Source organism: Ornithorhynchus anatinus, chromosome 3 (assembly GCF_004115215.2).
Source record: "Ornithorhynchus anatinus isolate Pmale09 chromosome 3, mOrnAna1.pri.v4, whole genome shotgun sequence".
Classification (NCBI taxonomy): Eukaryota; Metazoa; Chordata; class Mammalia; order Monotremata; family Ornithorhynchidae; genus Ornithorhynchus; species Ornithorhynchus anatinus.
This window is the reverse complement of record NC_041730.1, coordinates 87917333-88043482: the sequence shown is the minus strand read 5'-3', so window position 1 is coordinate 88043482 and position 126150 is coordinate 87917333. Positions and strand designations below refer to the sequence as shown.

The following is a 126150-nucleotide window of genomic DNA, read 5'->3' as shown; positions in this document are numbered from 1 at the left end:
GGAGGAGCAGAGGGTAAGGGGGGAAAGGGGGCTTAGCTGAGGGGACGTGAAGCAGAGGGAGCAGAGGGAAAAGGGGAAGCTCAGCGTGGGAAGGCCTCTCGGAGGAGGTGAGCTCTCGGTAGGGCTCTGAAGAGGGGAAGAGAGCGAGTTTGGCGGAGGTGAGGAGGGAGGCCGTTCCGGGACAGCGGGAGGACGTTTCATGGGGGAAGGGTTGGGGGCCTGAGTTAGGCATAAAGGCTCCGAGCCTTTCTCTAACTCAACTCTCACCTGGGCGCCTATTCCCCGGCTAGCGTTGGGTCAAGGTTTACGGCCCCTTCGAATCGAGCCCGGGAGCCAGAATCAAGCAGGCGCCCGGGAGTCGGAAACTCATGGCTTCTAATCCCCGAATCCCCGCTCCTCTACTTTCATTCATTCAATAGTATCTATTGAGCGCTTACTATGTGCAGAGCACTGGACTAAGCGCTTGGGATGAACAGGTCGGCAACAGATAGAGACGGTCCCTGCCGTTTGACGGGCTCACGGTCTGATCGGGGAGACGGACGGACGAGAACAGTGGCAATGTTCTTGTCTGCTGTGTGCGACCTTGGGCAAGTCACCTCGCTTCGCAGGGCCTCATCTAATAATGTTGGTATTTGGTAAGCGCTTACTATGTGCGGAGCACTGTTCTAAGCGCTGGGGCTATACAAGGTGATCAGGCTGTCCCTCATGGGGCTCCCAGTCTTCATCCCCATTTCACACATGGGGTGACTGAGGCCCAGGGAAGTGAAGTGACTTGCCCACCGTCACACAGCTGACAAGTGGCAGAGCCGGGATTCGAACTCATGACCTCTGACCCCAAAGCCCGTGCTCTTTCCACTGAGCCATGCTGCTTCTTTGGGGAGTGAGACTGTGAGACCCACAGGGACTGTCCAACCCGATGTGCTTGTACCCTCCCCAGCGCTTAGTACAGTGCCTGGCACATAGTAAGCGCTTAACACATACCATTATTATTATTAGTATTGCTATTACTACTAATAATAATCAGTGGTATTTATTAGGCATCTTATTTTCTTTCTTATTTTCTTAGAGAAGCAGCGTGGCTCAGTGGAAAGAGCCCGGGCTTCGGAGTCAGAGGTCATGGGTTCGAATCCCCGCTCGGCCACTTGTCAGCTGTGTGACTTTGGGCAAGTCACTTCACTTCTCGGTACCTCAGTTACCTCACCTGTAAAATGGGGATGAAGACTGTGAGCCCCACGTGGGACCACCTGATTCCCCTGTGTCTACCCCAGCGCTTAGAACAGTGCTCGGCACATAGTCAGCGCTTAACAAATACCAACATTATTATGATTATTATTTTCTGCAGAGCACTGTAGTAAGTGCTTGGGAGAGCCCACCCAGCCTGCCTCTTAATTGAAATTCATTCAGCCGTATTTATTGAGCCTTGTGCAGGACACTGTACTAAGCACTTGGAAAGGACAATCTAGCGATAGAGACAATCCCTGCCCACGATGGGAAATCTCTACGCTCCCCTGTTACCGTTATTATTATTAATCGTATTTATTAATAATAATAATAATGTTGGTATTTGTTAAGCGCTTACTATGTGCCGAGCACTGTTCTAAGCGCTGGGGTAGACATAGGGGAATCAGGTTGTCCCACGTGGGGCTCCCGGTCTTAATCCCCATTTTACAGATGAGGGAACTGAGGCCCAGAGAAGTGAAGTGACTCGCCCACAGTCACACAGCCGACAAGTGGCAGAGCTGGGATTCGAACTCATGAGCCCTGACTCCAAAGCCCGTGCTCTTTCCACCGAGCCACGCTGCTTCTCCATTTATTGAGAGCTTACCGTGTGCCAAGCACTGTACTAAGTACTTGGAAGGGTACAATCCTGCCTCTGCCACTTGTCAGCTGGGTGACGGTGGGCAAGTCACTTAACTTCCCTGTGCCTCAGTGACCTCATCTGTAAAATGGGGATTAAGACTGGGAGCCTCACGTGGGACAACCTGATTACGCCGTATCCCCCCCCCCCCCCCCCCCAGCGCATAGAAAAGTGCTCGGCACATAGTAAGCGCTTAACAAATACCAACATTATTATTATTATTACAATACAACATCGGGCTCATCATCGCAGAGACCGCCAGGTTGTCCCGATGGAACATTAGGGGCCAGAAATGTTCCGTAGCCTCCGAGCTAAACCTCCGGGACCGATTGAGAAGCAGTATGGTGTAGTGATAGAACATGGGACTGGGAATCAGAAGGTCATGGGTTCTAATCCCTGCTCCTGCCAGTTGTCTGCTGGGTGACCTGGGGCAAGTCACTTTACTTCTCTGGGCCTCAGTACCCTCATCTGTAAAATGGGGATGGAGATTGTGAGCCCCACGTGGGACAGATTTGCTTGTATCTACCCCAGCGCTTAGTTCAGTGCCTGACACCTAAAGAGCAGTGTGGTTTAGTGGAAAGAGCAAGGTTTGGGGAGTCAGAGGTCGTGGGTTCTAATCCCGGCTCCGCCACTTGTCTGCTGTGTGACTTTTGGGCAAGTCACTTCTCTGTGCCTCAGTTATCTCATCCGTAAAATCAGGATTAAGATTCTGAGGACCCATGTGGGACAGCCTGATTACCTTGTATCTACCTCGGCACTTACCGCAGTGCTTGGCACATAGCAGCGTGGCTCAGCGGAAAGGGCCTGGGCTTCAGAGTCAGAGGTCGTGGGTTCGACTCCCGGCTCTGCCACTTGTCAGCCGTGTGACTGTGGGCAAGTCACTTCACTTCTCTGGACCTCAGTGACCTCATCTGTCAAATGGGGATTAACTGTGTGCTTCAAGTGAGACAACCTGATGACGCTGTATCTACCCCAGCGCTTAGAACAGTGCTCTGCACATGGTAAGCACTTAACAAATACCAACTTTTTTAAACAAATACCATCATCGTCATCATTATTATTACATTACTATTACAAATGCCATTATTTAGAAAAGCAGCGTGGCTCAGTGGAAAGATCCCGGGCTTTGGGAGCCGGAGGTCGTGGGTTCTAATCCCGGCTCCTCCACTTGTCAGCTGTGTGACTTTGGGTAAATCACATCCCTTCCCTGCGCCTCAGTGAACTCATCTGGAGAATGGGGATGAGGACGGTGGGACAACCTGATAACCTCGTTATCCCAGCGCTTAGAACAGGGCTTGGCCCCTGCAAGCGCTTATCAAATACCACTATTATTATTATTATTATATTTATTATTATCTGCTAGACCATTTCCTTAGAAATCGGAGCCGTGTCCGCGCAGGGCCCTGCAGGTGCTAATCTCCCTCCCCGCACCGTGGGAAAATTCAGTGAATTTAGGAGGGAAGCAAGTCCTCCCCTCTCCCACCCCCAGCCCCGCCCTGGGGAGCGCCCCCTCCCCCCAGGTTGGCCCCCCCCCCCCGGTCCAGATCGGTCCCTGATTGGCCGCCTGTCCCTCCCGCCCCCAGGGAGCCCCGCCCCTCTCCGTGTTGGCCCCGCCCCCCTAGTCCGCATTGGTCCCTGATTGGCCGCCTGCCCTTCCCACCCCCGTGGGACAGGCGCCGTGTTGGCCCCGCCCCCCGGCCGGGGGCGGTCCCTGATTGGCTTTATCCCCCGCCCATACCCCGAAAGCCCCGCCCCTCTCCGTGTTGGCTCCGCCCCCTGGGTCCGCATTGGTCCCTGATTGGCCGCCTGCCCCTCCCATCCCCAGACAGCCCCGTCCTTCCCCGCGCTGGCCACGCCCACCGGTCCAGATTGGTCCCTGATTGGCCACCTGCCCCGCTCGCCTCCAGGGAGCCCCGCCCGTCTCCGTATTGGCTCCGCCCCCTGGGTCCGCATTGGTCCCTGATTGGCCGTCTGACCCTCCCACCCCTCCCTTGGGACTGGCGCTGTTGGCCCCGCCCCCCGGTCGGGATTGGCTCCTGATTGGCCGCCTGCCCCTCCCGCCCCCACAGAGCCCCGCCCATCTCCGAGCTGACCACGCCCCCTATCCGGATCGGTCCCCGATTGGCCTCCTGCTCCTCCCACCCCCACGGAGCCCGCCCCTCTCCGTATCGGCCCCGCCCCCCCGGGTCCTTATTGCTCCCTGATTGGCCGCCTGCCCCCCCCAACCCCACAGAGCCCCGCCCCTCTCCGAGCTGGCCACGCCCCATCCGCATTGGTCCCTGATAGGCTGAGTGCGCCCGCCCCTCTCCGTAATGGCCCCGCCCCCCGGGTCCGGCTCGGTCCCTGATTGGCCGTCTGCCCCACCCACCCCCACGGAGCCCCGCCCCTCTCCGAGCTGGCCACGCCCCCCGGGTCCTTATTGCTCCCTGATTGGCTGCCTGCCCCTCCATGGGTCCCGCGCTGCGTTAGCCCCGCCCCCCGGTGGAGCTCGGTCCCTGATTGGCCGCCTGCCCCACCCACCCCCACAGAGCCCCGCCCCTCTCCGCGCCGGCCCCGCCCCCTATCCGGCTCGGTCCCTGATAGGCTGAGTGCGCCCGCCCCTCTCCGCGCCGGCCCCGCCCCCCGGGTCCGGCTCGGTCCCTGATTGGCCGCCTGCTCCCAGACAGCCCCCGCCCCCGGGCCGCGATTGGTCCCCGGATGGGCTACTTGCCCCGGCGGGGCTGCGCGGCTGCGGTTTGGTCGGATCCGAGCCGAGCCGAGCCGAGCCGAGCCGAGCCGAGCCGAGCCGAGCCGAGCCGAGCCGAGCCGAGGATGCCCCGACGGGCTTCGGGCGAAGTGTGGCTCTGCGATCGCTTCTCCTACCTCTGCCTCAAATTCACACTCATCACCTACTCCACGCTCTTCTGGGTGAGTGTCTTCGCCGCCCCCCACCAGCAGCCTCCGCCTTCTCGTTCAGCCATTCTCTGGTCTTTATGGAGCGCCTGCGAGGTGCAGAGCACTGCCCCGAGCGCTTCGGGATGGAGAAGCGGCGTGGGCTCCGTGGAAAGAGCCCCAGGTCAGGGGTTCGAATCCCGCCTCCGCCGCTGGGCAGCTGTGGGCGAGTCACTGCCCCCGGGGCCTCAGTGACCTCATCTGGAAAATGGGTCTCCCTGGGTCTCCCGCAGCGCTTAGAACAGCGCTCTGCACCGAGTACGTGTTTAACAGAGGCAATCGGGCAGCGGATGAGAGACCGTCCCTGCCCAACGACGGGCTCCCGGTCTAAACGGATTTATTGAGCGCTTACTACGTGCACGCATTCATTCGTATTTATTGAGCGCTTACGAGGTGCAGAGCACTGGACTGAGCGCTCGGAATGGACAGATCGGGCACCGGAGTCCATCCCTGCCCAACGACGGGCTCCCAGTCTAAACGGATTTATTGAGCGCTTACTACGTGCACGCATTCATTCGTATTTATTGAGCGCTTACGAGGTGCAGAGCACTGGACTGAGCGCTCGGAATGGACAGTCGGGCAACAGAGACCATCCCTGCCCAACGACGAGTTCACAGTCTAAACGTATTTATTGAGCGCTTACTACGTGCACGCATTCAGTCGTATTTATTGAGCGCTTACGAGGTGCAGAGCACTGGACTGAGCGCTCGGAATGGACAGTCGGGCAGCAGATAGAGACCATCCCTGCCCATTGATAGGTTTACAGGTGCAGAGCACTGTACTGAGCGCTCGGAATGGACAGTCGGGCAACAGAGACCATCCCTGCCCAACGACGGGCTCACAGTCTAAACGTATTTACTGAGCGCTTACTGCGTGCACGCATTCAGTCGTATTTATTGATAATAATAATAATAATAATGTTGGTATTTGTTAAGCGCTTACTATGTGCCGAGCACTGTTCTAAGCGCTGGGGGAGATACAAGGTCATCAGGTTGTCCCACGTGGGGGCTCCCAGTCTTCATCCCCATTTTACAGATGAGGGAACTGAGGCACAGAGAAGTGAAGTGACTCGCCCACAGTCACACAGCCGACAAGTGGCAGAGCTGGGATTCGAACTCATGACCTCTGACTCCCAAGCCCGGGCTCTTTCCACTGAGCCACGCTGCTTCTCTATATTTTACTCGGTGCAGAGCACTGGACTGAGCGCTCGGAATGGACAGTCGGGCAACAGATAGAGACCATCCCTGCCCATTGATAGGTTTACAGGTGCAGAGCACTGTACTGAGCGCTCGGAATGGACAGTCGGGCAACAGATAGAGACCATCCCTGCCCAACGACGGGCTCACAGTCTAAACGGGGGAGACAGACGGCAAAGCCAAAGAGAACAAAATAAAAACAAGTCGTGTGGTGGCCGGAACTGGACCAAAGTTTTGCTGTCTCCCCCACGTCTACACTGTGAGCCCGTTGTTGGGCAGGGATCGTCTCTCTTTCTTCATGAATTGTACTGTCCAAGCGCTTAGTACAGTGTTCAGCACACAGTAAGCGCTCAATAACTACAATACCATGAATGAATGACCGTAAGCTCCTTGTGGGCAGGGAATGTGTCTGCTTCTTCTATGGTAGCCTCCCAAGCGCCCAGTACAGAGTCTTGAACACACTGAGCGCTCAATAACTAGGGTTGAATAAATGTAAGCTTGTGGGCAGGGAATGTGTCTGCTTCTTCTATTGTAGCCTCCCGAGCGCCTAGTACAGTGTCCCGCACACAGTGAGCGCTCGATAACTAGGGTTGAATAAAGGTAAGCTTGTGGGCAGGGAATGTGTCTGCTTATTCTATTGTAGCCTCCCAAGCGCCTAGTACAGTGTCCTGCACAGTGAGCGCTCAATAACTACAGTTGAACGAATGACTGTAGATGCCATGTGGGCAGGGAATGTGTCTGCTTCTTCTATTGTAGCCTCCCAAGCGCCTAGTACAGTGTCCCGCACACGGTGAGCGCTCGATAACCAGGGTTGAATGATTCATTCAATAGTATTTTATTGAGCGCTTACTATGTGCAGAGCACTGTACTAAGCGCTTGGGATGAACAAGTCGGCAACAGAACAGACTCTAAACTTCTTGTGGGCAGGGAATGTGTCTGCTTCTTCTATTGTAGCCTCCCAAGCGCCTAGTACAGTGTCCTGCACACAGTGAGCGCTGAATAGTGGAGTATCCTGCACACAGGGAGCGCTCAGTACCTAGGGTTGAATGAATGACTGTAAACTCCTTGTTTACAGAGAAGCAGCGTGGCTCAGTGGAAAGAGGCCGGGCTTGGGAGTCAGAGGTCGTGAGTTCGAATGCCAGCTCTGCCACTCGTCAGCTGTGTGACTGTGGGCAAGTCACCTCACTCCTCTGTGCCTCAGTTACCTCATCTGTAAAATGGGGGATAAACTGTGAGCCTCACGTGGGACGACCTGATTCCCCTGTATCTCCCCCAGCGCTCAGAACAGCGCTTGGCACATAGTAAGTGCTTAACAAATACCAACATTATTATTATTATTGTGGGCAGGGAATGTGTCTGCTTATTCTTATTCAGTTGTAGCCTCCCAAGCGCCTAGTACAGTGTCCTGCACACAGTAAGCGCCCAGAAACTACGCTCGAATGAATGAATGACCGCAGGTTCCTTGGGGGCAAGGAATGTGTCTGCTTATTATATTGTAGTCTCCCACGCGCCTAGTACAGTGTTCTGCACACAGTAAGTGCTCAATAAGAGAAGCAGCGTAGCTCCGAGGAAAGAGCACGGGCTTGGGAGTCAGAGGTCGTGGGTTCGAATCCCCGCTCTGCCACTTAATAATGTTGGTATTTGTTAAGCGCTTACTATGTGCCGAGCACTGTTCTAAGCGCTGGGGTAGACATAGGGGAATCAGGTTGTCCCACGTGGGGCTCCCGGTCTTCATCCCCATTTTACAGATGAGGGAACTGAGGCACAGAGAAGTGAAGTGACTCGCCCACAGTCACACAGCCGACAAGTGGCAGAGCTGGGATTCGAACTCATGAGCCCTGACTCCAAAGCCCGTGCTCTTTCCACTGAGCCACGCTGCTTCTCCTTGGCAGCTGTGTGACTGTGGGCAAGTCACTCCACTTCTGTGCCTCAGTTACCTCCTCTGTAAAATGGGGATTGACTGTGAGCTTCACGTGGGACAACCCGATTACCCTGTATCTACCCCAGTGCTTAGAACAGTGCTCTGCACATAGTAAGCGCTTAACAAATACCAACATTATTAACTACGATCGAATGAACGATTGGCCGCCCTGGCCAGCGCTCGGCCGGGAGATCTGTGCGATTCAGCCTGGTTGGGATTCGAGAAAGGCCACCTGGAGTTGCCGCCCTAGAGATGCCAGGCTGATATTTGGGGGGTTTTTTTTGCCCCTGGAAAGCAGGGAAGCATGGACACGCAGCCCAATCCCTAATTTTCCTCAAAAATTATTGGAAAAATAATAATGATAATAATGGTATTCATTAAGCGCTTACTATGCGCCAGGGACTGTACTAAGCACCAGGATGGATCCAAGCAAATCGAGGTGGACACATCCTTTGTCCCACCTGGGACTCACAGCCTCAATCCCCATTTTCCAGATGAGGGAACTGAGGCGCAGAGAAGCGAAGTGACTTGCCCAAGGTCACACAGCAGACAGGTGACGGAGCCTGGATTAGAACCCACGACTCCCAAGCAGGGGCCTGTGCTTGTCTGTCCACTGTGCTTCTCTAGTGAAAGCCACTCCCTGATAAATTCTGTGTGCAGAGCACTGTACTAAGCGCTTGGAAAAGCGCAACAATCAACAGTGACATTCCCTGCTCTACCTTGTAATAATAATAACGATGGTATTTGTTATGCGCTTGCTAGGTGCCCAGCACTGTTCTAAGCGCTGGGGGAGATACAAGGTCCTCAGCTTGTCCCACGTGGGCCTCACAGTCTTCATCCCCATTTTCCAGATGAGGTCACTGAGGCGCAGAGAAGTCAAGTGGCTTGCCCAAGGTCACGCAGCAGACAAGTGGCCGAGTTGGGATTAGAACCCACGACCTCCGACTCCCAAACCCGGGCTCTGTCCATTAAGCCACGCTGTTTCTCTCCCAAGCGCTTAGTACAGTGCTCTGCACCCAGTGAGGGCTTAATAAATAGGATTGATTGATTGATTGATTGAGCCCACGTTTGGCTTCTGGGGTGGATCGAATTATTTGTCCTGGTCGGGCAGTTAGCTGCCTGAATAGGAAGTGCTGGATGCAAAATCAAAAGGCAGGTGGAGGTGCCGTAGAACACACCTTTGGGCCTGGATGTGTCTGCTTAATCCTGGGTTGTACTCTCCCAAGCGCTTAGTACAGTGCTCCGCACCCAGTAAGCGCCCAATAAATACGATTGAATGGATTACCTTGGAGCAAGGCAAGAAGTCATTCCGAGCCCTTCAAAGGGAGCGAAAGTCTTCTGTGCGTAATTTTCCGTTGGACAGCACCTAACCTAGTGTGAATGTTGGCCATAATGATTGATTATTGGATTTTTCGTTGTTTTTTTTTTAAAAAAAAAAAGAATAGAGGGACATTGTGGGTTCCGGTGGGCTTTTCAGAAGAACGTAGGCCTCCTTGAAATGATTGAATCCCACTGGGACTAGGGAAGGAGACCTTTACCAGAGGGAAACTGAGGTACAAGGCACGCAGGTGTCTGATTTTAGTGTTCTGTGCCTTGCCGCACATGAACTCTGCGGCTTTTGAGGAAGATGGATTTCCAGCTTTGGCGGATTTTAGGTTAAGCAAAACGTTGGCTGTTTTCCCAGCTCGTCAGCGTGTGCCGGGGGCGTTAGGGGAAAGCCTAGGAAGGAAGGAAAGGTTATAATGAAAATGTTGGTCGCTTAAGAGTTCCCCCTTTTCTGAAGAAATAATGCAGATCCTTTCAAATTTCAAAGAGCTCACTGCCCCCCCAGTTGGAAATTTCATTATCAATTCCTTCTTTGGATGGCATTATTATTATTATAGCTGTACGTCTGTCTCCAGGGGCGCTTAGGACAGTGCTCGGGCATATAGTAAGCGCTTAACAAATATCATAATTGTTGTTGGAAGGCAGAGATCTCTGCCCTTTGCCCTTCTCTTTCCAGCCCTTCTCTTTCTGCTCCTCCTGGACGGTAAGGGCCCTCTGCTTTGAAGATTAGATTGATGAAACCTGTGCTTTTCATTGCTGCAGGGGTTTTGTGCGGGCATGACCCTGGGTGTGGACATTTTTAATGTCAGGTGAGCAGGGAATGTGAATTCAGTTTGCTGGGGCAATACCGTTCAGCCATTGCTTGCCTCCCATTTCCCTTAAACTGGCTAACTATGTGTCTTCTTGCTCGATTATTTCCCGCTCCCTCCCCCGGACCAAGAAAAAGTTGTAAAGATAATGCGGCTAAAGTCTGAGGGGGGTTGGGGCAAGGGAGTGGAAGGCAGAAATTTTACTTAGAGAAGGCTTTTGATTTCCACCAAAGTTCTCCTGAAACTTCCTCCTCCCCCTAATCCCCCGCTCTCTTTCTCTTTTTCTCTCTCTCTCCCTCCCTCTTCCCCACCCCTGCTGGGAGACTAGGGTTTCTCCATACAGATGTAAAGTCATAGTAATAATAATGTCATGCAAATAAGGAATTGACAATGGGATTTCCATCTGTGGGGCTGTGAGTTCTTTGAAATTTGAAAGGATCTGTACTGTTCCTTCCCAAAAGGGAGTACTCTTAGGAGACCAACATTCTCATTATAAAGCGTTTGGAGCCGCACTGCCTTTCAGATGGCTCCCTCAGCCTCTTAGTCTCAACCCACAGGGTCCCTGCAGTGCTTTTATCATTGTAATGTATAAATTACAGGGCTCACAGTCTGAGTAATGATAATAATGGTGGTATTTGTTAAGCGCTTACTATGTGCAAAGCACTGTTCTAAGCGCTGGAGGGATTCGAGGTGATCCGGTTGACCCATGTGGGGCTCACCGTCTTCATTCCCATTTTACAGATGAGGGAACTGAGGCCCAGAGAAGTTAGAGTAGAGGGGAGCACAGGTATTGAATCCCCATTTTGTATGTGAGGGAACTGAGGCACCGAGAAGTGAGGTGACTCGCCCAGGGTCACACAGCAGAAAAGTGGTGGAGCTGGGATGAGAATCCAGGTCCTCTGACTCCCAGACCCATGCTCTTTCCACTAGGCTACACTGCTTCTCAGCACGGTAAATAATAATAATGTTGGTATTTGTTAAGCGCTTACTATGTGCAGAGCACTGTTCTAAGTGCTGGGGGAGATACGGGGTCATCAGGTTGTCCCACGTGGGGCTCACGGTTAATCCCCATTTTACAGATGAGGTCGCTAAGGCCCAGAGAAGTGAAGTTTCTTGCCCGCAGTCACACAGCTGATAAGTGGCAGAGCCGGAATTCGAACCCATGACCTCTGAATCCCAAGCCCGGGCTCTTTCCACTGAGCCACGCTGCTTCAACTCTCTGTTTTACTGTGTAGCAGGCCGACTTGCTCAAAAGATCCCCCAAACTAATAACCGATCTCTAAACAAAGGGTCGCTTTTGGGAAGATGCTGGAGGAGTCTAAACACCCATTCTCGGCGTCAAAACTCTGGTGTTCATTCCTACATCTACCTTTCTTCCAGGCCTATTCTTATTGCTCCTCCCGAGACCCTAAAGTCCCTCCGCTATGAAGATAAGATTGACGAAACCTGTGATTTTTTTTCCACTGGATTAAAAAGTCATCTCATCTGTAAAATGGGGATTAAGACCGGGAGCCCCATGTGGGACAGGGACAGTGTCCTGCCCGGTTTGCTCGTACTCCCCCCACCCACCCCCGCGCGTGGTAATAATAATGTCGGTATTTGTTAAGCGCTTACCATGTGCAGAGCACTGTTCGAACTCTAATTTCAGAGTACAGTTCCTGGCACTTAGTAAGCGCTTAACAAATGCCATTATTATTATTAGTAGTAGTAATTAAAATGCCTGAATTGGAAAAAGCCACAAGGGTTGGTTTTCAAGGCTTTCCACTGTAGAAATGCTTGGACACCGTGGCCGAAGAAAAGCAATAGTTCCCTCTCGGGTCTACTCCGAGCAGCCGTCGGTCTGGTCCCTACAGATGGCTCCGTAGCCCTCCTGGAGCTGACAGATTGAGACCCCAGCAGACCAGATTGGGGAGTGAATCTCAGGGGAAAAGATGGGCCCTTCCTCTAGCCGTTCCCCCGGAGTAGCTCAGCGGGAGGTTCTGGCTCCTGGCCACCATCTTGTTGGACTCTACCGGGCATTTTCATCATTGTTATTATTATTAGCTGCACTGAGGAGCAGATGGGACCCCTCCAGGTTGCGGAGCCTGGGGGAGGGGGGCTGGGAACCTGTAGACCACGGGGATCCGGAGTCGGTCGCTCAGGCGCGGGAAGCCTGGTGATCGACAGAGAGGCCATGAGCTCATTGCCTCTTCCCTAGGTTGGGGGAGAGAGAAAGCAAGGCCGCCGAGCATTGGCGTGATTTGAACAAGAACCATCCCGGGGGGCGGGGGAGCGACAGATGGCAGAGAGGGGCGAGAGAGCCCGGGGGGAGTCGACATTCAGACCCAGCCCGGCCTGACGATCGCCTTGCCTCTTGGCCATCGATTCCTTGTCCGGGACCAGGCCCCCGCTCTGCAGATGAGACTCAGAAGAGTTCGCGGGTAACGTCGCGAGCTTCCGAGAAACACTGCCAGATTTACAAAAGAAAAAATCCGTTCTGCGACCTCAATAGTGATCGTTAATTGTGGTATGCGTAAAGCACTCTGTGCTGAGCACTAGGATGGATGCGATGTAATCAGACCGGATGCCATTCCGTAAGGGGCTCATGGTATCCGACCTGAGGGGCAGCGTGATCTACTGGAGAGAGCACGGGTCTGGGCGACAGAAGGGACCTGGGTTCTAATCCAGAGAAGCAGCGTGGCTCAGTGGAAAGAGCATGGGCTTTGGAGTCAGAGGTCATGGGTTCAAATCCCGGCTCTGCCACTTGGCAGCTGTGTGACTGTGGGCAAGTCACTTAACTTCTCTGGGCCTCAGTTACCTCATCTGTAAAATGGGGATTAAGACTGTGAGCCCCACGTGGGACAAATTGATTCCCCTGTGTCTACCCCAGCGCTTAGAACAGTGCTCCGCACATAGTAAGCGCTTAACAAATACCAACATTATTATAATAAGCGCTTAACAAATACCAACATTTATTATTTTTGCTTTGCACAGAGCAGGTGCTCAATAACTTTAAAGCCCTCAATCACCTTGCCCCCTCCTACCTTACCTCACTACTCTCCTATTACAACTCAGCCTGCACACTTCACTCCTCTAATGTTCACCTTCTCACTGTACCTCGGTCTCTTTCATCTCGCCTCCAACCACTCACCCACATCCTGCTACTGGCCTGGAATGTCCTCCCTCCTCATATCCAACAGACAGTGACTCTCCCCTCACTTCAAAAGTCTTATTAAGGGCACATCTCCTCCAAGAGGCCTTCCCTGACTAAGCCCTCCTTTCCTCGTCTCCCACTCCCTACTGCATCGCCCTGACTTGCTTCCTTTATTCACCCCCTTCCCAGCGACACAGAACTTAGGTCCCTATCTGTCATTTTATTTAATTTATATTAATTTCCATCTCCTCCTCCAGACTGTAAGCTCATTGTGGGCAGAGAATATCTGTTATTTCGTCTTATATTGTTTTATTGTACTCTCCCAAGTGCTTGGTAGAGTGCTCTGCACACAGTAAGCGCCCAGTAAATACATTTGACTAAAACCGTTGACACATAGGGATATAATGATAATCGGTGGCATTTGTTAAACGCTCACTCTGTGCTAAGCACTGTACTAAGCGTGGGGTAGATACAAGATAATCAAGTCATACCACAGCCCCTCCCCACATGGGGCTCATAATCTAATTCCAAGAGTTTGAACCAGGGTTCAAGCTTGAGAAGCAGCATAGCCTAGTGGATAGAGCAGGAGCCAGGGAGATAGGACCTGATTAGAATTCAATAATTATAATAATGATAGCACCTGTCTGCATGACCTTTGGGCAAGCCACTTCACTTCTTGTACCTCATCTGTAAAATGGGGATTAAAACTGTGAGCCCCACGTGGGACATGGACTGCGTCCAACCTGATCCACTTGTATCTATCCTAGCAATGGTCACAGGTGCCTGGCACGTAGTTAAACGCTTACCACATGCCATTAAAAAGAAACAAAAATACAAAACAGGGTTGTGGCTGTTTGGGTGGAAAGGAGCTTCTTGGCAGCTTCATCAGCTGCATCCTCTCCTCTGGAAAGCACAGTGCCTGTGTTGCAGAGTACAGACGGAAGCAAAGCCCATTAAATTGCCACCTAGCCCTGTTCAGCGCCATAAACCCTCCCTGATAAACCTACTGCCCCATGAAGAAGGTGTCTTAAAACACGCTGTTTGTAAAACCCCTACTTGGGGACACTGGCGGGAGGCTCTCCCGGGTTTCATCTCACGCCCAGTCCATTCTGTCCGGTCTCGGACTACATCCTGGGAGGCTCTGGGTTTTGTCTCTCCATTTTCTCCTTCCTCTTGCCACCCCTTCTTCATCGGCGCGTCGCTGCTGCGGCCTCTTCCGCAGGGCGTCTCCCACTACTGCTTCGGCGATCCGAGCCTCTCTCCGGTGGAGGCAGAGACTTAGCAGAGGCAGGTGAGGAGAGTTCAGGTCTAGGTGGGGTCTCCTCCGTTCATTTCTCAGCTCCAATGCCCCCGTGGGCTCGGTCCCTCAGTTGCTGTTAGGACCAGGGTGTGTTGTAAACCGAAGCCTAGGCCACGAGGAAGGGTGGAGCCGAAATCCAGAGATGGTCGGGCAGGGATCGATGCCTTGTGTTACCACAGGTCCCTTCGCCACTGGCCTCTTCGATGTGGCCAGAAGCCGGCCAAAGCACAGTCCGGGCTAGGAATCCCTCTCCCGTTGCGAGAGTCCAGGCTGTGGCGGAACTGGACCGTAAGCTCGTTGCCGGCAGGGATCGTGTCTACCAACTCTGTTATATTGTACTCTCCCAAGCGCTTAGTACACAGTAGGTGCTCAATAAATGCCACTGATTGACCGTGCAGGTCTCTTGTCTGACTAGCCTGAGGCTGTCAGGGAATATGGTCAGACGGTAGCGTGTCTTAGATGAAAACAGACACTTTTTGGGCACCTCCTCACCATCCCCTTGCCAAGGGTGTGCTTTGCACACAGTAAGCGCACAATAAATACCTTTGAAAGAAGGGTGGGGGGCCATGGGGTCCCCAGACCAGGCTTTAGTTACCCTAACCCCCTTTCCCTGGCTCTCTCCCACCAATCCGCTTACAGATAGGCAATGGGTGGGCAGGGTACCTCCGCTAGCATCTCGACTCTCTTCCTCCACGCGGGCTTCTGATCATGTTTCTCTCTTTAGGAATTTCCATCTTTTCCTCCCAGAGAAGAAAGCAATAGACTAAAGTCACGGCAGGAAGGATGCAGATTAGTTACGAGGAAGGACTTGATAAAGGTATCTATTAAACTAGGTGCCAAGTTCTGGGCCGAGATGGGGCTGAGGCAAGTCAAGGAATCTGAGGCCCTGATACGTTGATACCCATCGGGCTAGAGGGGCATTGGTTCAGTCAGTTGATCAATATTGAGCGCTTACTGTGGGCAGAACACTATACTGAGTGCTGAGCAGAGCTTAATAGAGTTGATAGACATGATCCATGTACTCGAGGAGTTTACTGACTGGATGCTGGGGGGATTTCTCAGCCTTTTTCAGGTAGGCTTTAAGCTCGTTGTGGACAGTGATTTATTGTGTCTACTGACCCTATTAGACTGTACTCTCCTAAATGATCTGCGTTTGATAAATATGATTTGACCTATTCATTTAGCAGGACCACCCTGCTAATTAAGGATGCAGATTAGCTATGAGAAAGGACTTAATAATGGCATCTATTAAACCCTTGCTAGGTGCCAAGTTCTGTGCTGAGTTGGACCTGAGAAAAGTTATAGAATCTAAGGCCCTGATACATTGATACCCATCGGTCTAGAGGGGAATTGGTTCAGTTAATTATATTGAGAGCTCACTGTGTGCAGAGCGCTATACTATGTGCTTGGGAGAATATAATAGAGTTGGTAGACCTGATACATGCCCTCAAAGAGCTTACAGTCCTGGCTGGATGCTGGGGTAATTTCTCAGACTTCTTTGGGGAGACTGTAAGCTCGTTGCAGGCGGGGATCATGTCTACCAACTCTTGTACTCTCCCAAGTGCTTAGTACAGTGCTCTGCACACGATAAGCGCGTAGTAAATATGATTGATTTGATCTATTCATGTAGCAGTACCATCCTGCTGATTATCCTGATGTTTCTTTCAAACATATCGTTTCCCTGGCGCCTAATGCTCCCCAAATATTTCTCGGGTTAAACTCCCGAATGAAGGCATCCCCATCTTCTTCCAGAGAAGCAGCGTGGCTCAGTGGAAAGAGCATGGGCTTTGGAGTCAGAGGTCATGGGTTCAAATCCCGGCTCGGCCGCTTGTCGGCTGTGTGACTTTGGGCAAGTCACTTAACTTCTCGGTGCCTCAGTTACCTCATCTGTAAAATGGGGATTAAGACTGTGAGCCCCATGTGGGACAACCTGATTCCCCTGTGTCTACCCCAGCGCTTAGAACAGTGCTCGGCACATAGTAAGCGCTTAACAAATACCAACATTATCATTATTATTAGAAACATTTATCTCCTCTTAAACTTTGTTGCTCACTCAATATTACCAAAATTGGCATATTTAAGGCAAGGGACTTGGAACAGATCATTAGGTTGTGGAGAGAAGAGAATTTAGAGTTAATCAGTGATTTTTATTGAGCGCGTACTATACTGTACTAAGCACTTGGAAGAGTACAGTGCAACAGAGTTCATAAGACACATTCCCTGCCCACCAGGGGCTTACAGTTGTTGTCATAGTATTTATTAGGTTCTTACTAGGTGCAGAGCGCTATACTAAGCACTGGGAATGAATTTAGTGTAGAATTACTGATCACAATCCTGTGAGATCTCGTAAAGGAAGAGTGAGAAACTTTTAAAGGAAGAGTTTTTGACTTCCTTTTTTATGTGAATGCCCCAAGAGGAGAGTGCGGGGGTGGGGGGAAATGACTTGGAATGGAACCCAGGAATTCTGAATCCCAGGACTAGTCTGTAAACTCCCCTCTTGTCTGTAAGCTCCTGGTGGGCAAGGATCAGGTCTATCTGCTATATTGTATTGTCCATTCCGGTTGCTTAATACAGTGCTCTGCACACAGTAAGGAATCAATAAATAACCCATGTGGCTTGTGCTTTTTCCACCAAATTTTCAGAGACGTGAAGCGACTCGCCAAGGTCACCCAGCAGACGAGTGGCGGAGGCAGGATTAGAACCCAGAGCCTTCTGACTCCCAGGCCCTTGCTCCGCCCTCTAGGCCGCGCTGCTTCACTAAAATCACATCTCCTCTAGGAAGTCTTCCGTGACTAACCTCTCATCACCCCAGCTTAGACTCTCTTCCCTTGTAGACCCTAAATTCCTTCTAGACAGAGAATATGTACATTAATTCTGGACAGTCATTCTGGGAATTAGAGAATCTGGGTTCTAATTCTTGCTCTGCCACTTACCCACTGTGTGATCTTAATGATAATAATAATGTTGGTATTTATTAAGCGCTTCCTATGTGCAGAGCACTGTTCTAAGTGCTGGGGTAGATACAGGGTAAGCAGGTTGTCCCACGTGAGGCTCACAGTTAATCCCCATTTTACAGATGAGGGAACTGAGGCACAGAGAAGTGAAGTGACTTGCCCACAGTCACACAGCTGACAAGTGGCAGAGCTGGGAGTCGAACCCATGACCTCTGACTCCGAAGCCCAGGCTCTTTCCACTCAGCCACGCTGCTTCCCCTCTTAGGCAATTCACTTAACTTCTTTGTGCCTCCGTTCCCTCAACTGCAAAATGGGGATTCGATACCTGATCTCTCCTCTACTTGGACTGTGAGCCCCATGTGGGATCTGATTTTCTTGTATCTACCCCAGCGTTTAGGACGGTGCTTGGTACATAGTAAGCACTTAACCAAATCCCCCAATTATTATTAAGAGATATTGCTTCTTAGTATTTGACCACACTCTTTCCTTTTATTTTAACTGGTATTTGTTAAACGCTTACTATGCGCCAGGCACTGTCCTAAGCGCTGTGGTAGGTGCAAGCTAATCCGATTGGACACAGTCTCACAGTCTTAATCCCCACTTTGCAGATGAGGTAACTGAGGCCCGGAGAAGTGACTTAATTTCCTTGAAAGTTAAAGTGGTTTTTTAAGAAGAAGTCCCCTCCCACCAGTGTACCCAAGTAGGTGCTTTACAAATAGCATATTTTAAGACACCTTCTTCGTGGGCAATAGGGGACTTCCATCCATCAGGGAGGATTTATGGCACCGAAGAGGGCTAGGTGGCAATTTAATGAACTTTGCTTCCGCCCGTTCTCGGCAACACAGGCATTGGACTTTCCAGAGGGGAGGATGCAGCTGGTTGTCGGTGGTGGGAGCGGCGGTGACGCTTCTTTCACAAACAGGAAGAGAAATTTGTTTTGGAAGAGCTAGTTCTTTGTATCACTGGAAGGGGGCCCGGGGACAGAGAGGAAGCGATATACCGAGGGTCTTCTCTCCCGCAGAATGGGGTCTTGTGCTGTGGACACTTTATGGTCAACAAAGAGCAGTTTTTCTTTCCAGTGGGAGAATCTAAAAGGGTTGTGTCCAGTAGCTGCAGAGAGAGGTGTGACTTCCGGGAGAACAGCTGGGGCTTGAATTCTAAGAACTTTAGATCTGGAAAGACACGCCAGAGATCATTTGGATCCCTCTCCTGCTTCCAGGCAGGTGAATGCATAAGCCACTCAAGACAAGGGACTTCCAGAGATCAAAGCAGAGTCACAGTAATCAATTGATCACTTGTAGTTTAGAGAAGCAGCATGGCTCAGTGGAAAGAGCCCAGGCTTGGGAGTCAGAGGTCATGGGTTCTAATCCCGGCTCCGCCACTTGTCAGGTCTGTGACTTTGGGCAAGTCGATTCACTTCTCAATGCCTCAATACCTCATATAGATACAATACCTCAATACAGATCATACCTCTTCTGTAGAATGGGGATTAAGACCGTGAGCCCCACGTGGGACAATCTGGTCACCTCATATCTACCCCAGTGCTTAGAAAAGTGCTGGCACATAGTAAGCGCTTAACAAATACCTTCATTATTATTTATTAAATGCTTACCGTGTGCAGAGCACCGTGCTAAGCACTTGGAAGAGGGCGATATTAGAGTCGGTAGACACGTTCCCTGCCCGCAGGGGTAGGTAGACTGATATAAATGAATAACAGAACTGTACATAAGTGCTGTGGGGCTGAGGGAAGGGTGAAATAAAAGGTACAAATCCAAGGGCATGATACTTACATAAATATTCTTATTCTCTACTATTTCCCATATATATTTTTATATCTATCTTCCCCTGCAGACTATGGGAAGGAATTACTTCTGAATGCAAGTTTACTGGCTATATTCTGTCTAAAGGCTACAGCTGTTTCCTTTCTCTTCTACCCCAAAATAGAAGGATTTTTCATCATCAATCAATGGTATTTATTGAGTGCTTACAGGATGCAGTGCTCTGTAGTAAGCACTTGGGAGAGTACAACAGAATTGATATAAATGATCCCTGCCTTCAAGGAGCTTACAATCTAATGAAGAAGACAACTTTACTAATGAATGAATTACAGGTAGGAATGAAAATGAATTACAGGTAGAGGAAGCAACCGAGTATAAGGATGTGTTAGGGAGGGTGAGTATCAAAGTGCTTGGACCTAAGTGCGTAGATGGTGAAGAATCAGTGGTATTTATTGAGCGCTTACTATGTGCAGAGCACTGTACTTGAGAGAGTACAATACAACAGAATTAATGGACACATTCCCTGTCCCTAAGGAGTCTTAGAGTCTTAGAAGGGAAGAGAGACGAAGCTGGGGTGAAGAGAGGTTAGTCAGGGAAGGCTTCTTGGAGGAGATGTGATTCTAGTGAAGCAGCGTGGCCTAGAGCATGGAGCAAGGGCCTGGGAGTCAGAAGGCTCTGGGTTCTAATGCGGCCTCCTCCACTCGTCTGCTGGGTGACCTTGGCGAGTCACTTCACCTCTCTGTAAAATGGGGATTAAGACCACGAGGCGTGAACCGTGTCCAACCTGATTAGCTTATGTCTACCCCAGCGCTTGGTACAGTGCCTGGCAGATTGTGAGCACTTATCAAATACCATAAAAAAAAAGTTGGACTTTGAAGATGGAAAGGGTGGTGGTCTGTCCGATGGGAGTCCAGGTAGCTGGGAGATCGTGGGCAAGTTGTCGATGTTGAGGCTGTAAGCTTGCTCTGGGCAGGGCGTGTATTTGTTATATTGTTATGTTGTACTCTCCCAAACGCTCAGTGTGGTGCTCTGCACACAGTAAGTGCTCAATAAATATGATTGAGAGTGAGGAGTTTTAATAATAATGTTGGTATTTGTTAAGCCCTTACTATGTGCAGAGCGCTGTTCTAAGTGCTGGGGTAGATACAGAGCAATCAGGTTGTCCCACGTGAGGCTCACAGTTAATCCCCATTTTACAGATGAGGTAACTGAGGCACAGAGAGGTTAAGTGACTTGCCCACAGTCACACAGCTGACAAGTGGCAGAGCCGGAGTCGAGCCCATGACCTCTGACTCCGAAACCCAGACTCTTTCCACTGAGCCACGAGTGTGTAGGCTGGGTTGGAGTGGGAGAGGAGGTAGGAGGGAAGGAGCTGATAGAGCCTTAAAGTTGATGTTCTGGAGTTTCTGTTTGATGAGGAGTTTCTGTTTCTTGTGGAAGTTGGTTTGATGCGAGGTTTCTGTTTGAAATAAGCCTAGGCAAATAGAATGTGTGGACAGAATGCCTGTAGCTTGTTTGAGTAGGGAATATATAGTAAGTAAGCACTTAACAAATACCATAATTATTATTATTTGCTATATTTTACTCTCTCAAGTGCTTAGTACAGTGCTGTGCTCAATAAATACGATGAACTGACTGGCTGATTGCCCTTTGCTTCCCCACTATGCCACTCAGCAGTGTGGCATGTTAGATATTCCTATCTCTTTCTTTCTCTTCCTTCATTTTCCACTCTCCTTCTGTACTTCTCTTCCTTCATTTTCCACTCTCCTTCCCTACTTCTCTTCCTTCATTTTCCACTCTCCTTCCCTACTTCTCTTCCTTCATTTTCCACTCTCCTTCCCTACTTCTCTTCCTTCATTTTCCACTCTCCTTCCCTACTAGTTGGTCACTTTCTGAATAGAAAACTGTCCCCTTAAGGTAACCTCCAAGTACATTTTGTTTTGTCAACATCCATGCATTCTTCCCCTTTTGTCCTTCTTTTTCTCTGCTATTTATACGCCCCCCCCCCCCCCCACTTATCTCCCATCCCTCTCTGGTATTTCTCTGATTTTGTCTCCTCCCACTGCCTCTCCCTCAGCCCCCCAGAGAATTGCTTTTCCTTGTTGAGAGAGGATGCTACTCTAAAATAGATCTCCTACTCTCTGGGGATAACAGCTTGGAGTAGTGGATAGAGCACAGGCCTCGAAGTCAGAAGGACCTGGGTTCTAATCCCAGCAACACTACTGGTCTGCTATGTAACCTTGGGCAAGTCACTTGACTTTTCTGTGCCTCAGTTATCTCAACTGTAAAATGGGGATTGAGACTGTGAGCCCCACGTGGGACAAGGGCTGCGTCCAATTCATCCCAGCACTTAGTACAGTGCCTGGCACATGGTAAGTGCTTAAAAGATGCTACAAGTATTATTATTATTAGGGGATATTCTGGGCATTTACCTAGTGGCCTGCCCACTCTGCCTGGCATATAGTAAGCACTTAAAAAAATACCACAATTATTATTATTGTTATTAGAGGTTCGCAAGTGGAGCGGGCTCTCCAGTCTGGAAGCAACTGACATGCAAAGAGAATATTTCAGATAGGGAAGGGTGGGTTGGATGCTGAGGGCCCCACCCCCAAGATGGAATGGCCCAGGAGAGGCAGCATGGCCTAGTGGAAAGAACACCGGCCTGGGACTCAGGGGACCTCGCTTCTAATTCTAATTCTGCTCTGTGACCTTGGGAAAGTCACTTAATGTCTCTGTGCCTCGGTTACCTCACCTGGAAAATGGGATTAAGACTGGGAGCCCCATGTGGGCCAGGGACTGTATCCAACCTGATTCGCTTGTTTCTACCCCAGCACTTAGTACAGTGGCTGGCACATATTAAGTGCTTAAAAATGCTACAAGTATTATTCTTATGTTAGGGGAAATTTGGGGCATTTACCTAGTGATCTGTGCAGCTGTCTTCACGTTTCCAAAAGAGGGAGGGAGGTTGGGTAGTAGTTATATGTTAAAGAAAGAAGTGCTGAGGTCCAATCACGGTGCAATATAATTCATCAATCGATAGTATTTAATGATTGCCTAGTGTATGCTTAGTGCTTGGGAGAGAGGAAGAGTTAGCGGGCACAATCCCTGCCCTCAAGGAGTTTACAGTCTAGCTGGGGAGACTGACAAGGAAAGAGATTACAAGCAGGAGAAGGAAGAAGCGGATGGGATTTAGTAGTTAAATATTAGGGTGCATGTTACTATGTACCAAAGTGCTACAGGTGTTTGTGAGCGTGCAAGCGTGTGATTATTGTAGAAGGGCTGAAGCGGCGGTTGAGAGGATAGTGATAACTGAGGTATTTAAGGACTTACTATGTGTCAAAAACTATACTAAGCACTCGGGTCCAAAAAGATAATCAAGTCTCACGTGGGGCTCACTGTCTAAGAGGACAACAGGTATTGAATCCCCATTTTGCAGAGGAGGGAACTGAGGCATAGAGAAGTTGTGATAGAACCCAGGTTCTCTGACTCCCAGGTCAGTGCTCTTTCCATTAGGCCACACTGCTTCTCAGTGCGGCTATGAGATCACACCTCTTCCAAGAGGCCTTCCCTGATTAAATCCTTTTCCCCCTGTTCCCTCTATGTTGTCCGTGCAGTTGGATCTCTAGTCCTTAAGCACTAGGTATTCCTCCCACACCCTCAGCCCCACAGCACTTATGTGCATATCCATAATTTATTTATATTATGGGCAGGGAATGTGTCTGTTTAGTTATATTGTACTCTGTACACAGTAAGCGCTCAATAAATACAACAATAATAGTAATGTTGGTATTTGTTAAGCGCTTACTATGTGCAGAGCACTGTTCTAAGCACTGGGGTAGATACAGGGTCATCAGGTTGTCCCACGTGAGGCTCACAGTTAATCCCCATTTTACAGATGAGGTCACTGAGGCACAGAGAAGTGAAGTGACTTGCCCACAGTCACACAGCTGACAAGTGGCAGATCCGGGATTCGAACTCATGACCTCTGACTCTCAAGCCCGTGCTCTTTCCACTGAGCCACGCTGCTTCTCTGAGTGAATACAACTGAGTGAATGAATGAGTGTCTGTCCCCCCCACTAGACTGTAAGCTCCTTGTGGGCAGGGAATACGTCTACAACTCTATTGTATTCTCCCTTGCACCTAGTACAGTGCTCTGCACACAGAAAAGCACTCAATAATATTGATTAAGGTGGGGAGATTCGAAATTAATGGGGGGAGATGCATTTTTAGATGCGTACCGGTGGATTTGAATTAGGAACGGAGTTTCAGGCCAGGGAAAATTGTGTAAGCAAGAAATTGGAGGTGGGAGAGATGAGAACAGTTCGCAGTAAGTAGATTGGCATGAGAGGCATAAAGCACGTGAGCTTCAGTGTAGTGAGAGAAGAAAGTGGAGAAGTAGGAGGGAAAGAACTGATGAGTGCCGAAAGCAAATAGTCGGGAGTCTCTGCTTGGTGCAGACAGGGCTGGAGAAGCACTGAAGGTTTTTGAGGAGCAGGGATCCAGGGGCAGAGTAATGCTTTTAAAAAAATGATTTGGGCAACGGAACGAGTGCAGATTGGAGGAGAGATCAGAGGTCCAGAGGCCGGTGAGGAGTCTGACTCGGCAGGCAAGCTGGGGAGCAGCGTGGCCTAATGGAAAGAGCACTGGCCTGGAAGTCAGAGGACCTGGGTTCTAATCCTGACTTTGCCAGTGGCCTGCTGTGTGATCCTGGGCAAGTCACTTCACATTTCAATTTCCTCATCTGTAAAAATGGGGATTCAATTCTTGGTTTTTCTCTTTTTTTTTTTTTATGGTATTTGTTAAGCACTTTCTTTGTGCCAGGCAGTGTACTTAATTCTGGGGTAGATACAAGTTAATCAGGTTGGTTACAGTCCATGCCCCTGTAAAGCTCACAGTCTTAATTCCCATTTTATCAATGAGGTGACTGAGGCACAGAGAATTGAAGTGACTTGCCCAAGGTCATACAGCAGACAGGTCAGGGAGCTGGGATTAGAGCCCATGACCTTTTGACTTCCAGGCCTGTGCTCTGTCTACTAGGCCATGCTGTTTCTCAGCTGCTTTGCTAGGCCACCTTATCTCCCTCCCCCTTAGACTGTGAGCTTCATAATAACAATGTTGGTATTTGTTAAGTGCTTATAATGTGCAGAACACTGTTCTAAGTGCTGGGGTAGATACAGACTCATCAAATTGTCCCACGTGAGGCTCACAGTCTTAATCCCCATTTTCCAGATGAGGTCACTGAGACCCAGAGAAGTTAAGTGACTTGCCCACAGTCACCCAGCTGATAAGTGCAGCGTGGCTCAGTGGAAAGAGCCCGGGCTTGGGAGCCAGAGGTCATGGGTTCAAATCACGCCTCAGCCACTTGCCAGCTGTGTGACCCTGGGCAAGTCCCTTCACTTCTCTGTGCCTCGGTTTCTCCATCTGTAAAATGGGGATTAAGGCTGTGAGCCCCACGTGGGACAGCCTGGTTACCTTGTATCTCCCCCGGCACTTAGAACAGTGCTTGGCACATAGCAAGCGCTTAACAAATACCAACATTATTATTATTATTATTAAATCGAACCCATGACCTCTGACTCCCAAGCCCGGGCTCTTTTCACTGAGCCACGCTGTGGAATGGGGATCGTGTCTGACCCGATTATCTTGTATCTATCCTAGTGATTAGTACAGTGCTTGGCACATAGTAAATGCTTAGCAAAAACCACTGTCATCATCATCATCATCATGAGGCAAGGGCACAGTGACCCTTTGGATGGAGAGGAAGGAGTGTATTGGGGGAAGATGTGGGGGAAAAATAAGCCGGAGTCAGTGATAGAATATGGGGGTTGGAAGAGAGGGAGTCTTGTCTTATGCTGTCGAGTCGCCTCCGACCCATAGCGACGACAAGGACTCATCTTCTCCCACAACGCCCCATCTTCATCTGCAGTTGTTCTGGTAGTGGATCCACAGAGTTTTCTCGATAAAAATACAGAAGTGGTTTACCGTTGCCTAGTAAACTGGAGTCTCCACCCTCAACTCTCTCCCGTGCCGCTGCTGCCCAGCACGGGTGGGTTTTGACTTGTAGCAGATTGCCTGCCTTCCACTCCTAGCCACTGCCCAAGCTAGGAGTGGAATGGGTAGGCCTCTACTTGATAATAATAATAATGTTGGTATTTGTTAAGCGCTTACTATGTGCAGAGCACTGTTCTAAGCGCTGGGGTAGATACGGGGTCATCGGGTTGTCCCACGTGAGGCTCCCAGTTAATCCCCATTTTACAGATGAGGTAACTGAGGCACAGAGAAGTTAAGTGACTCGTCCACAGTCACACAGTTGACAAGTGGCAGATCCGGGAGTCGAACCCATGACCCCTGACTCCGAAGCCCAGGCTCTTTCCACTGAGCCACGCTGCTTCCCCCGGAGTCCCTCCAGTAGTCGAGACTGATAAAATACTGGAAACTCTCTAGGTGCCACCCTGAGAGGGGAAGAGAGGGAGTAGTCAAGGGTAATGCCAAGGTTTTAGGCTTTCAAGATGGAGGAGGTATGGTGGGCCGTGGCCAACTGTGATGGGAAAGTTAGGGGGCTATCCCCCCGCCGGCAGAGGTGTCAGGGTCAGATTCAGAGGTGGTGAAGTTAGGGATGGCCAAGTCCAGAGGTGTTAGGGCCGAGAGCCTGCCCAGCTTCTGCAATCAATCAGCCGGTGGTATTTATTGAGCGCTTTCTGTGTGCGGATCACTGCAACTAAGTGCTTGGGAGAGTGCAACAGAGTTGATAAAGCACATTCCCTGCCCGCAAGGAGTTCTAATCCTCGCTCCACCACGTGTCTGCTGTGTGACCTTGGGCAAGTCACTTAACTTCTCTGAGCCTCGGTCACCTCATCTGTAAAATGGGAATCAAGACTGTGAGTGCCATTCCAGGCCAGGGGCAGGAGGTGGGCCAGGGTTCGGCAGCGAGGCAGGTGCGATTAAGGCACGGTGAGAAGGTCAGCATTAGAGGAGCGAGGTGTGCAGGCTGGGTTGAAGGAGAGGAGCCAGGTAAGAGGGGGCAAGGTGATGGACTGCTTTAAAACCTATAGTGAGGAGTTTTGGTTTGATACGGAGGTGGATGGGCAACCAATTGGAAATATTTGCGGAGGGGGGGAGGTGACATGTCCTGACCGTTTATGTAGAGAGATGATCTGCGCAGAGGACTGAGGTATGGACTGGAGTGGGGCACAGAAAGGCAGACATCCCTGTAATTACCTACCGATACCAGGCCTCTGCAAATGTTCTCTTTTTTTTTTTTAGCCCTTCCAGAGTGCCGCTAGGCCTGTTATAATAGTGAATCAAGAGTGGAACCTTCGATTAGAGGAGGATTTAGTTAACCCTGTAACCAGGACCCTGTTTAAAGTGTAGGGTTGTGAGGTCAATCAGCATCTTGGATGCCTTCTGAGTCATAGCTGGGAATTTCACTTACAGAAGGGCTTTTACTCCTTTGCCTTTGAGCGCAGCTGATGAGGTCTGAAGCGGGGAGGCTTTGAAAAAGTGCATTTAGGCAGCAAACAAAGCCCGCCTGCCTGATAATCTCATTCTGTTGCAAAAGAACTGGTTACCAACCCTGAATGTTCCCTCTGCTTTTTCCTTCCTTCCTTCCCTTCCTTCTGGGTTAAGTTGTTTTGCTACTGGTGGTGCAAGTGTCTGTCCTTTGTGTTTGTCATTGCACGAAAGATGGGTGTGGGGCGGGGTTTTTTCCTAGCAGTCACAGGCAGAAGAAGAGGATGACCAACCAGCCGGGGTGTCCTCCCCCTGCACCTCCTTCCTGGGGCGAGGAATCTCAGTGGCCCATCCATCCTTTCCCCCGTCTCAAGACAAGACTGAACCAGCATTGTGTCGCAGTGACCTCAATTCCACCTTGTGCCAATCAAAACCGACCTCCGTTTGTTCGCTCCCTTTCCCCTGTCCCTCTTGCCCCCCACCACCGTGTGCCCCCTCCTGCCCGGGGGAGGCCTGGATTCCTTTTCTTCAGAGGTAGCATGGCCCAGTGGCGAGATCACTGACTTGGGAGTCAGAAGACGAGGGTTCTAATCCCGGCTCTGCCACTTGCCTGCTGTGTGACCTCGGGCAAGTCGCTTAACTTCTCCGTGCCTCGGTTTCCACAGCTGTAAAATGGGGATGAAGACTGTGAGCCCCATGTGGGACAGGGACTGTGTCCAACCTGATCACCTTGTATCTACCCCAGTGCTTAGAACAGTGCTTGACATAGTAAGCGCTTAAGAAATACAATTATTATTATTATTATTCAGGGAGCAGAAGGCAGAGTTATTATTATTATTATTATTATTATTATTATTATTATTCAGGGGCAGAAGGCAGAATTTTCCTTCTTGACCTGCAATTGGGTACCCACCCCTTGATTTCCCTGGGTCGGGTTAGAAAGATAATTGGTGGGCGTTTGTGGTTTTAGACTTTAAGCTCGTTATGGGCAGAGAATGTGTCTGTTTATTTTTGCAGCCCACTCTCCCAAGCGCTTAGTACAGTGCTCTGCCCTCAGTAAGCACTCAATAAATACGACTGAATGAATGAAGACCCTTCAACTGACCCTGGCAGGCTCGTGGTTGCTGAGCCAGATGGATCGCAATGTAAACCCGATGCCTAGTGGCCTGTAAGGAGCTCAGTTTTTTCTGACTTACGTACGGTGATCTACCAGAACATCTGTTCATGCTATAAGTGTTAACTTACGAGGCTGTTCAGACTCAAAGCCTGGTGCTGAACGTCATACTTTCCCATTCGGTTTCCTTTGGATTATGAGCCCACTGAGGTTGGGGTTCTGGTCTTTCGTGATTCTCTGTAGTGCTTAGGATAGGGCCGTTAACATTTATTGACCGACCGACTATGAAAAATCCCTGCAGCCTCTTTGTGGAGTCGTCCCACGTTGGACTCCCGCTGTTGTGTTTTGGGTGAAGGTTTGGGGGTCCCACGGAATCCCACATCAGCCTGAACATTTTCCACCATTCTGCAAAGGACTGGATATGCATGAATCTTTGACCCTCTAGACTGTAAGCTCCTTGTGGGCTGTTTCGTACACTTCCAACTGCTCAGTACCGTGCTCTGCACACGTTAAGTGCTCGATACCATGGATCGATTGACTTTTTCCTCAAGGAATTATTTATCCGTAAGAACAGGTTATTGAACAAAATAAAAGCAACAGTATATCCACTTTTCATGATTCTCAAAGTATTGTTTCTTTTCCAAAATGTCTCCCTGGCCTATCGCCCTGCTTTTCAAAGGGCCTTCAAAAGCTGCTTTTTCTGAAAGTGATATTTATAGCTCATTCCAGCCCCTGTCCCGTCCACTAGAATAAAAGAGCAAGGATGTGGGTTGGCTATCAGAAATGTCTGTACGTGTCTGAGGAGCGTAACCCATCAGCAGCCACCGTGCTTCCTTCCCTCCCTCTTTCCGTTCCCGCACGGGAGACTGATAGAAGGATCACCAGGAGAATGGGCCCAAGGGAGCTTTGCAGAGTTATGGCAGCGATGCTGGGAAGAGACTGTGGATGGGACTCCCCAAAACTGGCTTTCACCAGCCCTCCTGCTTAAGCAACCTTTACCCTTCCTCTCCAACTGTCTCTATTCTCACCCCGTCCCCCTCCGCCCCTACTCCTCCATCCCTTGGCCTTTTAATCTAGCCATAATTCCACTGGAATCCTCCCACGAGATTGGCAGGAGATGCAACAAGCCCCCGGAATTCCCGGAGTGGCTTCTTATAGCCAATGCTTGAGGCTGCCTGCCTTCTTCCCCATCACATAGTCACTTAGCTGTTCTGTGCCTCCGTTTCCTTATCTTTGAAATAGGGATTAAATACCCATTCTTCCTCCTAAGTATCTAAATACCCTCCTAAATACCCTAGTGCCTAGTAGGGTGCTTGGCACCTAGTAAGTGCTTAACAAATCTTATTATTATTGCGGCCTGGCATAGCGGATATAGCATGGGCCTGGGAGTTGGAAGGTCGTGAGTTCCGGTCATGATTCCACTGCTTGTCTGCATTGTGCCCTTGGGCAGGTCACGTCACTTCTGTGCCTCAGTTTCCTCATCTGTAGAATGGGGATTAAGGCTGTGGGCGTCATGTGGGACAAGGATTGTGTCCAACAGGATTAAGTTGTATCTACCCCAGCGCTTACTGGCACATAGCAAGTGCTTAACAGATACCATTATTATTATTATTATTAGGGGCTTTAGAAGGTCTGTCCCCTATCAGGTGAGGAAGTGTGGGTCTTTTGACTCAAACACCTCTTGTCTTTGCTGTTGGTGGGGAGAAATGAGGTTGGGTACTGCACCCTTTGCCAGGTCTTGGGAGAGAGCTTAAATTACCTCACCATAAAAGTGAGTCTGCCAGCAAGTGGTTTATTGAGGATCCAGAGGGGGCCTAATACTGATTTCTCATGAGATCAGTGAGAGATCATGAGAAGCAGTGTGACCCAGTGGATAGAGCATGCGCTTGGGAGTCAGAGGACCTGGGTTCTAATTCCGGTTCCTCCCCTTGTCTGCTGTGTGTGACTTTGGGCAAATCACTGCACTTCTCTGTGCCTCAGTTGCCTCATCTGTAAAATGGGGATTAAGACTGTGAACCCCATATGGGACATGGACGGTGTCCAACCTGATTAGCTGTGAGCCCGTCATTGGGCAGGGATTGTCTCTATCTGTTGCCGAATTGTACATTCCAACCGCTTAGTACAGTGCTCTGCACATAGTAAGTGCTCAATAAATGCTATTGACTGAATTAGCTCGTATCTACCCCGGCGCTTACTGGCACATAGTAAGTGCTTAACAAATACCATTATTATTATTATTTAGAGGATTTTGAAGATCTGTCCCCTATCAGGTGAGGAAGTAGGGGTCTTTTGAATCCAACTTGGTTCGCTTAGGTCGGTGCCTGGCACAAAGTAAATGCTTAACAACTATCATAAAAGAAAAGATGGGCACATTTAATACAGAGTCAGTTGAAAGAGCACAGGCCTGGGTGTCAGCTCTGCCATTTGTTTGCTCTGTGGCCTTGGGTGAATCATCTAAATCCTCTGCTCCTACATTTCCTCAGCTGTAGAGGAGGGTTTCAATACCTGTTCTCCTTCCTTCTTTGACTGGGAGCCCCATATGGGACAGGGACTGTGCCCGCCCTGATGATCTTGCATCTACCCTACCATTTAGTACATGCCTGGCACATAGTATGCACTTAAGAAATATCACAATTATTTTTATTAATAGTAGTAATGAAGGTCCGTGCCTTCCGTCTAGTAAGAGAGACCAACAGAAGTATTGTTAATGTAAATTATGTTCCATCTAGAGAGGCACCTATATATTTGCAGAAGCAAAAGAAGAAAAGTGGTGTCTATTAGAGGCTGAGACTGCTGCGCAAACTTACACTGACTCTGATACACGTACCCACACCCAGAGAGTGTGGACCGTAAACTCCTCGTGGGCAGGGATTGTGTCTACCCACTCGTATTATACTCTCCCAAGTCCTTAGCACAGAGCTCTGCATACGGTAATTGTTGAGGAAATACCACTGATTGATTTGAAATTTATGTATTTATCCACAAAGACAATCTTGAGGTGGAGCAGACCAGATCAACAGCAGCCTCAGGAGAAGGTGAGGAGCAGCATGGCCTAGTGGATAAAACATGGGCCTGAGAGTCAGAGGACCTGGGTTCTAATCTCGGCTTCACCACTGGACGAGTTACTTAGCTTCTCTTGCCTCAGCTTCCTCAGTTGTAAATGTGATCCACGTGTGAGATAGGCCTGTATCTAACCTGATTAGGTCGTCTCTACCCCAGCATTTAGGCTGTTACTCTGCCCATAATAAGCGCTAAACAAATCAAATTTAAAAAAGGGGAAAAAAAGCACCTGAAGATACCACAGTTAATGCTAGCTGGTCAGAATTCCTGCTTAAGATGCTTGGAAGAGTTGGAGAATTAGCCTGTCAGTGGTACATCTTCTGTTTCTGCCGCTGTTTTCTATGGTGGCCTCCCAGGCTTCACTGCCTACCTGTTTTCTGTACTTCCATAGGTTCCTACACGTGACTGTAAGCTCCTTGAGGGCAGACACATATTTTCTACTGTTCTTCTCTCCCAAGGACTTGGCACTCAGAGGGTCTGGCCACTCTGTCTCAATCTCTTGCATTGGCTCCTCTTCCACGTCTCATCTCCTAATTGTGGGTGTCCTTCAAGGCTCTAATCTGGGTCCCCTACTGTCCCCAGATGAACCTGGGGTACCCACTATCTCAAGGTCAAATACTATCTCCTGATTGCCCGAGCCAGTAAGGTGGAACTCGAAGTGCGGGTGAGATACCGCCCGCCCCCGGCAACCAAAACCTCCAGATTGACAGCCCAAGCCGGAAATACAGAAGGTGTCCCTCACCACCGTGCCAATCAAATTAGATGCAAAAGAAGAAAAGAGGTGTCTATTAGAGGCTGAGACTGCCACTCAAACTTAGACCGACTCTGATACACGTACCCACACCCAGAGATTATAGACTGTAAACTCCTCGTGGGCAGGGATTGTGTCTACCAATTCATATTGGTATTGGGGGGGGGGGAGATTGGAGAAACTGAGGCCGGAAGCCGGAATGGGGTAGGAGCACAGGTGATAAATCCCTGCGGCCTCTAAACTGTGCAGCGGATGGAGACTTGCAGCAGCCGGCCGCAGGTCACCTCTGCCCAGAGTTTGAGATGCCCTCTCTGCCTGCACCAAATGAGGAGCCGCGGGATGGGGGAGCGTCCCGCCGAACGCTTGTGGGACTGGAAACTAGGTGCTTCTCCACAGGTGTGTAACGCATAAATGGACTCCTCCCAAGTGGGAAATGCTCATGGGTGGGAGCTAGCCGCCTCACTATGAGTATGTAACGTACAAGTGGATTCCTCCCAAGCGTGAATTGCTCGTGGGGCTGGAAGCTAGGCACTTTGCCAAGGGTGTGTAACACGTAAATGGATTTATTCCAAGTGGGAAGTGTTTGTTGATGGGAGCTAGCCGCCTCACCACGTGTGAACAAAGCATAAGTGAATTCCTCCTGGATGGGACCTGGGCGTTTTGCCACGTGCAAGTAACACATAAGTATATTCCTTCCAATAGGGAAGCTCTAATATCATTAAATAATCACATTCCTTCCAAAAGGCAGGTTCAATTCGCTGCGTCCAAAATAATCAAATAATTCAATTCACCTCACAGTATAACTTTTGAATAAAACTCAGACTTTCTGTTCCTGGTTTTCTCTCTCTCCCTCTCCCCAAATCAATTCCCAAACGAACCCGTCCCCGGACCAAAGGGGACACCTACTCTTCTCATTTTATACCGTCTTGAGGAACTCATCTACTGCCATGGCTTCAGCTATTGGATCCTTGCAGATGAATCCCAGATCTAACTAGCCCCGACTTCTCTTTTTCTCTGCAATCTTGCATTGTCTCTTGCCTGGAAGATATCTCTTTATGGAAGTCCTCCCGGCACCTGAAGCTAGTAATGGTGGTGACTGTAGCTGCCGTTTGATTTTACTTTTTTTGAATGGTATTGAAGTGTTTATTAATAATAATAATGTTGGTATTTGTTAAGCGCTTACTATGTGCAGAGCACTGTTCTAAGCACTGGGGGAGATACAGTGTAATCGGGTCATCCCAAGTGAGGCTCACAGTCTTCATCCCCATTCTGCAAATGAGGTAACTGAGGCACAGAAAAGTGAAGTGACTTGCCCACAGTCACCCAGCTGACAAGTGGCAGAGCTGGGATTCGAATCCAGGACCTCTGACTCCCAAGCCCGGGCTCTTTCCACTGAGCCCCGGGCCAGTCCCTGTTCTAAGAACTGGAGTAGGTACACAGTAATCAGGTTGGACCCAGCTCACAGTTTTAATCCCCATTTTAGAGCTGAGGTAACTGAAGCCCAGAGAAAGGAAGTGACTTGCCTAAGGTCACCCAGCAGACAAGTGGCAGAGCCGGGATGAGTTCTTCTGACTCCCAGGCCCGTGCTCTATCCACTAGGCCATGTTGCTCCTCATCTGCTTTCTTTGACACCAGGGCTGCTCTTGTCCACTCCTCAATGTGTGGGTAAGCGTGTGTGTGTTGGTTGTGTGTGCATGCGTGCATGAGTATTCTCCCAAGTGCTTAGTGCATTGTTTGGCACACGGGCACCATTGATGGATTGACTAGTTGTCTTGGCTCAGTGGAGGAAGACTGACCCTTCTTCCACTGAGCCAAGACAACTAGTCAATCCATCAATGGTGATGACTGACCCTCACCCTCTGGGATTTGGCCCGAAAAGTGGTCGAGCTTCGCAGCTATTTTCACTACAATCTGACTGGTCTGGAAGTCAGGGTAAACGCAATCAAACATGTTTAATCAAACATGTGCCAAGCACTGTACGAAGCACTTGAGAGAGGACGATACAATAGAGTTGGTAGTCTTCATTCAATTCAATCATTTATTGAGCGCTTATTGTGTGCGGAGCACTGTACTAAGTCATGATTCCTACTCACAAACCACACTACGTGAGTGAATTGAAAGGAAGAAGCGGGTTGAGAAAACAGTAGGATGGAACCATGGAGTAAGAAGGTAGGCCTGTGCTTAGCCCTTTTCTGTGAGGTGCTGGATGGGGGTCTTTTTCAGGGGAGGAGCCCCTCTTCCCCCAGAAGAAATTTATCGCTTTTGCTCTTCAAAGCCCTGAATTAGGGGCTGAGGTTCAATGACTGACCTCTGAAGCACAGGTAATAATAATTGTGGTATATGCTAAGTGTTTACTATGTGCCAAGCACTGTATTAAGCTCTGGGGTAGATACAAGATAACCAGGTTGGACACAGTCCCTATCCCACATGGAGCTCACGGTCTAAGTAGGAGGGAGAATAGGTGTGTAACTCTTTCCCGTTCCCCCATTTTATAGATGAGGAAACAGAGGCACAGAGAAGTTGTGAAGTGCCCAGGGTCCCACAGCAGACAGGTGGCAGAGCTGGGATTAGAACCCAGGTCTTTCTGACTCCCAGACCATGCTCTTTCATTCATTCATTCAATTCAGTCATAGTAAGTGCTTACTGTGTGCAGAGCACTGTACTAAGCTCTCGGGAGAGTACAACACGACAATAAAAAGACACATTCCCTGCCCACAGTGAGCTTTCCACTGGACCACACTGCTTTTCTGGGGAGTCTATCCATCGAAGGTTCCCGTTCCCCCCAGTTGCCTCAGAACGGGGAAAACCTGCACCGTCTCGGTCCCTCTTCTGGAGGTGAGGCGGGGCCCGTTTATTTGGTTTTCCAGAAAGCCACGTCGCCCCAGTGACAGGGGACCCATCCCTCTTAGCGTGGAGCACCAGCCCCGGAAAGCAGGCATTTGTAATGGAAATGCTGACCCCCTCCCTTCCCCAGACCAGCTGGCAAGGGGCACCACCCCAGGGCCCCTCTGTGGAAAGACCAGGGATCTGACTGAGGTCACCCCTCCCGGCGGCACCTGAGCTGGAGGGGCCTCGAAACGAGTAGGTCCGGGGATCAGTCCTGAGAGCCTCCCTTCAAACTCCATCTAACATAATCACTGCGAAGTGGGAAGACTATAGAACTAGCAAGAAGATGGGCCTTTCCATCTCTTTAAGCCCCCACATGGATTCATTCACCCTCCCTCCTCCTCCCGCTCTCCGGCTCCAAGTTGGGTTTTAAGCCTGTGTGTTCTCATAACTGAAATATGGGCAGTTTGTTTCCAGGGTGGGCACTGAGGGCTTTGAGATGATGAACAACCTCAATTAGTGAAAAATTGGACACTCGGTAGTGGAAGAGTATTTTAGACTTAGAGGAGAACGTAAACCAGGGTAGGCTCTAAGTAAATATTATTTTTATCTTGAACATCTTGGGAAGTCACAGAAACCGCTTTGAGCGGTATGCCGAGCCAACTCCCCGATACTCTCACAACGCGGCAGGGTAGATCGAACCAGGAGAGTTTTATTAAACACCTCCAAAGTGGGCCTCTGTTTAGTGACTGGACTGTGGGGGCATGGGTAGAATTCCAGTGCTTAGAACAGTGCTTGGCACATAGTAAGTGCTTTAACAAATACCATTATTATTATTATTATATGACCCCCCTTTTTTAGGGAATATCAAACACTGGTTCTCTTTGTGAACTGGGCAGCCGGAGGGTCTCTTGTGAATTTTAAGAATATTGGTTTCTGTGGTTTTCTGTAAAAATCAAATTTAAGCAGGTTTATTGACTACAATAATAATGATAGTGGTATTTGTTTTTTTATGGGATCTGTGGTATGGTATTTGTTAAGCACTTACTGTGTTCCAAGTACTTTATTAAGTGCTGGGGTAGGTACAAGATAATCAGGTCTCTTGTGGGGCTCACATTCTAAGTAGAAGGGACAGTAGGTATCGAATCCTCACTTTGTAGGTGAGGGAACGGAGGCACAGAGAAATTAAGTAATTTACCCAACGTCACACAGCAAGTAAGTGGTGGAGTGAGGATTAGAACCCAGGTCCTCTGACTCACCAGACCTCGCTACATCGAAACATTATTGCCCACCACAGGGGTATTGACTGCTAGCCTTCAAAAGCTGGCCTGTTTCTCACTGTCTTCTGGTACTGAACGATACTAATGCCCACAACGGGCTTTGGGGAAATATTTTTGGTGGTGATGACTTGGAAGAAGAGGGAAATTTCTTTGGTGGAAGCAGGAGAAATGTAGGTTAGAGCAAAGGAAGGAACCAGCGTGGCCTAGTGGAAAGCCGGAGCCTCGGTTCACTCATCTATAAAATGGGGATTAAGACTGTGAGCCTCACGTGGGGCAACCTGATCACCCTGTATCTACCCCAGTGCTTAGAACAGTGCTCTGCACATAGTAAGCACTTAACAAATACCAACATTATTATTATTATTATTAAAGAGCGCCGGCCTGGGAATCAGAGCACTTGGGCTCTAATCCCGGCTCTGCCAATTGCTTGCTGGGTGACCTTGAGCAAGTCACTTAACTTGTCCGTGTCTCATTTTCCTCAATTGTAAAATAGGGATTCGATACCCTATTATATTAAGACTTTGAGCCTTATGCAGGACAGGGCCTGACGCATAGTCAGTACTTAACAAGTACCATAAAACAAGTACCATAAAATAAACGAACTTACCGACTATAAGGGTTATTAGACTCTGGGACCAATTCCTGAGGAGGTTTGGAAGTCCTCCTTCATGGAGGGATCCTTTATGAGAAGAACAGATCAATGGCTGACTGAGACCTGTGGGTTATGAATCCGTTTTGATTTGGGAGCTGGGTCAAAGAAGCCTCTGAAATGTCTGAGTTTGGTCTTTAAAGCTCTACAGTAATAATAATAATTATTTGTTTGTTAAGCGCTTACTATGTGCAGAGCACTGTTCTCAGTGCTGGGGTAGATACCGGGTCATCAGGTTGTCCCACCTGAGGCTCACGGTTAATCCCCCTTTTACAGATGAGGTAACTGAGGCACCGAGAAATGAAGTGACCTGCCCACAGTCACACAACTGACAAATGGCAGAGCTGGAATTCGAACCCATGACCTCTGACTCCCAAGCCCGGGCTCTTTCCACTGAGCCATGCTGCTTCTCTGATGGTACTTGTTTAACGCTTACTATGTGCCAGGCACTGTACTAAGCACCGGGGCGGACCCAAACGAATCGATTTAGACCCAGATGAGGTAACTGAGGCATAGAGAAGTGAAGAGACTTGCCTAAGGTCACACAGCAGACAGGTTGCAGAATCAGAATTAGAACCCACGACCTTCTGACTCCCAGGCCTGTGCTCTATCCACTACGCCATGCTGCTTCCCCTACGGTGACATTCTTCAGCTCTGGTTGTTTCTGATCAGACCCTTCTGCAAGATGTGTTTTGGGAGGTGGGTATGGAGGAGATAGTGGAGAAATGGATAGTGGGAAGCAGCATGGCTCAGTGGAAAGAGCTTAGGCTTGGGAGTCAGAGGTCATGGGTTCGACTCCCGGCTCTGCCGCTTGTCAGCTGTGTGACTGTGGGCAAGTCACTTCACTTCTCTGGGCCTCAGTGACCTCATCTGTAAAATGGGGATTAACTGGGAGCCTCACGTGGGACAACCTGATGACCCTGTATCTCCCCCAGCGCTTAGAACAGTGCTCTGTACATAGTAAGCGCTTAACAAATACCAACATTATTATTATTAAGTAAATAGTCTGGAGAATCAAGGTTTTCCTCATCTGGCTTCAAGCCACAGAATGGCAGGTGGGGTACAGGGATAAAGGTGTTTTAGCCCAAGGAATTCATTTTTCAATTGCATTGATCTCTTCAGGTCAGATGAGAATGAATTTTGGCCCAATCAATCAATTGTATTTATTTATTCATTCATTCAATAGCATTTATTGAGCACTTACTGTGTGCAGAGCACTGTACTAAGAGCTTGGAAAGTACAATTCGGCAACAAATAGAGACGATCCCTGCCCAACAACGGGCTCACAGTCTAGAAGTGGGGAGACAGACAACAAAACAGAACAAGTGGACTGGCATCAATAGCGTCAATATAAATAAATAGAATTATAGATATATGTGCATCATTATTAAAATAAATAGAATCAATACATAACATATCTACAGAAGTGCTGTGGGACAAGGAAAGGGGTAGAGCAGAGAGAGGGAGTAGGGACTCTGGGGAGGGGAAGGAGCAGAGGAAAAGGAATGCTTACTAGTAGAGAAGCAGCGTGGCTCAGTGGAAAGAGCACGGGCTTTGGAGTTAGAGGTAATGGGTTCGAATCCCGGCTCCACCACTTGTCAGCTGTGTGACTGTGGGCAAGTCACTTCACTTCTCTGTGCCTCATTTACCTCATCTGTAAAATGGGGATTAAGACTGTAAGCCCCACGTGGGACAACCTGATTCCCTTGTGTCTACCCCAGCGCTTAGACCAGTGCTCTGCACATAGTAAGCGCTTAACAAATACCAACGTTATTATTATTATGTCCAGAGATTTGCACTAAGCACTTGGGAGAGTACAATACAACTAAATTAGCAGACATGTTCCCTGCCCATAAAGAGCTGACAGTAGTAATGGGTGGGGAACGTGTCCCCCTCAAGCTGGACATTAGCCTTTCGGCAGGGTCACTGTTTTTTCCCTTGGATAACACCTGGTTTTGCTTGGTTTGGGCCTGAGCAGGTGAACAGAAGACGAGAGGCAAGGTCCTTCGTAAATAGACCAATGCTCCACCCAGCCCAGGATTCTGTTCCCAGAAGGAGCCAGGTGACCCTGGCATTCCTGGAAATTCATCTCCTTTCTTGAGTTTTCCCTAGACGCGTGTTGCTTGATTCGGTGGTTTCCGATATTCCTCTGGACTGTGCAGTTGTTCTTCTGCAGTCGTTTGCTATTTTCCCATCCCAGATCTGGAAAGGCCAGAACTCTGAGCGCCTTAAGGAAACGATCGCCTTGTCCCGTCGTTGTTGAAGACTTTGACTCCTCCTGGCCCCTGCCACTCTGCATCACTGATTCTCATCAGAATCAAAATCTTCTCCAAGTACTTTGTATTTTACACGTCCACTCTTACTTCTCCTTTATCTAAAAGCTATGCATGGTGTGTATGAGAGAGAGATTTTCTAAGGCTGACTCATTTGTGACATTTCCTGATCCAGGATACTCAGATCGAACATTGTTCATGTTTCGTTGGAGGCGTATCTGGAGCTAGAAGTTTTCCAAACCGACGCCTTAGCTCTCTCGAGCCGCTCAAGTTCACTGTATTAAATGGTTGGAAAACACTCCGGGGGGCTGAGGGAAAAGGTTCCCCCCATGCCAGCCCACAGCCAAAGAGTAGGCAGCAGCCACAGACCAGCCCTTGACAGAGGTGCTCTGTGCTTCCAAGATGGTCTAGTTAACATCGGTGATCACGTCTGGGATGCTTTTCCCACCAGCCCCCTCCCTCCCCGCCCTCCAGAATTGAGAGCTGCAAAAAACCAAGCAGACGGGAAAGGGGTTTGCAAAAGATTCCTCATAGTGACCAGGGTGATGAACTGGAGCTGAGAATTTATGAGGGGTTCTTATTAATCCAGGCAGAGATGTATCCTACTTAGATTTCTTCCAGCCGTGCCACCCATCAATCATATTTATTGAACACTTACTCTGTGCAGAGCACTGTACTAAGCGCTTGGGAGAGTACAACGCGTGGCTTAGTGGAAAGAGCACGGGCTTGGGAGTCAGAGGTCGTGGGTTCGAATCCCAGATCCACCCGTCAGCTGCGTGACTGTGGGCAAGTCACTTCACTTCACGGTGCCTCAGTGACCTCATCTGTCAAATGGGGATTAAGACTTGTGAGCCCCACGTGGGACAACCTGATTACCCTGTATCTACCCCAGTGCTTAGAACAGTGCTTGGCACACAGTAAGCGCTCAACAAATACCGTAATTATTATTACAGTATAACAGATTTGGTAGACATGTTCCCTGTCCACAAGGAACATCCTTACCTGAGAATTTCACAGCTGGGGATATCTACTGTATAAAGCCCAGGCCTTAAAAGATCAATCAATCAATCAATCAGTGGTATTTATTGAGCATTACTTTGCTCAGGACACTGTACTGTGCCCTGGGGAGAATACAACAGAATTGATAGACCCGTTCCCTGCCCTAACATCTTTCCCTTTTAGAAGTTTTAGCGGGCGCTAGACTCCGACCTCCTCTTCTTCCTCCTCGCTTTGTTCTGCATCCACCCTCAGGTTTCTAGGACTTGATGTTTATCTGATCGGGCAACATTCAAGAAATAAGATTAGTCATCTCTCTTCAGGGAGAGGATGTTTCATAGAAGGGGCCTGGATACGAGCCCATTGATCGTAGCCAGCGAGACAGGAACCAGAGATCCCTTCCTGGAGGGATCTATCCTCAGGCAGCCAATATTGCTCCTCTCTGAGAGGCAGGCGGGGGCCGGGGTGGTGTTCAGGGTCATTGATTCATTCCATCGTATTTATTGAGTGTTTACTGTGTGCAGAACACTGTACTAAGCACTTGGGAGAGTACAATACAACAACAAGTAGACACAGTCCCTGCCCACAGTGAGCTTACAGTCTAGAGCGGCGGGAGACAGACATTAATATTAATAAATTACAGATAGGTACATAAGTGCTGTGGGGCTGGGAGGGGGGAACAAAGGGAGCAAGTCAGGGTGACGTAGAAGGACGTGGGAGAAGAGGAAACGGGGGCTTAGTCAGGAAAGGCCTATTGGAAGAGACGTGCCGTCAATTATTCTGTGAAGGCAGAGAGAGTCATTGTCCGAAGGATTTGAGGGCATTCCAGGCCACAGGCGGGACGCGGCCAAGGGGTCCGTGGAGAGACAGGGGAGATCGAGGCACAGTGAGAAGGTTAGCATTAGAGGAGCCAGGTTTGCCGGCTGGGTTGTAGGAGAGAAGCAAGGTGATTGAGTGCTTTGACGCCAATGGTGAGGAGTTTTTGTTTGATGCAGAGGTGGATGGGCGGCCACTGAGGTTTTTTTGAGGAGTGGGGAAACATGTCCTGTATGGTTTTTGTAGAAAAATGATCTGGGCAGCAGAGTGAAGTACGGACTGGAGTGGGGAGAGACAGGAGGCTGGGAGGTCAATGAGAAAGCTGATGCAGTAATCCAGGCGGGGTAGGATGAGTGACTGTATTAATGTGGATGTAGTTTGAATGATTGTAGTGATGTTGTGAAGGCGGGACTGACAGGATTTAGTGACGGATTGAATACGTGGGTTGAATGAGAGAGAGGTGTCAGGGATAACGCCAAGGTTACAGTCGTGTGAGACGGGAAGAATGGAGGTGCTGTCTACAGTGATGGGAAAGTCACAGGGAGGAGAAGGTCAGAGGGCGACCCACTTTTATGGGAAGAAGGGTGAGCATCATTGTCAGGTTCTCAGGCTGAAAGCTCGCTGTGGGCAGGGAACATGTCTATCAGCTCTGTGGTATTCTCCCAAGCGCTTAGTACAGTGCTCTGCGCGTGGTAAGTGATGATTGTTTGATTGAAAAGCGCCCCTTACCCTCACCTCAAGAGGCGTTTTGACTAGACAAAATAGGTTGTAACTAAGCTCCTGAGAGTGTTGGGCATGGACACCATGAGATAATAATGATAATAAGCAGCAGCATTATAATAATAACGATGGCATTTGTTAAGAGCTTACTATGTGCCGAACACTGTTCTAAGCTCTGGGGTAGATACATGAAAATCAGGTTGTCCCACGTGGGGCTCACAGTCTCAATCCCCATTTTACAGATGAGGTCACTGAGGCGTCAGTGGGCAGGGACTGTCTCTATCTGTTGCCGATTTGTACGTTCCACGTGCTTAGTACAGTGCTCTGCACATAGTAAGCGCTCAATAAATACTATTGAATGAATGAGGCACAGAGAAGTCAAGTGACTCGCCCAGAGTCACACAGCTCATCAGCGGTGGAGCCGGGATTAGATCCCATGACCTCTGACTCCCAAGCCCATGCTCTTTCCACTGAGCCATGCTGCTTCTCTGCATGGCCTTGTGGATAGAGCAGAGACCTCAGAGTTAGAAGGACCTGGGCTCTAACACCTTCTCCATGACATGCCTGTTGTGTGACCTTGGACAAGTCACTTAACTTCTATGTTCCTCAATTACCTCATCTGTAAAATGGGGATTAATACTGTGAGCCCCATGTGGGACGTGGACTATGTCCAATCTGATCAGCTTGGATCTACCCCAGTGCTTAGTACAGTGCCTGGCACGGAGTAAGCACTCAACAAATACCATAAAAAATAAGGGTGGAATTAAGCACTTATTAGGCACCGTACTAAGTGCTGGGTTTGATGCAATATAAGTAGATTGGACACAGTCCCTGTCCCACATGAGACTCGAAGTCAAAGAGGGAGGGAGATAGTCCCCTTTTTACAGATGAGATGACTGAGACACAGAGAAGTCAAGTAACTTGCCCAAGATCACCCAGAAGGCAAGAGGCAGAGCTGGGATTAGAAACCAGATGAGTGAGTCCTTACTTTTCCACATACTCATTTTGCCATTCTTTTTTCTCCCTATCCGTAATTATTGTAGGCTTTGTTCCCACCTCTGGATTGTAAGGATGGATCGTGGTGTCAAAACTCTCTTGTATTCTCCCAAGCCTTTAGTACAGTGCTCTGCACAGAGCTCAGTGAATAATGTCGATTGATTGGTTAATTAATAAAGGCTGAAAGAACGGCCCAGGATTCTCCCTAGAATCCAGAGAGCACTTGGAACTTTGGAGTAGACTTAGCTGCCTTACCTAGTGGAAAAATATAATTAACTAACACTCTTTTAGAGAAACACAGCCCTCCACCAGGCACCTCCCTCCTTATTTCTATCTAAACTCTAGTAAGGTCATTCTGAAAGTTCAGGAAGGGATTTATTTTTAGCTGTGCTCTGCTCACATAACTATGTCTAGTGAATCTTTAAACATCTCTTATGACGCCTAGGCATCTAGCGGAAAGGGCACAGGCCTGGGTCTCAGGAGAACCTGGTTTCTCATTCTGGTTTTGCCACTCGTCTGCTATGTGACCGTGGCCAAATCACTTCTCTTCTCTGGGCCTCGGTTTCTTCATCTGTTCAGTGGGGATTAAATACCCAGACTCCCTCACTCTTAGACGGTGAGCCCCGTGTGGGACAAGGACAGTCTCCAATTTGATTTTCTCTTATCTACACCGGCATTTAGCACAATGCTTACCATTTAATAGGCACTACTTAACTAATTACACAATTATTATTCATGTTATAAAAAAATGGTGGTATTTGTTAATCGCTTACTATGTGCAAAGCACTGTTCTAAGCGCTAGGGGATACAAGGTGATCAGGTTGTCCCACGTGGGGCTCACAGTTTTAATCCCCATTTTACAGATGAGGTAACCGAGGCACAGAGAATAATAATAATAATGTTGGCATTTGTTAAGTGCTTACTATGAGCAGAGCTCTGTTCTAAGCGCTGGGGTAGACACAGGGGAATCAGGTTGTCCCACATGGGGCTCACAGTCTTAATCCCCATTTTACAGATGAGGTAACTGAGGCACAGAGAAGTTAAGTGACTTGCCCAAAGTCACACAGCTGGCAAGCGGCAGAGCCGGGATTCGAACCCATGAACTCTGACTCCCAAACCCGGGCTCTTTCCACCGTGCCACGCTGCTTCTCTGTTAGGCAGATACACTTGGAAGTATTTTCATATTTAATGATCCATTCCCATAAGACACTAAACTGGTGTGCACCTCTGGATGTCCTCGGTTACCCGCATGGGAGAAAGCAATCAGTTCACATCTCAGCTTAAATTGCAAGCTGTGGGAGAGAGGCAGGGGTCAGCTGTGTGGGATTTTGGTTTTTTTTTTAATTTGCAGTCCCTCTGCTTGGCGTCACATACAAACAACTGACCAGTAAGTGCTCCTGATGACGACGATGAATCCATTTTTAGGAAAGGACCCTGAAATAGATGTTCCCCCTCTTTTCTCGCTACAGTTGATAGGCGGCCTTGTCCTTTCCGTGGGGATCTATGCTGAGGTCGAACGGCAGAAGTACAAAACCCTGGAGAGCGCCTTCCTAGCCCCCGCCATCATCCTGATCCTGCTGGGGATCGTCATGTTCATCGTCTCCTTCATCGGCGTCCTGGCGTCCCTCAGGGACAACCTGAGCCTCCTTAAAGGGGTGAGTCAGTGGTCTCTCGGCCTCCCTCCATCACTGCTCGGGAAATAGTCCTCTTTTGTGGTATTTGTTAAGCGCTTACTATGCGCCAGGCACCGTACTGAGCACTAGGGTAGATACAAGCTAATCAGGTTGGGCACAGTCCATGTCCCACATGGGGCTCACAGTGTTTATCCTCATTTTACCGATGAGGTAACGGAGGCCCAGAGAAATGAAGCGACTGGCCCGGGTCACACAGAGCTGGGATTAGAATTTAGGTCCTCTGTCGCCCGGGCCGGGGCTCTTTCCGCTAGTCCCCGCCGCTTCTCCTAGGTCATAGGCTGTAAGGTCTTAGAGAGTGGGGACAGGACCCGGAAGGGCGGTTCTTGGATGGAGAGCATCAGTCTCAATAGTATTGACCGACCACCCTTTAAATATAAAATTAAATATGCCACCTCTGCCCTTTAGGAACCCACAATCTGATGGGGGAGTGGGATGGGAGAAGACATTAATTGACAAACGTTCCCCAGACTGTAAGCTCGTGGTGGGCAGGGAATCTGTTTATTGTAATGTTGAACTCTTCCAAGGTCTTAGTTCAGTGCTTTGCACACAGTAAGTGCTCAATAAATAGGATGGAATGAATAGTTGAGTGAGAGGAAGTAGATTGGAACAATTGAGAAAATGTATAAGTAAACAACTAACATAGATAAATGCATGAGTTCTGGACAGCAGAGGAGGTGACTTTTTTTAAAAATCACCCTGAAGCAGGAGAGGGAAGTGGTCCGGTGAAGTTGAAGCGAGGTTTCTGGATGATTCGGGTGGTCATCACTAAGGGAGACACAGATGGAGGGGGCTGTGGGATGGAGAGATGGCCACGAGCCCACTATTACCCCAGTTTGGAGCCATGTAGATAGATGTTGTGGGATAAACATTTGGAAGGGAAGAAAAAAAATGAATGAAAAGCAAACAATCCGACGGAAGTGGCAGGCTGACCCCTTTGAGCTCCCGCACTTTATTTCTGAAGGTCAGAGATTATTGAGGTTATCTAGGAAAAATTGCAGCTTTTTCCCAGTTCCTTCTTCTGGAACACCTCACATGCATCCTCTCCCTCATTTGACCCATTCTACAAGTTGCAGCCAGAGCAATCCACTAAACCTGCTGGCAGAGACATGGCCGCACCCCTCCTCGAATCCCTCCAACTTCTCCCAGGGACCCTTGGAATCAAGGAAGCAGCGTGGCTCAGTGGAAAGAGCCTGGGCTTCGGAGTCAGAGGTCATGAGTTGGATTCCCGGCTCTGCCACTTGTCAGCTGTGGGACTGTGAGCAAGTCACTTAGCTTCTCGGTGCCTCAGTTACCTCATCTGTAAAATGGGGATTAACTGTGAGCCTCACGTGGGACAACCTGATGACCCTGTATCTCCCCCAGCGCTTAGAACGGTGCTCTGCACAGAGTAAACGCTTAGCAAATACCAACATTATTAAGGAAAAACTCCTGTTCTTGCCCCACCCTAAGGGTCTGCAACCTTTTCCCTCTGCACCCCTACTTAGACTCTCTGTCTCCAACCAGGCAAATCTGCCTGTCCTTCCTTTCTGTCAATAGATTTCCCTTTCTCCCCTGCCTTTGGTTCTTCCCTCCAACTGAATAATAATAAATAATAATGTTGGTATTTGTTAAGCGCTTACTCTGTGCAGAGGAGCACTGTTCTAAGCGCTGGGGGAGATACAGGGTCATCAGGTTGTCCCTCGTGAGGCTCACAGTCTTCATCCCCATTTTATAGAAGAGGTAACTGAGGCACCGAGAAGTTAAGTGACTTGCCCACAGTCACACAGCTGACGAGTGGCAGAGCCGGGATTCGAACCCATGACCTCCGACTCCCAAGCCCTGTGCAACGTGATTCTTCCTCTACTTTGTTCCCTTCCCCTCCTCCCTCCCTGGCCTCTCTCTCCCCTTCCCTTCTTCACTCCCTGCCCTCTCTCCTCTCTTCCCTCACCCTCTTCTTCCTCTCCATCACCATCCCATCTCAGCATTCCCCACCACCCCCACTCTTCTTCCTGTGAACATGGACCCTGGCCCCATAACCAGGCTGTTGTTTACCTTCTCTAGCATGAATGGAGACAGGGCTTAGTTGATCCTTTTCTTTTTTCACTGAGACTCGGCGGAAAAACTTCAGACTGAATCGCACGTCACAATCTCTGACAGACATCTGGGTCACTCTTCCTGTGTGTTCCCAAGGCCGTCTTTTCCATCTGGAGTTTCCAACAGAGCAGCTGGGGCATGGGAAGGGGAGAAGAGAGGGAGGAGGGGCAGCGATTCTTGCCGAAGGAAGGAAAAAAATGAAAGACAGTTATCCAGGAATCGATCGATCAATTGTATCTATTGAGCATCTACTCTCCGCAGAACGCGGTACGAAGCACTTAGGAGAGTACAATATATTGGAATTGGTAGACACGTTCCCTGCCCACAAGGAGACTGCAGTTTAGAGGGGAACTGATGAGCTCTCGAAATAGAATTCCCAGATCCAAACTGCTCTCTTCCCGCGTATTAAAGGCCAAAGCAGTCTGTGCTCTCAGCTAGCGCTGTCTCTTACGTGTTCTCTCAAGTAAATACACTGATTTCTGTCTTTCAGTTTATGTTCATCCTCGTAATCTGCCTGGTAATCGAGCTTATTGGTGGCGTGGTGGCCTTGATCTTCAGGAACCAGGTGGGCAAGTTGTCGATAGCAGAGTTTGATCACTTTGTGCGGAGCTTGGGAGCGTACGGTAAAATTAATACTAATGATATTCAGTGCTTACTGTGTGCGGAGCGCTGCGCTAATTGCTGGGGGAGGATACCCAGGAAGGAGTTAGACATAGCTCCTGACCCTCGGGTCACGATCTTTAGAGGATAAGTGGGGAGAAGGGAATGTAGACAGACATGTCAAGAATGAGGAAACATTAAAACCCGGAGGTATGACCTCTGCCCTTGAAGCATGATGTAGTGGATAGAGCACAGGCCTGGAAGTTAGAAGGTCATGGGTTCTGTCTCTTGTCTGCTGTGTGACCTTGGACAAGTCACTTTACTACTCTGGGTCTCAGTTACCTAATCTGTAAAATGGGGATGGAGACTGGGAGCCCCACTTGGGACAGGGACTGTGTCCAACCCGATTTGCTTGTATCTACCCCGGTGCTTAGTACAGTGTCTGGCACATAGTAAGCGCTCAACAAACACCTTTATTATTATTACATTATTATTGCAATCTAATGGAGGAGACAGACCCTAAAATAAACTACTGGCAGGAGGAAGCAAAAGAGTGGAAAGAGTTTGAGCTGTGGTTTCTCCATTTCCCTTCTTCTCCTCCTCTCTCTCCCCCTCACAGAGGTTGGGGCTGCCCTACCTCACAGTGAGCACTGGAGGGTTAACAGAAAGAGAAGCAGCATGGGGCTGGGAGTCAGAAGGTCCTGGGTTCTAATACTGGCTCCGCCCCTTGTCTGCTGTGTGACCCTGGGTAAGTCACTTGACTTTTGTGTACCTCAGTTCCCTCATCTGTAAAATGGAGATTGGGGCTGTGAGCCTCACAGGGGACAGGGACTTTGTCCAACCCAATTTGCTTGTACCCACCCAGTGCTTAGTAAGGTGCCTGGGACATAATAAGCACTTAACAAGTACCATCATTATTATTATTAGAAAGGAACATCTCATGCTTGCCAGAGCTCATTCATATTTTAGAGGCTCACAGTCTGTCAAATTGCCACCGGCCCTTGCCTCTTTGGGGAGTATCACCGCTAGACTGTAAACTCCTCTTCTAGACTGTGAGCTTCTTGTGGGCAGGGGACATGTCCACCAACTCTTTTCATTCATTCATTCAATAGTATTTATTGAGCGCTTACTCTGTGCAGAGCACCGTACTAAGCACTTGGAATGTACAATTCGGCAACAGATAGAGACAATCCCTGCCCAATGACGGGCTCACAGTCTAAACAGGGGAGACAGACAGCAGAGTAAAACAAAACAAAACAACATCATCAAGATAAATAGAATCATGGAGATATACACCTCATTAACAAAATAAATAAGGTAATAATATATACAAATAAGCACAGTGCTGAAGGGAGAGGAAAGGGGAAGAGCAGAGGGCGGCGGGGGAAGGGGAAGGGAGGAAAAGCAGAGGGAAACTCTTTTTGCATTGTACTCTCCCAAGCGCTTACTACAGTGCTCTGAACAAAGAAAGCACTCAATAAATGTGATTGAGAAGCTGTTTGGAAGCTGCAGTATAATAAGTAATATTGTGTTATTTATTAAGCACTCACAGTGCGCCAAGCAAGGCATTAAGCGCTGGAGTAGTTGCAAGATAATCAGATCGACATAGACCTTGTCCTACACAATGGGGCTCTCAGTAGAAGTGGGAGAGAGAACCGGTACTGAATCCCCATTTTACAGATGAGGAAACTTGAGGCTCAGAGAAGTGAAGTGATTTGCCCACGGTCACCCAGCAACAAGGGGCAGAGTTGGGATTAGAACCCAGGTCCTCTGACCTTCAGGTTCATGCTCTTTCCACACAAAACCAACCAAAATGATAATGATGATGGTATTTGTTAAGCGCTTACTATGAGCCAAGCACTGTTCTAAGCGCTGCATCTGATGCCTAGTCTTTTCTTCCACCCACCATTGGTTGAAGACACTCCCCCTGAGGCCAGGTGAGTAGGAAACCCAGAGGATGTGGCTTCATCCAGGCCAGCATTTTACCGCTCCGTTTCTGAGTCGGCTTAGAGTCGCTGAAGGGAACTGACTGGAATTTGAAGCCCATGCAGAGAGAGCAGCCGACTTTTCATTTAATTAGGAGCAGGAAGGCAGGAGGGTGAAAAGAGGATGAGGCTTTGCAGGAGTGGGCCAGGGTTTGGAAGACGCAGACTACCTTGGGAGCTAATGGCTCAGAGAACCACCTGGGTGGGTTTTCGGCCTTGCTCGGAAGACTTCGAGGCTGGCCGGGAGTTTGGGGGGGCCAGTCCAGCCCAGTGGCTGTGAATGTCAACAGTTTCTTCGTCCACCGCTGGAAATCCAGAGTGGGTGCCCAAGGGCACGGGATTCCCCGTGTTTCTACTGAACCTCAAAATGGCTGAGCGGGAGTGGTGCATTTGCTATGGGGCAGTGGGTGGGGAGGGGATTTGTCTTCCTCCCTGTATTTCCATCCCATAGCCCCTCCCAAGAGGGCAGGTCTGCAGGGAGTACAGACCTCACTGCTCGCTCCTCTAGAAGGTGGGGTCTGGGAGTGGGATTCTTATCATTTTCTGGTTGAAATCCGAGGCCCAGAGAATAATAATAATAATAATTTCGATATTTAAGTGCTTACTATGTAACGATGGCATTTGCTAAGCACTTACTATATGTCAAGCACCGTCCTAAGACCTGAGGTCGATATAATTGGATTGGACATAGTCCCTAGCCCACATGGAGCTCATAGTCTTAATCCCCATTTCATCTGAGGCGCAGAGAAGTGAGGTAACTTGCCCCAGGTCACAAAACAGATAAATGGTGGATCCGGGATTAGAATCCAGGTCCTTCTGACTCCTAGGCCCTGGCTCTATCTACGAGGCTCTGCTGCCATGCTGCTTCCCTGCCAGGCCTGGTACTAAGCACTGAGGTGTTGTCTTACGCTACTGAGTCTTCGTCCCCAACCCATAGTGACGCCGAGGACACATCTCTCCCAGAACGCCCCGCCTCCATCTGCAATCGTTCTGGTAGTGGATCCAGAGAGTTTTCTTGGTAAAAATAAGGAGGAGGTTTACCATTGTCATCTTCTGTGCAGTAAACTCGAGTCTCCGCCCTCATCTCTCTCCTGTGCTGCTGCTGCCCAGTACAGGTGCGTTTTGATTCGTAGCAGATTGCCTTCCACTCACTAGCCACTGGCCGAGCCAGGAATGGAATGGACAGGCCTCTCCTTGACTCTCCCTCCCGTAGCTGAGACCGGTAGAGGACTGGAAACGAGAGGGGTTGCACTGAGATAGATACAGATAATCAGGTTCAATACAGTCCCTGTTCCACATAGGGTTTATACTCTTAATCCCCATTTTACAGATGAGGAAACTGAGGCACGGAGAAGTCATGGGGTCATTGCCTTTTATTTTATTTTTTTTGGTTAATGGTATTTGTTAAGCGCTTACAATGTGCCAAGCACTGTATTAAACTCTGGGGTAGACACAGTCCCTGTCCCACATGGAGCTCCCAGTCTTAATCCCCATTTTACAGATGAGGTAACTGAGACACAGAGACGGGATGCGACTTGCCCAGGGTCACACAGCAGACAAGCAATGGAGAAGTGGCTCCTCAAGCCTCCCAGGGATTGGAGCCTGTTTGGGAGGAGGCAGGGCCCAATGAGCTAGTCCCTCACCAGCCCCAGGGAGAGAAAAAGGAGACTTTTTGTCACCCTATTCCTCAAATGGATTTTCTCCAAGGAAAACCTAATCCTTTCAGGCCTGTCGTCCCTGTGCCTGTCCCGTGAGTTCCAGGCAAACGAAGCTATTCTAAGCAAGGAGTCAGAATTGAGAGTGTCCCCAGTTATTACCATACTGAGTCAGGTTCCGTTTCCCTGAGAAATACGTAAATTAGTCTGGAATGGGGAAGGAAGGTCCCGTTATTCCACAAAAGGCAGGGATCGGACTCCCACCCCAGCTCAGTCCGGAGAGCTGGTCAGCCCGTCGGGGAGACCACCGTACTGGCAGACCTCGCCCTGGGCTGGGATCCCACAGTTTAGCTTTTCCCTGCCAAGTGCCCTGAGAGATAAGCGCCTCTTCCCCAACCATTTCACGGATGGCAAAACTGAAACGCAGGGCAACTTGCCTCTTCTCTCCGTAGCTTAGTACGGTGCTCTGCTTACTGCCGGCACTTAATAAATGGCAGAGCAAGCAAGACGCAGCATGGCTCAGTGGAAAGAGCACGGGCTTTGGAGTCAGAGGTCATGAGTTCGAATCCCGGCTCTGCCACTTGTCTGCTGTGTGACCGTGGGCAAGTCACTTCACTTCTCTATGCCTCAGTTCCCTCCTCTGTCAAATGGGGATTATAACTGTGAGCCTCACGTGGGCCAACCTGATGACCCTGGATCTCCCCCAGCGCTTAGAACAGTGCTCTGCACATAGTAAGCGCTTAACAAATACCAACATTATTACAAAGCTATGGAGTGGGGGCAGTGGGGTGAGACGCAAAGAGAGGTGAACGAAGGATGGGAATTTAGGGAATTGAGAAACAGCTTGTCCTAGTGGTTAGAGCATGTGCCTGGGAGTGAGGGAGGACTTGGGTTCTAATCCTGGCTCTGCCATTTGTCTGCTATATGACTTTGGGCAAGTCACTTCACTTCTCTGGGCCTCAGTTACCTCATCTGTAACATGGGAATTAAGGCTCTGAGCCCTCTGTGGGACAGGGACTGTGTCCAACCCAATTTGCTTGTGTCCACCCCAGCGCATTAATACGGTGCTCGGCACATTTTAAGTACTTAACAAATGCCACAATAAATATGTATATACAGCAGCGTGGCTCAGTGGAAAGAGCCCGGGCTTGGGAGTCAGAGGTCATGGGTTCGAATCCCAGCTCTGCCACTTGTCAGCTGTGTGACCGTGGGCAAGTCACTTCACTTCTCAGTTACCTCATCTGTAAAATGGGGATTAACTGTGAACCTGACGTGGGACAACGTGATTACCCCGTATCTACCCCAGCGCTTAGACCAGTGCTCTGCACATAGAAAGTGCTCAACAAATACCAATATTATTGATACGCACACACACATATGGACTTCCATTGGACAGTCAGCTCTGGTTGATTGGAAAGCCTCCTTGAGGGACTCCCTTTCTGTCCCTAATGTAGAACATTTCTGGGGATGCTTTAGTACCTAAATTCAAAAGTGTCCTTGATAAAATCAGCTTTTTAATCCTCCACTAAGGAACAGGACGTGGGGTACCCAGCCCAAGTCATTTTAAAGTTGGCAGGGAATTTGCCAAGGAGGTTGTGGGGAGGGGGAAGAGGGGTGGGGCATGTAGATTATTGCCTGAAGATCAACTGCACTTGCAGAACAAGTTTGTACCCTGCTTGCCAACTCTGGGTCAAGGCAGCTGATTCTTCCCTAGCCCTGGGCATTTGCTAGATGAGTAGGAAGAATTGATTCCCCTTCTCCTTTCCCCTCACTTCCCTCGGGGCAGGCAGAGATTGCCCGTCTGTGCTGGGAAGGGCAGAGGCGGCCTTCGGCAGCTAGCTGGGTCAGCTCGCCAGGCTCGGTGACTTTCCTGCTCTCGAGGAGGACATCCTGGGAAATGCCCCTCTCAGTTGACAGCTTGGCATGACCAGTGCCTTTCCCTCCCTCCCTCGGCTTCCCAGACCTCCAGCTCTAAGGCAAAATTTAGGATCGGCAGGTTCGATTTCTTTTTTCCCCCGCACTGATTTCTATGTGGCATTAGACTTGAGGTGGGGCAAAAAGCCATGGAATATAGTCCCTTTCTTGAATTTCCCTGGGAAAGAGGCAGCAGGTTTTCATTCAGTAGTATGTATTGAGCGCTTACTATGTGCAGAACGCTGTGTTAAGCACTTGGAATGTACAATTCGGCAACAGATAGAGACAATCCCTGCCCAATGACGGGCTCACAGTCTAAACGGGGAACAGACAGGAGCTCACAGGGACCCTGGTTAATTTTTTTTTCCATTAGTGTTTCTATTCCTAAATGTTACAGAGACAAAGGATCCCATGCACTATAGCTTCTGGGGACAAATGGCCCAAATGATAAAAAGATTCCACAAAGAAGGAGAAATCAGAGAGACCATTAGTTTCAAAGCTGCCATATAATTTCATCCAAAAATGTCTTGAATGTCTCAAGAATTCCTCCTCAGAAGCACTGTACAAACCATTAATTCACCCCCCACAATGTCCTACAAAGCTTATCTGTGGGTTGATCCTCATTTTAAGGAGAGGAAATAGGGACAGAGAGGAGGGTGAGACTGAAATCCTGTTAGGGACCCATATATCTTGTTTCTTTCCAGGGGACCAGTGGTTCCCAGGTAGTGGGCTGGAACACCCTGGAGTGACAGGTATGTCCTGAGAATCTTCCAGAGTGCCACCCTCCTGGATTTACAAGGGCACACATGGGCACGTTCTCCCACTTGAAAGGGCTCCATCCAATCAAAGACGGTGGCCCACTTGAAATGGAGATCTTGCAGGCCTAGAGACGTGGTCTTTGAATTCCTCTTTCCCTTGTCCCACCCTTTCCCCAACTCCTCATCCCCCCAAACAAATGCTATGGAATTCTGGGATGTGGGCTGCTCACCTCCCCAGTCCAGCACCTGGATCCCACCACCAGGATCTCTTGAAGCCCAAATTAAAAAAAAAAATTAGAAAACACACCTCGTGGTAGAGACTTTTATCTCTGGAGACCATTGGGGGGGATGAAGGGGAGAGGGGAATCACTGGAAAATGGAACAAAGATGGTGACCATGCTTGTGCAAAAGCTAAGAGGGGGCAGCGGGGACTCTGGTTAGGCATGGTGGCCATATCCCAGGGGGCCGCCAACTTGAGAGCATCAAGAAGCAGGTGGTCACCCCTTTCTGCCCGCTGTCCTGAGGTGACCGCTTATCTTTGTTACCCTCTGATGCCACCCTTGCAGAGTGGGTGAAGAGCTGGGATCCAGATGTGAGGTGGTTTTGGATAGAGATTGCAAGACGAGTGGACTGGGAGGTGGCTTGTCTTCAGTTTGGGCAGCTGGAGAAAGTGAAGACTTGTTTCTTATATTTCGGTATTTGGGGAATGTTTGCTTTATAAAGAAAAATAGATCAGATGCCTCCTTTTTCACAGTCTCTTCACAAAGCTTTACTCCATTCTGCCCCTCCCCTTGCCTATTGGTATGAGTTCAGAGGCCAGGGAAGCCAAGGGAGAAGTGAATTCAGAACAGGTCTCTTTTCCTTGAAGGTCGTTCAAGGGAATCCCCCTTGAACCTCTGGGAGTTAAATGTCTCAAAATCATTCTTGGATTTGGAGAGCTCAGCGCTGAAAGGAAGCCCCCTTGTTTGGATGATGGAGGAGGCTGCAGTCAGGCAACGGGGAGCGGGGCCTGCCAGCTGGGTCTACAGCCTTCCTGTCCTGGGTTGGGGCGGGCGCTGCTGCAGCATGCCGAATTTTACTGCCTCCCTTCCTGGGACTCTGGTTTTCCACAGTCGGCTCCTGCTGTTGGGAACTGTGACCGGCGGGAATATTTCCAGCTCCCCCAGGATTGGCTCTGTCGGGTTTGAGGTTGCTGTGGAAAGCAAACGAAAGGAGTTGGGTGCTCTTTTCATATGTGAGCAGGGGTGTCGGAAGTCAAGAGGGAATTCCTCAAGGCCTGAAACTTGCCCACCTGTGGCCCGGAGGCTTCTGGAAACAGGAGCCAGAGGCGGTTGCCCCACCCCAGCAGATGGCTTCCTTCCTCTGTTTGTTTCGTCTTGGTGGGGAGAGTCCCCTGGGCTTCCCCCAGCCCCTCATCCAGCTGATGTGTCATTCTGCCGGATGTTGTTGCCAAGCTTTAGTGGCTGCCAGGGCTCTGAAGAGACAGCGTACATGCCTTCCGGAGGGGGATGCGGTGGACGTGGGGGCCGCTTCTGGACTTCTCCGCACCCTGGTTGGGTGGGCTGGGGGCATCTGCCTCTCTGCACCTGTGGAATTTTGTCAGCCCTCATCAGTCCTTATCACCCAAGTACCCGTGAGGTAAGAGACGATACTGAGCCAACTTCTTTTGGCCCCGAGCTCCCCAGGGCCAAGCCTCTGAGGTCAAATAAAGAAATGGATCTTGTTTCTCCTCTATATCAATAATACTAATGATTGTGAAATTTGTTAAGTACTTACTAAGTGCCAGGCACTGTACTAAGCGCTGGGTGGATACAAACTGAGTTGGACACAGTCCCCGTCCCACATGGGGCTCAAAGTCTTAATCCCCATTTTACAGATGGAGTGACCGAGGCCCAGAGAAGTGAAGCGACTTGTCCAAGGTCACACAGCAGACAAGAGGCAGAGCCAGGACTAGAACCCAGGTCCTTCTGACTCCCCGGCCCATTTCTATCCACTAGGCCGTGGGGCATATTTCACCACTTGGCCCCTGGCTGGCTTCAGTCCTTCAGTGGGAGCCACTCAATCGAAGTATCAAGGAGCATCGTGGCCTAGTGGTAAGGGCACAGGACTAGAAGTCAGAAGACCTGGCTCTAATCTCAGCTCTGCTACTTGTCTGCTGTTTGATCTTGATGATGATTATGGTATTTGTGAAGGGCTTAGTATGTGTCAAACACTGTAAGTGCTGCGGTAGACACAAGATTTTTTTTAATCAAGTTGGACACAGCCCAGGTCCAGCACGGGGCTCACAATCTAACAGGATGGAGAAAAGCTATTGAATCCCCATTTTACAATTAAAAAAACTACGGCCAAGAGAAGTTTAGGACTTGCCCAGTTGGCAGAGCCGGATTTAGAACCCAGGTTCTCCGACTCCCAGGCCTTTTGCCCTTTCCACAAGGCCACGCTGCTTCTAAGTATCCTCGGGGACGTCACTTAACTTCTCTGGGCCTCACTTCCTCATCTGGAAAATGGGGATTCAATTCCTGTTCTCCCTCCACCTTAGTCTGGGAGCCCCATGAAGGGCAGGTACTGTGTCTGAGCCAATTATCTAGATCTATCGCAGTGCAGAGCACAGTACTTGGCCCAAAGTAAGCGCTTAACAAGTGCCATGTATCTATCCTCACCCTGGGCAACTGGAAGTGAAAACATCGGAGCTTCAGGAAGGGAGAGAGGAGAACTGACCAAGAGGGTCAGGGATAAAATTTCAGCAGTGTAGAAGTGACCTCATCCTTATAAGGCCTCAGCAGTGCAAGGAGAGGAACTGCTGATACTTCCTTGTAGTCTGGAATTTCTCCAGTGTAGAAGCGATTCTGCCGCTTGTCAGCTGTGTGACTTTGGACAAGTCTCTTCTTGGTGCCTCAGTTCCCTCATCTGTAAAATGGGGCTGAAGACTTCGAGCCTCACATGCTCAACATCCTGATTCCCTTGTATCTACTCCAGCGCTTAGAACAGTGCTCTGCACATAGTAAGCGCTTAACAAATACCAACATTATTATTATTATTATTCTTAAGAGATGACCTTGGAGTCCATCCTCCTGCCTCCAGCCTGAATGGATAGGCAGTTAGCCTAATCCTAAAGATCCCAAAGGGAGGAGATTTAAAAAACTCCGTCATCCATCCCAAGCGTTCTCTCTTCCTTTGGTGCAGATATCTGTTTCTTCTCAGAGTCAAGCTTTCTGTCATAAACCTCTTTCAGGATCTTGTTGTGCCAGGGTTTTTCTTCCTCACCCTAGAAGGCATCATTCATTCAGTAGTATTTATTGAGCGCTTACTAGGTGCAGAGCACTGTACTAAGCGCTTGGAATGTACAACTCGGCAACAGATAGAGACAATCTGTGTTCTCCGTGATCTGCTTTCCTTCCGTTAAGGTGAGAGAACTTGCAGTGTTGCTGTAGTGGTTTGTTTCACGGCAGGCAGGTGGCCTTTTTTTCCCAGCCAATTCAGTTCCAGTTTCATTCAGGTAGCAACTCTTGATTCCGCAATTAGTTTTCTGGCTGGAATAAACACCACCCCCACACACCAAAAAAACCCAGAAATTTTCATTTCCCATTCTTCTAATTGTTCTCCTATTATCCTCAGTTTCACTTTCCAACTCACGACCTTCCCTTCCCCGACACCACCCCAGGATCATTTTCACTCTCTCTCTTTCACTCTGAGTAAAATGTAGTTGCAGTTAATATTAATAAAATATAACAAAATAGTATTAATTGAAATGTTAGTTAAGCACTTACTATAAGGGAGTCAGAGATCCTGGGTTCTAATCCTGACTGCCACTAGTCTACTTTGTGAGCTTGGCAAGCCATTGAACTTCTCTGTGCTTCAGTTTCCTCATCTGTAAAATGACGATTCCATACCTATTCTCCTTCGTAATTAAAGCCCGTGTGGGACAGCGACTGTGTCCAATGTGATTATCTTGTCTCTACCCCATTGCTTAGTACAGTGCTTGGCAAAAAGTAAGCTCTTAAATACCACGATTATTATTATTATTATTTTTACTAAGCCCTGGAATAGAGATAAGATAATCAGGTAGGACATAGTTCCAGTTCTCACATAAGGGTCACAGCCTAAGTAGGAAGGAGAACAGGTATTGAATCCCCATTTTACAGATGAGGAAGCTGAAGCATAGAAAAGTGAAACAGCGTGAGTGGGCTAGCGGCTAGAGCACGGGCCTGAATGTCAGGAAGGATCTGGGATCTAAACCTGGCTCCACCACTTGTCTGCTCTGTGACCTTGGGGAATTGAAGTGACTTGCCTCAGGTACCTCATCTGTAAAATGGTGATTAAGACTGTGGGCTCCGTGTGGGACACTGACTATGTCCAACCTGATTTGCTCGTATCTACCTTAGTGCTTAGTACAGTGCCTGGCACATAGTAAGTGCTTAACTAATACCATTTTAAAAAAGTGAAGTGACTTGTCCAAGGTCACACAGAAGGCAAGCTCTGACTCCCTGCTCATGTTGGGGAAGCAGCATGGTTTAGTGGATAGACCACGGGCCTGGGAAGTCAGAAGGACCTGGGTTCTAATCCCGGATCCACCACGTCTGCTGTGTGACCTTGGGCAAGTCATTGAAGTTCTCTATGCTTCAGTTTCCTCATCTGTAAAATGGGGATCCTTAGACTGTGAACCCCAAGTGGGACAGGGACTGTGATGAACCTGATCAGCTTGTATCTACCCCAGAGCTTAGAATAGTACTTGGCACATACTAAGCGCTTAATAAGTATCGTTATTATTATGATTATTACATTACCACCCAACCACTACCCACTCAATTCAGTTCCTTTTCCACCTGCCACCTGGTTTTGCTCAGGGCCCCCACCCAACTTTCAACGGATCCCCTTCCTCATGCCAAGGAGAGGTTCTTCCTCCCTCCGCCATCCACGATGGCGATTCAGGAACGTGACCTCCCCTAATATTGTGACAGTTGAGCCGAATGCCCATCTCCAGGTTTTCATAGCAAAACCACCCCCCGCGCCCCGGCCCTTGGGATTGCTCGCGTCTCAGTCCGGCTCTCAAATGCCGCCATTCAGAACCAGATGAGCTGCGAGGTTTCAGCTTCTGAGCGGTCTGTCTTCCCCGCCGTTTGGGCAGTTCAGACGGTCTGTTTTTTCCTCCGAAGCCTCTTCGGATGGCCCTGGATTTTCCCAGCCCTACAGCGTGTCTTTTCGGAGCAGCCGTCTGGAGAAAGGGAACATTTCTCTTCCAGCGATTGTTTGCCGTTGGGGCTGTGAAATACCTTTGTGGCCAGCAGCTTGAAAGTAAGGGAGATTAAGACCGTTCCCACACTGATATCACTTATCTCTTGGGCACGGTCTCATCAGCAAGGAAAGCACCTGGAATGGAAAGGAGGAAACTGACATGGCCTAGTGGCTAGAGCATGGACCTGGGAGTCAGGTCATGGGTTCTAATCTCGGCTCCGCCCCTCATCTGCTGTGTGACCTTAGGCAAGTCATTTCATTTCCCTGGGCCTGATACCTCATCTGTAAAATGGGGATTAAGACTGCGAACCTCATGTGGGACAGGGACCGTGTCCAACCCGATTTGCTTGTATCCACCCCAGCAGCGTGGCTCAGTGGAAAGAGCACGGGTTTAGGAGTCAGAGGTCGTGGGTTCTAATCCTGGCTCCGCCACCTGCCAGCCGAGTGACTTGGGGCAAGTCACTTAAATTTCGGTGCCTCAGTTACCTCATCTGTAAAATGGGGATGAAGACTGTTAGCCTCACATGGGACAACGTGATTACCCTGTATCTCCCCCAGCGCTTAGAACATTGCTCGGCCCATAGTAAGCGCTTAACAAATACCAACATTATTATATTATTAGTATAGTGCCTGGTACATAGTAAGCACTTAACAGATACCACAATTATTATTATTATTATTCTTGACAACCTAGGTCTCTAAGATACCTTGCTCTCAGATCTTGGGTTCAGTTTATTTTGTTTTTAGTGTCCCAGAAGTCTTTACATCTGCTAGCCAGTGCGTGATGAATCTCTTTTAAAAAGTTCTTCTTAACCGTTCTCTCTCCGTTTCTTCCTCCGTGAAGTGGAGTGATTAGTTATTTGAAAACATCTGTTATATCTGGCTGGGAAGTGGGTACCAGAGAGGTCGTATGGCCTAGTGGAGACTAAAAAATGAGTCGGTTGGCCTGGGTTCAGGCAAGACTCTTCCCCCGGCCTGCTGTGTGACCCTGTCCGGGCCACTTTATCTCTCTGTGCTTTCCCCATAATAAACATGACTGATTAAACATTTTAACTATGTCTGGGGCTGAAGGAAATACAAGAAAATAGGATCTAACAGAGTCCCCGCCTTTCCTGAGGCTCACAGTCGAAGAGGTAGAGGATCTGGGGTCTTCTCTCCATTTTATAGATGAGAAGACTGAGGCCCAGAGAGGTAAAAATTACTCGAGTTCCCACGCCAAGCCGGTGGCAGAGCTGGGGCTACTACTCTCGTTCCCATGCTCTCTCCATTTGGCCACGCCGCCTCCCATCTGCGAAATGAATGCTGGATGGAGAAAAGAGATCTTCAAGTGCGTTGAGTTTCACCGAAATAGGTGCTACATACCAAGAAGTAGCAGGGTCGTAGTTTAGCAGCATCCAGTACTAATCTTGAATGCTTTTGGTCCAAGAAAAAAATCCAGATATGTATTTCTCATCTAAAAGCAATTATTTTTTAGATGGTCATCTCCCCTCCCTTCCTGCCATTCCCAGCGCATCAAGCTGAGAATGCCCCCTTTATGCCAACCCCAGCCTCTAAAGTTGCCTTCTGTGGGCTCAAAGCTCTGATTGTGGGGAATATATGCAAATCTTCCAGCCCTCCTTTTCTGCTTCTCTCCCCACGTTCCCATCCACCCAGTTCAGCTGTGAAGCTCTTTGTTCCATTAGCCTTACTGCTTCCTTGGAAGGGCAGGGAACGCCACTTGAGCCGAGCTGAAAGGAACGATGGTGGGAGGGACCAGAAAGGGGAAAGAGTGAGTGAGATGACTAAATAGCCTTCTTTATCAAGAGTCGCTATCAAGTCTGATGAGGGTGGTCTCTGGTGGCACCCAGACACTGGACACCCCTTTGCCAACAGGAAGAAATGGAAACAAATTCTATTACGTGCGTTCCATGTTACACAGGTTTCCCTCTTCTCCCGCTCCTTTCTGCATCACCGTTGCTCTTGGATTGGCACCCTTTATTTACTCCTCATTCCGCTCCACAGCACTTATGCACATATGTTTTTTTAATGGTATTTGTTAAGCATTTACTGTTCATTCATTTGATCGTATTTATTGAGCGCTTACCGTACGCAGAGCAGTGTGCTATGCAGAACACTATGCTAAACGCTTGGGAGAGTAAAAAATAGCAATAAACAGACGCATTCTCTGCCCACAGCGAGCTTGCAGTCTAGATGGGGAGGCAAATATTAATAAGTTACAGATATGTTCATAAATGCTCTGAGGCTGGCGGGGGGGGAAGCAGCCCATCATTGGGCAGGGACTCTATCTGTTGCCGATTTGTACATTCCAAGCGCTTAGTAGAGTGCTCTGCACATAGTAAGTGCTCAATAAATACTATTGAATAAATACTATTGAATGAATAAAGGGAGCAAGTCAGGGTGATGCAAAAGGGAGTAGGAGAAGAGGAAAGGAGGGCTTAGTCAGGGAAGGCTTCTTGGAGGAGAGGGAAGACCTCTTACTATGTGCAGGGACTATTCTAAGCACTGAGGTAGATACAAGATAATCAGATTGGATGCATCCTGTGTCCCACATGGAGCTCACAGTCTTAATCCCCATTTTACAGATGAGGGAACTGAGACCCAGAGAAGTGAAGTGACTTACCCAAGGTCACACAGCAGACAAGTGGTGGAGTGGGGATTAGAACCTAGGTCCTTTGACTCCCAGGCCCACGTTCTATCCACTAGGCCATTCTGCTTCTGTGTATCTGCTCCGTGACTTCTCTGCTATCTGTAATTTATCTATATTAATGTCTGCCTCCCCCTTTAGACTTCGAGCTCGTTGTGGGCAGGGAACGTGTCTACCAACTCTGTTATATTGTACTCTCCTAAGAGCTTAGTACAGGTTTGTGCACACAATGAGCGTTCAATAAATAGGTTTTTTTGATTGTTTGAAATGTAACTTGATGGAATCAGATGGAACCTTTTTGCAGATAGACAGAAAGTTAAAATGTTTTGCCAGGGCAACTGTCTGGATTGGGATAGATACAAAATAATCCCCTCTAGACCGTAAGGTCATTGTGGGCAGGGAACATGTCTGTTAATTATAATGTAGTCTCCCAAACGCTTAGTTCAGTGCTCTGGACTCAGTAAGCTCTCGATAAATACGATTGAATGAATGAATGAATGATGGGAGATTCCATCATCATTTCATGAAATTATTTGCCTTACTACATACTAGACGGTGAAGTCCTTCAGGGCAGGAATCATATCTACCACTCTATTGTATTGTACTCCCCCAATCGCTTATTACAGTGCTCTGCACATAGTAAGTGCTGTGTCACCCTGACTGGCTCCCTTTATTCATCCCCCGTCCCAGCCCTACCACACCTATGTACTTAGCTGTCATTTATTTCAATATTAATGTCTGTCTCCCACTCTAGACTGTGAGCTCGTTGTGGGCCGGGAACGTGTCTGTTTATTTTTACATTGTTCTCTCCCAAGCGCTCAGTACAGTGGTGTGCACACAGTACGCGCTCAATAAATACGATTAAATGAATGAATAATCAGGTTGGATACAGTCCTTGTCCCACAAGTGGCTCACAGTGTGTATGTCCTCCTTGGTCCAGAGTCACTGCTCCCAGTCCCCTGTAAACCTGTCATACCGGACGGAAAAGCGGACCATCGGAGGGCTCGGCACAATGCTCTGCACCCGGAAAGGTTTCAGTACCATTGGTCGATTGTTAAGGAATCGGATGAATGGTCACCCAATTTGAGGCTGGGTTAGCTGGCCTTGTTGAAACAGACTTCCCGTTTAATCCCGATCTTAACAAAATGACAAAGCGTATTTACTTGCAAAGTTGTTTCCCTTTTGGGCATAATTTCTGTAACATTAAAACGGGTGTGGCTATTATGCGACTCTTGTAAGAATTAAGACTAGCAGGAAGGGAAAGAGGAGAAAAAAGAAGGAGGGAGGAAGAAAAGGAAAATAAGGGCATTGTCAAGACTGCAAGTGTCCTATTGCACTCTCCCAAGTGCGGCATATAATAGGCATTCGAGGAATTAACCCCAATCCTGCTGGGTTGTCAGGTTTTTTATGCACCTGTTCCTCTTTCCCAGGTCCAGGCTGTCATTGTTTACGATTATGTGGTACCAAAAAAAAAAAGAAAAGTATTTTTCTTCATCCCCTTTATTCATCCCCCCTCCCAACCCCACTGGACTTATGTACATAGCTGTCATTTATTAATATTAATATCTGTCTCCCACTCTAGACTGTGAGCTTGTTGTGGGCAAGGAATGTGTCTGTTTATTTTTACATTGTTTTCTCCCAAGTGCTCAAAAATTGGGATGGCACAATTATGCAGTGAAGGGAGTTAATGCGACCAATATGGGAGAACACCTACATTTCTGGGTATTTTCCTGCCCCAAATATCACCCTTCATGGCATAACACCATTTAAGGAGAAGGGTTGGGAAAGCAACCTGCGTTGGACATCTCTCTTGAGCCACTCTATTTTTATCTACATCATCACCTTTGTCTTTTTTTTTTTTTTTAGACAATTGACTTTTTAAATGACAACATTCGAAGAGGAATAAAGAATTACTACGATGACCTGGATTTCAAGAACATAATGGATTTCTTCCAAGAGCAGGTGGGTGGTCTGTTTTTAGGGAAAGCAGCGTGGTGTAGTGGATAGAGGACGGGCCTGGGAGTCCAAGGTCATGGGTTCTAATACCTGCTCCTCCCCTCATCTGCTGTCCACTGGAGTAAGTCACTTCACTTCTCAGATACCTCATCTGTAAAATGGGGATTGAGACTGTGAGCCCCAAAAGGAACAGGGACTCTGTCCAACCCAATTTGCCGGTCTCCACCCCCACGCTTAGTACGGTGTCTGGCACATAGTAAGCGCTTAACAAATACCACAGTTGTTGTTATTTCAGAAATTTCCTTTGTTCTTTTCCATGACCTGAGTTGCCAGTTGAATTTGACCACTTCTGTGCTGAATTCTAAGCCCCTATAGGGGAGGGGCTGTGTGAAACTTATACTCAACCCTCAGCTCCAAGCCCTGAATCAGTTGATGCTGAATAAGTGTAGTTTGAGGTACAGTAATGGCACTTTGGTTCTCCATTCCAAATAATAACAAAGCATGGGATTTAATATCTGTATACCTCTGTAAGCTCATTGTGGCCAGGGAATATGTCTACCAACTGTTACAGTCTCCCAAGCGCTTAGAACAATGCTCTGCACACTGTAAGCGCTCAGTAAATACGACTGATTGTACTAAGCCCCTGGGAGAATACAGTACAATACTGAAATCTATTCGTTCAATAGTATTTATTGAGCGCTTACTATGTGCAGAGCACTGTACTAGGTGCTTGGAATGTACAATTCGGCAACAGATAGAGACAATCCCTGCCCATTGACAGGCTCACAGTCTAATCGGGGGAGACATAAGGACAAAAAACAAGACGGCTTAATCACGATAAATAGAATCAAGGGGATGTACACCTCATTAACAAAATAAATAGGGTAATAAAAATATATACAAATGAGCACAGTGCTGAGGGGAGGGGAAGGGAGGGAGGAGGAGCAGAGGGAAAGGGGGAAAGGGGACTTAGCTGAGGAGAGGTGAAGGGGGAGCAGAGAGGGAGCAGAGGGAAAAGGGGAAGCTCAGTCTGGGAAGGCCTCTTGGAGGAGGTCTATTAGAGTTGGTAGACATGATCCTTGCCCACAAGGAGCTCGGAGTCATGACCATGTCATGACCTGATTTAGACGATGTCTCTAATTTCTTGCCAGAGAGGCAGCCTGCCTTTCCGAATTTCTTTCATTCATTCATTCAATCGTATTTATTGAGCGCTTACTATGTGCACAGCAGTGTACGAAGCTCTTGGCAAAGTACAACAGAACAATAAACAGACACATTCCCTACCCAAAACGAGCTTACAGTCTAGAGGCAGGGAGACAGACATCAATACAAATAAATAAACCACAGATATGTACATAAGTGCCGCGGGACTGGGAGCGGGAAAGAGCAAAGGGAGCATGTCAAGGTGAAGCAGGAGGAAGTGGGAGAAGAGGAAAGCAGGGCCTCACTCTGGGAAGGTCTCTTGGAAGAGATGAGCCTTCAGTAACATCTTCAAAACAGAGCTCCTTATCTTCCCACTTAAACTCTGTCCTCTCCCGGACTTTCCCGTCACTGTTGACGGCACCACCATCCCTCCCGTCTCACAAGCCCATAACCTTGGCGTTATCCTTGACTCCGCTCTCTCATTCGACCCACATCCAGTCTGTCACCAAATCCTGTCGGTCTCATCGCTAAAATCCGCCCTTTCCTCTCCATTCAGACTGCTACCATGTTAATACAGTCACTCATCCTCTCCTGCCTAGATTACTGCATCGGTCTCCTTGCTGACCTCTCAATCTCCTGCCTCTCCCCACTCCAGTCCATACTTCACTCCACTGCCCAGATCATCTTTCTACAGTTCAGGAGATGTCTTCCCCCCGCCACCCCTAGCAAATATCTCCAGTGGTTGCCTATCCACCTCTGTGTCAAGCAAAAACTCCTCCCCATTGTCTTTAAAGCAGTCCATCATCTTGCCCCCTCTACAACCCAGCCCGCTCACTTCACTCCTCTGATGCTAACCTTCTCACTTTGCCTCGATCTTACCTATCTGGCCGCCGACCCCGGCCCACATCCTACCTCTGGCCTGGAATGCCCTCCCTCCTCAAATGCGTCAGTTACTCTCTCCCACTTCGAAGCCTTACTGAAGGCACGTCTCCTCCAAGAGGCCTTCCCAGACTAAGTCCCACTTTTCCTCATCTCTCACTCCCTTCTGCTTCGTTCTGACTTACTCCCTTTGCTCTTCCCCCACCCTGCCCCTCAGCACTTATGTATATATCTGTAATTTCATTTATTTATATTGATGTGTCTCCCCCCCCCCCCGCCCCCACCCCCGAGACTGTGAGCTCATCGTGGGGAGGGATTCTTTCTTTTTATTGTTGTATTTTGTACTTTCCCAAGTGCTTAGTACAGTGCTCTGCACACAGTAAGCACTCAATAAATATGATTGAATGAATGAATAAGGCTTTGAAGGAAGGGAGAGTAATTGCCTGTCGGATTTGAGGAGGGAGGGCGTTCCAGGCCAGAGGCAGGATGTGGGCAAAAGGTCGGTGGTGAGATAGATGAGGCTGAGGGCCAGTGAGAAGGTTAGCACTAGAAAAGTGAAGTGTGTGTGCCGGGTTGGAGATGGAGAGTAGCGAGGTGAGGTAGGAAGTGACAAGGTGATGGAGTGCTTTAAAACCAATGGTGAGGGGTTTTTATTTGATATAGTCACTTAACTTCTCTGTGCCTCAGTTGCCTCATCTGTAAAATGGAGATTAAGACTGTGAGCCTCATGTGGGACAACCTAATTACCCTGTATCTACCCCAGCACTTAGAACAGTGTTCTGCACATAGTAAGCGCTTAACAAATACCAACATTATTATTATTATTATTATATAGTGGTGGATAGGCGACAACTGGAGTTTTTTGAGGAGCGGGTGACTTGTCCTAAAAGTTTTGTAGAAAAATGATCTGGGCAGCAGAGTGAAGTATGGACTGGAGTGGGGAGAAAAAGGAGGCTGGGAGGTCAGCAAGGAGGCTGATGCGGCAATCCAGGCAGGATAGGATGAGTGACTGTTTAATGGGTTAGCAGTTTGGATGGAGTGGAAAGTGCAGAATTTAGCTATGTTATGAAGGGCGGATCGACAGGATTTAGCGATGGATTGAATATGTGGGTTGAATGACAGAGAGGAGTCAAGGTTAACTCCAAGGTTATGTGTGAGAGAGGAAGGATGGTGGTGCGGTCAACAGTGATGGGTAAGTCAAGGGGAGGACAGGCTTTGGGTGGGAAGATAAGGAGTTCTGTTTTGGTCATGTTAAATTTGAGGTGTTGGGAGAACATCCAAGTAGAAATGTCTTGAAGGCAGAAGGAAATGGGAGACCGGAGGGAGAGAGATCAGGGATGGAGATGTAGATTTGGGGATCATCCACATGGAGGTGGTAGTTGAAACTGTGGGAGCTAATGAGTTCTCCAAGGGAATGAGTGTAGATGGAGAACCGAAGGGGGCCCAGAACTGAACCCTGAGCGACCTCCATAGTTAGGGAGTGGGAGGCAGAGGAGGAGCCCACGAAGGCGACTGAGAATGAACAGCCAGAGAGATGAGGAAATAAGGGGAGAATTTGAATTCAAAATCGATCTTAGGGTTGGGGATTAAAGTTATGGAAACTCACCTGAGCTTTCCTTTATTTGTTGACTTCTACTGTCCACATTGACTGCGGGGAGAATAATAATAATAATAATGTTGGTATTTGTTAAGCGCTTACTAGGTGCCGAGCACTGTTCTAAGCGCTGGGGGAGATACAGGGTAATCAGGTTGTCCCACGTGGGGCTCACACACTTTTAATCCCCATTTTCCAGATGAGGGAACTGAGGCACATTCTCTGTCACTTTTCGTGAAGTGACAGGCCCACAGTCACACAGCTGACAAGTGGCAGAGCCGGGAGTGGAACTCATGACCTCTGACTGGTCCCTCTTGAATGACCCAGCCAATTCCTCAAGGAAAGATTTTGTTCCAGTACCACAGCCAGAAGGCTGACCTGGGGCAGGAGAGGGAGTGGTAAGGCTTGGGGAGCTGCTGTTTGACCAGGGAGCAGTTATCTCTAGAGAACATCAAGTCCACAAACAATCGCCTTGGCTAGTTCAGGGAGGGTTTTAGAAGGGGTCAGGTATGCAGTAAAAAGCGCTGGGAAAGTCCTTGCCTAATTTGCTGCTGTCTTACCAGCCAGAAAAGCTCCCCGAGGTTGTCGGGAATGAGGCAGGGGCGAAGGGCGTGTTGGGAGGAATCAAGGAGGACTTATTTTTCGGTGAAAGTGGCTTTCAGTTTGAGCAGCGAGCCCCTACCTTCAGTCAGTCATTCAATCGTATTTATTAATAATAATAATGTTGGTATTTGTTAAGCGCTTCCTATCTGCAGAGCGCTGTTCTAAGCGCTGGAGTAGATACAGGGTGACCAGATTGTCCCACGTGGGGCTCACAGTTCTAATCCCCATTTTACAGATGAGGGAACTGAGGCTCAGAGAAGTGAAGTGACTTGCCCACAGTCACACAGCTGACAAGCGGCGGAGCCGGGATTCGAACCCCTGACCTCTGACTTCCAAGCCCGGGCTCTTTCCACTGAGCCACGCTGCTTTAAGTGCTTACTGTGTGCGGAGTGCTGTATTACGCGTTTGGGAGAGTACAGTATCACAATGTAACGGACACATTCCCTGCCTTCAAGGAACTTACAGGCTAGAGGGGAAGGCAGGTGTTAAGATAAATAAATGAAAATCCAACTCAAGTTTCCCAGGGGGGCAGCTTGGCCCTGTGGAGAGGGCTAGGCCACACCTTGTCAGCGGGCTTGGACTTGGGCCAGGCTCTCTGAATGGAGCAGGCGTGTCCACCAACGTGCCGACGTGCCGACTTCCAAATCCCAAGGCTCTGATGTCATGCTTCATAGTGGGCGAAAGGGTCAAACTCTCTCCCCCCTCTAGCCTCTCCCACCCCCGCTTGGCTCTCTCGGCTTGGCTCCCGAGGCCGAGGAGGTTACTCTAGCCTCCCTGCGGGATGGCTCCCAAAATGGCCTCTCCCTGGCTCGGTTGTCATGCCGTGGTCCGAGGAGCCGTGTTTCCTCCAAACCTCTCGGCTCTAATCCCTCGTCCTGGGGGTTTTCTCAAAGCTGAAGGAGGCTTTTTTTTATTTATTAGCTGAGCCAATTGAGACTCGGAGGTCTCGGAACGGGTGGTACCCAGGGTACGAGTTCCTTCCATCTGCTTGCAAGTGGCGATGACTGCATCCCCTGGCTCATGCTGTGGTCACTCATAGGTGCGTTTGGGGTTTCTTCTGCCTGGAAAAATTGGAGCACTTTCCTGGGGAATATCACATCCCCCCGTGCCCCTCCCACCCCGAGTGAGATGTCCTTGTCTGCGTTTGTTGCTTCTGGTACCAGGTGTCTGACAGGCTTGGGGGTTCTCTCACCCAGAGGGGAAAAGAAGTGATTCATCTCCATGGAGAATAGTGCCATATAGAGTGGCCACCCATTTTCTAGATGGGAAAACTGAGGTCCACTTGGAGGCAGTAGCAAATCCCGGCCTAGACCTCAGGTCTTCAGTTTCCCAAAGCAGTTTGTTTTTCCCATACCATCTGAAATGTTTAATTCTCTCTCTCTCTTTTTGATCTTTTTCCAGTTCAAATGCTGTGGAGGGGAAGACTACAAAGATTGGGGCAAAAATCAGTACCACGATTGCCAGAGCCCCGGACCTTTAGCTTGTGGAGTGCCTTACACCTGCTGCATAAGAAATAAGGTAATAATAGCTGTGGTATTTGCTTAGCACTTGCTACCTGCCAGCCACTGTACTAAGCGCTTTGGTCGATATAAAATAACCAAGTTGGATACAGTCCCTGTCCTGTCTGGGGCTCACAATCTATGTAGGAGGGAGAACAAATATTGCATTCTCATTTTACACTTGAGGAAATTCAAGCACAGATAAGTGAAGTGACTTGCCCAAGATCATCTAGCAGGCAGGTGGTGGAGCTGGGATGAGAAGCAGCGTGGCCTAGTGGATAGGGCACAGGCCTGTGAGTCAGAAGGACCTGGATTCTAATCCCAACTCTGCCTCTTGTCTGCTGTGTGACCTTGAGCAAGTCACTTCACTTATCTGTGCCTCTGTTACCTCATCTGTAAAGTGGGGATTAAGACTGTGAGCCCCATGTGGGACAAAGATTGTCAACCCGATTACCTTGTATTTTCCCCAGTGCCGAGAACAGTGCTCGACACATAGTTAGAACTTTACAAGTACTATTATTGTTATTATAATTATTACCAACACCACCCCCCCAGGTCCTCAAGACTCCCGGGTCCTTGCTCTTCCCCGTAGGGCAAAATCCGGGTGCAACCCCTGCCTGATTTTTTAAGCCATAATTTAGCCTCCTCAGGTGGTTTCACCTCTTAACTGATCAGTCGCTGCACAGATAGGTGAGGTGAGATACACTGTTCACATATTCGGTGGGGAGGGAGGCTCGGAATCTGCTGCAGATCTAGCAGAATGGAAGACCGGGATCAGACTGGGCCCACTTAGAACCATTTTGCGACCCTAGCGTGAACAGTGCTACTTCTCGGGAAGCAGCGGAGAGGAGCTGCCATCCGCTTTCGAGCCGACCTCACTGCCCTCCTCTGTCACCCAACGAGGCTGAGAGTTCTGACTAGAAAACAGTCCTCGGGGAGGGGCTGGATTTCCCAACTGGAGAGAATCGACGGTGGGAAAGGAGAGGAGCCCCTTGCGGGAACCCCAGGAGAGAAGCAGCGTGGCCTAGTGGATAGAGTATGGGCCTGGGAGGCTTCTTCTTTATGGTATTTAAGCACTTACTATGTGTCAAACACTGCTCAAGCACTGGGTTGTGTACATGTTAATTAGATCAGATACAGTCCCTGTCCCTCATGGGGCAAATAGGGGGAGAACAGGTCACAGTTGAGGAAACTGGCCCAGAGAAGTTAAGTGACTTGCCCAAGGTCACACAGGAAGCAAGTGGCAAAGCAGGGATTAGATTCCAAGTCCTCTGACTCCCAGGCTTGTGCCCCATCCCGTCACTGACTTTAAGAGAGTCAAGTGACTTAACTTCTCTGTGCCTCAGTGACCTCATCTGTAAAATGGGGATTAACTGTGAGCCTCATGTGGGACAACCTGATTACCCTGTATCTACCCCCGCGCTTAGAACAGTGTTCTGCACATCGTAAGCGCTTAACAAGTACCAACATTATTATTTTTAACTCAAGCACATTCATCTGAGGGCAGTGACCACCCTCAAATCTCAGGCCCCAGTTCAAGCTTTTCATCCCAGGACCCAGGGAATGTTTGGTGACTAGCTTTAAATAATAATAACAATAACGATAGGAATTGAGGTTATTTACTATGTGTCACACTGTACTAAGTAGCGGGATAGATAAAAGGCAATCAAGTCCTGTACAGGGCTCACAGGCTAAGTCAGAGAGAGGAGGATTTAATCCCCATTTTGAAGATGAGAGAACTGAGACACCGAGAAGTGGTATTTGCTACAGAGAAGTGGTATTTGTTAAGCGCTTGCTATGTGCCGGGCACTGTACTAAGCACTGGAGTGGAAACACACAAATCGGGTTGGATTCAGTCCCTGTCCCACATTGGCCTCACAGTCTTAATCCCCATTTTACATACGAGGTAAGTAAGGCATAGAGAAGTCAAGTGACTTGCCCAAGGTCACACAGCAGGTAAGTGGTGGAGCCAGGATTAGAACCCAGATCCTCTGACACCTAAGCCCGGGTTCTTTCCGCTAGTCCATGCTACTTCTTGCTGCGGATTGTTCTGCAGAGGCCTGAGTTGTGCCATAGGCTATAGAATCCGACACTGACTGTTGAAGACACACCCTGGAAAGCACCGGGTGATGGCTTGGACATTGTTGTACACAACTGCAGGGCGGGAGACTTACCTGCCACCCTCAGATCTGGCCGGGGGTCTGTCTGACGAGGGATCGATGGCGAGATAGATGAGATCGAGGTACAGTGAGTAGGTTGGCTTTAGCAAGCTTGTTATGTGCAAAATATGGTACTATGTGCTTGGGAAAATACAATAAGATCAATAACGTAATTTCTGTATGGAAAAACACATGTAACCAAACAGTAGCCATGGAGTCAGAGTTGTCATGGAGTAAGAGACTAGCGAGGTGAGGTAGAAGAGGGCAAGGTGATTGATTGCTTTAAAGTCGATGGCGAGGAGTTTCTCTTGGATACGGGGGTGGGCTGTGAATGGGACACTGTGGCTTCACTTCCACGGGGCTTCTAGGGAAGATAGCTGGCAAATGGGAGAATGGTGGGCTCCTCCTTTATGAGATTCTGCTTTATCTCTGGCTCTAAGTTGCAAACTGGTGTTTGCTTTGCCTGTGTCAACAGATATTGCCACTTGCTGTAAGGTGATGAAACTGAAGCAATTTCCTCTGGGCAAGGACAGAGGCAGGGGTGGGGTCCCCCCCCCCCCCGGCTTTATAATACTTTTTCAGATGTGCCACTATTTCATACCTGCAAACATGATTACTCTGGAGAAAAGCCAAGATTGAGGCCTTAGGGTTTTTATGATGCATGTTGCCTAAATTCTCGGTTGAGGAAGGCCCCTTTTCTGTATGAAAGGACGGGGTCAGGAAAGACTTTGAGGTCAATCTCAGGAGTGGGGTTCTGGGCCATATTATGGTGTTCAAGTGCTTACTATGTGTCAAATATAATTTTAAGCACTGGATTAGACGCAAGTTAATCAGGTCGGACGGAGTCCCCGTCCCACGTGGGGTTCTCAGCCTAAGTAGGAGGGAGAACAGATGTTGAATCTGAAGGACGGAGAAGCTGCCCTAGGTCCCACAGCAAGTAAGTGGAAGAGGCAGTATTGGAACCCAGATCCTCTGATTTCCAGGCCTGTGTTTTTTCCACTGGGCCACGCTGCTTCCTGATATAAGAAAACCCAGAAGCAACAGGACCTAGAAGAAGCCCAGGGTTGGGAGTTGAGTTTGTGTCCTGGATCCGCTGCTTAAAATACTGTGTGATCTTAGCCAAAGCGTTTAGCCTCTCTCTGCTTCAATTTCTCTGACTGAAACTGAAGTTAAATCGTAGGTCAGAGATGCCATATGTGAACTCTGAGGCTTTCTGTGCAGCAGCGACACATTGCCTCCATCCAGCAGGCAGGGGAAATGCTCAAGATGCCTGGTTACTCTGGGCTGAACTTCCAGGGATGGGGTCTTGGGGACATCCTGGGGAGCGCCAACCGGGGGCCTGGTTTGGGGGACCTAGAGCGGCCCCTGCTTCCCCAGCCCATCTCTGAAAAGGGAACCAGGTCACTGGGCGCAGGCTTTTGAGAAGCAGCGTGGCCTAGTGGATAGAGCACGGGCCTGGGCATCAGAAGGACCTGCGTTCTAATCCCGACTCTGCCACTTGTCTGCTGTGTGTGACCTTGGACAAGTCCCTTCACTTCTCTGTGCCTTAGTTACCTTATCTGTAAAATGGGGAGTAAGACGATGTATCCTTGAGGGGACAGGGACTATCTAACCTTGTATCTATTCCAGTATTTAGTACACTGCCTGGCGTAGTAAGCGCTTAGCAAGTACTGCAATTATTTTGTTCCTGGGGATTGGCCATTGCCAGCTGCATGAATCCATTTGCTGCCATGACAACTCTGACTCCATGGCTACTGTCTGGTTACATGGGTTTTGCCATATAGAAATTATGTTACTGATCTTATTGTATTTTCCCAAAGACTTAGTACACTGTTCTGCACATAATCAGCGCTCAATCAATAAATACCACAGATTTGATTGAATGATTAAGGAGCTGAATCGCCCACTTACTTTCCGATCACTGAGCTCCATTACGTGAAAACCAAAGTGACTGTGGCTATTCTTGTCATGAAAGCATGAGAAGCAGTGTGGCCTGGTGGATAAAGCACAGGCCTGGAAATCAGGAAGATTTGGGCTCTAATCCCCGCTCCACCAAGTGTGTGACCTTGGACAAGTCACTTAACTTCTCTGTACCTCAGTAACCTCATCTGTAAAATAAGGATTAAGACTGAAAGCCCCATGTGGGACAGGGACTGGGTCCGACCTGATTAGCTTGCATCTACCCCTCCAGGGCTTAGAATAGTATCTGGCACATAATAAGTGGTTAACAAATACAATGAAAAAAATGCATTTCCAGCTCATCTGGGGCCAGACCTGTTGGGAACTATGTTTCCCTTCCCCTCCTCGACCTCAGGTCCCCTGAGAAGTTGAAGGGGAGGCTGGAGTGGAAGATTAGCAGAAAATTAGAGAAGAAGCTAGAACACGGGGCTAAGAGTCCAAAGGACCTGGATTCTAATCCCAGCACATATCTGCTGTGAGGCCTTGGGCAAATCACTTCACTTCTCTGGGCCTCAGTTACCTCACCTGTAAAATAGGGGATTAAGAGTGTGAGCCCCTTTGTAGGACAGGAACTCTGTCCAACCTGATGATCTTATATCTACCCCAGCACAGTGTTAGAACAGTGTTTGGCACATAGGAAGTGCTTAACAAGTACCATAATTATTATTAGTCAGGCCCAGAGAATTTCCCTCGGTTCTCACAGCTGCCCTATTCGCGGACGGGATGGAGAGGGTGACTGAGGCGGCACCATTTCTTCCCTTCTAGTGGGAGGGCCCGGGGCCGGTCGTACCCGGCGGTCGTGGCACAGGCCCTCTCTGACCCGCTGCTCTGGGACTTGGCCCCTCCAGAGGCAACAGCTGGGCCCAGGCGCCTTTTCCTTCGGCCGGCGCCAGAGTTGGCAAGGGGCCGGAGGATTCGGGCAGGGCCTGAGAGCCCCTCTCCTGCTCTGCCACGACGAGCTCCCTGCCCACTCGCCCTCTGGACACTGGTTGCAGGGAAATTGTGGTCACTGGAAGACCTGGGGGAATGCTGGGCTGGAGGAAGGGGATGGGCACCACGGATGGGAAAAGCAGAGCCGGGCTGGGCACCCGAGGACGTGCTCGTTGCTCGGTCCCCCCAGTTTGGGCCTTGGTGTACTACACTGGTATTTGTTATGGTATTTGTTAAGCACTTACTAGGCTCCAGGCACTGTCCTAAGCACTGGGGAAGATACACGATAATCAGGTCGGACACAGTCCCTGTCCACAAGGGGTTCCTGGTCTAAGGGCGAGGGAGAACAGGTGCTGAATCCCCTTTTTAAAAGCTGAGAAAACGACAGCACGGGAAGGTGAAGAGACTTGCCGCACGTTGCACAGCAGGCAAGTGGCAGAACTGCTGTTAGAACCCATGGCGTAGTGGATGGATCACGGGCCTGGGAGTCAGAAGGTCATGGGCTCTAATCCCAGCTCCACCACTTGTCTCCTTGGGTAGGTCACTTCACTTCTCTGTGCCTCAGTTACCTCACTTGTAAAACGGAGCTCGAGATTGTGCACCTCATGTGGGACAAAGACTGTGTCCAACCTGATAGAGTTGTACCTCCCCCTGCGTTTAATACAGTGTCTGGCATATAGTAAGCACTCAACAAATACCATAAGTATTAACCCATGTCGCCCAACTCCCAGGCCCATACTCTTTCCACTAGGCCATGCTACTTAGACAGTGCGCGCCAAGTCGGCCAGGGATTGGGTCCAACCCAGTTATCTTGTGTATTTACCCCAGTGCTTAGTTCAGTGCCTGGCACAGAATAAGCACTTAATAAGGACTTTAAAAAAGAAAAAAAAGAGAAGAGGCCACGGTAGGCCAGCAAGGGGCTGGAAGAGCGGGCCAGCCCTCAACAATGAGCTAGGATGGACCTGGGAGACGGAAGGACTTAGGTTCCAGTCCCGGCTCCGCCACCCGTCCGCTGTGTGACCTCGGGCAAGTCACTTAACTTCTCTGGGCCTCAGTCAACTCATCTGTAAAATGGGGATTGAGCCTGAGCCCCATGACTCCAAGTACAGTGCTTTGCACACAGTAAGTGATTAAAAAATTTCAACTGAATGAGTATCTATCCCAGCGTTCAGAACAGTGCATGGCACATAGTAAGTGCTCAACAAGTACCATCATAATAATAAAGGAGAATCCTAAGTTGGAGAACTGAAGAGAGGGAGAGATCAGGGGAGGCTCAGTAAGAGTCTCTGGGGTCCTGAGGGAAGGGATCGCTCCCCTTCCACAGAGAAAAATCATATCAATCAATCAATGGTATTTATTGAGCGCTCACTGGATGCAAAGCATCATACAAATTGTTTGGGAGAGTACAGTGCACAGAATTAGCAGACACATTCCCTGCCCTTAATGAGCTGGCAGTCTCCAGGAAGCCTTCCCTGACTAATCTCTCATCTCCCCATCTTCTTTCCCTTCCTCTTGTGTCACCTATGCACTTGAATCTATGTCCACGAAGGACTTAGGGGAATTACCCCCACCCACAGCACTTATGTACATATCGTTATAGTTTGTTGCCTCCCCTATCTGTAACTTATTTAATGCCCGTCTTCACCCCCCCAAACTGTAAGCCCCCTGAGGGCAGGGGTTATGTCTACTTTATCGTGCGTTCCCAAGTGCGTTCCCATAGTGAAAGTTTGATAAATACCTCTGATTGACTGTACGATCACCAACATCTGAGGAGACTTTCAGTATCCTGCTCTCTTCCCCTACGCGCCTTAGAATTTGTGAGCCTCCATCCCGGCCAGCTTTCTCATTTTTTCATTTACGCTTCCGCTTTTCCCCGGTCAACTCCGGAACGCAGGCACTCCGATGCCATCCGGCGTCTCAAGGCGTGTGGGTGGAAGCGAATCCTTTCCCAAAGCCCCTTTCTATCTGGAGAGAATTTCAGCATAACCAGTGGAACTAGTCCCCTGCCTTCACCGTCCTCTCCTAGTTCCGTAGCGTCGGCAGGTTTTAAAGAGAGGGGCTGTCTCGCCCTCCAGAATCGGAGAAATGGGAAGGCCTAGAATCGTTTAGAAATTATTATTTCCCCCAGTGGCTGGCACAATTCCAGCTTCACCTCCTGGAGCAAGCTCGACCAGCGCTCACTCCTCTGTGCTGGAAATCCCATCCATCAGTGGTATTTATTGAGCGCTTACTGTGGGCAGAGCACTGAACTAAGCGCTTGGGAGGGACTGCAATAATACAGAGATGGTAGATACGTTTCCTGCCCTCAAGGAGCTTACAGTCTAGAGCAGATTAGTGAAGGTGTCCGGCCTGCGGGCATCTGAAAGTCAACAGGATGCAATGAAAGGGTCAAGCTTTCCTCTTGGGGTTCCGGACCCCTGAGGACACGAGGTCTGTGGAAGCCCCACGTCGGTCCTCCGTCACAAACCGGCATCGTACAGATGCCTCCCACCCCTCCCCCCCAACCCAGAGAAATGAGTCTGTTCAGATGCCGTGTCCCGCCTGGTTCTGACTGTTCTTTTTCATTCCAGACCGATGTCATCAACACAATGTGTGGCTACCGGACCATTAACCAAGAGGTAATCCTTGAAAACAAAACAACCCCGAAACGGGTTGCATCTGACAACTTCCGTGTCTGTTTCCCTGGGGAGTCACGTGGACATCGGATGCTAAATCTGGGCAGGGAGGCCCAAGTCCAGCCCTGATTAGGGTCAGCCATCCCCCCAACTCTGACCTCATTTCCCCCTTCTCCTTCCTTTCCCTACTGCCACCTCTCAGCTTAGAACGGTGCTCGGCACATAGTAAGCGCTTAACAAATGCCAACGTTATTATTATTATTCTCCGTTGGCCCCTTCTCCTCTGCCCCATCTCCCCGCTCCCACTGGATAAATCCCACGTATGGTTTGTACATATCATGTGCTGCCTTTCCTGCCTCTTTCCTGCCATGGAGTGTATGATCACCAACATCCGGGGAGACTTTCTGTATCCTGTTGTCTTTGGAATTTGTGAGCCTCCATCCCAGCCGGATTTTTCATTTTTTAAATTTACACTTCCACTTTTCCCTTGCGAGCACCATAAGGCAAGCCCTCCGACGCCATCCACCGCCTCAAGGCGTGTGGAGGGAAGCGAATCCCTGCCCCCAACCCCTTTTTCTGCGGAGAGAATTTCAGCACATACAGTTGAAATAGGCTTCCGCCTTCGACCCACCACAATCTGATTTTCACCCTCTTGGCTCCGCCGAGACCACACTCTCCCAGGTCCCCGATGTCCTCCTCAGAACCAAGTAGAATAGGTTCTACTTTTTTTAATGGTATTTGTTAAGCACTTACCAAGTGCCAGCCACTGTATTAAGCGCTGGGACAGATACAAGATAATCAGGTCGGACACAGTCCCTTATCCCTCATAGAGCTCACAGTCTAAGTTGGAGGAAGGACGCATATTTAATCCCAATTTGTATTATTGTCTGTCTCCCCCTCTAGATTGTGAACTCATTGTGGGCGGGGAATATGTCTGTTACAGTGTTATATTGTACTTTCCCAAGCATTTAGAACAGTGCTGTGTACACAGTAAGCACTCAATAAACACAATTGACTGACTGACATTTTATTGATGAGGAAATGGAGGTACAGAGAAGTGCAGTGATTTTCCCAAGGTCACACAGCAGGCAAGAAGCAGCATGGCGTAGTGGATAGAGCATGGGTGTGGGAGTCAGAAGGTCACGAGTTCTCATCTTGGCTCTGCCACTTGTCTGCTGTGTGACCTAGGGGCAAGTCACTTCTCTGTGCCTCAGTTAGCTCATCTGTAAAATGGGGATCGAGACTGTCCAACCTGATTTGCTTGTATCCACTTCAGTGCTTACTACAGTGCCTGGCACATAGTAAGCACTTAACAAATACCACAGTTATTATTATTATTGTTGTTGTAAGCCCTCTAAGCCCTCATAAAATCTCAGGGGGCTCACCAGCTCGCATGGCTTAACTTACTGCTTAGAGAAACAGCGTGGCTCCGTGGAAAGAGCCCAGGCTTGGGAGTCAGAGGTCGTGGGTTCTAATCCTGGCTGCACCGCTTGACAGCTGTGTGACTTTGGGCAAGTCACTTCACTTCTCTGTGCCTCAGTTATCTCATCTGTAAAATGGGGATTAAAGCTGAGAGCCCCACGTGGGGCAACCTGATCACCTTGTATCCCCCTCAGCGCTTAGAACAGTGCTTTGCGTATAGTAAGCGCTTAACAAATACCAACATCGTTATTATTATTATTACTTTATTACTACCTCCATGGAGAAGACTCCCAAATCTATCTCCTCAGCTCCAGCCTCTCTCACCTCACATTTCCTTCTGCCGCCAAGATATCACCTGCTTGTCCAGCTGGCACCTTAAACTGAATGTGCCTAAAACTGAACTCTTCCCTCCTAAATCCATTCCTCTTCCTAACTTGCCCAATTTGACCATCAATCCATCAATCGCATTTATTGAGCGCTTACAGTGTGCGAAGGACTGTACTAAGCCCTTGGGAGAGTACCATAGAATAAAGTTGGTAGACATGGCGAAGCAACTTGGCTTAGTGGAAAGAGCCCGGACTTGGGAGTCAGACGTCGTGGGTTCTAATCCCGGCTCTGCTACTTATCAGCTGGGTGACTTTGGGCCAGTCACTTCACTTCTCTGGGCCTCAGCTACCTCATCTGTAAAATGGGGATGAAGACTGAGCCCCATGTGTATCTACCCCCGTGCTTAGAACAGTGCTTGGCCCATAGTAAGCGCTTAACAAATACCATCATTATTATGAGAAGCAGCAGGGCTCAGTGGAAAGAGCCCAGGCTTGGGAGTCAGAGGTCATGGGTTCGAATCCCAGCTCTGCCACTTGTCAGCTGTGTGACTGTGGGTAAGTCTCTTCACTTCTCTGTGCCTCAGTTACCTCATCAGTAAAATGGGGATTAAGACTGGGAGCCTCACGTGGGACAACCTGATGACCCTGTAGATACTACCCCAGCACTTAGTGCTCTGCACATAGTAAGCGCTTAACAAATACCAACATTATTATTATTATATGTTCCCTACCCACAGTGACCTTACAGTTTAAAGGAAACCACCATCTTTCCTGCCCATCCTTGATATCATCTTTGACACCTCACTGTCCTTCTCCTATCTTTTAACCCTCACTGTTAGTCTGTCAATTAATCAGCCATACTTATCGAACGCTTACTGTGTGCAGAGCACTGTACTGAGTGCTTGGGAGAGTATGATACGATACAGTTGGTAGACACGATCCCTGCCCACAAGGAGCTTACAGTCTAGAGGAGGGGAGAGACGTTAAAGTAAATTAGACGTTAAAGTAAATTACAGAGGTGGGAAATGGCAGAATGTAAGGAACTGGACATAGTGCTCTGCTCACAGTAGATACTTAGGTACTATTGATCAGCACTGATTTTTTCTTGCATAAAATAAAAGGATAGCCACTGGAATGTTTTGAGAAAGGAGCGATGGGAGAGGCTGGAGGCGGAAAGACCAGAAAAGAGGCCAGTGCGGTTATGCAGCTAGGAGGAGATGAGGATGGTGGTAGCAGGGAGAGGAAGGGGTGGATCTATCAAATATTATAGAGGAAATCCCAGCAAAAATTCGATTAAATGAGGCGGGCAAATGAAAGGTATCAAGGATGACATCGGGGTTGTGAGCTTGTGAGACAGGGAGATAGTGGTTTTGTCAACTCTGGTGGAAAAGCTAGGAAGAGTCAGTCTCGGCAGCTAATAATAAGAATAATAATAATGTTGGTATCTGTTAAGCGCTTACTATGTGCAGAGCACCGCTCTAAGCGCTGGGGGAGATACGGGGTCATCAGGTTGTCCCACGTGAGGCTCACGGTTAATCCCCATTTTCCAGATGAGGGAACTGAGGCCCAGAGAAGTGAAGCGACTCGCCCACAGTCCCACAGCTGACAAGTGGCAGAGCCGGGATTCGAACCCGTGACCTCTGACTCCCAAGCCCGGGCTCTTTCCACTGAGCCACGCTGCTAGGGAAGAAGGAAGGAGATCACAGCTGTGGATCACGTTCAACTGGGAATCGATTTCCCAAAACCTCAAATGACTGCCAACCGCAAATGACTATAAATTTGTCTGATCGGGACACTGAGGGTTGTGTCCGCAGTCCAACGTCAGAAACATTAAATATGATCCGTAATGATGATTAAAAAATAATAATAACATTTAAGTGCTTACTGTTCAAGTACAGTCAAGCGCTGTTCTGAGTGCTGCGGTAGATATAAATTAATCAGGTTGGACACGGTCCCTGTCCCACATGGGGCTCGCAAACAGTGTGTCTCAGTGGAAAGAGCCCGGGCTTGGGAGTCAGAGGTCATGGGTTCGAATCCAGACTCTGCCATTTGTCAGCTGTGTGACTGTGGGCAAATCACTTAACCTCTCTGCGCCTCAGTTCCCTCATCTGGAAAATGGGGATTTAACCGTGAGCCTCACGTGGGGCAACCTGATGACCCTGTATCTACCCCAGCACTTAGAACAGTGCTCTGCACATAGTGAGTGCTTAACAATTACCAACATCATTATAATTATTAACTAGAACGGGGAAACAAGTAGTGAATACCCCTTTTGCAGACGAGGTAACTGAGGTCCAGAGAAGTGAAGCGACTTGCTCAAGTCACACAGCAGGAGGGTGGCAGAGCCGGGATTAGAACCCAGGTGCTTGGACTCCCAGGCCCGTGCTCCATCCAGCACAGCCTACTGGCAAGAGCCAGGGCTTGGGATTCAGCGGTCATGGGTTCTAATCCCGGTTTCGCCACTTGTCAGCTGTGTGAGCTTGGGCAGGTCACTTCACTTCTCTGGGCCGCAGTTCCCTCCTCTGTAAAATGGGACTGTGAGCCCTACATGGGACAATCTGATTACCTTGTATTTACCCCAGCGCTTAGCACAGAGTAAGTGCTTAATTTTTGAGAAGCAGCATGGCTCAGTGAAAAGAGCACGGGCTTGGGAGTCGGAGGACGTGGATTCTAACCCCGCCTCCACCATTTGCCTGCTGTGTGACCTTGGGCAAGTCACTTCTCTGGGCCTCAGTTCCCTCATCTATAAAACGGGAATGGAGACCGTGAGCCCCACGTGGGACAACCCGATGACCCTGTATCTACCCCAGCGCTTAGAACAGTGCTGGGCCCATAGTAGGCGCTTAACGAATACCGTAATTATCATTATTACTATCCACTAGGCCACGCTGCTTCCCTTCAACAGCGAGGCTACGGTTCAAAGGGTCTCCCCTTCCTCTTGCAGCGCCTGAGCGTCCGAGACGTCATCTACATCCGAGGCTGCACCAACGCCGTCCTCATCTGGTTCACGGACAACTACACCATCATGGCCGGCGTGCTCCTCGGGATTCTGCTTCCTCAGGTGAGGGCCCCCCTTCCCTCGGCTCGAGGGGCTGCTTAGCTCGAGGCGGTGAGGGGGCCGAACCCCCCGTAAAGGGTTGGAATTGGGGGTGGGATGACGAGCCATCAAAAGGAAGCGGGTGGGAGACAAGGATATGTAATAATGGTGACCGTGGTATTTGTTAAGCGCTTCCTACGTACCGAGTGCTGCAGTAAGTGCTGAGGTAGATACATTCATTCATTCGGTAGTATTTATTGAGCGCTTACTGTGTGCAGAGCACTGTACTAAGCGCTTAGAATGTACAAATCGGTAAGAGATAGAGACAGTCCCTGCCCTTTGACGGGCTTACGGTCTAATCGGGGGAGACAGACACAGTATTTGCAGACTGGACACAGTCCCTGTCCCACATCAGGCTCCCAGTCTAATAATGTCGGTATTTGTTAAGCGCTTACTATATGCAGAGCACTGTTCTAAGCGCTGGGGTAGACACAAGGGAATCAGGTTGTCCCACGTGGGGCTCACAGTCTTCATCCCCATTTTACACATGAGGGAACTGAGGCACAGAGAAGTGAAGTGACTTGCCCAAAGTCACACAGCTGACAAGTGGCCGAGCCGGGATTCGAACCCATGATCTCTGACTCCAAAGTCCGGGCTCTTTCCACTGAGCCACTCTGCTTCTCTAAGCAGTCTAAGCAGGAGGGAGCGTCAATGAAATGACAAAGAAGTTGGACAGAGAAGCAGCGGGATCTAGTTGATAGAGCCCAAGCCTGTGAGTCAGAAGGACCTGGGTTCTAATCCCCGCTCTGCCATTTGTCTGTTGTATGACCTTGGGAATGTCACTTCACTTCTCTGTGCCTCAGTTCCCTCATCTGCAAAATGGGGGCTAAGACTGTGACCCCCATTTGGGACAGGGACTGTATCCAACCCAATTTGCTTGTATTCCTACCCAGCACTTAGTACAGTGCCCTGGTGCATAGGAAGCCCTTAACAAATATTATTATTATTATTATTGTTATTATTATATGAGGAAACCAAGGCCCAGGGGCATTGACTTGCTCAGGATCACAGGCAGGTCAAAAGAACATGGGTTTTAATCCTGGCTCCCCCATTTTTCTGTGGTGTTACCTTGGGCAAGTCACTTAACTTCTCCGTGCCTCAGTTCTTTCATCTTTAAAATGGGGATCAGGATGGTGAGCTCCATGTGGCACATTCATTCAGTAGTATTTATTGAGCGCTCACTCTGTGCAGAGCACTGTACTAAGCGCTTGGAATGGACCATTCGGCAACAGATAGAGACCATCCCTGCCCAATGATGGGCTCACAGTCTAATCGGGGGTGTCCAACCTGATTCACTTAATAATGTTGGTATTTGTTAAGCGCTTACTATGTGCAGAGCGCTGTTCTAAGCGCTGGGGTAGACACAAGGGAATCAGGTGGTCCCACGTGGGGCTCACAGTCTTCATCCCCATTTTACAGATGAGGGAACTGAGGCACAGAGAAGTGAAGTGACTTGCCCCCAGTCAGCTGACAAGTGGCCGAGCCGGGATTCGAACCCATGACCTCCGACTCCAAAGCCTGTGCTCTTTCCACTGAGCCACACTGCTTCTCTTGTATCTACCCCAGAGCTTACTATGTTCCAGCCCATAATAAGCAGTTAAAAAATATCATAAAACTTTAAAAAAGGGACGGAGTTGAATTAGAACCCAGGCCCTCTGACTCCCACACCCGTGCTCCTTCCTCGAGGCCACGTTAGAACTACCTGACTGCAGGGGAAGGGGCCTCAGATAATTGGCCGAGGGAAGGCCCATCCGTGGAATTCACCGAGCACTTACTCCGTCTGAGCACTGTACTGAGCGTCTCTACGATTGAGGCGGTAGACACAATCTCTACCCTTGAGGAGCTTGTGGCCCAGTGAGAGTGACCGTCCGGAGTCACGGGACTAGCCCTGGGGAGCCGGAGTACTGAACGCCGCTTGCCACGGGCTCCACCCGTTACTCCCGTCTCTCCCCAGTTCCTGGGCGTGTTGCTGTCCCTGCTGTACGTGTCCCGCGTGGAGGACTTCATCTACGACTGCTCGGACCCCGACGGCCTCCTCCAGTCCTCGCAGAAGCGCGGCCCCGAATCCGCCGGCGCGGGATGCTGTATGTGCTACCCCGCCTGACGTCTCGCTCTCGAGCCTCGAGGACGATGTTTCAACCCCAGCCGGGCCCTGGGCGGCCGACGGATCTGCGTCCTGACCTGGCCTCCTCCGCCTGGGATCTGGGCTCAGCCCGGACCGTTCCAGGTGGTCTTCATCTGTTCCTGAGCACTCCTCTTCCTCTTCCCCCCCCCTTTCCTCCCTCCCCATGACCGTGATTGCCTTCTCTCCCCGCACCTCTCGATTCCTTGGGAAAATGGGATTCTTCTCTGAAGATCATCTGCACTGCTGAGGTGGGGACCTCCTGTTCTGGACAGGTTCATAGAATAGGGGGCAGCCAGTTGCGTGGCCCAAGGCTGGTGACTGATGACGGGGACTTGTCTGGCCCCATCTTCCATCTCACAAGGTCCTTGACGGGGACCCCCGGGCTCTCCCCGCCCCCCCCCCCCCCCCCCCCAGTCCCTAAAGAGGGACTGAAGTGTCCCTGTCCCCTCCCTCAGTGCTAGGGACCAGCCAGTCAGGGATGGAAATCAGGTGAGCCCGGTTCAGCTCCGCTGCCAATCTGCCGTGGATCCAGGTGAGTTATCCTCCCCTTCTGTAAGATGGAGGTATCCCCCTCTTTTTCCACGGGGCTGAGATGGCGGGGCCATCTTGACAGATCTCCTGGCCGCTGGCACTCAGTGCCCGAGAGCCTCTAGGAGCAGAGTTTCTGCAATGAAACACCATTCCGTGTCTCCAGGCCCCGACCCCCTTGCTCAGTCCAAGCGATGATCTGGCAGCCTCTCCTGGGGTTCTTGCCGATCGTCTTCCCCCTCCCTCAGTCTTTCTCCATCTGTTGTGGCTGGTGACCCTGGTTTCTCTCCATCTGTTGTGGCTGGCGACCTTGGTTTTTGGTCCGCTCCAAATCCCGGGGCCCGGCACAGGCCCTTCCTGAGGTAGGGCTGCAAAATCAGTTTCTTGATGATCAATGAAGGGCTGATGATGAGCGAAGGGAATGTGTGGGGGGGGGGGTGTGCGTGTGTGTAGCGCTAAACGTTTATGAGCCGCTGCCTTATCCTGTCATATTTAAATGTGTGCCTTTTGAGTATTTTTTTAATTAATTTTTAGACAAAAAGAAGGGATGTGCGACATAAGATTTTAAAATCCAGGCGGCTTAACAAAGGTGCAGCTTTTAGGGCCACCCTGTCAAAACTGGACCCTCCTTGGGTGAGCCATTTCAAGTGCTTTCGGGCCTCTTGGAGCCTTGTAGCCGAACGCCCTGGGCGACGGTTTTTGCTACCCCGTTTTTACGAAGTTTGATTACCGGGTAAGGTTTTGCATATAATTAACCCGTGCGTTTGATTAATCTGAATCATGGTCCCTGGGTGGTTGGCTTGTCTCTCTCTCTCCTTCTTCGCGCTGTCCCCATCCCTCCTGCCGAGAACATCATCGTTTTGTGTCCTTGTGCCCTAGGCAAGTTGGTTCATATTAATCAAATAATAAACGAGTTGTGATTTTGTTTTTCTAATTGTGGTTTGGCCCCCTGGTGGGATAGCGCTCCCTAGTGGAAAATAAAGGGGATCACCTTGGGTTACCTATGGGGAGGGCGGGGGGCGGGGGGATGGGGATTGCTTCTGGGGGCCTGGGGGGCAGATTAGGGGGGCGTTCACTCATTCGGTCGTATTTATTGAGCGCTTACTATGTGCAGAGCACTGTACTAAGCACTTGGAATATGCACTTCGGCAACAGAGACAATCCCTGCCCGATGACGGGCTCACAGTCGGGGTGTTGGGAATGGGGGGGAGGATAGGTGGGAATGGGACTTGCAAAAGGCAATTTGGTTGATGGGGAGCAGGGAAAACTGCAGAGGAAGATGGGCGGCAGGAAGGAGCCCTGAAGGTCATGGGTTCTAATCCCAGTTCTGCCATGTATCTGCTGGGTCATTCATTCATTCAATTGTATTTAATGATAATAATAAGAATAATAATGTGGTATTTGTTAAGCACTTACTATATGCAGAGCACTGTTCGCTGTGTGATCTTGAACAAGTCACTTCACTTCTCTACCTCACCTGTAAAATGGGGATTGAGACTGTGAGCCCCATGTGGGACAGGGACTGTGTCCAGCCCAGTTTGCTGTGTCCAACCTTCCCCGGTGCTTAGAACAATGTCTGGCACTTAGTAAATGCTTAAACAAATACCATAATTATATAAGCAAGTCAGATTGGACCCAGTCCCTGACGCCAGTGGGGCTCACGGTCTTCATCCCCATTTTACGGATGAGGTAACGGAGGCACAGAGAAGTTGTGACTTGCCCACGGTCACACAGCTGACAATTTATTGAGCACTTACTATGTGCAGAGCACTGTACTACGCGCATGGGATGTACAATTCATTCATTCATTCAATAGTATTTGTTGAGCGCTTACTATGTGCAGAGCACTGGACTAAGAGCTCGGAATGTACAATTCGGCAACAGATAGAGACAATCCCGGCCCAATGATGGGCTCACGGTCTAATCGGGGGGATGGGGATTGCTTCGCGGGGGCTGGGGTGCAAATTAGGGGGGTGTTGGGAATGGTGGGGAGGAGAGTTGGGAGTGGGACTTGCAATTCGGCAACAGATAGAGACAATCCCTGCCCAACAACGGGCTCACAGTCCAAACAGGGAAGTCTTGGGCAAGTCACTTAACTTCTCTGTGCCTCAGTTCCCTCATCTGTAAAATGGGGATTGAGACTGTGAGCCCCACATGGGTCAGGGACTCTGTCCAACCCGCTTTGCTTGTATCCACCCCAGCGCTTAGTACAGTGACTGGCGCATGGTAAGCGCTTAACAGATACCACAATTATTATTATTATTACAGGTGGTGGGATTGGGGGGGGGTCCAGCTCTAAAGCCGGCCTCAACCTGCTTCTCCGTTGAAGGGGTACAACGTGAGCGGCTCTTCCTCCCAACAGGCTCGATCCCCTCTCTCTCCACAACCCCGCCAAATGCTCCAAGCCAGATACCGGCAGCATCCGAACATTTGTCCAACTGGTCCCTTCTGGGAAACTGAGCAGGTCTCCATCATCAGTACCGAGAAGAGGCAGCATGGCGTAGTGGATAGAGCACGGGCCTGGGAGTCTGCTGTGTGGCCTTGGGCAATTCACTTCACTTCTCTGTGCCTCAGTTACTTCATCTGTAAAATGAGGAATAAGACTGTGAACCCCACTGGCATCAGGGACTGGGGCCAGTCTGACTTACTTATATAATTATGGTATTTGTTTAAGCGTTTACTAAGTGCCAGACATTGTACTAAGCACTGGGGAAGGTTGGGCACAGCAAATTGGGCTGGACACAGTCCCTGTCCCACATGGGGCTCACAGTCTCAATCCCCATTTTACAGGTGAGGTAGAGAAGTGAAGTGACTTGTTCAAGATCACACAGCGAACAAGTGGCAGAGCCGGGATCAGAACCCATGACCTTCTGACTTCCAGGCCCGTGCTCTATCCACTACGTCGTGCGGCTTCTCTTGTATCCACCCCAGCGCTTAGTACAGCGTGTGGCCCATAATATGCACTTGGCAAATGCCGCAATTATCATTATTAAAAACGTCCTCGTAAAATGAGACATTGGGCCTGCCCAAGGGGGTGCCGTGCCCAACGGGGACAGAATTGGAACCGCATACGGTTGTGAGGATGCTGGGGAGAGGGGGTGGAGGGGGGGGTTTCATTCATTCAGTCATTTATTGAGCGCTTACTGTGCGCAGAGCACTGGACTAAGCGCTCGGAACGTACAGTTGGGCAACAGATAGAGACAGTCCCTGCCCAACAGCGGGCTCACAGACTAAAAGTTGACGGTGAGCCCTGAAAATAGTTAATAAGCTCTGCCCCTAGCCATGGCGATTGTCCTGCATTGCAATTTTTGAGGCCTGGGAATAGGGTGGACAATCATCTCAGACCCTGAGTCCTCTCGGGGGGTTCTTGAGAACGTCTCCACTCCCACTGGAAGTCCATTCTCTAATAATAATTATGGTACTTGTTAAGCGTTACTAAGCACCAAGCACTGTTCCAGGCGCTGGGATAGGTACAAGTTAATCAAGGTTGGACACAGTCCCTGTCCCACGTGGGGTTCATACTCTTAGTCCCCATTTTACAGCTGAGGGAACTGAGGCCCAGAGAAGGTAAGTGACTTGCCCACTGCCGACAGGTGGCGGAGCCGGGATTAGAACTCAGGTCCTTCTGACTTCCAGGCCCGTGCTCTGTCCACTAAGCCGTGCTGTCCTCTCTCTAATCGTCTTCAGCTGAGGACGTGATGGGTGAAACGCGGCCTTTTCTCACTCCAGGTTCTCTTCAACTGGCTGTCCGCCTCCCACAGTTCCAGTGGAGCTTCATTGCGCTCCAATGTGGATTTTTTCTTTTCTGAAGGACACTGTGAAGCACATGGTGTCTTCTCCTCTCATCTTGCACCCAGCATTCTCTCGTCACATTGGCTATGGCCATTTTTTTTTAATAGTATTTTTTAAGCGCTTACTATATGCCAGGCACTGGGGTAGATGATACAAGGTTGGACACAGTCCTGGTCCCCCATGGGGCTCACAGTCATAATACCCATTTTCCAGATGGGTAAATGAGGCCCAGAGACGTGAAGTGACTTACTCAAAGTCACACAGCGGACGAGCGGCGAAGCCGGAACTAGAACCCAGGTCCTTCTGCCTCCCAGGCCCGTGTTCTATGGTCACATGTGACTCTAGACTTCCCGGAACCAAAGAGATTTGGCCCAGGGCATCAGAGGAGGAAAAAAGCTCTTGATTTGCAAGAAAATTTCTGGGAGCAGCTGCAGTGGATAGAGCACGGGCCTGGGAGTCAGAAGGTCATGGGTTCTAATTCCGGCTCTTCCACTTGTTTGCTGTGGGATCTTGATGGGGGCAGCTGATTTTCCCCATCCAGCAAGGACCCCATAAACTGGGTGCGTGCTTTCCCTCCCCTCTGCCCCTCAGTGACCCCCCAGGCCGGATCTTCCTCCTTGTTTCTCGGAGGAAAAATGGTGGGGAGGTCAGCAGAATTACACAGTGAGGGAGCTGTGACTCTTTTTCCGGCAGGTAGCCGGCGAACGGGTTGTTTTTGTTTCAGTCAGTCCGCTAAGCGCCGGGTTAGATACAACCTAGTCCGGTTGGGCACAGTCCATGCCACCGTGGAGCTCACCGTCTTAATCCCCATTTTACGGGTGAGGGTGCTGAGGCCCTGAGAAGGTAAGTGACTTCCCCAAGGTCACGCGGCAGACGAGTGGCAGAGGCGGGATTAGAACCCAGGTCTTCGGAGTCCCAGGCCTGTGCTCTGTCCACTAGGCCATGCCGCTCCTCCGGCAGTGCCCGTTCGCTCCGCCGGACACCCCAGTCGCTGGAACCGAGATCTTGCCGTTGCTTGTCTGTCTCTCGGGGTCCCTGTAGGAGCGCAGGTGCAGAGGATGGTCAGGCTGGGGCCGAGCAGTGGGGGAAGGGGGAGAGAGGTTGTTTGTCCGTCCCAGGGAAGTCCCTAACTTCCCAACAGCTCCCGTATCGCTCCAGCCAGGGCCCTGTGGTCGACCCATAACCCCCAGACCAGAGTCCGTCATTGCTTGCTGCCCCCTTTCCTGTCCCCCGTCCCCCCCCTGGGAGCAGAGACTCCTCTGCTTCCTGGGGCAGGCACCGGTAGTCACGTAGCGACCATGACAGAGAACACTTCTCCTTTGGTTCTTTGACCGCAAGGACCTGAAATGAACAGCCGGGGAAGAAGTGGCTACGTCTGGCGGGAGCGAGAGCAGACTTCAGGCAAGCCAGGGACGCCTGGAGCCGGACCAAGACCTCTGTCGTATTGTTCTGCCTCGGACGGTGGCTTCGCTGCCCTCTCCTCAGGGGCGCGGGCCCTCTGGGGTCCAGGCCCCTGTAAGAATAATAAATGTGGTATTTGTTAAGCACTTAACTATGTGCCAAGCGCTGTTCTGAGCGCTAGGGTGGATACAACGAGATCAGGTTGGACAGTCCATGTCCCACAGGGTCACAGTCTTAATCCCCGCTTTACAGATGAAGTAACCGAGGCCCAGAGAAGTTAAGCGACTTGCCCAAGTTCACACAGCGGACAGGTGGCAGAGCGGAGATCAAGAGCCTCATCCTCTGACTCTCAGGCCCGGGCTCTTTCCACTGGGCCGCTGCCCAGGTTTGGAGCTTCTCTTGAAGGCAGCGTGGTTTAGTGGAAAAAGCCCGGGCTTGGGAGTCAGAGGTCGTGAGTTCTAATCCAGGCTCCGCCACTTGTTTGCTGTGTGACTCTGGGTGAGTCACTTAACTTCTCTGCGCCTCAGTTACCTCATCTGTAAAATGGGGATGAAGATGAGCCCTACGTGGGACAACCCGATAGCCTCGTATCTACCCCGGTGCTTAGAACAGTGACTGGCGCAGAGTAGGCGCCTAACAAATAGCATCGTTATCGTTATTTAGAGGAAGAGGGGGCCGGGATTGCTCATCATCCTCTCAATGCCAACCATCCGCCTCGAGGCGGGGTAGTAAGACTCACCTTCGTGCATTTAACTCGGACCTGCCACCTCTGCACGGAATTCAGATTGACGGGAAATCCGCTGAAGGCCTGCAGATGAGTGGTGCTGACTAAAATAAATAAATAAACTGTGGTATTTGTTAAGGGCTTACTCTGTGCAAAGCACTGTTCTAAGCGCTGGGGGATACAAGGTGATCAGGTTGTCCCACGTGGGGCTCAGAGTTTTCATCCCCATTTGACAGATGAGGTAACTGAGGCACAGAGAAGTTAAGTGACTTGCCCAAGGTCACACAGCTGACTAGCGACGGAGCTAATTGTGAGGCGCCCAACTGGTTGCTCTTGGGTCTCCCGGGGGATTTGGGGGAGGATGGAGAGGGCGGTTCCTGGAAACGGCTGTGCCTCGGATCGATCGACGGTATTTACTAATGCTAAACGCGTGCGGAGCTCTGTATTGAGTGCTTGGGAAAGTGCAATGCAATTCGTGTAAAGATGTGTACATTAAGTGCTTTGGAGGTGGGGTGAATATCAAATGGCCAAATTATGATCAAGTGCATAAATGATACGAAAGGATGGGCAAGCTGGGGAAGTGAGGGCTTAATCGGGAAAGGTCTCTTGAAGATGTCATCTCAGTGATGCTTAGCTACCTAAAGTCAAATAACTTATTATTTAATTAATCGTATTTATTGAGGGCTTACTGTGTGCAAAGTACTAAGCACCTGGGAGAGTACATATAATCTCCAACACATCCCCTGCCCTCAACGAGCTCGCAGTCTAGAGGGGATCAACCATCCTGGGGTGGGCTGGAGGCCCCCTGATTTCTCCTCCCGCCCTGCCCAGCCCCACGCTGGTTGACTCCCGGACTTGACTCTGTACTGTCAGTGCTGGTTGGACTCTTCCCGTCTCTTTCCTCTGGCAGCCTCTTTCCGCTCCTCTGTCACTTGTCTTCCGCGTTCCCCTATGCCCCGCTTCCTGCTCTGCCGCGTTACTGAGGCCGGCAGCGCAGGGGCGTTGGGGCGGTTGTCCCCAGGAGTTTCCGGCTGAGGGCGAAGCCACAGTTTCTCCCCTACAGGCTGGTTACCAGGCCTCTCCTTGGTGGCCTGACGCGACACTTCCAGGCTCTCAACGTGAAAGTTGGTCACTTTCAGCTGTGATGGCTGTTACCGTCCTTGCCCATCCTCTCGCCCTTTTTCTCCTCCGCAGTCCTTCCACATCCTGGGTCTGCCGAGTCAGCCCAGCCCGTCCACTGCGGTCAAGAATTCCCCTCCCCACCGGTGGACAGGCCACCGGTCCCCGGAGGACAGGCCGCTCTTGACGCCCTAAAAGCGAAGGGCAGGCCCGTGAGGACTTGGGCCGGGACAAGAGTCTGGAGGCTGCCCCTCGCCAGCAAGGCGGTGCTCACGGATGCCAGGTCGGTGAGGGGGGAGGAAGCCGGGGACCAGCGGCTGGAAGAGGGGTACGTGGAGAGGGAGAAAGAATGAATGAATGTACACCTGGGTTGAGAGAGTGCGGTGGGGCTTGGGGAGGGGAACCGGGCCAAAGGATGGGAACCAACACTTCCTTGAAATGAGAAAAAGAGGAAATAGCCCTAAGCTGCAGGCTGGACACAAGCAAGAACTTCCTCTCTGGTTCAATTGGGAAGGCTGTGGGAATTCCTTAGCAGCTCCTCTCTTCCCGAGAAGGCTGAGGGGAAGCCCTGCTGGATGCAGAGGGAGCGACAATCTGACCTCCCCAGGACCCTCCCAGCCTAGGCAGTCTGTGGGACCCAAGAGGGAAAAGAGATGGGGTGGTTTCTGCTCGCCCATCGTGACGTAGAAGATGGCAAGAACATCAACGAGGGTGCTATCCTGTTGGGTAGCAAGCCAGAAAATATAAAAAAAGGAAGCCGGGATGCTGGAATAGTCCCAGACACGTGCTCACGGTTGGCAGAAGGAAAGCAGGACGGGGAGACAAACGTGATGGTAAGAGGCAGGTAGGTACCGCTCCCGACTGGTATCCTTTCTTTCCCCCCTGCCGGGGACCGGAGCCTTGGTCGTAGCCTTCAGTTCATTTCGACCCTCCGGGGGCTTTCTTGGTTTCTGGTCTCTCGGCGTTTCACCTCTCTGTAGTTCTCGGTCTGGTGGCTGCTGGTCTCCCGGATCAGCCTCTCCCAGCCCTCCCGTCTCAGGCACCAACCTCCGCCGGCATCCACGGGAAGAGTTTTCTCTCCTGCATGAAGACTCCTTGGAAGGCAAGTTCTCAAAGACCTGGTTGATGGTAAGAAGAAAGGGCCCGACCTGAGGGAAGGATGGGAGAGGAGACCGGGTGTCTGGATGCCCTGGGCCATCTCTCCTTCTCTTTCCTAATCAATGACTCGATGTATTGAGAGCTTACTGTGTGCAGGACACTGTACTAAGGGCTTGGGAGAGTACAGCCCAACAATATAACAGACAGACTCCTTTCCTTCAATGATCTTGCCATCTAGAGGGATTTTTTAACCTCCACCTCACTCCCCCAACTCCTCCTTTACCCCCCCCCCCCCCACCAGGCTCTGGACATAAAGCCCCATGAAGGCCAGAGATCGAGGAAACAGGAAAGAGGCTGTGAAGATGTCTGAAGTGGCAGCATCACTTATATTTATATCAATGTCTGTCACCCCTTCTTGACTGTAAGCTTGTTGGTGTGTCTGTTTATTGTTATATTGTACTCTCCCAAGTGCTTAGTACGCTGCTCTGCGCACAGATTCTACGATCCAATGAATGACTAAATGAACGGAGGCCCGAGCAACGACTTCAGAGGTACATCCTTCCCGCTCCACTAATGCTTCCAGAAACGAGTCTAACCCTCTGTCTTTTCTTCCCCCTTTCCGGGACTGGTCCCACCCCTTTTGCCCCCAAACCCAGACTAGCCATCACCACATTCTCATCACCACAGCCTGGGGGAGAGATGGGACTCCTTCTCCCCATTTTTCCAGTTGGGGAAATTGAGGCCCAGAGAGGGGAAAAAACTGGGACTCTACCCCACAGCAGGTTAGGGAAGAGGTGGGATTAAAATGTAACTCTTCTGAATTCCGAGGGGGGACTTTTCACACCAGTTAACAACATCAATAAAGTGGGAACAAGCTGGCTAGGCCGGCCAGGCTGGGAGGGTCCCCGGTTGGTGGGACAGGGGGAGGATGTGAGGAATGAGGGCAGGAACCACCAGAATCGTTTGGTGATCTACCCACCCACGTCCCAGTAAGGCTGGGAATCATAATTACAATAACGATAGTGTTTGTTAAACGCTTACTATGTGCCAAGCACTCTTCCAAGCCCTGGGGTAGATACAAGTTAATCAGGTTGTCCCACGGGACGCTCACCGTCTTAATCCTCATTTTACAGATGAGCTGAGGTGCAGAGAAGTGAAGCGACTTGCCCAAAGTCACACAGCTGACAAGTGGCGGAGGCGGGACTAGAACCCACGACCTCTGACTCCCAAGCCGCTTAGCCACGACCATAGAGGGTCCTTTCCCTGCCTGCTGAAGGGGGAGCTGATCTCCCCACCCCTTACCTGCTCTGGAAGGCAATCTGTCTGGGACTTGGTAGAAAATGAGCTCCATCAGCCAGGCAAAGATGCTACCGAGGAACGGCTGGGCCCATAATGATGATATTTGTAAAGTGCTTACTACACGTCAAGCACTGTTCCTAAGCACTGGGGCAGATACATGTGATCAGGTTAGACCCGGTCCCTGTCCCACATGGGGCTCACAGTCTCAAACCCCGTTTTACAGATGAGGGAACGGGGCCTGGTGGAAGGGAAGTGACTTGACCAAGGTCACGCAGCAGACAAGTGGCGGAGCTCGGATAAGAACCCAGGTCCTCCTGACTCCCACGCCAGTGGTCTATCCACTAGGCCATGCAGTTTGTCCGCCAACTGTTGTACTCTCCCAAGCACTTAGTCCAGTGTTCTGCACATACTAAGCGTTCAATAAATATCATCGATTGATTGACTGGACTCGAGCCTCATCGTGTGTGAGTTGCTCAGTCTGCAATGCCTCTAGGGACCCGGCAGCGCCCCCTGGCGTCCATTTTTGGGAGCGTGAGCTTCATTCATTCATTCGATAGTATTTATTGAGCGCTTACTCTGTGCAGAGCACTGTACTGAGCGCTTGGAATGGACAATTCGGCAACAGATAGAGACCATCCCGGCCCAACAACGGGCTCACAGTCTAAACGGGGGAGACAGACAGCAAAGCAAAACAGAACAAAACTAGTATATATATATATATATATATTTGTGATGGCATTTGTTAAGCGCTTACTATGTGCAAAGCACTGTTCTAAGCGCTGGAGAGGATACAAGGTGATGAGGTTGTCCCACATGGGGCTCACAGTACGGAAAGCAGCGTGGCTCAGTGGAAAGAGCCTGGGCTTCGGAGTCAGAGGTCATGGGTTTGACTCCCGGCTCTGCCTCTTGTCAGCTGTGGGACTGTGGACAAGTCACTTCACTTCTCTGGGCCTCAGTGATCTCATCTGTAAAATGGGGATTAACTGTGAGCCTCATGCGGGACCACCTGATTCCCCTGTATCTACCCCAGCGCTTAGAACAGTGCTCTGTACAGAGTAAGCGCTTAACAAATACAAATACCATTAATCCCCATTTTACAGATGAGGTAGCTGAGGCACAGAGAAGTTAAGTGACTTGCCTAAGGTCACACAGCTGACAAGTGGCTGAGCTGGGATTTGAACCCATGACCTCTGACTCCCAAGCCTGTGCTCTTTCCACTGAGCCACACTGTTTTAGAAATATACACATCTTTAACAAAATAGAGTAATAAGTAATATATACGAAGATGCACAGTGCTGTGGGGAGGGGGAGGGGGAAGAGCAGAGGGAGGGAGAGGGGAAATGGGGAGGGGAGGAGGAGCAGAGGGAAAGGGGGGGCTCAGTCCGGGAAGGCCTCCTGGAGGAGGTGAGCTCTCAGTAGGGCTTTGAAGAGGGGAAGAGAGTTAGTTTGGCGGATGTCTAGAATTAAAGCAAGAACAGTAATAGATCATAAATATTTTGGAGACTTTTTGGGAAAAAAAAAAGCATCCTGCTTATAATCAGGATCCAGACTGCTTCAGAAGGTACCAAGGAAAGAAACCAGCTCGGGGCAACATGATGGCAAGTGCATCAGGGAGAAGCGGCATGGTGTAGTGGTTAGAGCACCGACCTGGGAGTCAGAAGGTCGTGGGTTCTTATTCCGACTCTGCCCCTTGTCTGCTGTGTGACCTTGGGCAAGCCACTTCACCTCTCTGTGCCTCAGTTAACCCATCTGGAAAATGGGAAATGAGGCTGTGAGCCGCACGTGGGAAAGGGACTGTGTCCATCCCGATTTGCTTTTAGCCACCCCAGTGCTTAGCGCAGTGCCTGGCACACAGTAAGCGGTAAAGAAATTCCTCAATTATTATTATTATTAGTCCCTAGATTGCAACTCTCGGGTTCGTATGCAAAGGTTTTCTGATGCCCGAGTTGACCTTCTATTATTTCCTTGGTTGCCAACCTGATTAACTTGTACCTATCCCAGAGCTTAAACAGTGCCTAGAACATAGTAAGGGCTTAACAAATACCATTAATAAAGTATATTTTATATTTTTACTGCACCGCATAGGTCACACAGCCATGTCCACATTCAACATAGGCAGTCCCCCCCCACACATGCACACATTCGCAGTCATACCCACGTGGCAGTTTTGCTCCTGACCCCTTGCTCAGTCTAGAGCTATTTCAGGCACCCCATCCTACTGCTCTGTCGGTCCAGAACCTCTGTTCGTGACCCCCAGGCTACGACGAAAGCAATCTTTAATAAGCCGCATCTTGGACCAGCCCTCTCAGAACTCGGAGCCCGGCTTCAGGGAGGAAGCGGGAGAGAGCAGAGGGATAGAGTTCGGAGGCCGCAGACACCCCAGAATCTGAGCCCCTTGAGGCACACAGTGGAGCACCTCCCTCACCTCCCGGCACCTCAGGTATTCCATCTCAGTCCTCCAGCCCTTCTTGTTTAAGAAGACAAACAGTGCGGCCTGGTGGAAAGAACTCAAGCCTGTTAGAAGACTAATCAGAAGAAGAGAATCAGAAGAATTATCTTGTATCTACCCCATTGCTTAGTACAGTAACTGGCACATAGTAAGTGCTAAGCATATCATTATTATTAATATTTTTTAATCAATGGTATTTATTGAGCACATATACTTTCCTAAGCACTTGGGAGAATATAACAGAGTTGCCAGACACGTTCCCTGACCCCAGCGAGCTTACAGTCTGGAGGGGGAGGCAGATATTAATATAAATAAGTGATTTCTAATATATAATTAGAGCTGTGTTGCCTTTTGGGCCAGACCAGCCACCTTAGCTAGCCCACCTGGGCCTGGGAGACAGATGGGGGTTGGAAGGCGACCCAAGGAGGAGGCCCCAGTTTTTGCTCCCTCGTCTAGTCTGAATCCTTTGACTAACCCTTGAAGTTTGGCTGATGGTCTGGGACAAGTGACCATCATCATCATCAATGGTATTTATCGAGTGCTTACTGTGTGCAGGGCACTATAATAAGTGTTTGGGGAAGTACAGTACAACAGAGTTGGTAGACACATTCCCTGGCCATAATGTGCTTACAGTCTAGAGGGGGAAACTGATGTAAATATAAATGAATAATGTCAAAAATAATCTGTAGATATGAACATAAGTGCTGTGGGGTTGAGGTTGAGGTGACTCGGATTCCCAAAGGTCACAGATCCAGGTGAGTGCAGCGATATCCAAAAGAAGTCGATCATTTTTTTTGAGGTCTTACTGCGTGCAGAGCACTGTACTAAGCTCTTGGGAGAGTACAAATTAACAGTATAGCAGACACATTCCCTGCCCACAAAGAGCTTACAGTATAAAGTTACAGTATATAATGTCCCGATAGACGTTAATATAAATAAAATTACAGATATGTGTTTAAGTGCTGTGGGGCTGGAGGGGGGGGTGGTGGAGATAAATAAAGGAAGCAAGTCAGGGAAACGTAGAAGGGGAAAAGAGAGCTTAGTCAGGGGACACCTTTTAGAGGAGATGTGCCTTCAGTAAGGCTTTGCAGAGTGGGGAGAGTAGTTGTCTTTTGCATACTTTGGATTGTCCATCGGATATGAAGAGGGAGAGCTCTCCGGACTCAAACTGGCCCTGGCCGTGGCCAGGAAAGAAGTGCCTAACCCATCCTGACCATTCTCCCTGTCTTTTCCCTCTCTCTCACCCTGTTTCCATGTGCGTATTCCCCTTCCTGGCCCTTCTCTCTCCCACTTCAAGAATCAAATTTGGCAGAGGATCCAGGGGCAGACCAAGCTATCTCTGTCTCCCCCGTCTCATCTCTCTTGTAGTCTTCACCGCCTTCTGTCTCATCAGTCTCCCCATTTGCCTCTCTCTGATCTCTTCAAGTCTCATTCATTCAATCACATTTATTGAGCGCTAACTGTGTGCAGACCACTGTACTAAGCGCTTGGGGTCTAAGCACCTTCCCACTGCCCCACAGATACTTGTCTGCTGGGTAATCTTGGACAAGTCACTAGCTTCTCTGTGTTTCAGTTTCCTTAACTATAAAATGAGGATTAAATCCTACTCCCTCTACTTAGATTGTGAGCCCTGATTAACTTGATCTACCCCAGCGTTTAGAACAGCGTGTACGCTCCTTGTGGGCAAGGAATGTGTCTACGAGTCTACGAACTCTTATACTGTACCTTCCAAATAGAGTAGACACACTACTCTGCACACAGAGCTCAATAAGTATGATTGATTGATACAGTGCTTGCACAAAGGAAATGCTTAACAAATACTACAATTATTATTGCTATTTTTATTGCTGTTATTATTATTATCAGTGATCTCTGTTGCTTCCTCTTGAATTGTCATTCATTTCAATATCTGTTGTCCCCATTAGATTGTTATCTCCTTCAGGGGAGGGATCATGTCTTTTTACTTGGTTTTTCTTTCCCAAGCACTTATTATAGTGCTCTGCATACAGTAAGTGCTCAGTCTGTAGAATTGATGGATTTATTGATTTTGTTTAAATGGCATTTATTAAGCACTTATTAGGTGCCAGGCACTGTACTAAGCACCGGGTAGATTCAAGCTAATCAGGTTGGACACAGTCCCTGTCCCAAATGGGGCTCGCAGTATTAATCTCCATTTTATAGATGAGGTAACTGAGGCTCAGAGAGGTTAAGTGACTGATCTATTGTGCGTCTCTGATTGCAGTTCTGGCTTTAGCTTCAGGCTCTCATAATGTCTCTGGATGGCTCCCCAGTGGCTCTTCCTACCTTTTTGGCCCCATCTCTGGTTAGCCATGACACCTGCTCTCCTTCATCCTTCTTCAAATGAAAAGATTCCATGAAGAGAAACAGCATGGCCTAGTGGATAGAGCACAGGCCCAGAAGTCAGAAGGACCTGGTTCTAATCCTGTTTCTGCTGCTTGTTGGCTGTGTGATTTGGGGCAAGTTTCTTCACTTCTCTGTGCCTCAGATCCCTCATCTGTAAAATGGGGATTAAGACTGTGAGCTTCATGTGGGACATAGACTGTGTCCATTCTGATTACCCTCTATCTACCCCAGTGCTAAATATTGGGCCTGGCACATATTATTATTATCAGGTGCCTTCGAGTAACTTCCGATTCACAGTGACTCCGTGGATATATTTTCTCTAGAACGTCCTGTGTTCTGCCATAATCAGTAAACTTGCTAACGATTCTTCTGTTATCATTGTTATGGTCTTTATCTATCTAGCTGCTGGTCTGCCTCTTCCACGTTTTCCCCGGACTTTTCCTAGTCTTCTCCAGAGAATTAATCCTCCTAATGATGTGTCCAAAATATACTAATCTAAGTCGAGTCATTTGGCCTTCCAAAGACCACTTTGGTTTAATTTGCTCCTAAGTCCATTTATTTGTCTTTGGGGCCATCCATGGTATTCGCAAAAGCCTACTCCAACACCACATTTCAAAAGAATCAGTGCTCTTTCTATCCTGCTTTTTCACTGTCCAGCTTTCAGATCCTTACATTGTCACTGGAAACACCATGGAATTGATGATTTGTACTTTTGTGGCAATTGTTATATCAGCATATTTCATGACTTTTTCCAGGCTCTTCATAACAAGTCTTCCTAACAATGATCCTCTGCATATTTCTTGACTACTAGTTCCTTTATTATCGACTATCGATCTTAGGCGAGAAAAATCGTCGACTATTTCAGTCTTCTCTCCATCCACTACAAATGTGTTGAAACTTCCAGTTATCGACTTTCAATCTTCCCCCCAATCTACTACAGATGTGTTGCCACTGCCACTCGTCATGATCGTTGTTTTCTTGACAATCAAATGTAGGCCCATGCTTTTGCTTTGTTCCCTAATAAGCCCTTCAAATCTTCACTTTCTGCCAGTAGGATTGGCTTCAGAGCACTCATCCCTTGTCCACCTCCTCACTCTGGCCTGGAACTCCCTCCCGCTTAATACACGTCAGTCCAGGATAATGTCATCAGCATAACGAAGACTGTTCATCTTCCTTCCCCCAACCTTTACTCCCCGTTTGTCTTCATCCAATCAGCCTTCTGTCATCATGTATTGTATCATGTACGCTTAGATGGTTAAAGCGCCTGTCTAGTAAACAGGAGATCCTGGGTTCGTATCCCAGCGGAGCCTATTCTTCTCTCCGACCTTTCCAAGAGGATGTTTGTTATTGCTGTTTCATTTTTAGAGAAGCAGCGTGGCTCAGTGGAAAGAGCCTGGGCTTCGGAGTCAGAGGTCATGGGTTCGACTCCCAGCTCTGCCACTTGTCAGCTGTGTGACTGTGGGCAAGTTACTTAACTTCGCTGTGCCTCAGTGACCTCATCTGTAAAATGGGGATTAAGACTGTGAGCCCCACGTGGGGCAACCTGATTCCCCTGTGTCTACCCCAGCGCTTAGAACAGTGCTCGGCACATAGTAAGCGCTTAACAAATACCAACATTCTTATTGGGTATAAAGTATGAATAGTTAAGGCAATCAGATACATCCTTGCCTTAAACCTTTACTAAAGGGAAACCGATCTGTTTCTCCATATTCCGTTCTTTATTGTAGCCTCCTGTTTGGTATTTGTTAAGCAGATACCATATATTTTTTTTTTTTAAAAAAAAAAGGAAATCCGGGAAGCCCCGCAAAAGAGCCAAGAATTCAGAACTGTCAGAACCGCATTTGGCCACGAGATGCCACTACTGCTCTGCTCACCCGTCCATTCCCAGGTGATATTTGTGGCATTTGTCAAGCACTTATTATGTGCCAGGCACTTTACTAGGCGCTGGGGTCGATCCAAGCGAATTGGGATGGGCACAGCCCCTGTCCCTCATGGGGCTCTGATGAGGTAACTGAGGCCCAGAGAAAAAATCTCCAGGGGTTGCCTATCAACCTTCGCATGAAGCAAAAATTTCTCATTATTGGCTTCCAAGCTCTCCATCCCCTTGCCCCCTCCTACCTCACCTCCCTCCTCTCCTTCTCCAGCCCACCCCGCACACTCCGCTCCTCTGCCGCCGCTCACCTCCTCAACGGGCCTCGTTCGCGCCCGTCCCGCCGTCGACCCCTGGCCCACGTCCTACCTGTGGCCTGGAACGGCCTCCCTCCTCACCTCCGCCAAACTAACTCTCTTCCCCTCTTCAGAGCCCTACTGAGAGCTCACCTCCTCCAGGAGGCCTCTCCTTTCCCTTTGCTCCTCCTCCCCTCCCCATTGCCCCTACTCCCTCCCTCTGCTCTTCCTCCCTCCTCTCCCCATAGCACTTGTGAATATTTGTATATACTATTTATTACTCTATTTATTTTGTAAATGATGTGTATATATCTATGATTCTATTTATCTTGATGATATTGACGCCAGACTACTTGTTTTGTTTTGTTTTGTTGTCTGTCTTCCCCATTTAGACTGCAAGCCCATTGTTGGGCAGGGATGGTCTCTATCTGTTGCCGAATTGTATGTTCCAAGTGCTTAGTACAGTACTCTGTACATAGCAGGTGCTCAATAAATACACTTGAGTGAATGAATGAACATTCCTTACCCACAGCGAGCTTACAGTCTTGAGATCATTAATGTGAAAAGGGTCCTCTTTCCTTAATACTCATTTCTGGGTAAATCTTTGCTAAAACATCTCCCTTAAAACAATAATAATAATAATAACGTTGGTATTTGTTAAGCGCTTACTATGTGCAGAGCACTGTTCTAAGCACTGGGGGAGATACAGGGTAATCAGGTCGTCCCATGTGAGGGTCACAGTTAATCCCCATTTCACAGATGAGGTAACTGAGGCCCAGAGAAGTGAAGTGACTTGCCCACAGTCACACAGCTACGTGGCAGAGCCGGGATTCGAACCCATGACCTTTGACTCCCAAGCCCGGGCTCTCTCCGCTGAGCCACGCAACTGTTCAATTGAGTGATTACTACCCCAAATCCCACTGTTAAAGAGCTGGAATGAACCTCAAAAGATCTCCTGGCTCAGTCCACTGCCTCCAGGCAGGCAGAAGCCTAAACCAGCCTTCTCAGAGAGTTGCCCATTTTTGATTAAAATTACCCAGGAATAGAAACTCCACAATTTACCTCACTTTGCTTCATCACTCTGGTGGTCAAGAAAGTCCTCTCTTATGTCCATTTCCCCTCATTCTGCTTCAGTGAGAATGGGCATGACAGGTTAGCACCCACACCATACAAACTTCACTGTATTCACTGAATTGAAGACAGTTAAGTCACCCCTTAACCTTCATGCACCAAGGAAAAAAAAAACGTAGTTCCTTTAACCTTTCCTCATAGGACCCATTTTTCATTCTCTTAATCATTTCCGTTACTCTTCCTTGGATCTGCTGATTGTATCTTCTTCCTGTGTGGGAGCAAAAATTGGAAATATCACTTTGATGCATTCAACCAGTGCGGGAAGTGGAAGGAAGATTATTTTCTGACTATCCCGTGTCATACTCATGTCATCCAAAACAGAACTCTTCTTCCCACCCAAATCTTATCCTCCCCCGAGTCTTTCTCATCACTGTAGACAACATCACCATCCTTCCTGTCTCATGAGCCTCCTACCTTGGCATTACCTTCAGTGTGGTTTAGTGGCTAGACCACAGGCCTGGGAGTCAGAAGGACATGAGTTCTAATCCCAGCTCTGCCAAATGTCTGCTGTGCAACCTTGGCTAAGTCACTTAACTTCTCTGTGCCTCATCTGTAAAATGGGGATTAGAATGTGAGCCCCTATGTGCTTGGCACATAGTGAGCGCTTAACAAGTACGGTAATTATCATTAATTCTTATTATTAACTCATCTCTCTCATTAAACACATATTCCATGTCACCAAATCTTGTAGGTTCTACCTTCACAATACTGCTAACTTACATCCTTTCTTCTCCATCCAAACTGTTATTATCATCATAATAATAATGATTGCACTTGTTAAGCGCTTACTATGTGCCAAGCACTGTTCTAAATGCTGGGATACATACGAGTAATCAGGTTGTCCCACGTGGGGCTCACAGTCTTAATCCCCATTTTCCAAATGAGGTAAATGAGGCACAGAGAAGTAAAGTGACTTGAAGTGACAAGTGGTGGAGCCCAGATTAGAACCCACAACCTCTGACTCCCAAGCCCATGCTCTTTCCACTAAGCCACGTTGCTTCTCGTGCTTATCGTGATGATCCAAGCACTTACCCTATGCTGCCTTAAATACTGCATCAGCCTCCTCTCTGACCTCCCTGCCTCCTGCCTCTCCCCACTCCAGTCCTTACTTCATTCTGCAGCCCGGATGATTTTTCTAAAAAAACATTCGGTCCACGTCTCCCGACTCCTCAAGAACCTCCTCTGGTTGCCCATCCACTTCCACATCAAACAGAAACCCCTTAGGATTGGCTTCGGAGCACTCATCCCTTGTCCACATCCTCACTCTGGCCTGGACCTCCCTCCCGCTTAATACACGTCAGACCAACACTCTTCCCCACCTTTAAAGCTTTACTAAAATCACATCTCCTCCAAGAGGTCTTCCCCAACTAAGTCCTCATTTCCTGTTCTCTCTCTCCCTTCTGTGTCACCTATGTATTTGGATCTGGACCCTTTAAGCACTTGATATTAACCCCATCTCAGCCCCACCACACTTACATTCCTAGCCATAATTTATTTTAATAACTGTCTCCTCATTCATTCATTCAGTAGTATTTATGGAGCGCTTACTATATCCAGAGCACTGCCTAAACTGTAAGCTCCTGGTGGGCCGGGAATGTATCTTCCAATTCTGTTGTAGTTGCCTAAACACTTAGTACAGTACTCAGCGTACAGTAAGCATTCAATAAGTATCATTGATTAATAAATTATCCATCCATCAATCAGTAATACTTATTGAGTACTTACTATGTGCAGAATAATGTACTAAGCACTTGAGAATTACAATAGAATTAGCAGACACATTTCCTGGAAAACAAAGAATGAAAGCATTTTGGCACTTTTCATTATGAGAATAAATTATTGACTCATTTTCTGCTTCCTATCCACTCTGACCCTCAGATCTTTTTCAGCTGTAACTGAATCTAGTTAGTCCTTTCCACCTATATTTGTGTTTGCTTTTTGTCTCTACCTCCACTACCTTACATTTTTCCAGCTTGCCTAGGTGATTTTGAATGAATTCCCATCTTCCCGAGTGCTAGCATCACAACTCAATTCAAAACCATCTGAAAACCTGATGGGTTGAAAAGACTGGGACTCTTCAGCCTGGAAAAGTGGAGTAAAAGAGGACAGGATTGAAGTTTACAAAATCATGGAAGGTTTAGGTGGGATAAATGTGGAATTATTGGTCACCAAATCCTAACCCATGAGGTTGAGGTTTTAAGAAAATAAATTTAAGAGGAGAGAAGCACATCTCCTCACAGCTAGGGGTAAGTACATGGAATTTCCACAAAAACTGTGGAGCCAGAAAACATCAGTAGGTTCATGAGTGGTTTGAATCAGTTTATGGATAAGACCCTCAAAGAAGAAGACTAGGGATATTAGATGAAAATCAGAGAAGTAGCATGACCTAGTGACAGAACATGAGCCTGGGAGTCAGAAGGATCTAGATTCTAAAACCAGGTCTGCCATTTGTTGGCCGTGTGACCTTGGGCAAGTCTACTTACTTCTCTGGACCTCAGTTACCTCAACCGTAATATGGGGATTAAGACTCTGAGCCCTAGGTGGGACACGGACTCTGTCCAATCTGATTAGCTCTTATCAATCCCAGTGCTTAGTTCAGTGACTGGCACACAGTAAGTGGCAAAAATTCCTCAATAAAAAAATTCTTTACCATAAAGTGCAATCAGGACACAGGTCCTGTAGGTTAATTAGTGGGAAAAGCTCCAGAAGGGTTTTGACCTCTTTGTGAAAAAGGTAAGACTGTTTAAAAAGTATTTCTCTAACCATGAAGCTAGCTGTCAAGGAGAACAGTCACCCTCTTCCTTTAAGCATCTTTGTTAAAGGCAAAGATACTGGACTGGATGGCCCAGAATGGCCCATAATTCTAGATGAATTATGAACTGGTTCTAGATTACGTCAAGGAAGTCATTTTGGGATGATGGGAGTCTCCCATTGGGAATGACAGACAAGCTTTGGGCCTGATGTTTCAGGACCCAGAACCTGCACAGAAGAATTGATTCTAGTGCTAGTGCTTTGCACATTGTCACTCACACTCTCTCATCCCTACCAGTCATGTTCCTGCTGGAACATGGAATGTAACTAGCGAATAGACAAACAACCCATGGCAAAGACTCGGCTCTTCCTCTAGTCAGTCAGTCAATCATATTTATCGAACGCTTATTGGGTGCAGAACACTGTACTAAGCACTTGGGAGAGTACAATGCAATATGATGGACACATGCCCTGCCCACAGTGATTTTACAGTCTAGATTGTAAATTCCTTCTACTGGAGTTGGAAAAAAGTTCAGCAAAGAATCTTCAGTTCTCATGTGATCAGTCACATAGTCGTGGAAAATCTCTAGACTATTTGAAACTCTATCGAGGGCAATAAAACTTCTTTAGAGATGGCCAGAGGCCAGGTATGTTGATGGAGTCCAACTCTTTTGTAAAGTCCACGCACGCTGCGTATGAGTCATTCCCTGCACAATTCTTCCTAAATCTGACAGGGAAAATCATGAGAAGCAGCGTGGCTCAGTGGAAAGAGCACGGGCTTTGGAGTCAGAGTTCATGGGTTCGAATCCCGGCTCAGCCACTTGTCTGCTGTGTGACTTTGGGCAAGTCACTTAACTTCTCGGTGCCTCAGTTCCCTCATCTGTAAAATGGGGATTAAGACTGTGAGCCCCACGTGGGACAACCTGATTCCCCTGTGTCTACCCCAGCGCTTAGAACAGTGCTCGGCACATAGTAAGCGCTAACAAATACCAGCATTATTATTATTATGTCCACCCCACCCCGCAACCAAATTGTAATTTTTCATCCGTATTTGTTAAGCACTCACTGCGTGTCCAGTACTGTTCAAAGCTCTGGGCTAGATACAAGTGAATTAGGTTGGATACAGTCCCTGTCCCACATGAGGCTCACAGCCTAAGCAAGAGGGAAAACAGGAGAACTGAGGAATGGAGAAGTTAAGTGACTTGTCCAAGGCCACTCAAGGAGCCGGCACTAGAACCCAGGTCCTCTGACTCCCAGGCCTGTGTTCTTTCCACCAGGCCACCCTGCTTCCATTCGGATAAATTCATATGAATTAAGACAAGTGTCTGAGTCCTTGCTCAAGTCCATCACAAGGAATCACCATCCTTTGAAATGACTTGGAAATATATGCTTTAACCTCATCTAGTCCTGCCCTCTTTCTCCTGATGCCCCACCCAGCTTGGCAGAATGGCTTCAGTTTGGGTCATAGACAGATCTGCTGAGGGGCTGGGTGGGATCAGGGGGTGTCCGAGTCATTCGCCAAGGGAACCAGTTACTTGCTGACATTCAGGCCACCATAAGCCCATCATTGGGCAGGGATTGTTCTATCTGTTGCCGAATTGTACATTCCAAGTGCTTAGTACAGAGCTCTGCACGTAGTAAGTGCTCAATAAATACTATTGAATGAATGAATGGCCACTTTCAACTAATTAGGGGAAGCAGCATGGTATAGTGGATAGTGTACGGACCTGGGAGAAGTCAGAAGGTCATAGGTTCTAATCCTGGCTCCGCCACTTGTATGGTCTGTGACCTCACTTCACTTCTCTGCGCCTCAATTCCCTCATCTGTAAAATGGGGATTAAGACTGTGAGCCCTCTGAGGGACAAGGACTATGTCCAATCTGATTTGCCTGTAGCCACCCAGCACTTAGAACAGTGCCTGGCACATAGTAAGTGCCTAACAAATATCATAATAATTATTATTTTTATTATTAACTAACTGTATAGTCTTTGCCATCTTTTGATGAGATCCCTACTAAAAATGTCACAGGCATTCCAATCAGTCGACCTTACTCAGCATCTCCAGCCCAAATTCTCCTGTCATCATCATCATCCTGTAAGTGGCCAAATGGGAGACCACGAAAGGACTGAGTAAACTGGCCAAGGAGAGCGATAATAATTGGAGTATTGGTTAAGCACTTAAGCACTTGCTTAAACCAAGCAGCTTAAACCCAGATCCTGTCCCACCTGGGACTTGTAATCTATGAGACTGTCCAAGGCCCCCGGAGGAATAAAGAACCAGCTCTGAATTGTCTCATGCATCAACATAGCGCTTAGCATAGTGATTGGCACCGGGTGAGTAGTTACTCGATACCATAATCTGCCATTCATGGTAAGGAGGGCAGGGAGAGAGGAAAGGGGAAAGGGGAGGTTAAACAGGAGAAGGAAGATGGTGTAGTCATAAATTGACATTTCATTTTCCACAATTCAAGGTAGGCTGAGGCACATTACAAAAGCCACCTCCTTCAGAAAGTCTTCCCTGATTGATCTCTCCACTTTCTGCCAATCTCTCAGCCACTTCAGCCATCGGTCAATCAATGTATCGCATTGATTGAGCATGTATGTTGTGCAGAGCACTGTACTAAGTGTGTGATAGACTATAATAGAGGTAGAAGAAATGATCCCTCTCCACAAGGAGCTTACAGTCTACCAATTCATACCTTTATTCATTTGTTACTGATTTGTTTCTCCCCATGGGCATTAATTCTATCTACTTATTTACATTTAGTAATAGTATTTGAGCATCCACTTGGTGCAACATGCTATACTAGGCTCTTGGGAAGAACAGAATAAATGTGACCCATCCCTTGCCTATAAGGAGATTATACCTAATGAGGGAAATATTAGTAGTGTAATCAAAATAAATAATAAATTATTATTAGAATAAACTGCACTGTACAAATTGTATTTCAGAGTACTTATTCAACGATGGCATATTCATTAATTTTGACTGCTTGTCTCTTCCATTACACTGTGAGCTTCTCGTGGACGGGAAGGACATTTTTATGTTCTCTGTATCTTCCTTTTTTAATGTGCTAATGTACTAATGTACTAATTAATGCACTAATGTACTCATTTAATTTAACTAATTTAATTACTTAATTTAATTAATTAAGTAATTAATTTAATCAATTACCAATGAATGTACTAATGTGCTAATTTAATTTAACTAATTTAATGTACTAATGTGCCTTTCATGTTGTACACCCTCAGTCCATACTGTCATTGATGATGATGATGATGATGTTGATATGGGTTCTAATCCTGGCTCGACCACTTGTCTGCCAGGTGAGCTTGAGCGAGTCACTGATCTTCCCTGTGCCTTGGGTTCTGCATTTAAAATGGTGATTCAATACCTGTTCCCCCTCTTCTCTAGATGTTAGCCCCACATGGAACAGGGACCTGTGTTTTACTGCAGAGCTTAGTACAGTGTTGGGCACGTAGTCACCCATGACCTCCTTCTTGCCAAATCCAATGGCTCCTACTCTATCCTAATCCTCCTCGACCTCTCAGCTGCCTTTGACACTGTAGACCATCCCCTTCTCCTCCACACCTTATCTCATTTTGGCTTCACGGACTCCGTCCTCTCCCGGTTCTCCTCTTATCTCTCTGGCCATTCATTCTCGGTCTCCTTCGCGGGCTCCTCCTCCCCCTCCCATCCTCTAACTGTAGGAGTTCCTCAAGGGTCAGTTCTTGGCCCTCTTCTGTTCTCCATTTTCACTCACTCCCTTGGTGAACTCATTCGCTCCCACAGCTTCAACTATCATCTCTATGCAGATGACACACAAATCTACATCTCCTCCCCTGTTCTCTCCCCCTTCCTTCAGGCTGGTATCTCCTCCTGCCTCCGGGACGTCTCCACCTGGATGTCTACCCGCCACCTAAAACTCAACATGTCCAATACTGAGCTCCTCATCTTCCCTCCCAAACCCTGTCCTCTTCCTGACGTCCCTGTCACTGAGGAAGGTAGGGCCGTCCTTCCCGTCTTTCAAGCCCGCAACCCTGGTGTCATCCTTGACTCGGCTCTCTCGTTCACCTCACACATCCAATCCGTCACCGAAGCCTGCCGGTCTCACCTTTATAATAGCGCCGAGATCCACCCTTTCCTCTTCATCCAAATGGCTATCTTATCGGTACAGGCTCTCATGATATCCCGGCTGGATTATTGTGTCAGCCTTCTCTCTGATCTCCCTTCCGCCTGTCTCTTCCCGCTCCAGTCTATTCTTCATTCCGCTGCCCGGATCATCTTCCCGCAGAAACACTCTGGGCCTGTCACTTCCCTCCTTAAAAACCTCCAGTGGTTGTTATCAATCTCTGCACAAAACAAAAACTTCTCACTCTAGGCTTCAAGGCTCTCCATCACCTTGCCCCCTCCTACCTCTCCTCCCTTCTCTCTTTCTACCGCCCACCCCACACGCTCCGCTCCTCTGCCGCTCACCTCCTCACCATCCCCCGTTCTCACCTATCCCACCGTCGACCCCCGGGCCACGTCCTCCCGCGGTCCCGGAACGCCCTCCCTCCTCACCTCCGCCAGACTTACTCTCTTCCCCTCTTCAAAGCCCTACTGAGAGCTCACCCCCTCCAAGAGGCCTTCCCAGACTGAGCTTTCCCTTTTCCCTCTGCTCCCTCTGCTGCCTCTCTGCCCCCCCTTCACCTCCCCTCAGCTAAGCCCCCTTTCCCCCCTTTCCCTCTGCTCCTCCCCCTCTCCCTTCCCTCCCCTCAGCACTGTGCTCATTTGCTCATTTGTATATATTATTATTACCCTATTTATTTTGTTAATGAGATGTACATTTATTGCTATTTATTCTATTTATTGCTATTGTTTTTGTCTGTCTATCTCTCCCGATTAGACTGTAAGTCCATCAATGGACAGGGATTGTCTCTATCTGTTGCCGAATTGTACATTCCAAGCACTTAGTACAGTGCTCTGCACATAGTAAGTGCTCAATAAATACTACTGAATGAATGAATGTAGTAAGTGTTGAAGAAATAGAATTCCAAGAGTGCATGGGTATTAGTGTTCTTCATAGCCCCTCCATGAGGATTCTGGTTAGACTCTACACTTTTAGCTCATATTCATGTTGTGGTCCACTATGACCACCAGGTCATCATCATGATAACTGTCTGAAAACATCTGGATGGGTTCAGGAGTAGCTAATGTTGCCTTGGGTGTTTCCTATTGGTTAAACCCTACAGACAGAGTGGGGTTTTTTATCCTGGCCCTAAGGCTTGGGGGTAGAGAAGATAGAAGAGACATCAGTTGGCCAATAACCAGAGTTTTCTGAGAGCTCCAGCAGTGCCAGAATCTGGGCCTTAAGTTGAAGGAAAGGCTCAGAGAAGGAGACAAAGGTTAAGAAAGGACTGGACAAGGGTTTGGGGAGGATGGTGGTAGCTAGGAAGCCGTTAAGAAAATCCTCTCTAGAGGCACTGGAGAGAAATGAGGACCAAGGAATGTGAAAGGATTTAGGAAGGGTTCTAGGACTTGATAAATATATTTTAGAATTCTGAAAGGCCTCTGATGTGGTGTGACACCAGGCTTGTTTGAAAAACTGGGTAACCAAGGAATTGGAGGTAATATTTGGTTATGGGCCTCAGAAAACTGGCCAAAGGATAGGGATCAATGGCAGAGTGGGGAAAGCGTGGGTCTGGAGTCAGAAGACATGGATTCTAATCCTTGCTTTGTCATATGTCTGCTGTGCAACCTTTGGCCAATCACTTAGCTTCTCTGCACCTCAATTTCCTCACCTGTGAAATGAGATTTAAATAGCTCTTCTCCTTCTTCTTCAGACTATGAGCCCCTTTTAGGACAGGGACTCTTTCTGATCTGATCATCCTGTATCTACCACTGCCAAGCACATACTAAGTGCTTAACCAATACCACAATTATTTATTATTATCATTATTATTATTATGAATAAGAATGACCATTTTTTCAGCATGGAAGAATGTAAATACCTCAGGTATCAACCAGTGCCGGGACAGTTTCATGTAGCATCTTCCTATGTTTTCGGGGAGAGGGAGTGAGCAGTGAAATCTCCAAGTTTGGCCTTCTGGATGGAGGTTGCCTTCCAGGTGGGTATTAACTTCAGGAAGTGTTCATAAAGCTGAGCGAGCGACTGAGAAGTGGCAAGTGATGGAAGCAACGTGGCTAGTGGATAGAGCGTTGGCCTGGTAGTCAGAGGACCTGACTTTGAATCCCAGCTCTATCACGTGTCTGCTTTGTACCTGGGACAAGTCACCTAATTTCTCTGTGCCTCGGCTAACTCATCTGTAAAATGGGGATGAAGGTTGTGAACCGCATATGGGACATGGACTGTGTCCGACCTGATTAGCTTGCGTCTACTCCAGCACTTAACAAACACCATAAAAAATGAGCTTTGGGATGAGCAAGATATCACATCTAAGGGAAAATTATTCAGATGGCTACTCCAGGATGGTGGGATCCCGGTCTCGCCTATCCCGCCGTCGACCCCCGGGTCACGTCCTCCCGCGGTCCTGGAACGCCCTCCCTCCTCACCTCCGCCAAACTAATTCTCTTTCCCTCTTCAAAACCCTACTTAAAAATCACCTCCTCCAAGAGGCGCTCCCAGACTGAGCTCCTCTTCCCCCTCTACTCCCTCTGCCATCCCCCCTTTACCTCTCCGCAGCTAAAGCCTCATTTTCCCCTTTTCCCTCTGCTCCTCCACCTCTCCCTTCCCATCCCCACAGCACTGTACTCGTCCGCTCGACTGGATATATTTTCGTTACCCTATTTATTTTGTTAATGAATTGTACATCGCCTCGATTCTATTTAGTTGCCATCGGTTTTTACGAGATGTTCTTCCCCTTGACGCTGTTTATCGCCATCGTTCTCGTCTGTCCGTCTCCCCCGATCAGACCGTAAGCCCGTCAAACGGCAGGGACCGTCTCTATCTGTTGCCGACTTGTTCATCCCAAGCGCTTAGTACAGTGCTCTGCACATAGTAAGCGCTCAATAAATACTATTGAATGAATGAATGAATGGATCAAGGGCTGTTGATCACTGTTCAGGAAAGAGATCTCTGAGTCAGTGTTGAGGGCTCATTTTTGTTTGTTTGTTTTAATGGTATTTGTTTAGCTTTTACTATGTGCCAGGCACTGTACTAAATATTGAGTTAGATTGTTCAGCTTGTTGGTTCAGCATATGGCTGCAGCCTAAAAGGTCAATCAAAGCAGGACATGCTCAGGAAGGGAATAGAAAATGAAGCAAAAAGCCCAGCTTTGCCCCTCTACAAAACCACAGTGTGCCGGCCCCGGTACATCGTGTGACGTTCTGATCGTCGCACTTTACGAAGGACAATAATTGGGCTGGAGGAGCTTAGCAAAAGGTTGGAAAAACTTCCACTTCCACAGCGTGGCGCAGTGGAAAGAGCACGGGCTTTGGAGTCAGGGCTCATGAGTTCGAATCCCAGCTCTGCCACTTGTCAGCTGTGTGACTGTGGGCAAGTCACTTAACTTCTCTGGGCCTCAGTTCCCTCATCTGTAAAATGGGGATTAAGACTGTGAGCCCCACGTGGGACAACCTGATTCCCCTGTGTCTACCCCAGCGCTTAGAACAGTGCTCTGCACATAGTAAGCGCTTAACAAATACCAACATTATTATGTAAAGTTTAGGATTCTTCCACGTGGAAAGATGCGGGCTAAGAAGGAGAAGGAATATAGTCTACTGTATCTTGAAGGAGGAGAATAGGACAAATGCAGATTTTTTTTTCACTACATCCCAGAACACCAGAAGGGCTACCACTCTCAGCAGGATCGAGAGGGGCTTAGACCGCTCCAGTCCATAATGAGCTATTAGTGAGGAGAGAAAGAGGGACAGTGAGTTGGCTGGTAGAGAAAGAAGTGTGTGGGCTGAGTGTAGTGGGAGGAAAGTGAGGAGATGTAAAGGGGAGAGAACCGATTGAATGCCTTGAGCTATTAGAGGGGAAAGTTAGGGGTGTTGAATGGTGCATCTCTATCCAGGAGGATGGATATCCAGGACAGCAACCATTACGTGGTGCTTCCATATGTCCTATTGTCATAGAGTCAGAATTCCTGGTTGAATGGCCCAAGAGACCCAGCAGTCAATCAATCGAAGGTATTTATTGTGTGCTTACTTCGTGCAGAACACTGTACTAGGCACTTGGGTGAACACAATACCACTGGTAGACACATCCCTTGCTCTCGAGGACCTTGCAGGTTTACTGGGGAGATAGGTTTTAAAATGGATTACAGGTAAGGGAAGCAACCGAGTCTTAGGATATGTCCTTAAGTGCTATTCTTGGGTGGGGGAAGAGTACTTAAGTGCTTAGAAGCTGGTAGTAAATGCATAGGGGAGGAAATAATGAGGGAAAATAGGATGAGGGGAATGAGAGATTAGTCTGGGAAGGCTTCCTGGAGGAGATGTTTATTCAATGGTATTTATTGAGCGCTTACTGTGTCCTGAGCACTGTACTAAGTGCTTGGGTGAGTACCATATAACAATAAACAGACACATTCCCTGCCCACAATGAGCTTGCACTCTGGAGAGGGCTTACGGTCTAGAGGAGATAAGATTTCAGCAAGGCTTTAAAGATGGGATGAGTGGTAGTCTGTCGGAGATGCAGGGGGAGGGAATGTCAGACAGGAGGGAGGGCGTGATCGAGGGGTCGACAGAGGGTGAGGAGAGAATGAGGGACAGCGCATTGGCTGGTATTCGAGAAAGAGTGTGTGGGCTGATTTTAGTGGGAGGAAAGTGAGGAGACGTAAGGGAGAGAGAGCTGATTGAGTGCCTCGAGTCCTGTGGTGAGGAGTTTCTGCTGGATAATAAATAGCAATAGCATTGTAAATGGCTATTTATGCTCCTGCATGTTTCCACGGGCTGTATTAGTGACTCCCAGGCATTTCATCTCCATTGTGGGGAAACCAAATGGTCTCGATGATAGCGAGGGTGCTAAGGGCAAACTCATTCATAATCTCCTTTTTCTTTTCTCCCGTCTTTTCACTTTGACTCTTTCACCTCTTTTTTTCCCTCTTCTTGTCTCATTCATGTGTGAGTGTGTACGTGTGTGAGGGGGTGAGTTACTTAGTTATGGAATTTACTACATCGTCCTTTGTGTCAAACACTGCGCTAAGCACAGGGGGTTCATTAGAAGCTCAGACTCGGTTCCTGTCCGGATCTAAATTGGGGAAGGCAGACTCATAGAACAGTAACAGTGAATGACGGACGACAAGAAACTACCAATTCAACGGTCCAAAAATAACAAAATTGTAATCAGCCAAAACGGTACATTTTATGGTATCTGTTAAGCGCTTACTATGTGTCAGGCACTGTACTGAGCGCTGGGGTAGATATAAGGTAATCGGGTTGTCCCACATGGGGCTCACAGTCCTAATCCCCATTTTACAGATGAGAGAATTGAGACACAGAGAAGTGAAGTGACTTACCCAAGGTCATCCAGCAGACAAGTGGTAGAGCCGGGATCAGAACCCAGGTCCTCCGACTCCCAGGCCTGTGCTCTGTCCATTAGGCCACGCTGCTTCTCCACAGAGGGTGCAGACTCAGGATCCCGTGGCTCAGTGGAAAGAGCCTGGGCTTCGGAGTCAGAGGTCATGAGTTCGACTCCCTCCTCTGCCACTTGTCAGCTGTGTGACTGTGGGCAAGTCACTTCACTTCTCTGTGCCTCAGTGACCTCATCTGTAAAATGGGGATTCACTGTGAGCCCCTCGTGGGACAACCTGATTGCCCTGTATCTACCCCAGCGCTTAGAACAGTGCTCTGCACATGGTAAGCGCTTAACAAATACCAACGTTATTATTATTATTAGACCCCTACCACTCCGTGGACTCCCCTACACTCCCTGCCGCTTCCAAAGAACACCTACCATTCCCATAGACCACCTGCCACTCTCATACCCTCCCTGTCACTCCCATACACTCCTTGCCGCTCCCACAGAACCCAGGCCACTCCCGTAGACCCCCTGCCACTCCTATAGACCACCTGCCACTCCCATTCATCCTCTGCCATTCCCTTAGACCACCTACCATTCCCACACACTCCCTGACGCTCCCAAAGACCACCTGCCACTCTCACAGACCCCTACCACTTCCGTAGACTGACCACCTGCCACTCTTATGCATTCTCTGCCATTGCCATACCCCCCCGCCACTCCCATAGACCCCCCCGCCACTCCCATAGACCCCTAGACACTCTCATACACTCCCCGCCACTCCTATGCACTCCCTGCCATTCCATATATCCCTACCACTCCTGCGGACCACTCCCATAATTTCCCTGCCACACTCTTATAGGACCCCTACCCCTCCCATAGGCCACCTGCCACTCCCATAGCTCCCCTCCCACTCCCATAGACCCCCTTCCACTTCCATAGGCCCCTGCCACAGATGGAATGGGAATGGGATCCCCCTGCCTCTAGTGATAGCGGAGAAAGTGTTGGCCAGGTCCTTGACCCCGACCTGTGTGCCTGGAGGCAGGAGTGAAGCACAGGGATCTGGCTTGCGAGAGTACAAGGAGTAGGGTGAAAAGCAGGCGAATGTGTGGAACTAGAGATGGGGGAGTGGTGGGACAAAATAGAGGGCAAGGATGGTGGACCACTCTGAGCCCCACGTGGAACAGGAGCCTGGGTCTGACCTGACTAATTTGTTCCCACTGCGGCACTTGGGACATTGCTCAACATATAGTATCTAACAAGTAACACTAAAAAATAATTTTTAAAAATCCTGCACCGTATCACTGGGGCAGGATGGAAGGGCAGCTACTTCTCCTGCCTGAAACCTTCCAAAGGTCTGAATCCTGGGCTTGACGGGGCCGTGAAAGGTCATTCATAGCATCTCCCTGCCTCCCAGATGGGGTTCATGTCGTGAGTCCTTCACTCGTCCTTGTTCAGCCCCCTCTAAGTCTAAAGGTCCCTTCACCAGTGGAGAACTTTTTCCCTTGGGGAAAATCTAGGCAGAGGATTGGTCCTGATCCCTGATGAGTTGTAGCCAGGAGTCCCAGGTTTACCCAGCCTGAGCTTCCACCCTCCAGGGGAGCAGCCCTGCTCTCCCCTATTAATCATGGTGGCCTTTGTTATGTGCCAAGCACTGGGGTAGCTACAAAACAATCAGGTCAGGCACAGTCCCTATTCCACTTGGGACTCACAGTCTAAGTCTAAGTAGGAAGGAGAAGAGGTATCGAATCTCCATCTCGCAGATGAGGAGGCTGAGGCACAAGGTCATCCAGTCATCTAATCAGGGATTTGAACTCAGGTCCTCCGCCTCCCGGGCTCCTACTCTTTCCACTAGGGCACTCTGTTCCTTTCCTGCTCTTCCCTACTGTTCTCTCCTTCTGCTCTTCCCTACCACTGTCCTCTCCTGCACATCTTTCCTGCCCTCCACTCCTGTTTTGTCCTCCCGCTTTCTTCTCCTGTCCTTTCCTCCCGCTCTCCTCTCCTGCCTGTCCTCCTGTCCTCACCTCCTGTTCTTTCCTCCCGCTCTCCTCGCCTGTTCTTTCCCTCTGCTCTCCCTTCCTGAATCCAACCAGCACTGCCCAACCTCGCCTTGGCTTTCCTGGATCTCTGGGCGCTGTTGAATTCCCGCAGAGCCTAAGGTGGATGGCAGGACGTGGCCCTGCCCTACTGTCTCCTGGCAGGGCAGTCTCTCGGTGTCTCTGTCTTGTGGAGCAAGCCAGCCTCACAACATCAGGGAGGGGGTGAGGGCCTCTCGGCGAGGGAAGGGGGAGCCGTGCAGAGGGCAGCGTCCGGGGAGGTGAGCATTGTCAGCGAAGCCTGCAGCTGCCTGCCGTGGTGTGAATAGTTTCACAGCTCACCGAAGAGACGACTGAATTTAATTCGCAATGAATGGGGCGCTCCCCCCCCCCCCCCGCCTCTCCGGGCCCACCCCCCCAACAACACCCCTCGCCCCTGGTATAGATGACATTTTCATTGCAAACTAACAAGGGGAGAAATCCAATTACATCACAAAAGGGTTCCCTAATAGGCCATTCAGCTGAGAGAGAGCGAGAGGGAGAGTGTGTGTTTGTGTGTGAGTGTGTAGGGGGGTTGAGGGATGGAATGGGCTCCCATCCTTAGTGTGGAAGAAGGAGGCTCCAGAGATAAGCTAGAAACAATGTGGAGAGCATTCAGCCGTGAGGAGCAAACTGTCACACTTCTTCTCCCGCAATCTCAGGTTAAAGTCAGGCTGATGTTGAGGAGGGGAAGACGGGGAGACGAAGGTCACGGGCTCTGACATCTTTTTAAAAGAATAAGAAGTCTCGGATCATCCTAGAGAGACGCCTGGGATCCTCCAAGGGGTCCAGATTCTCTTCTACCCGCAAACCACCAAACTTCCGGGGATGGGGCTAGGGTGATGAGATTGGGCCTCCTTTCCTGCAGCCCTGTCATCCCCCCAAAACAGGTGGCCCCGCCAGTGGGGAACAAGCCCCAGGAGAGGCATGAAACCTGGGCCAGGGTGCTCTCAACTGGGAACCAGTCTTTTCCCGGAGATCAGCGCCCCTTGCCCTCTTGTCTGTAAGCTCCCGTGCACAGGGATTGTGTGTCCCTACTCTATTGGACTGTACTTTCCCACCAGAAGCACAAAATAAATACCACTGATTGATTGCTAAATTGATTGTTTGATTGCCCTCTCTGCCCTCCCCCCTCTCGCATCCCTCAAAACAGCCCCCAGGGTCTTCTGCAGGCCTCAGACCTGTTCAGAGCACAGCTTATTGTGGGCAGGGAAGGTGCCTCCCAACCTTGTTCTATTGTAGTCTCCCAAGCGCTTAGTACAGTGCTCTGCACACAGTAAGTGCTCACCAAATACAATTGATTGATGCAGCAGGAAGAAGTCCATCTCTCAGTCTGTTCTCTTGACCTGTCCATCTTCCTCTCTTAAATCCCACTCTCTTCCTTCCCCCAGCCCCTTCTGTCCTCACTGTGGTGATGGATGAGATGGTAGAGTGACAGCCACATGTCAGGAGTCCCTAATTCAGCCCAGCAAGAGGTTGGGAGGGAGGGGAGAGTGTTTGTGTGTGACAGAGAGACAGAAAGAGAGAGAGAATGGCAGAGAGAAAGAGACAGAAAGAGAGGGAGACTGAGATTGGAGGAAGAAAAGACTGGATGAGCAGGAGAAGGATTCTGAGAGTTAATAATAATAATAATAATAATGTTGGTATTTGTTAAGCGCTTACTATGTGCCGAGCACTGTTCTAAGCGCTGGGGTAGACACAGGGGAATCCGGTTGTCCCATGTGGGGCTCGCGGTCTTCATCCCCATTTTACAGATAAGGGAACTGAGGCAGCGAGACGTTAAGTGACTTGCCCAAAGTCACACAGCTGACAAGTGGCTGAGCCGGGATTGGGCAGGGCCAGAAGGCTCAGCTTCATTGCTAGTCACTTAACTTCTCGGTGCCTCAGTTCCCTCATCTGTAAAATGGGGATGAAGACCGTGAGCCCCACGTGGGACAACCTGATTCCCCTGTGTCTACCCCAGCGCTTAGAACAGTGCTCGGCACATAGTAAGCGCTTAACAAATACCAACATTATTATTATTATTATTATTATTATTATTAAGAGATGGTTAGTGGAACCAGGAGAATCAGCCCACAGTCGTGGGGGAACGGGCCCATTGACTCAGGGATCTCTAGAGCTGTTGAATTATTCACCTCGGCCATTCTCTCCTTCCTTTCTACAGAACCACATAACAGCCGGAGAGAGTGGTTTTAAAGGCCCCTTCCCTGGGCCTACCCTAGATGGGTTTTCTCGTGCTCAGATGCAGCTTTGTCAAGAATCAGGGGTCCAGCTCTATTGCCGAGGGACTAGATGGGTGGGTAATGGAGGGGCAACATGGCCTAGTGAAGCAGTGTGACTTACTGGAAAGAACATGGGCTTAGAAGTCAGAGGTCATGGGTTCTAATCCTGGCTCCACCACTTATCAGCTGTCTGACTTTGGGCAAGTCACTTAAATTCTCTGTAACTCAGTTACCTCATCTGTAAAATGGGGATTAAGACAGTGAGTTGTATCTCCCCAGTGCTTAGAACAGTGCTTGGCACTTAGTAATCGCTTAACAGATAAAATTTTTCCAGAGCACGGGCTTTGGAGTCAGAGGTCACGGGTTCAAATCCCGGCTCGGCCACTTGTCAGCTGTGTGACTTTGGGCAAGTCACTTCACTTCTCGGTGCCTCGGTTCCCTCATCTGTAAAATGGGGATTAAGACCGTGAGCCCCACGTGGGACAACCTGATTCCCCTGTGTCTACCCCAGCGCTTAGAACAGTGCTCGGCACAAAGTAAGCGCTTAACAAATACCAACATTATTATTGTTATTATTATTAAGTGTTGACTATGTGCCCAGCACTGTACTGAGAGCTGGGATGGATACTGGAAAATCAGGGTGGACACAGTCCCTGTCCCACATGGGGCTCACAGTCTCAATCCCCATTTTACAGAAGAGGTAACCGAGGCACAGAGAAGTCAAGTGACTTAACCAAAGTCACACGGCAGAAGATTGGAGGAGCCGGGATAAAAGCCCATGACATTCTGACTCCCAGGACCATGCTCTATTCGCTGTGCTGTGCTGCTTTTCCAGGGAAAGAGCATGGGCCTGGAATTCTGTTAGGACCTAGGTTCAAAACCAGGCTCAACCATTTGCTTGCAGTGTGGCAATTCCTTAATTTATCTGGGCCTTGGTTGTCTCATCTGTAAATTGGGGGTTCAATTCCTGCTCTCACTCCTTAGACTGTGAGCTCTATGTTGGACAGGGACTGTGTCCAGCCAGCTCATCTTGTCTCTTCCCCAGTGCTTCATAAAAATGAGCATTTAATAAAATGTAATTATTATTCTTATCGTTATTAGGAGAGGAAGAAAGAGTACACCGGTGTGTGAACCTGTGTGTGAATGTGTGCCGTGGAGCAAGAGTGAGGGAGAGAGAGGGAATGTATCTGTAAAGTTAAGTTGTTAGGAGAGGAAGGAGTACATTGGTGTGCGAACCTGTGTGTGAATGTGTGTGGTGGAGCAAGAGTGAGGGAATGTATCTGCAAAGTACCACCTAGGTGCTTGACAATATACGAAAGAAGTAAAAAATGTCACCCCTTGCCCTTGAAGAGCACACAGTCTAAGATGGGAGACGTGGGAACAGATGAATCCGGAGGATGATCTATAAAATCTAGCCCCGGAGGGCGGGCGCAACGATAATAACCGATCACCTAGGTACACGAATGGTGAGGTGACTGATGGGATGGCATGATTATGAAGGTGGGCGGGGAGAGGGTGGGGAGGGAAAGAGATTAATTGTGAGTGTGCCCGGCTTGTGTGGGTGTGAGAAAGACTGACTGTGGGAAAGAGAAAGACTGCGGGGGTCCCTGCATTTAGAGATTAAGGGTGGGTGAGATGGTGTGCCCGGGGGCATGAGGAGAGAATGCCCCTTGGGCCACACACTGTCCAATGGAGCAGTGACAACAAAAGAGAAGAAAATGAACTCAGTGAAGCCTTCAGGAGGCAGGCAGACAGAGGGTGGCACTAACAAAACCTCAAGATGCAGGCCGGACAAGGAGGCCCCAGAGTGGGAGTTTGACTACCCCTCCGTGTCTAGGAACCGGCACAGATTCTGGGTTCACACTCCTCCATGAGCCGTGTCCGTGTTCCCGACAAGCCCCGCTTAGCGTTAACACTAACAGCCAGTCAGGGTCTCCCCTAATGGATAGAGCATGGGGGCCTGGGAGTCGGAAGGTCGTGGGTTCTAATGTCGGCTCCACCACGTGTCTTCTGTGTAAGCTTGGGCAAGTCACTTCACTTCTCTGGATCTCAGTGACCTCATCTTCAAAATGGGGATTGAGACCGTGGGCCCCATGTGGGACAGGGACTGTGTCCAACCCAATTTGCATGTTTCTACCCCAGTGCTTTGTATAGTACCTAGCACATAGTAAGCGCTTAAAATGTACCACAGTTATTATTTATCAAGCCTGGAACTCAGCCACCAGCGAAGTGATGCTCACGGCCCACACCTTCCCCCATCCTAATAATAATGATGACATTTGTTAAGCATTTACTATGTGCCGGGCGGTGTTCGAAGTGCTGACGTGGATACAAGCAATTTGGGTTGAATACAGTCCCTGTCCCACATAGGGCACATAGGCTTAACCTCCATTTTACAGATGAGGGAAGTGAGGCCCAGAGAAGTGAAGTGACTTGCCCAAGATCATTCAGCAGACAAATTGCTGAATCAGGATTAGAACCCAGGTCCTTCTGACTCCCAGCCAGGAGGCCACATTGACCCAGAAAGCTGGAAGGCAGCAGGGAACCAAAACAGGGCTCCAAGGTCAACTCTTGCAGGAGGCTACAAGCAGCTTGGGGGGATGAAATGCTCTAGACTGTAAGGTGGTCGTTGGTGAGGAATGTGTCTACCAACTCTGTTACATTGTACTCTCCAAGTGCTTAGTACAGTGCTCTGCACACAGTAAACGCTCAATTAAAGCAATTGATGGAAGGACACCGTGTGCCCGGTTTCCAGTGGTGCAGATGGGCAGTCGGACCCGTGGCCCCAGGGAACCAGTTGGTCAGTCAGTCAGTCGATCGTATTTATTGAGTGCTTACTGTGTGCAGAGCACCGTTCTAAGCACTAGAGAGAGTACAGTGTAACAATAGACACATTCCCTGCCCACCGCGAGCTTACAGTCTAGAGGAGGAGACAGACATTAATATAAATAAATCCCTTGCAGAGATGTACCTAAGCGCTGTAGGGCTGGGAAGGGGATGGACGAAGGAAGCTAGTCAGGATGATGCAGAAGGGAGTGGGGGAAGAGGAAAGGAGGGCTTAATCAGGGAAGGCCTCTTGGAGGAGATGGGTCTTCAGTAAGCCTTCGAGGGGATGAGTCTGAGGCCGAGTCATCCCAGAAGTGGGCCCAGTGAACAGAAGGCAGCCAAGGCCCTCGGAGATAGTTTCCTGGCATTGTGGTGCGGAAGGAGCTTCAGCCTGGGCATCGGCCGGCTGGGCATCAACTGAGGCACTGCCAGCTGTGCCATTTTTGAGCCCCAAAGCGTACTGAGTCCAATCTACCCAGTACAAATGGCAAATGAGTCCGGCAGAATAGGTTTGTTTTTTTTTTTCCGTATTGTGTTTAAGCGCCTTCTAGGTGCCAGTCACTGTACTGAGCACTGGGGTAGATACGGGCTAATCAGGTTGGACACAGTCCATGGCCCACAACGGTCTCACAGTCCGAATCCCCATAACCCAGATGAGGTAACTATGGCCCAGAGAAGTGAAGTGACTTGCCCAAGGTCACACAGCAGACAAGTGGCACCGTCTTCCGACTCCCAGGCCCGTGCTCTATCCGCTAGACCACGCTGCTTCTCTATGTGCGCGGTGTTGTGTGAGGGGCGTTGGAGAGACGGAGAGAGAAAAGGAGAAATTAATGAGATTCCAAAGCACGCACGCATTCTCTCTGTCCCTCTCCCCTTTTTAGTGGATCGGTCAGACTCAGAGAGGTTAGTCTTCCCTCCCGGGAAAGAACAGTGGTTCCTGGTGAAAAGCATTACCCCCTTCACCCTCCGGCCTCCCTTGCTGCAGGTGAATTAGCATTCGTTTCGTTCTGCCCGGGGTGAGCAAATCGCTGCTTCAAAGCCGTCGGCAGTCAAGGGAGGCCCACACATTACGCCCTTTTGTGTCTTTCTTCCCCTGCCGATTGACTGAGCTAATTGAACTCTCCTCTTCAGGAATGAATGAATAGGGTCCCCCCGGGCCGGGCCATAGAGCAGGGTGGTGAGGGAGGGGGAGAGAGACAGGCGGGAGGGCGGGGTGGGTGGTGGAGGGCGAGGGGGAAGGGTCCCGGTTGGAGAGGGACTGGACGGTAGGTCAGGAAACGGTCTGCACTGCCCAGGGGCCGAGGGTCCCCACTCCTTGCTTTCTGCTGGGTCCCCTCCACTCTCCTTCCCCCTCCGGTTCTCTTTCGAGAAGCACCGTGGCCTAGTGGATAGAACCCGGGCCTGGGAGTCAGAAGGACCTGTTGCTTGTCTGCTGTGGGACCTTGGGTGAGTCAACTTCTCGGTGCCTCAGTTCCCTCATCGGTGAAAAGGATCGAGACTGTGAGCCCTACCGCGGGACAGGGACTGTGTCCAACCCGATTGTCTTCTATCTATCTGATGCTCAGAACAGTGCCTGGCACTTAGTAAGCACTTAACAAAATTCCACATGTATTATTATTATTATTATCATTTTGCCGTATTCGGCATCCCCAGATCGGCTTAGAGGTCAGGATTTCCTACAGTCTGCTGCAGGGGCCCAGGAAAAGGATTCTGAGACCTGTGGCTGTCAAGATTTGGCCCAGAGAGATGACGAGCAAGGAAAGGAGCTGGGGCCCCGGGTGGGCGGTAGGACAAATGGGGCTGGAATCACCACTCTCCTCCCTCTAGACTGTTAGCTCGTCCTCTAGACTGTAAGCTTGTCGTGGGCCGGGAACGTGTCTACCAACTCGGTTGCGTTGTGCTCTCCCAAGCGCCTAGTACAGCGCTCTCTGCCCATGGTAAGTGCCCTATACATACCGCTGAGCGATTGATTGGGAACGGCATAGGCTCGCTCCAATCTTGCCGGGCTGCACCAGGCACCACTGTGGCTCTCTAAAGTCTGCTAGTTGAATGGCCACTGTCTGTCTGGAGTCAATTCAGGGGACCAGAGCAATCGGTCCTGTCTTCCTTTCTGATCAGAGGACTCTGGGTCATTCAGGAAGCTGGGAGACATTGTTCACCATCGCTAACCCATCATCGCTATCCCCTCCCCTGCCTGGGAGTGGAGGTGGGGGAAGGGAGGGAAGGGATGGCTTCAATTCTCCCTTTTTAGTAATCGAGGGAGAGGAGGTCTGTCCAAGGGAAACTCGGTGTCTTGGTCCTACAGCCGGGCACAAGTGACCCTAAGCTAAATGCCAGGCCAGCGTCCAGCCCAGAGTCCAGCTCAAGGCCACCACCATCAGAATCTCTCATCGGATTAATGTCTGACACTCGGCCCTCGTCAGGGGGTGGGAAAGGAAATAATAATAATTATAATAATAATAGTGGTATTTGTCAAACACTGCCGGAGACTCTACTAAGCTCTGGATGAATACAAGCGAATCGGGTGGGACACCGTCCTGTCCCACATTCATTCGGTGCATTTATTGAACACTTACTGGTTGCGAAGCGTGGTACTAAGAACGCAGAAAAGTACAATGCAATAATAAACAGACACATTCTCTCCCCACAGTGAACTGAAAGTCTAGAGATCAGGCTCACAGTCTTAATCCCCACGACACAGGTGAAGTAACTGAGCCATAGAGAAGTGAAGTGACTTGCCCAAGTTCCCACAGCAGACCAGTAGTAAAGCCACTGAAAGTGGCACTGAAGGAGCCACCCTGCCCTGGGTGGCCACACCGTGGCCTCGAGGCTTGAGGAATTTTGACTGGCTTCAGAAGCCAAGCTAATGCCATCTGGGAAGATTTGTCTCGGGATAATAATAATAATAACGGTGGTATTTGTGAAGCGCTTACTATGTGCAAAGCACTGTTCTAAGCTCTGGGGGGGCGGGGGGATCCGAGGTAATCAGGTTGTCCCGCGTGGGGCTCCCAGTTTCAATCCCCATTTTACAGACGAGGTCACTGAGGCACAGAGAAGTGAAGTGACTCGCCCCAAGTCACACAGCTGGCAAGCGGCAGAGCCGGGATTCGAACCCATGACCTCTGACTCCCAAGCCCGGGTTCTTTACACTGAGCCACGCTGCTGGGGAATGGCTGCCAGGCCGGGTGGGGTCCACTTAGTACACTGGGGTGGGAGCACGCTTTGGGAGAAAGGAGGCAAATTAGAGACCTGACTCAATTGACCCTGAGCTGTACTCTAGACTATAAGCTCGTTATGGGCAGGGAGCGTATCTACCTCTAACGCTTGACCCAGTTAATGATTGTGGTATTTGGTAAGTGCTTACTAAGTGCCAAGCATCGTCCTGAACGCTGGGGTAGATACGAATTAACCAGATTGGACACCGTCCCTGTCCCCCAGGGGGCTCACAGTCTTAATCCCATTTTCCAGATGAGGTAACCGAGGCACAGAGAAGTGAAGCGACTTGCCCAAGGCCACACAGCAGACAAGCGGCAGAGCTGGGATGAGAACCCATGACCTTCTGACTCCCGGGCCTGTGCTGTGTCCACTAGGTCATGGGCACAGTAATCGCTCACTAAATACCACCGACGGATGGATTGGATGAAAGGCAAGGGCAGAGGAGGCAACAAGCGGAAGCCAATCTGGGGGTGGCCTCCTCCAAAAATGGGCACGAATATCGTCCCCGTTCCCAAACGAATCTGTATTGATTTATCCACACGCATCGCAGATCCGATAGCTCCACGGGGTCCGCGGTGTCTCTTGACTGTAAGCTCCTTGTGGGCGGGGAACACGGTTACCGACTCCGCTAGATTGTGCTCTCCCGAGCGCTTAGTACGGTGCCCTGCACACAGAAAGCGCTCAACAAATACGATCGATTGATGGATTGCTGAAAACGCGAACCCTCTCCATCCCGTAGTGAAGATGAAGCGGCGTGGCTCAGGGGAGAGAGCCCGGGTTTGGGAGTCAGAGGTCGTGGGTTCGAATCCCGGCTCTGCCACTTGGCAGCTGCGTGACTGGGGGCAAGTCACTTCACTTCTCTGTGCCTCAGTTACCTCATCTGTAAAAATGGGGATTAAAAAACAAAAGTGTGAGCCCCAAGTGGGACAATCTGATTGCCCTGTGTCTTACCCCAGTGCTTAGAATAGTGCTCTGCACGTAGTAAGCGCTTAACAGATACCATTATTATTATTATTACTTGTCAGCTGTGTGACTGTGGGCAAGTTACTTCACTTCTCTGTGCCTCGGTTACCTCATCTGTAAAATGGGGATGAAGACTGTGAGCCTCACGCGAGACAACCTGATTACCCTGTAACTAACCCCGCGCTGAGAACAGTGCTCTGCACGTAGTAAGCGCTTCACAAATACCGACATTATTATAGGTGACCCAATATATTTGTTGTCGGGTTGTCGTGTCTTCAGTTAGCCGGGGATGTGGAGGTGGGCGTGTGGAGGGGGGGGATTGTTCTTTGTGGAGTTGCGGCATCCAGGTTTCATTGGCCTTTAGGGCGATTGCCTATTCTGAACATCAGGGGCTAAGCAAGGGGCATTCTTCTGCACTTAACACATTAACCTCTGTTCTATATACTATTAGGGAGGGATGGAGATGCATATACATAACCCTTACTAACAATGACAGGATCGTTGTCGATCATCATGGGGAGAAGCAGATAAGCAGGGGAGACCCCCGTGAAAGGGGGTGTTTGGAACTAAGTGGACAGAATGATAAAATACCCAAATGTTAAGAAAGAGAGAGACAGGGGGTGAAAAGGAGACAGAAAGGCAAGACAAATAGCATTAGTTCGGGGGGGGGGGGCGGGCGGTCAGCGGGGGGAAGCCAGAGAAGTGATAAATTTAAAGGCAGCTTGTGGCTTCTGCGGCATTATTAATGGGGGCGGGGGGCTTGAAACCTGGGCTTTTCCCGGTCAAGCTGGGGGTCTGGGGCTATTGAGGGGAGTTTAATCAATAGACCCAGCCAGCCACGGCAGATGGCTGCGGGAGGCCAGGTGGGGGTCTCTCGGGACAGAGACCCTGGCCGTGAGCGAGCCCAGAGCTCTGGGAGGGCGGTGGGGTGCCCCTCTCCCCGCTGACAGGTTTACGAATGTCCCAGTGAAAGTTAAATCATTGCCAGAGCGGCAAGGTCAGGAGAGAGTTAGCTGCCCCTCACTGAGACCCAAACCGGCCTCCGACCCGGGGGGGGGGGGGGGGGAGGAGGGGAGACGGGGAAAGGGGGGTATCGTTTCAAGCCGAGGAGCTGCTGGCCTGACTGTGCTTCAGACCCTGTAGCCCAGAGATCCCTCAGCATGGAAACCCGCTCTGAGCAGCCCCTCCGGCCTGTAGCCTGACCTTCTGTTCTCTGGAGACACATCCCACTCTTCATAGCGGGGGTGGGGGAATGTGGTGGGAAGGGAGGCTTCTACCTCTAGCCTTAGGCCCTGTCCAATAGGCAGGTATAAAGTCTCTCCAGGGCCAGGGGGGTCCCCCACCCTACTAAGGTTGGGCTGCAGGACCGTAGTCAAGTCATGTCTCCACGCCTCAGTCTTCCATCGGGAAAATGGAAATAATGGGAAAATGAGAGGCTCGGTGAGAATAATCATTTAGGAGCTCCAAGGATGGAATTTATGTTTCTGGGACCCCGAACCTTTAAGGAAAGTCAGGAAGGGGGTGAGATGATGGTCTTCAAACAATTGATGGTATTTATCGAGTGC

The 126150-nt window shown here is 49.3% G+C and overlaps 1 protein-coding gene across 2 annotated transcripts; it reads left to right on the top strand.

Moving 5' to 3' along the window:
* The first annotated feature begins 4634 nt into the window (after window positions 1–4634).
* TSPAN15 (tetraspanin 15) lies at window positions 4635–84460 on the top strand. Of its 2 annotated transcripts, XM_029059201.1 has the most exons (8): window positions 4635–4765; window positions 43606–43791; window positions 46394–46468; window positions 62558–62653; window positions 68268–68384; window positions 75984–76031; window positions 80721–80837; window positions 82828–84460. In XM_029059201.1, the coding sequence occupies exons 1-8, from the start codon at window positions 4670–4672 to the stop codon at window positions 82975–82977; spliced, it is 885 nt and encodes a 294-aa protein (XP_028915034.1). In that variant the 5' UTR covers window positions 4635–4669; the 3' UTR covers window positions 82978–84460. The 2 variants fall into 2 exon arrangements, with proteins under 2 accessions (XP_028915034.1, XP_028915035.1); XM_029059202.1 differs by lacking the exon at window positions 46394–46468.
* Window positions 84461–126150: the final 41690 nt, after the last annotated feature.

What these genes read in the sequence shown, in the direction of transcription:
- TSPAN15 (XM_029059201.1), top strand. Translation starts at nt 4,670, where the DNA reads ATGCCCCGACGGGCTTCGGGCGAAGTGTGGCTCTGCGATCGCTTCTCC. An exon ending in CCTACTCCACGCTCTTCTGG is followed by an intron (nt 4,766 to 43,605) that starts GTGAGTGTCTTC and finishes TTCTCGCTACAG; the next exon opens with TTGATAGGCGGCCTTGTCCT. An exon ending in TCGGGATTCTGCTTCCTCAG is followed by an intron (nt 80,838 to 82,827) that starts GTGAGGGCCCCC and finishes GTCTCTCCCCAG; the next exon opens with TTCCTGGGCGTGTTGCTGTC.